We start from the raw sequence: 144,179 nt of genomic DNA, 5'->3' as shown, positions 1-144,179 counted from the left end.
CGCAACCGGGAGGTCCGTGGGGCGACGCACAATTGGCCTAGCGTCGTCCGGGTTAGGGAGGGATTGGTCGGTAGGGATGTCCTTGTCTCATCGCACACCAGCGACTCCTGTGGCGGGCCGGGCGCAGTGCGTGCTAACCAAGGTTGCCAGGTGCACGGTGTGTCCTCCGACACATTGGTGCGGCTGGCTTCCGGGTTGGATACGCGCTGTGTTAAGAAGCAGTGCGGCTTGGTTGGGTTGTGTATCGGAGGACGCATGACTTTCAACCTTCGTCTCTCCCGAGCCCATGCAGTAGTTGTAGCGATGAGACAAGATAGTAGCTACTACAACAATTGGATACCACAAAATTGGGGAGAAAAAGGGGTAAAATTCAACAACAAAAAAACATTGAAAAAAAAAGTGTGTGCGAGCAAAGGGGCGGAATGGGCCAAAATTCACCCAACTTATTGTGGGAAGCTTGAAATGTTTGACCACAATTTAAAGGCAATGCTACCATTAAAACTTGTTTTTCCACCACTCCACAAATTTCTTGTTAACAAACTATAGTTAGCAATGCTACCAAGGCAATGCTACCAAATACTAATTGAGTTGTATGTAAACTTTTGACCCACTGGGAATGTGATGAAAGAAATAAAAGCTGAAATAAATCATTCGCTCTACTATTATTCTGACCTTTCATATTCTAAAAATAAAGTTGGGATCCTAACTGACCTAAGACTGGGAATTTTTACTAGGATTAAATGTCAGGAATTGTGAAAACTGAGTTTAAATGTATTTGGCTAAGGTGTATGTAAACTTCCGACTTCAACTGTATCTGGCCTTTACCCCAGACAAAGAAAATACCCCTTACTTCCCACTAAGTTCTCACAGTGGTCCGACCGACAACATGCAACGTGTATTTCCTAATGAATACCTTCAGATGAATAGAGAGAATCTTGTTTAATCTTAACCCGTTTCCTTCTGTGTCGTGCTCTCAAATCGATATCAGCTGAATGCACTCAGGCTCTAAGAATAACCACATTACTCACCCCTGTCTGATAGCAACACAAGGGCACGAGTCACAATGGGCATGGCAGTGACACGTGCTCAGACATACCACAGACAGGCCAATCTCAGGGACCACTTGCTTTATCAGGGATTCTCAAAACAAAATGGTGCCTGCCACCAGGGAGGGCGGCAGCTAATTAAATCAACATCCTGGACGAACTCCCCGCTTGAGAAAACAAACAGGAATGGTAATTTCCTAAATGTTAGCTGCACGGCCATGAAGCAGGAACCAGGCAGAGCCAGGCCAACATACTGAGTATGTAGAGCTTTCACAAAAGAGTAGCTATGATTTTGTAAGGTCCTATATTACAACCTGGATTCAGGGGTAGACGTAACATAGTAAATGTATATTCGGGACACTCCAAATAGTATGATATGTTACAATTCTCATGGTATTTATTAATTTATCCATTTGGTATGATATGCTCCGAATTACAATTCGTATGATATGTTTCCCGAATTGCAATTCATACAATATGTTACAAATTGGAATTCTTACAATATGTTGTGAATTTCCAAAACATATGATATGTTACATATTCTAATTTGTTGTGGGTAACGTTAGCTAGGTGTCTAATGCTAACGTTAGATAGATGGCTAATGTTAGCTAGGCTAGGGGTTGGGGGGGTTAAGGTTAGGGTTAGGTTAGGGTTAAGGTTAGGGTTAGGAGTTAGGTTAAAGTGTTACGGTTAGGGTTAGAGAAAGGGTTAGCTAGCATGCTAAGTAGTTGCAAAGTAGCTAAAAAGTAGTAAGTAGTTGCAAACTTGTTAATTGACTAAAATGCTGAAGTTGTCTGTGATGAGATTTGAACATGCAACCTTTGGGTTGCTAGACATTCACGTTATAAGTAACCTTCTGTCTTATGTAACCATACCAAATGTGACATATCATAGTAATTTGAATGTCCCGGATTTACATAAGATCAGGCTGTATATTCTTTCACAATGCTCCACCCATGACATTAGGGCTGTGGCGGTCACGAAATTTTGTCAGCCGGTAATTGTCAAGCAAATAACTGACGGTCTCACGGTAATTGACCGTAAATTAACATAAACACATTTAGCATCTCCTGGCTTCTACACATGATGCAGACCTTTGGAACATCTACATTTTAAAAAGTCTAATAAACCCATGTAATATAGCCTACACCTTCACAATACATCTATTATTTATTTTAGACAGGTCTAAAGAAACATGATATGAAAAAATTGAGTCTATTTCAGAAGAACAGAATAGCATACTTGTAGTTGTCCTTATATTAGGTCCTTACCTGGCTATGCCATATGGCTGTGGGCTACACTAGTTCATTTAGCAGACAAGATTTGCTTAGAATTCCGTGGCATTATTTATATTATTTTATAGTATGAATAATACAATTAAACAAAGCTGAATAAAAAAGAAAGGACATGTTTTCCAAACGACTTGAGGGACTGCACACGTGCGGCTATTCTGTGTTGAGCGGTTAACAAAGAAATAGGTCCTCCTTTATGCTTCATATAGAGTTATTAATGTAACTTCAATTGTTCTACAAACTTTGGGCTATAAGTTTTGATTTTTAATACATTGTAAGGCTGCATGATGCGACTCTAATGATGATTTGAAAAAAGTAGCTTGAAAGGCATGAGCTCTGCTTTGTTTTTTTTTTGCGCAGACAGTACACACTTCGTCAGACTCTCATTCACAATTTGAGAAGCACTTGATAATTCCTTGAATTTCCCGGCGGCATTCCCTTTGTGTGGCCATAATGCAACCTAAAAAAGCCATTCCTTCTGCAGCCCTTCTCCCTGAGTGCTGCCTGCTCAGAAGCACCTCTCATCTCACTCACACGGTTCGCCATCACGTGATCGGGTCTTTCTCACAGGATAAAAGTGAAGACCGACACATCGGGGAAGCAACTGCCTGTATCCTTATCCAAACCACAAAGGCGATTGTGCATGTAATGCTTTTATTATAAAGCTGCTTTTTGATGGTGAAAATGATGTTCCCCAAACTTGAAACTCACGCGCTGCATATGTATGTATGACAGTTAAGCTCTACATCCCTTGTAAAGAGTATTAATGTGCTTCATTTTCAGAAGTTATTAGGCCACTTTAGTTGTGATACAAACCTTATCAAAGCATATAGGCCTATGGTCTAGGCTACATGAGGTGTGTGACTATGATTCTAAAAAGTCACAAGTGGTAGTATATAATTCACAATTGATAGGCTAATATTGTCACCCATCAGTTTATTCTTGATTTAATCTTGTCTTTACATGTACTAAATAATATATGTGTGAAATTCGTTTTGATATAGAATGGGCCATTATCAGGCAGCGGGAAAAAATACAAGTCATCTATGCACATAAATAGCGAATGGAGGATGCTTTCCTGTAGTTCATTTTCATGCCAGCCAGGTAGGCTATACTCCTGTTTTAAAGATAAGCAATGTGCTTAATATTTGCTTAATATTAGGAAAGTTGAGAAATAAATATAGCCATCACTCTGTTTTCTCTCATAATTGCATAGCCTATAGAAATGTTGTGCAACATGAGCTCATGGGCTCTCATGAAGTGTTTGATTCGATTTTCGATAACATTTGCTTTCAATGGGACAACAGAGTTATTAATATAACATTAGAACATTTAAATTGGCTCAGAATAGGGCTCGTACACATGGATTAGTGGCCTGAGGGCACACACTTAATGTGTTGTGAAAAGTGTTATGAAATGTAATGTAATGTCATGTAATATTTAAAATTGTATATAGCTGCCTTAATGTAGCTGCCTCAAATACACACACACACACACACACACACACACACACACACACACACACACACACACACACACACACACACACAGTCTCCTGTAACAGTCTCACCTGTCCTGGGTGCCGACGGAACCCAGCTTGTCGTTCTTGGTACAGAAGTCCGGAGAGCTCTGCAGGTAGACCAGTTCGTTCTCTCTGACGGGCCTGATGTCAATGTCCTTGGGGACCAGCTGCTTGCGTGTACCCATGGGTCTGTGCACCACCTTAGTGGCTGAAAGGTACTTGGTCTTCAGGTCAATGGCAATGTCCTTCAGGTCCTGCAGGCCTCTCCAGCAGGTCCGTATGGAGCAGGAGCCAGACACACCGTGACACTTACACTTCATCACCAGCGCATCTCTCAGGGCCTGGAGGACGTGAACGTAAAACACTGTTACTATTGAGGCTAATGCTATAGCAGAAAATATGTCAAAGATTGCACAAAGGGATTGATTTACAGTAATAGGCCCTGAAAAGAGCTATATACAGTGCATTCGGAAAGTATTCAGACCCCTTAACATTTTACATATTTTGTTACATTACAGCCTTATTCTAAAATGTATTAAATTGTTTTTTCCCTCATTAATCTACACACGATACCCCATAATTAGAAAGCAAAAACAGGTTTTTAGAAATGTTTGAAAAAATAAATTAAAATAAAAACAGAAATACCTTATTTGCATAAGTATTCAGACCCTTTGCTATGAGACTCGAAATTGAAGTAAGGTGCATCCTGTTTCCATAGATCATCCTTGAGAGGTTTCTACAACTTGATTGGAGTCCACGTGTAGTAAATTCAATTGATTGGACATGATTTGGAAAGGCACACACCTGTCTATATAAGGTCCCACAGTTGACAGGGCATTTCAGAGCAAAAACCAAGCCATGAGGCTGAAGGAATTGTCCGTAGAGCTCAGAGACAAGATTGTGTCGAGGCACAGATCTGGGGAAGGGTACCAAAATATTTCTGAAGCATTGAAGGTCCCCAAGAACAAACTGGCCTCCATCATTCTTAAATACAAGGCTGGAAGTTAGGAACCACCAAGACTCTTGGCTGGCCGCCCGGCAAAACTGAGCAATCGGGGGAGAAGGGCCTTGGTCAGGGAGGTGACCAAGAACCAGATGGTCACTCTGACAGAGCTCCCAGCGTTCCTCTGTGGAGATGGGAGAACATTCCAGAAGGACAACCATTTCTGTAGCACTCCACTTTTTTTTATTTATTTTACCTTTATTTAACCAGGCAAGTCAGTTAAGAACCAATTCTTATTTTCAATGACGGACTAGGAACAGTGAGATAACTGCCTGTTCAGGGGCAGAACGACAGATTTTGTACCTTGTCAGCTCGGGGGTTTGAACTTGCAACCTTGCGGTTACTAGTCCAATGATCTAACCACTAGGCTACCCTGCCGCCCCACTAATCAGGCCTTTATGGTAGAGTGGCCAGATGGAACTCACTCCTCCTAAAAGGCACATGAAAGCCCGCTAGGGGTTTGCCAAGGGACACCTAAAGGACTCTCAGACCATGAGAAGCAAGATTCTCTGGTCTGATGAAACCAAGATTGAACTCTTTGGCCTGAATACCAAGTGTCATGTATGGAGGGAACCTGGCACCATTCCTACAGTGAAGCATGGTGATGGAAGCATGATGTTGTTGGGATGTTTTTCAGTAGCAGGGACTGGGAAACTAGTCAGGATCGAGGGGAAGATGGACAGAGCAAAGTACATAGAAATCCTTGATGAAAACATGCTCCAGAGCGCTCAAGACCTCAGACTGGGGTGAAGGTTCACCTTCCAATAGGACAACGACCCTAAGCACACAGCCAAGACAATGCAGGAGTCTCTGAATGACTTTGAGTGGCCCAGCCTGGACTTGAACCCGATCAAACATCTCTGGAGAGACCTGAAAATAGCTGTGCAGCGACGCTCCCCATCCAACCTGACAGAGCTTGAGAGGATCTGCAGAGAAGGTGCTTTAACAAAGTACTGAGTAAAGGGTCTGAATACTTCTGTAAATGGTATATTTCAGGGGTTTTTTCTCGCTTTTTCATTATGGGTTATTGTGTGTAGATTGATGAGGGAAAAAAGTATTTAATCTATTTTAGGATAAGGCTGTAATGTAACAAAATGTGGAAAAACTCAAGGGGTCTGAATACTTTCCGAATGGACTGTATGCTCAAATAATCATCCATATATCCATCTTTCAAGCCAAACTACTACTGCTACTCCTACTACTACTCCTACTACTACTACTACTAGCCTTAACCCTTGTGTGGTGTTCGGGTCTGTGGGACCCATTTTCAATGTTATATGAAGAACATGTAAAATAACAACTTTTCATTGAGTGAACACTGTGCACCGCCCTACACATTTTTATTACATATGTGGTGTTCGGGTCCACTAGACCCAAGGGTAAAAAAAAGTGTGGAAAAGTGTATGTGTAGGTGAAAACAAGTAAAAATTAAATCAAAAGTTTTAGTGTGTGCCTTCACTCTGTCTTCCTCCTCCTAACCTGGCTCTCTCCCTGCCTGTCTGCCTGTATCCCGCTATTTTCGCACTCTTTACCATTTGTAGTGTGTGAAACTACACAATGTCTTGCGGGAACCTGCACAATGTTATTATAATACATTAGTCTGATACATTGTAGCTCCTTACCACAATCAATCAGTATGGCAAAAATAATCTCTGCTCAGAGGGCCTTAGAAACAATTTTTGCAGAGAGAGAAGCTACAGTAGTGCGGAAGGAGCATTTTCCACTTTGGAAGATGAAGACATTTCAGAATATGAGGATTAAGTCTCCGTCAATTCAAAGTCTGACAGTGAGTTGGAAGAAGAGGATGAGATTGACCCTCAGCCAGCCCCAGAACCAGCCCATCAGCAGCCAGGCCGTGGGCAACCAGCTCGTCAGCAGCCTGCAGGAGGAGAAATATAGATGTAAAAAATGGTGGCATTGAATGGTCTTCTTGCCCAAAGAATGAGCCACCCCGCATGGCTGCAAATGTGATAAGGATGCAACCAGGGCCGACGCAGATGGTGGTTACTCATGTGCAGGACATAAAGTCTTCTTTTGAACTGTTCATCACAGACACCATCCAGAAAATAATTCTGGACACTAATTTGGAGGGCAGGTGTGTTTTTGGAAAGAGATGGAAGGAGATGGACAAAACTCATTTACATTTTTAGATCCAATGGGAAATCCGCAGAATCCCTGTGGAATGCAGAAACTGGCAGATAACATTTCCGTGCAACAATGTCTCTGGAAAATGTACACATTATTTCCAGGATTATCCGCTTTCGATAACTGAGCCACCAGACCAGCTCTGCAGCAGAGAGACAAGCTAGCTGCAATCAGGTCAGTGCAGAGAGACAAGCTAGCTGCAATCAGGTCAGTGTGGGACACGAGGGTGGACCGCCTTCTCCTGTTTTACAACCCTGGGCCCAACGTTACTGTTGATGAGCAGCTTATGCCATTTAGGGGCTGCTGCCCCTTCAGGCAGTACATACAGTCTAAACCTGCAAAATATTGAGTCAAGATCTGGACTGCTTGTGATGCTTCTTCATCATATGCGTGGAACTTGCAAGTGTATACAGGGAAGCCAGATGGAGGAGCCCCTGAGAAGAACCAAGGGATGCGGGTTGTCCTGGATGTGACACGGGGACTCGGTGGACACAACATCACATGCGATAACTTTTTTACTTCGCACAAGCTGGGACAGGAGTTCCTCAAGAGGAAGCTGACGATGGTAGGAACCGTATGGAAAAACAAGCCAGAGCTCCCACCTCAGGCCGACACGTCCCTAGTGTCCTACGTGCCAAAGAAAGGCAAAAATGTGGTACTCATGGATGGGAGAATCTGTGGCCAGGAACAACAAAAAATCATAATGGATTACAATGCCACAAAAGGAGGGGTGGACAATTTAAACAAGCTGGTTACAGCTGCAAAAGAAGAGCCCTACGCTTGCCCCTTGTGATATTCTTCAACATCTTGGACAACGCGTTTGTCATCTGGATGGCGTTGAACCCAGATTGGAACAGAGGGAAGCTGAAGAGAAGACGTCTCTTTCTCGAGGAGCTGGGCAAGGCATTGGTAAGACCTCAAATCTAGAGGAGGCAACATATCCCAAGGACCCCAGCTTCTGCAGCCATCGTGAGGATGATTCAGGAGGAGGATGCTGGTGCCCCATCCGTCCAAAACACAGAACTAACATCTCCAATACCGGAAGTAAGTGTGAGTGATGTTGTTGCATGTGTGTCTGACTCTCCTACCTTGACCTGCTGTAACTATATATGTGAGTGAGTGAGATGTTAGTAAAATTCCTGAACTGTGTTTTCATCCTTGTAGATTGCAGCTGGTAGCAACAAGAAGAAGCGCTGCGATGTGTGTGGAAGAAGGACAGGAAGACGCAGTACAAATCCATCAAGAGCAAGAAATACATTTGCTACACACACACAGTAAAACTCTGTCCCTCATGTGGTGGGTAGACCGGCCTTAACTTGTGTTCAATGGGGCTCATTTATCATTTCCATAAAATACTGAAAAATGTGTCCTTTCAATTTGTTCAGTTCAAAGCAATAAACATCAATAGTGATGAAAACTTTGTTTAATTTATATTTGTTTAAGATAAACATGATTTATTCCACCCGTGTCTTGATAAAAATAGATTTCTGTTAACAAAAATTCAATTTTATAAAAAAAATATATATACAGTGCTTTTATTGATATGTATGCTGTCTATATTGCTTGTAATTTATTTAAGTCAACATCTAAGTATTAAGTATTCTTATGTAAATTGTTATGGCTGTATTGTTTTAAAAACCCAATAATATTGGGTTAATAATAATAACATGAACACCACACAAGAGTTAAGACTTGTGACTCGACGTTGACTTGAGACGGATGACTTGAAATGATCTGGCTAGGTTTGTAAAATGTTTTCACTCATTTTGTGGAACTGAGTCTCTGTGGATTTACTCTCCAAGCAGCCAGAGACAGTAGCCGCAGCTACGTAGAACGTGCAACAGATTGGTGAATGAATTGGACCAGCAAACTGTTAATCAACAAAGGTCGGAAGAGCTAGCGCAGTGGTTCTCAAAGTGAGAGCGTTTTGGGGGGTCGCGAGTATAAAGCTGAATGGGAAAAATACATATTTTTCATACATATTTTAATAGGCTACACATGCATATATATTATATTTTATATATTGTGTATATATACCTTTGCCTGTTTGATCTGGTTTCTAATATAGACCTACCCTACGGTATTATACCAAAAGATTGTCTCAAAAACATCTCATCTGTGCTTCAGAACCAAAAAGTTGCAGTTCTTGATTGTTGACCAATGACCAGTCATCAGCATTGACGCGCAAAGGCGAGCGCGCATATCCAGAGATAAGTGACCAGAAATAACTTTTCTCCAGTTTTGCCTGACAAAAGCACAGTATGCCTACATTTATATTATTTATCTATATAATATACAGTTTAGAAATCAACCACAGAGGCATCTTTGCCAGAACAATAATAGGCTACCTGCCGATTTCATTGATCTTGTTCATATTTCAGGTAGTCCCAGTTTGGGTGGCTACTGGCTATATCATGTTTAAGGCTTGCTATAACATCGCACTGCCTTCAATATTATGGGATGAAAATGTAACATATTCTGGCGACTTAATTACGGTATTTGTGAAAAAGAAAAGGGCTACCCAGTTCAGGTGTCAACGAGCATTCGGCAGGCAGGCGGCCCTACAAAGTGAAACACTAAGCGTGCAGTGCAGACAGACAATGCTTTCCAGACGATCCTGAAACCTCCACTTTTTACAGGTAGGCAGTATTTTGCTTACCCTGGACTCCAGAGAAGTGACATAATATCCCTAGTTGTTATTGGCTGCTAACAGGAATGGTTGTAATGGCTGTAATGACAGGCTACATTTGCGCAGCGATTATGTTCACGTGTTAGCGTATGTGCCTCGGGCATGTGTGTGTGTGGGTCGCAAACTTTTAACCAACTATTTTTGGGAACTTGCAGGTCAAAACGTTTGAGAACCACTAAGCTAGCTAGGAAGAGAATATTGCCATAAATATATATCTAGCTCCAAATATTGTTTGGTGATCAAAAATATTAACTGTTTACTTTGCAAGCTCACCAGCAATGGGGCGGGGCATCAGTCATAAATTACTAGCATAGGCCTAGCTACTGTTCTTTTGGTATGTCAAAACTGCTTGAAATGTATAATTGACTTACATTATGAATTAGTTGGAATTAGTTGCAAAGTATGTTATAACATAATCAAAATGTGTTATAGACAAAATAATGAAAAGGGCTGTCTGGAAGCCTCAACAAAACAGTCATTGCATTTTATTTTTTTACTTGACTTGAAAAAATGTGTGATTTGACTCGACTTGAATTGTTCTTGGAAAGCATGATTTAGATTTTTTTTTTTTTTTGAATTTTTACCCCTTTTTCGTAGTATCCAATTGTTGTAGTAGCTACTATCTTGTCTCATCACTACAACTCCCGTACGGGCTCGGGAGAGACAAAGGTTGAAAGTCCTCCGAAAGTCCTCCGATACACAACCAACCAAGCCTCTGCTTCTTTAACACAGCGCACATCCAACCCGGAAGCCAGCCGCACCAATGCGCCGGAGGAAACACCGTGCACCTGGCCACCTTGGCTAGCGTACACTGCGCCCAGCCCGCCACAGGAGTCGCTGGTGCGCAATGAGACAAGGACATCCCTACCGACCAAACCCTCCCTAACCCGGGCGACGCTAGGGCGACGCTAGGCCAATTGTGCCCCACTGACCTCCCGGTCGCGGCCGGTTACGACAGAGCCTGGGCGCGAACCCAGGACTCTGATGGCACAGCTGGCGCTGCAGTACAGCGCCCTTAACCACTGCGCCACCCGGGAGGCCCTTGCATGATTTAGATTTGACTCAAGACTCGTTCGACTTGAGACTCAGATCTTGTGACTTGCTCGTTTTATTTTACCTTTATTTAACTAGGCAAGTCAGTTAAGAACAAATTCTTATTTTCAATGACAGCAGTGGGTTAACTGCCTGTTCAGGGGCAGAACGACAGATTTGTACCTTGTCAGCTCGGGGATATGAACTTGCAACCTTTCGGTTACTGATGACTTACTGTTCATTCTATGTAGTAGTATTCAGAGGTGGGACGGCAGGGTAGCCTAGTGGTTAGATCATTGGATGATCTAACCACTAGGCTACCCTGCCGTCCCACCTCTGAATACTACTACATAGAATGAACAGTAAGTCATCAGTGATCTGTGATAATAAGATTACTTTGTACCTGTCTCCCCACTTCACTGTTGTGCAGATGCATCAGCTTGTTGGCGTGGGAGCCTGCCTTCTTCATCTTCATCGGGGCGTCAGAGAACTTGGAGCCCATGACCAGGCCATAGTGCAGGTTGTCTGCACATCCGCCCCAGCGGTAGCCCGGCTCAGGGATCTCCCCGGGGATGGGGCCGCATGAACACAGGCGCAGGTCCCCCGACGTGCATGCCTGCGCTATGGTGTGGCTGATGGCCGCCGCAGACAGGGCATACACAAACGCTGACTCCCTCGTGCCTGTTTGGAACAAGACAAGGCCTTTTGAGTGAGGGAAAATACATCAGTGAGTATAATTTTTGTAGTAGAATCTAACCTTTATCTATTGTATCATTGAACAGTTTGCCAAGTGAAACCTCAGTAAGAGTAACATCAGATAGTCACTGGACATATATGGTTATACAGCCAGAGTGGATCATATGGATCTAATGTAGGGTGATGAAGTGTGTACACAAAGAGGGCAGATATGTCAATGCTGGACGATGGAGGTGGGAGACAGGAAGAACCAGCCAGACCACAAAAACATCCCTGTATGAAGAAGACCACTAGTTTATTGTTGGCCAGTGGCTTCTCAAGACTGGTCTAACAGTTGACAGATGGAGCTTGTCTTCTCCTGAGGCGTATCATCGTGGAGCTATCTCCTTAAATCTTTGATTAGGAGCCAGCTCTTTGCTGTGTTTTATATATATATATATATATATATCTTCACCCAAACTCAGTAAAACTGGAACTGACATTGGCTCTGCCTGGCTCAGCAAAGATCCCTTTGGCAATGGAAATAAACCCATCAAAGTAGAAGTACAGAACATGGAAAGACTCTCAGACAAATCACTGAAAGGAGTGTGCATATAATGAGACAATGATCGATCAAAATCTGTAGGCATGTACTGTATACATTACTAATGCTTTGTACTGGAAGGAGCAACTAAGAGCCTGCCTGTTCATACGACGTATGTTCAGTTGAGTTCGCTGATAATATTTGACATCTTGCAGTACTATAGAAAACCAGATGCGTGTAGGTAATGTGTGACGTAAAAGGGATTTAAAACTGAGAAGGATGAGTTGTCACAAAAAAAAAGATGTCTAGATCCCTTCTAATAGTCACTGTCAAACTCAATACTATCTCTCACGTGAAGAATGGAATCTATTGTGTCACAAAAGAGAGTCAAGGCACTGTTAAGCTATGAAGACAACCACATCAAGTACTTGGAACATAAAGAGAAGGACTGTAGCACGGATATTAGGGAGGTGGGTGGCTAGGGTGATAAAGGACAATTTTCTTTCTTTCAAGGGGACACAAAGAAGAATGGTAGCCTTTGCTTGGCCCAGTCTGCTCTGCCCTCAGAGCACAAAAGACCCCCAAGGACGATGATTAAGGCTTTAAACTCTCGCTTGTAAATGATCTCCTGCAACACTTGAATTAGCTTTTTGAATCCCACCAAGGACACAGAGTTTCTACTGTGCTGATAATTTGGTCTGAGATGATCACTCCTAGTTCTATTGAAAAAAACGTTTGGGTTGCACACCTAGCACAATGGATCTCACACCACCATTTCAATCAATTGATCTCACAGCACCATAAACAGTAGGGGAGACTGGGGTTTGTTGTCTCACGGGTTTTGGTATTTGGCATTTTATTAGGATCCCCATTAGTTACTGCTGAAGCAGCAGCTCCTCTTCCTGGGGTCCACACAAAACATAAAACATGACATAATACAGATAATTAATAGACAAGAACAGCTCAAGGACAATCTAAATGGCACTGTGCAATATTTGTAAGGTTAACGTGTGCATTCTTTGAAAGAACCGATCCACCTGGTCTATTCATGTCAGCATGTCAAAACAGTGAGGTTAGGAGAATTTGTGTTTTACATAGATGAGGGGGGATTTTCTTTACTTTTTTTGTTTTAATTACGGGAGTATCCATGAACAATTATGTTTGTTGAAAAGAAGAGAGGGAGAGCTATATTTCAAACCTATTTTCTGAGTTCCAAGGTCCAGCCATGTAGTAACTAACATCTTTATTAGCATTGGGGTTGTTTGTCACTATCAACTCCATTATAATAAATCCCAAGCTCTTTTGTGCTTGTGCTATAAAAAGTTCCCTTCGTTGCCGCTCTCTCACACACATATTTTTTATGTCCCCCCCCACACACACACACATGCTTGTGCAAACAAACACATACACACCCAAATTTACTCAAAATGTCATATGTTTTTCTCACGGCATAAAATGTTGAATTTGTTAGAAATATCCTTAGTTCAAAGAAAGGCTTTTTCTAAGATGATGTATGCTATATTGCTTTATTTCCTGTTACAAAAAGAATAAGCTACTAGCAAACATTGTGACAACCAACAACATATTGTGTGACATCCTATCCCACGATGGGGCTGGTTGTCACAGGTGGACAGAGTGTGTTTTGATGGCTTATAACTCCATGTTGGAATAAGATATGAGGGTCCCCATTTCAACCCAATACCTTGGTCTTTCTCCTAATATTGAAAATAGCCTTTTAAGATATACTGGTGCTGAGAAATACACACAAGAGTAAAAAGTGTGACAGCCAACCCCGGTCTCCCCTAGATTGTGACCAGTAGGCCTACCTCTGTCAAGATCTGGACGATACCTCGAGGAGTCACTGGGGATTTCAATCGAGGAACAGTTCCAGCGCATGTCAGCGAAGGTCTTCTGGCAGGTCTTCTTGACCTCGCGTGCTGCGGCGATGATGGTCTGCATGAGCTCCAGGTTGCTCCGACACAGTTGGGCTTGTGACGACACCAGGCCGGGCAGCAGCTTGCAGTGTTGGGTCTGGTTGATGTGTAAGGACGTGGGTGTGTGAGATAGGGCCCTGGAACAGAAACATACGTAATTATAAGTACTTCATTATGATGGCTTCAACTCAGAGGTTTCTATACTGCAAAAATGTAATCTGAAAAATTCCAAGATCAAAATATTTAACATTTTTGATATGAAATATGACATGATTTTATGAATGCAAAAGCCGATGCCATAGTTAAAAGTCATTTTCTCACTTCTAACATACATACATTTTTAGGCCCATAACTATAGCTATGATACATACTGAACCATTGCGCTTCAAACTTGTTTTGAAACAATCAAACAGATTATCAGAACTGTTGGAACTTTTAACATTTTTGGCATTCGTACCACTTGACTTGGAAGATACAAAAATACCAGAGAGAGGCTGCCAATGAAAATCTCTCAAGAAGTCACGAACAGGTAAAACATAACAGACCACAGCTTGGCATCAGACTATTCTCCTGATTTAGTTCAGCAGAGGAGGTTCCAGAACATGCCAAATGATGAATTCATCATAGGCAAAAATCCTGACCCAGATCTAACTGACAGCACTACATCTATCCATCTATCATCATTTACATTCTTCATTGTTAAAAGGATTGCATTCTACCGAGAATTTTGTTTGGCATAAATCATCTGATTACGAAATCTAAAAGGGGGGCACACATACTTGATTTGCACATAGACAGAACAGAAGATTAGTTCATAGAAAAACCACCAGAGAACCTGGTCAGTCAGTGTCTGACTCTGTTTTCTATGTCTTGTAGCAGCACTGCGAGGGAGAGAGAGTTCCGTGAGAACCAGCCAGTGCCTCCTGCACTATGGCCTGTTTCGGATTAGGAGTGAGGGGAGTGGCCACTCCATGCCCAACGATAAGTTGTGACAGACTCCCCTGTGCTCGTGGTAACCCAGAGCTCACAGGTGTTTATGGCTGCATCTGGTTCACATCCAGGCCCCGTAGAAATATCAAGGCTGGGAGAGACCCTTTCTACTATAGGATTTAGCACAATGTCATGCAATCTCCATCTCTCTCTGAGGCACATTTGCTGTTCGACTGTTATAGCCTATAGAAATCTTACAACAACTCACTCATAGGTTTCAGATGCTACAGATGGTTAAAAAAAAACATCCCAAATCATGTGCAGGCATAAAATATCAATCAATCTATGAACCAAAGAAAAATATGTACCAAAGTCAATGAGGAATATGTATATCTAAGGGAAAAACTTCAAAATTATGTCACTCTTGGTTATAATGAAGTTTAACACACAAGCTGCTTGTTGCTTTCGAGTACTCTGTTCTAACAGAGTATTCATTTTTCACTCCATAATTCCCATTCAAATCTTTGAGAATTGAGAACCTGGACTGAAATAATGCACAGCCTTTCTTTTAGTTTACCGGCAGAAAATGTGGCAAATGTTCATCCTCAGATGGACAATAAAGTTATATTATATTTTTCTGCAGGTTTAGAATAAATACAGTAGGAAACAAGAAGGACTTGGAGAGCCCCAGCTTCTGTTTTGCTGCCTATGCACAACACAAGCCACAATAAACAGTAAAGCAAAAGGAAGAATGCACACACATAAAAGACAACATAAAAGTTCCTTACAGCCATTTGATGCCGGAGCAGATCTGGGACAGCAGCAGAATGGTAAGCAGACAGAGTGGGAGGGTGTTAGACGTTTTCTTCATAATGATAGTGTTCCAACTTAGAGATGACAGTAATGCAGGTGGCTGTTGGCTTTTAGGCTCTTATAGGTGCAATCACAAGTCAACTGCCATGACACCGTCTTCCCCTCTTTCCCCTGTTTGGTGGAACACAAAAATACACCATTAAAGGAACACTCCACACTATTCAAAGCAAAATGTCAAAAGATAATCTATGCTATAATGGTTTTGTTCACTGCCACATTTCTTATGTATAGTGGAAAAGTAATAGAGAAATCTAAAACCCTATTTCAAGAAATGTATTAATTGTGGAACTCTTTTGCTCATCCTTCCCACTGGCGCAACAACACTCACTGCAGGGGCTATTGAGAGTTGACAGACCCCCCCCCCCCACACACACACACACACAAACTGAATTGTATTTTCTGCTTACCCTCAGATACATTTCAGATAGTAATATGATCAGTGGATGGCAACATCAGCAGCACACACTACCCTACAGCAGACACGGTTGTACTTGTACAGGGCATTACCTCCATCAGATAGGGTTTTTAATTGTCGAGTGATGATAAGGAAGCTCTTTGAAAATAACTTTAATTTTATGCCTCAAACAAAACACTAATCTCACTGATTATAGTGATATTTAAAGTGGAAATAATAGTTGCTTAATACGTCTCATCAACACATAATAAGACAGTATAATAACACTATTATTTCACTATATTTTCACCATGATACACATCTTTCTAAGCATCTCTAACCATGTGGGTAATACAAACCTATAGCCTAATTTATATACATGTTGCGAATTGTGATCTAAATTGGCTACGCTGTACAGGAGCACAACATCAGACCCTTTGGAAATGTCAGCTACAGCACATGTGGTATAACGGTTAGCAAGCGATCAACTATCAGCAGGCAATCAGTTTAGATAAGAATATCCGATTTTACATTAAAAACATTTATTTAACATTTAAACACATTTAACATTTCTTCACAAAACCTTAAAGTTGTGGTAGTTCCATTTGTCCCGATCTCCAATTTTATATAAGGTGCATTGGGTTTATGCGAGGGAAACCACTCTATGCATGCAGAGGTTACTTTGGTATTTTGTGTGGGGTGAAACTGTCAATGAAATGAATAGTTTTCCCCATGATCACCTTCAACGAATATCTATTACATTCCCGTTGTATAATATAGCCGTATCAGCCACTAAACCTAAATATTGGAACTTTATTATCTTTCAAATTCCCCTCCATCTGCATGTTTGAAGCTGTCTCCTTGTTATTATAGCCTTCTACCTCTATTCAGTCGCAGTGGGAACAATAGGTAAATAAAGTTACTCTTAAAATGTAGTTTGAGTCACGTTCAAGTTAATAAGGCAGCCTACACTCGAGTCCTTATTCGAAAATATATTGGATATTATCTATCCAAACTCAAATCAGATATATAGTAGCCTAATCTTTTAAATAGCCTAGTTCGTGTTCAACCAATTAAAAGCTATCAAACTCTGAAAATAAGCATGTCATCGATAACTTTAGACTTTGATAGTCATGTCATGATAGACCATTGCTCCTCACCTTTAATGATGATTCGTGTCAGTGTAATATCCTTTTGAATTCAATATCCTCCACAAATTCGTATAAATCCACAATTTCGCAATTCAAATGAATCCAAAGAAGTAAGCATCGTTTTACTCCCCAGCAACAGTGGCTACCTCTTCTCTCTCGCAGGTTATTCAGCGTGCAGTGCCTCTCGCTGCGGAATGTGTTGGACTCATGGCAGTGGGGCAGCCTCAACTCATAAGTACTCCTGCGCCGCTTTGATCTCGCTGGTGATGTCAGGCACAATTAGCATAACAAAGCGGGTTGAATTTGGACTTCCAAGGAGAGACGTAAGATACCCACACTGTCATTGTCCAATCTTGCTCTACATGTTAGATCATTTTAACCAGTTGCGCTATAGTTTTTGTTATATATTTTCGCAGTTTTATTTTCTAGGTTGCCCCCAACACTAATGCTCACAATAATGATAATAGTTTAATGTATAATAGAAACCACGAATAGTTTCAAGTTTTAATGTCACATACACAAGTACAGTGAAATGCCTTTCTTGCAAATTCAAAACCCGACAATGCAATAATAAATAACAATGTAATACTAGAAAAAAACACATGAGAAATAAGACGGAATATGAAAAACACAATAAGTAAGTAAGTAAGCATACTGCAGAGTCTGTTCCAATACCATATGTACAATGTGCAGGGATACTGCAGTAAATACAACATTATATAAGATTAACAGAGTAGCAGCAGCTTGTATGTGAATGCATGTCCGTGTGTGTAGAGTCTGTACAAACGTATGTGCATATTATGTGTGAGTGAACAGATGTTGTGTACGTGTGTAGGGCCCTGTGAGTGTGCATAGACAGAGTACAAAACTAAAACAAAAGGTCAATAACGATACAAGGTTAACTCAGATAGTCCGTGTAGGTATTTTGTTAACTATTTATAAGTCTTATTGCTTGGGGATAGAAGCTGTCCAGACTTGATGCACCGGTACCGCTTGCCGTGCGGAAGCAGAGAGAATAGTCTATGGCTTGGGAGGTTAGTCTTTAACGATTTCCCGGGCCTTCCCACCACACCGCCTGATATAGATATCCTGGATGGCAAGGAGCTCAGCCTAATAGGCCCAATAATATATGATGATGATGATTATTATTTTTATTTTTAGTATTATGCTATTACCATAATGGGCCTGTTGTTTTATTATCAGCATCGTCTATGCATTAAAAAAAACTGAAATGTAATTCCAACTCAATGTGGACAACTTGAATATGCTGAGTTTTGTTAAATATATTTAATAATAATAAACAAAAACAGGGGCGTACTGAAAATGTTTCATGCACATAATGATTCCACCATGGTCACCTTATTAATAATTTTACAAGCGAGGCAGGTAACTATTTCCTTATAGTTTCTGTCTTTTAATATCAGTGAATGTTCCCATGCATCGCCATATGCATTTTCTATTAACCAATAACCTGGCTCTCTTTGCTCACTTTGCCTCATGCAGAGAATTCTGTAACGCTCAGTGCTCTCCCCTCAGTAAAACAACCACACACCCAAGCGCTGTAACAACCATGCAACTAAGACACCTTCATTAATAAGAATGTTTCCACTGTTAACACGGTTCCAGTGTGTTGTTGTCTGACTGAGGCAGAGCTCCGCAGGTAATTTGTGTTTTTATTTTATTTTATTTTATGGGGACAAACTTAATGAGAAAGGAGCGCACAACAATGTAGGCTACAATTACATTTCAGAACGCATGGTCCTATAGGACCATTAACTATGAGTGTAATTTATGTACATTGGATTACGAGGGTAAAAACGCACATGACAGAATAAAAATTAGGATGGCATTTTATTTTACTGGCTAAACCATCCCAGAATGAAATGTAATCATTTATAAATGAAAATGTAGAAAACAACGTTTATTAAGATGGGAAATGTTTTATGAACAGTCCTACTGGAATGTTACATTACATTATGGAATACTTTGCCGAGTAATTTTGAAACCCTGATACAGTCTTTGCAAAAACAAAAGACAAACTGGAAAAGTTATTTCGTGATATTTAAACAACACCTCAATTCATCAGATTTTACAATGCTGGGGTAGGAACCTAAATCAACTTTAATATCCATGTTCCATTTTTTATACCTTTAATACCAGTATAATGACAGCCTTTATCTTCTGTTTGGAAATTGTATGAAAACAGAAATTACATGTCCATTGAATATAACTGGTTTAAAAATGATCCAGGGAGGCTCCAGTTGCTAGCTGGTGGAGCCAGAATACACGGATTAGAAATAGAATCATGACATTATACAAAAAGAATTCTGAAACTAGTAACACTATCACAGCCGCTCTTTCTCACATCATCTGTTTTTACTCAACAGGGGTCCTCTACCAAACAGTATTATTTTTCTGGTCGGGTATCATGAAACTTGCTTGAAACGCAATAATGGGAAAGCAAATTAATACGCACGCGCACGCGCGCGCACTCGCCCCCCCAGTGTAGAGTGGGCTGGGCTCCAGACTGGCCTGCAGGCATGGTTTAAACCACTGACCTTGCTCCCTGCCCCACGCCCAACATGCTAGCAGATCCTCTACTGGCTGCTCCAGAGGGGAGAAGGATTAAGATCTGTCACAGTTTCTTTCTGCCGGTTTGATCATGTGGGGTAGACACATTTACGAACCAGGACATGCCCACTTTTCCTCTGCACAGGGGGATTCTGTGGCCCAAATCTCTTTGGCAAACATGATACAATCCAAGGTTGTTATTTGACAGTAACGTGTCTAGGGAACGCTTGGAGTTTGAGTTAACCTTTTACTGCAGTGGGCTAAATCAGGGTCACACAGAGTAGACTTAAACAAATCTTATTTGTAGTGTGACTGCACTATGCCATGTTTCTGGTTCTGGCGGAGTGGGTGAAATGTGTTTTATGGTAGTAAACTGTGAATGGACATGGGTTGTACTGTGTGTGGGGAAGGAGGGGGCTGCAGCAGAGCTTACTGTAGCTGGAGCACTACAGCACCGTCTCAGGGTTGACCGTTTTACACAGAGGCTCTCCATTCCTGTCTGAGCCAGGATCAACATACAGGCCTTTGATCTCCCATCTCACCTTTCAACCAACACACAGGGGTAAGGAATCCTTTTGGCTGTTCTGACTGGACAGCAAAGCCACACGACTTCATAAAAATGAAAAACCTCAGTTGTTTTACCCAATAACAGCCAAACCTTCATCAAACCTTTGTTTGGATTTAGCACCTGCAATTATTCTCTGTATATGTATAACAAACTCACAATGCCTTGTTCTACCCCACAGAAAGAGCCTGAAGAGGTCTGAATACAATGCTTAAACGTTTGGGAGGAATGGCTTTTCCAGCTCACAATGTTGTGCCATTGTCTCCCCAATCACAAGTGTACCAGAGCTATAGCAAGAGGAGATAAGACCACTCACCTTTCGCCTCCTGGGATACAGGCCTGAATGGGCCCTGAGTCACAGCTACCCAGCAACTACCCCCTGAAAATACTAACCTGTCTGGCATCCATTCAACCCTTTCCTTTTATGTCTCTATCCCTCCTGTTCCATGTTTCTAAACATCACCACCAGACTGGCAAGTTTCATCATGGTGTTGCATAAACTTGTTTTAGCGCTCACATCAAATCAAATCGTATTTGTCACATGCCCTGATTACAACCTTATCGTGAAATGCTTACTTACAAGACCTTAACCAACAATGCAGTTGAAATAGAGTTAAGAAAATATGTACAAAATAAACTAAAGTAAAAAGTAAATAAATAAAAAAGTAACACAACAAAATGACATAACAATAACGAGGCTATATACAGGGGGTACTGGTACCGAGTCAATTTGCGGGGGTACAGGTTACTCCCATCTACAGGCACATCATTTTTTTGTTAGTTCAATCAAGTAACCAATGTGAATGCCATTGTATTATTGTGAGAAAGATCTGAAAGTTGATATATGCTTATGTTTGTAGCTCCCACAATGCAGTATACTTAACAATACAAAACAATACACAGAAATCCAAACACTAAAAATAAAGAAATTAACTAATATCAGAACGAGCAATGTCAGAGTCGGGAATATAAATATACATATGGATATAGTGTTGTGTAGAGACAGTATGGACAGGATATGAATAGGAAAGATGTGTACAGCAGTAGTTATATAGGATGAGCCTTGACTAGAATACAGTATGTACATATGAAGTGGATAAACATTATTAAAGTGAGCTGTGTTCAATGACTATGTACATAGGGCAGCAGTCTCTAAGGTGCAGGGTAATGTATCGGGTGTTAAGCGTCTAGTAACAGTGCCTAAGTTCAGGGTAGGGTACTGAGCGGAGGACGGCTAGTGGTGTCTATCTCTAGATGGTAGCGGGGTGAACAGGCCGTGGCTCGGGTGGCTGAGGTCCATAATGATTTTCCTGGACTTCCTGTGACACCGGATGGATTAGATGTCCTGGAGGGAAGGCACATATACAATGCAAATTAAGTGTCCTCTTGTTGATGAATATTTCAAAAGATCCTCACTGTAAGCTTAACTTCTTCTGAAAGCAGATGGAAATCCTGGAAATCTCTGAGACACAGACAGACATAGCTCTTTCTGGCTTCCTGCAACATTATTCCATAAATTATTACCTCTTACTAGCTCAGACTTTGATGAAAATGGTCTATTTGAATTTTTTCATCAAATGTTTACCACCAAACACTACGGGATTCTATTATCAGTTTGTTCTGATATAAAACATGACATTTGTGTCGGTGACATCCTATACAACACCATAATCAATAAAAGCACCAAACTTTCCCTATAAAAAGGGAAAAAGCATCATCAAAGAGGCAGCTCACCAATGTGAAAATACTATCTTGATGTGTGGATTTTCAGGTGCTCTTCTTCACAGGCAATAGTGTACCTCACAGCAGGGTCCACAACAGAAACAACGATCATCATCCAATTTGTGCTCTATAGTCAGGAGAAGATAGGAGCACATCTTTTGTGTACCATTTGTTTATAACCATTCTTAAACTCTGCTTTGAGGAGCCTAAACCCTTTCAAGTGACAGATGGGTGGCACTTAATTTGGTCTTCAAGGAGTGCTCAGGCCTGTATAGGACTGTTTATCCATTCATGGAACCTTTGGCAAATGTACTTGTCTGGATCCAGAGTCCAACACCATTGGTTACTCATTTCAAAGGTGAAATGATATATTTACAGATTAATTTAAAATTAATATCATAGTTCCATACTAAAATCCAGCCACACTATAATATTAAAGGGATACTTCAGGATTTAGGCAATGACGCCCCCAGAGTAAGATGAACTATGGATACCATTTTATGCCTGCGTGCAGTTTGAAGGAAGTCGCTAACTAGGGTTCGAGCAATTGCTAACTAGCTTTAGCGCAATGACTGGAAGTCTATGGTGCCTACTAGAATGCTAGTAGATACAATAGACTTCCATTCATTGTGCTAACGCTAGTAAGCATAGGCTACCTCTAATTTCCTTCATACTGGATGCAGAGACATAAAAATGGTAACCATGAGTTGATCTGACTCTGGGGAAGTAGATAAAGGGCTTCATTGCCAAAATCCCAAAGTATCCCTTTAAGTGATTTCTCAATTTGCTCTGCTGTAACTGTCAAGGTTTATAAAGATTCACAAAGATTATGAATGTTGTTCCTTAAAGACATTGTGAGATCAAATTAAATAACACATGAGCATTAAACTACTGAACAAAACAAATCAATATTTTCTTTAGGGTATTATGACATGAAATTAGGATCAAAAGTACTTTTTCGCCACATGCAGATAGAGGACATGGGACATTTCCTGTAACATGAAAAGAGATGTCAGTGTCGGCTTCTACAGACCATCCATCACACGAGAGCATATTATGTCTGACGAGGTGTTGCTGAAAGAGGAGGAAAGGGGAGAGCAGGTGATAAAGGTAGTGGAAGGATGGAGGTAAACTACCTGGGTGGGGTGATGCTTCCCTTCACAGTTCAGATTCACTCTGCCAACACCTCTCAGGAAGACTGACCCAGACAAAGATGAAGGAGCCAACAGGGACAAGTGCCGCCACCACAGGACCACAGGCCTCTGCACAGCATAATAGGATCAATTGTGCAGCAGAAAGACATGTTTCCTTTCTCCTCCTCAGAATCGGTGGAGGGGTATCAGAGTACTGGAGCACTCTTTAATAATGTGTGATGCTTAAATCTGAAAGTGGAGCAGCAGTAGAAAAAGGGGTTACCAAAGCAGTAACCTGATCACAAGTTAATCGTTTTTGCCCTCTGCTGGTAAAGGGGCACATTTTTACTGGGCCAAGCTCAAGAGGACGAGCAATCAGTGACCGACTGCTGATGCCCTGGCTTTAGGAGAGGGAGTAGATTTAAGGAAATGTCAGCAGTAGAATTAATATCTCAAGAATATCTATCTATACGTTGTATACACACAGCTTTGGAAGCGCTAAGTTTATCAATGGCATTTCTATACATGTCACAAAGATATATTTCCAATAGCACAGTTTAGTTTTAAATGTCTGTCCAGTGCATGAAAACCTGTTTCTAGGTCTGATCGGCTGACTTGGTGTTGCGATAACTCAAATCAAATGGTCTATTTGTGGGTGTTTTGAATTATGGGGGGCGATGCCATTTGTCCACTACAAAAGGAACCTTTAAATAAAATCCAGTTAAGCCTGTCTGCCTTCCGCTCCAGAGTGACCTTAAATTCTAGCAATGGACATGATTAGAATGCCACAGGTCTAACATTAGAGCAGAACCTTTACTTCCAATAGGAAACCAGCACAGAAGTTCTAATTATGACAAGCAATTCCTTGTTTTGATGGGAGATGAAAAGGCCTTTCTTGCTTGTTATAGCAAGGGGTCCCAAAAACAACCAACCAAAAAGAGTCAACATGAGATACAGTACAAAACACCTGCAACGAGGTCCACCTTTATTTCTGTATTAGTGGAAATGAGAGGGATACCAATAGCTTATGGGACTGAGCAGAGCAAAGTTTAGGAGTTCCTTAGCTGGATGTAGCCACCAGGGTTGTGGTCAATACCATTTCAATTCAGTCAATTAAGAATGTAAACCAAATATTTTCTCAGAGAAGCATTGAGTAAAATTGGAATTTCAGTGTACTCCCTGAATTGAAAAGGAATGGACCTCAACCATGGTGGCCACAGCTAAGGAGAATGGGCTGTAATCCAGTCTGCAAACAAGGCTCTGGGCTTGTCAGTGACGACCCAGAGCACAGCAGAGACAAATCCGTTTGCTCAGCAGTTGACCGAGGACATGGAGATGTTCCTTTCACACGGAGCTGAGCCCCAACAATACATTATTTCTTGTAGGGGAGGTTTCTGCTGTTACAGATCACAGGAAGAATACATGTCCCTTGAAGTAATAGTTGAGATGGGGATGCACTGCTCTTTAATGCATAGAAACTTTTTTCTTGGTGTGTGAGACCCAAGGTGATGAAAGAATCACTGGGTCAAACATATTTCAGTTTATAACCAGTTTGTTTTTGCCAAAATACTATCATAAAATAATGGTTAATTGTGGTCATTTCAATTAGATAGAAAGAAACAAGATTTATTTGGTTTTAAGTCAAGATCTACCTGAGATTAGTAGTTATTTTACAAACACTTTCCTCAAATTTTTTTTATTTTTATAGGAAAATCTATACCTATGGGACTTACAAAATCAGTTGGGTAATCTGAATTTGGAACACATTTGAAAGCACACAGAACCAGTCCTTTCTGCTGAGCACTAGACACATATCTGGCAGGCAGATGACAAAAATAAAAATGTATTGCCTGTGGAAAATGTGGTCAGTACCTAGGTCAAAATCTAGAAATGACTGGGAAATTCTCTAAACGATGAGAGGAACAAGAATTTGGCGCGTCTGCACAGCGTCCATCTTTTCACAAAACTTTTAAAGCTTAGCATATCAGGAATGGTTGTCAGGATAGATTCAAGAAAGCAATCTTCTGGCTTTCAAGACTTCTCTATAGATAACAAACACTATGTAGAAAAATGTATAATACAGTGGTTTCGCTCACCCAAAATCTGAAAACGTCTTTCATGGTGTCTTTTCATAGAATATCTACATCATAGTTAAACATTAGGAAAATATTCCTTTAAAAAATACTGCATATTACAAGTGTTTTACTGATGACCTAAAATAGTTGATTTGTGAGAGCAATTATTGCATTGTCATCTTAAGATCTTTGTTCTACTTGGGTTCATAAGGCTTCTGAAGTGCCCTCCTCACAGCAGCTAACCTCAGAAAGATCATAGGTTATTGCCCTAAACCGACCCAGAGCCCAAGGTCTCACTGAAGACAGACTGATTGCCTCCCTTCAAGATTTGATGACATCAGCTTGAAAACAATACCCCAGTGATTGATGCCCAGTCCAGAGACTAGGCTAAGGATGTGTTACAAATCAGACAAGAGGGAGTGTAAAAAAATTAAATCACCCCCACCATTCAACGTTTAAGATATTTACCCGACAGTGGGAGGAATTAAAATTTGTAGAAAGTAAAGAATCAAAAGCAACATAATGGGAGGAAAAAGCAATTATGAGATGAGATACTTCCTTTTGTTGTTGTCTAAACCAGTTCATATGTTTGAGATTTCCCAATAAGATTACAAATCGGTAAGATATACAGCAAGCTTCATGGTTTATTTGGCTTTGGATCCCATATCAAAAGGTGTGGTAATGCTTACATTCTCCAATCCTCAACAGAGCAGTCAGCTGCAAGTCCAACCCCCCCCCCCCCTCAAATTATTTAAATAAAATATGCTTTATAATCAAACATTCTCTTGATCAATAAAGGGGACTCTTAATATATTCCAAATTAATTGCCAAAATAATGTCGCCCTCTTGTGACTGCTTTGAACATTGATTTACTCACGATGGTATGCCTGCTACAGCAATGTGAAGTCATACAATAAGAACATTGATTTATTCACGATGGTATGCCTGCTACAGCAATGTGAAGTCATACAATAAGAACATTGAGTCTTTTTAGAACTTTATTTTCATTTTTTGACAAATATATATGAAATGTTGAACTCTTAAGGAGACAGTATTTGGAGAATTCTTTACAGAAAATGAACTCTCCTAGACAAGAAACCATCATAAAATACATCTACATGATTGAACTAACCATTTCTATTTGTGCCAAGGAAGAGAATGATACAACTTATTGACAGTGAATTGATGCAAGTGATTCTTAAATTCAGTCCAATGTTATTTGGTGCTGACAAACAAAAGTTATTTCAAAAAGCCTGATGGGACTGTCATTTTCAGACATCTGTATTTTTATGATTCATGGGGTTGACTGTTAGTTTTGCATAAAGGCACACAAGCATTGGTAACCCTCAGGTGAGCATTGCTTTTTTTGTCAAGACATTGGTCCCATTAGGCAGTACAATTATCCAAACAACTTAAAACAAAAAATGTTATAATAAAAAACAATGAATAAAATGACCAAAAGATTTAGATCATTCATGTATACAGGGAAATGTCTTCTAGTAAGTTAAAATGTTTGAGACCTAAATTAGGTTGGACATTTACTCAAGGGTACAGTGGGTCAGCAGTATAGGACACCAACTCAGAAACCTGCTTGATGCTAATAAGAGCTTGAGGGAACATAAACTTATTTACAGAGGATGAAGTTCAGAAAGAGACCTGGTCTCCTGTTGTATGAACCCCTGGAGGCTTCTCTTTCCCTGCCTGAAGGTACTCTCCCTCCGGGAAAATGGTAGGATGACCAGGAGTCTTAGGAGGGTTTCAATGTTACTAAAGCTCCTAATGTCTGATGCCTTCAGAGTGTCGAGTACAGTGGCTGGAAGATACCCGGACATGGGATCCAACCACTTCTCTCTCCAAGACTTCATCTCTGTTGGGAGTGAGACCAGGTCAGGCATGTCATCTTTGTACATGCGTAAAACGTGAGCATTTACACTGCTGTTTTCTAGCTTCGACATGGCGTAAGGCACAATCTCCAGGCACCTCAGGGTACTGAGGACCTTCTCTGTGAAGAACTCACTGACCTCAGCAATGGAGTGCTCTATCACCTTCTGACTCACCGCCATTTTGTAAAACTGACTCAGGGGTTCTAGCAGCGCAGAGTGCAACAACGTTATCTGCAGCTTGGAAGCTAAAGAGACAGCTTCCTTGAACCAGGCCTTGTGATGTGTGTCGATATTGCTCTTCAATTCATTGAGGGAAGTTAGGAGATCGGGCAAGCTATTCATAGCTAGCAACACATCTAGGGGTTTTCCTTGAAGAGATTGGCTCAGCTTTTTGGTCGAGCTTAGGACATTCTTCAGCACGACAGCCGTGAAGATGAACTCAAAACGTCTGACTTTATCGAAGTAAAGCAGTGCTTGGCCACTCCCTAAGCTATTCTCCTCACTTTTCAGCTCATTCAAGCACAGCATGACTACCTCCAGGAGCTCTACCATCAAATCATGCATATCATGACTCTTCTCCCAGTTCTTAATAAGCTTGTCCCTAAGCTCATTACCCTTCCCCTCATCATGTTGGAATATGGCAATGATCACCTCTTCCAGTTTGATCTGTCGTTCTGCATCCTCTGTGAGCCACTGTAACATGTTTTCTACAGACACTGCACAGTCTGCTGCTGCCACTGCAGGAGATGACCTGGCTAGCCACACATTCAGAGACACAGCAGAGCTGACCATTTGCATGGCCAGGGGGTATTTCTGGGCTATTACAGCAGATACAGCTCTCATCCGAGATCCTACCTCACCAACACTTAGCAAAGCTTGCCCTCTACAGTATGCCATATTGAGCCCCCATTTCTCTGATAGGGCTGTTTCAATAGCATCAGCCAAGACAGCAGTGTCCTGGCTGAACGGGATGAAAGCTACAGTCTCCTCGCATTGAGTGTCCTGTTTGTCCAAGTACCTGATGCACAGGGGGACATAGAGCTGTCCCTCAATCTCAACCGCCTGTTCCGTTATTATTGTAAAGAACTGTGAGTCCCAGAGTTCCTTAAGTATTTCCTCACGCACAGGTGGGTCATAGAAAGACATAGCCTGCCTCTGACCTACGACCCTGTCCTCTACCATTACAACACCATCCTCCGCCTGGGCGACGCCGCCCTGCGCCTGCCCCTGTGCGACGCCGTACTGCGCCTGCCCCTGTGCGACGCCGTCCTGCGCGCCGCCGCCCTGCGCCTGCCCCTGGGCAACGGCGCCCTGCGCGACGCCGTCCTGCGCCTGCCCCTGTGCGACGCCGTCCTGCGCCTGCCCCTGGGCGACGTCGTCCTGCGCCTGCCCCTGTGCGACGCCGTCCTGCGCCTGCCCCTGGGCGACGCCGTCCTGCGCCTGCCCCTGGGCGACGCCGTCCTGCGCCTGCCCCTGGGCGACGCCCTCCTGCGCCTGGGCCGCGCCCTCCTGCGCCGCGCCCTCCTGCGCCGCGCCGTCCTCCGCCACCAGCGCCGCGCCGTCCTCCGCCACCAGCGCCGCGCCGTCCTCCGCCACCAGCGCCGCGCCGTCCTCCGCCACCAGCGCCGCGCCGTCCTCCGCCGCGCCGTCCTCCGCCGCGCCGTCCTCCGCCACCAGCGCCGCGCCGTCCTCCGCCACCAGCGCCGCGCCGTCCTCCGCCACCAGCGCCGCGCCGTCCTCCGCCACCAGCGCCGCGCCGTCCTCCGCCACCAGCGCCGCGCCGTCCTCCGCCACCAGCGCCGCGCCGTCCTCCGCCACCAGCGCCGCGCCGTCCTCCGCCACCAGCGCCGCGCCGTCCTCCGCCACCAGCGCCGCGCCGTCCTCCGCCACCAGCGCCGCGCCGTCCTCCGCCACCAGCGCCACGCCGTCCTCCGCCATCAGCACGCCGTCCTCCGCCATCAGCACGCCGTCCTCCTCTTGCAACTCTCCAGCAAGGGGTTGTTCTGCCATATCAGCTTGGTGTTCCTCAACTGTCTGCTCATGTCTCTCATCAGGGTTTACATCAAAAGCTCTGAAATCTAAAACACACACTCAGTTCAATAAACACCCCTCTTTCCTTTATTTTCACTCTACTATTACATGGTTCATGTAGAATGTCATGATGAATCTTCATGATTTAAACATTCACTTACCACTTTCCAGCTTCAGACCTTTCATTTGTTTCTTCACCTAAATTACATAACAGAATTGAGTACATTTAAAACACATTTATTTGCTATGCATATCTCCTTTGCCAGGGGATAGGGGGGGTGATCTTGCTGTATTGTTTACTGTTATTATCTGTCTGTTTGTAAAATGGACAATTCATGAATAAAATAATTGTATGCTATACCAGGGATTTTCTGGATCAAAATGGGGCTTAGGTGGTGGTGTGGACATGGGCCTGGCAAATGGTGTGGTCGATGACCGTAAATTTTAGGAGGCCCTCCTGTTGGCCGCAGTGACAAAATGTAGCCGTTTTAAAGCAAATTACATGCAATTCTACAAAAAAAGAGATTCAAACAAAACTAAATATATGGGGGCCCCATGACAAATACTCCGGAGTTAAAATGTTAGATTCCCCCTGACTGTCATGCTTTTATTTTGGTGATTTGTTCTCAAAGATGAACTTACTTCAATATGTACATGTCCATTATCGTTTCTACATACTTTATATCTGTGGTTTAATTTTACACAAAAATAATTAATCACCCCCCACCCCAAAGAAAAACAATTTTTGTGTGTGTGTGTGTGTGTGTGTGTGAGATAGATATATATACAGTGGGGCAAAAAAGTATTTAGTCAGCCACCAATTGTGCAAGTTCTCCCACTTAAAAAGATGAGAGGCCTGTAAATTTCATCATAGGTACACATCAACTATGACAGACAAAATGAGAAAAAAAATCCAGGAAATCACATTGTAGGATTTTTTATGAATTTATTTGCAAATTATGGTGGAAAATAAGTATTTGGTCACCTACAAACAAGCAAGATTTCTGGCTCTCACAGACCTGTAACTTCTTCTTTAAGAGGCTCCTCTGTCCTCCACTCGTTACCTGTATTAATGGCACCTGTTTGAACTTGTTATCAGTATAAAAGACACTTGTCCACGACCTCAAACAGTCACACTCCAAACTCCACTATGGCCAAGACCAAAGAGCTGTTAAAGGACACCAGAAACAAAATTGTAGACCTGCACCAGGCTGGGAAGACTGAATCTGCAATAGGTAAGCAGCTTGGTTTGAAGAAATCAACTGTGGGAGCAATTATTAGGAAATGGAAGACATACAAGACCACTGATAATCTCCCTCGATCTGGGGCTCCACGCAAGATCTCACCCAGCGGGGTCAAAATGATCACAAGAACGGTGAGCAAAAATCCCAGAACCACACAGGGGGACCTAGTGAATGACCTGCAGAGAGCTGGGACCAAAGTAACAAAGCCTACCATCAGTAACACACTACGCCGCTAGGGACTCAAATCCTGCAGTGCCAGATGTGTCCCCCTGCTTAAGCCAGTACATGTCCAGGCCCGTCTGAAGTTTGCTAGAGAGCATTTGGATGATCCAGAAGAAGATGGGGAGAATGTCATATGGTCAGATGAAACCAAAATATAACTTTTTGGTAAAAACTCAACTTGTTGTGTTTGGAGGACAAAGAACACCATACCTACTGTGAAGCATGGGGGTGGAAACATCATACGTTGGGGCTGTTTTTCTGCAAAGGGACCAGGACGACTGATCCGTGTAAAGGAAGAATGAATGGGGCCATGTATCGTGAGATTTTGAGTGAAAACCTCCTTCCATCAGCAAGGGCATTGAAGATGAAACGTGGCTGGGTCTTTCAGCATGACAATGATTCCAAACACACTGCCCGGCAACGAAGGAGTGGCTTCGTAAGAAGCATTTCAAGGTCCTGGAGTGGCCTAGCCAGTCTCCAGATCCCATAGAAAATCTTTGGAGGGAGTTGAAAGTCCATGTTGCCCAGCAACAGCCCCAAAACATCACTGCTCTAGATGGGGTCTGCATGGAGAAATGGGCCAAAATACCAGCAACAGTGTATGAAAACCTTGTGAAGACTTACAGAAAACGTTTGACCTCTGTCATTGCCAACAAAGGGTATATAACAAAGTATTGAGATAAACTTGTTATTGACCAAATACTAATTTTCCACCATAATTTGCAAATAAATTCATTAAAAATCCTACAATGTGATTTTCTGGATTTTTTTCTTCTCATTTTGTCTGTCATAGTGTAAGTGTACCTATGATGAAAACTACAGGCCTCTCTCATTATTTTAAGTGGGAGAACTTTCGCAATTGGTGGCTGACTAAATACTTTTTTGCACCATTATATATATATATATATATATATATATATATATATATACACATAACACACACACACACACACAGTGAGCGCCATAATTCATTGGACAGTGATTATTTTTTGTGTTATTTTGGTTCTGTACTCTAGCACTGAGTTTGAAAGGATACAATGACAATGAAGTGCAGACTGTCGGCTTTAATTTAAGGGTATTTTCATACATATCGACTGAACCGTTTAGAAATGACAGCACCTTTTGTACATGGTCCCCCCATTTTAAGGTACTACAAGTATTTGTTGAATTGGCTTCACAGATGTGTGTTGTTAGGCAGGTGTATTCATTTTTGTGTTTAGTGAATGAGCTGTTGACGAATAGTATTGATTATAGACTTTGCTATTGCCTTTGGAGGTTGTTGTTGGGGTGTGACAACATGAGGAAGACAGCAGTGTCGATGCAAATGAAGCTGGCCGTAATAGGGCTCAGAAATGAAAATCAATCAATCAGGAACATTGCAAAAACCCTGGGCATGTCCAAGTCAACAGTTTGGTTCATCATTAACAAGAAAAAACAACAACCGGTGAACTCAATTATGTCAAAAGACCCGGTAGACTGAGGAAGACCACTGTGCTCTCTCTTTAGCCTCCAAACTCATTGGACGGCACTTCATCGTGCAACAAGACAATGACCCTAAACATACTGCTAGAGCAACGAAGGGGTTTTTGATGGCCAAAAAGTGGAAAATCCTTGACCGCATCTGAATCCAATTGAACATGCATTTTACATGCTGAAGAGATTGAAGGCAATAAGTCCCAGGAACTGAAGATGGCTGCAGTACAGGCCTGACAGAGCATCACCAGGGAAGATACCCAGCATCTGGTGATGTCGATGCATCGCATACTTCAAGCAGTCATTGCATGCAAAGGATATGCGACCAAATATTAACAATGAATACTTTATTCTACGTTATGTTAAACTGTCCAATGCTTTTTGATGCCCGGAAATGGGCGGGGGGACTATGTATACAAGCTTTTATGATTTCTAAATGGTTCATCCGATATGTATGAAAATACCCTCAAATTAAAGCTGACAGTCTGCACTTCACCCTAATTGTCATTGTATCCATTCAAACTCAAAGTGCTAGAGTACAGAACCAAAATAATAACAACAAAAAAGATCACTGTCCAATGAATTATGGTGCTCACTGTATATATCAAAAGTTTGGACACTCATACTCATTTCAGGGTTTTTATTTATTTTTACTATTTTCTACATTGTAGAATAATAGTGAAGACATCAACACTATGAAATAGTACATCATGTAGTAACCACAAAAGTGAAACTATTCTTCAAAGTAGCCACCCTTTGCACACGCCTGGCATTCTCTCAACCAGCTTCACCTGAAATGCTTTTCAACAGTCTTGAAGGAGTTCCCACATACGCTGAGCACTTGTTGGCTGCTTTTCCTTCACTCTGCGGTCCGACTCATCCCAAACCATCTCAATTGGCTTGAGGTCAGGTCATCTGATACAGCACTCCATCACTCTCCTTCTTGGTCAAATAGCCCTTACACAGCCTGTAGGTGTGTTGGATCATTGTCCTGTTGAAAAACAAATGATATCCCATCTGGTTCACGCTTAGCGGGACTGGCGTATCGCTGCAGAATGCTGTGGTAGCAATGCTGGTTAAGTGTGCCTTGAATTCTAAATAAAATCACTGACAGTGTCACCAGCAAAGCAACCCCACACACCATCACACCACCTCATCCATGCTTCACGGTGGGAACCACACACGCAGAGATTATCCGTTCACCTAATCTCACAAAGACACAGCAGTTAGAAGTAAAAATCTCACATTTGGACTCATCAGACCAGACCAAAGGACAGATTTCCACCGGTCTAGTGTCCATTGCTCGTGTTTCTTGGTCTTCTTATTGGTGTCCTTTAGTAGTGGTTTCGTTGCAGCAATTCGACCAAGAAGGCCAGATTCACACAGTCTCCTCTGAACAGTTGATGTGGAGATGTATCTGTTACTTGAACTCTGAAGCATTTATTTGGGCTGCAATTTCTGAGGCTGGTAACTTACAAACATATCCTCTGCAGCAGAGGTAACTCTGGGTCTTCCTTTCCTGTGGCGGTCCTCATGAGAGCCAGTTTCATCATAGCGCTTGATGGTTTTTGTAACTGCACTTGAAGAAACTTTCAAAGTTCTTGGCATTTTCAGGATTTACTGACCTTCATGTCTTAAAGTAATGACGGAATGTTGTTTCTTTTTGCTTATTTGAGCTGTTCTTGCCATAATATGGACTTGGTCTTTTACCGAATAGGGCTATCTTCTATATTCCACCCCTACCTTGTCACAACACAACGGATTGGCTCAAATGAATTAAGGAAAGAAATTCCACAAATTAACAAGGCACACCTGTTAATTGAAATGCATTCCAGGTGACTACCTCATGAAGCTGGTTGAGAGAATGCCAAGAGTGTGCAAAGCTGTCATCAAGGCAAAGGGTGGCTACTTTGAAGAATCTCAAATATAAAATATTTAGATTTGTTTAATACGTTTTTGGTTACTACATGATTCCATGTGTTATTTCATAGTTTTGATCTCTTCACTATTATTCTATAATTTAGAAAATAGTAAAAATAAAGAAAAAACCTGGAATGAGTAGGTGTGTCCAAGATTTTGACTGGTACTGTATATAGATTTTTGTTTTTAACCGTTTGGACATAGGCGGCCCGAGAAAGAAAAAAAACACTTAAGTGGCCCGTCCAAGACTTTCTATGCAGACAAAAACCTGTGTATCAATAAAATCAGTCCTTAAAACATCAGCTTTGGAATGGTAGAATGAGTATTGCTTTTAATTTACCTGCTCAAGACATGGGATGCTTTCTGGGTCAACTTCGATGCACTTCTCAATGACCTCCCTTAGTCTTTGAACAGTTGGGTAATGCATGAGAAGCATCACGGTGTCGGTTTTGCTGCCCTTGCAGACAGTGCTCTTCAGCAGAGCCCTCATGGAGTTCAGGGTGGTCTTCATCAGGTCCCACTCCATACTGACGCTCGGTAGAACAGCCACCAGTCTGAGCAGCATTGTCACTGTGGGATGGCTTTGAGATTCTGGGTGAAGCAGTATCTCAGAGATAGAAGCTGGTGGTGACATGTCCTGATATTTATCTTTCCACACTGTGGCCCAGTTACTGATATCCTGCTCTACTGTGTCAGGATCAGGGAGGTCAGACAGGTAGAGACTGTATAGCTTATCTGTGGACTCTGCGCGGATTGGCTCTGAAATGGGCTGTGGATTGCAGGTGGGAAGAAGAGACAGGAGCTTCAAGGCTTTCAAATGACTGTCGGAGAAGTTGTACTTCATTTCGTCAATGAGGCAGCGCAGTACAGGAACACTAAAGTTGTCCCTGTAGTACACCTCTGGAGACTCATAAGAGTTAGCTTCCTCTGGGAAACATACTTGCTGAGGGGCCACCTTGGATGCTAGTTGGAATGCCTCTTCAAACCAAGGTGTGTGTACAGTGCTTATGTTCTCCAACATCTTGTTCAGTGTCTCTATGATTGGTACGATCTTCTCCACCTCACAGATGATGTCAGCAGGGTTACCACAGCGGAAAACAGTGCTGCAGTTTCGAAGAGGAGAACATGCGTTCTTCAGGATTACAAGTGTGACGACAAAATCCATCTCTCTCAAAGCAGTGGCGAGGACCTGTGCATGTAGCGACATAGTGCCCGTGGCGCTGGAACTAACTGAATCCAGGCAACTCAAGACTCCCTCCAATGTGTCGACTAGGAGATCAAAAAAGTCCTCCCTCTTCTTCCACCTGGAGCAACAGGTTTCTGGAATCTCCTCCAAGGCCTCCCGAGGTGTATTCAGTAACCCATCCACGGCCTGTGCTAGCTCTGCCTCTAGACCAGGTGACTGGTCAAAGAACAGTAGAAGATCTTCCACAATTCCCAGCATCTTTGTGACAGGTGGGCAGTGTACACTTCCTGCTAGCCAACAGGCAAGACCACAAGACTCACTGGGTGTGATGACAGACAGAGGATAGCTCTCGAGGAACTCCAAAGACATCTTCTTCAGGCTGTGACAACCTGAGCCCATGCGCATGAATGCTTGTCCACGACACTGACTCATCGGCAATCCCCAGTCTTCGATTATAGTTGCTGAAAGATTCTTGACTTGAACATCAACGTCACAGGTTTCAAAAAATCGCAAAAAACCAATGAGCTCTACCTTGGGGGCACATTCCCCAACATATCTGACAAAGACAGGCAGATAGCTCTTATTAGCAATTACAACAGGTTTATCTGTGATAAGAGAAAAGAAGGGGGACTCCTGTATTTCTAAGAGTATGACTTCCCTGATGGATTTTGTGAGAAGCTCTACCATTTCCTCCTCTCCTACGTTAAGCGTGAACTTGCCATCTCTTCCAAACCAGTGGCACAGGCCGAGATCCTGGATGAGAAGGACTTGATCTTCTTTGGAGAGTTCGGAGAGCTGACACTTCTTTTTCCCTAGACGTGCAGCCAGTCTGAAAACCATTTCCAAACTCTGTCGATTATCTCCAGTGTGCCCATTCTCATCCACCGCTTTCATTTCCTGGTTCTCTTTCTTGTCAGAAGACTGATTCTCAAGGTCCTTTGTTCCATCTTTGCCATGATCGACTGAAAATATAACAGCTAAATTATTGAATTCAATTTACTCAGTTCAAGTTCTATAATTTTCTATCAGAGAGAGTTAATTTATTTAGTCACTTGACAAAACCTAGGTCCATCCATATTACCGACATACTAAATGGTAAGTGTTATTACATATTTAGTACCTTACAATTACATAGTCACATGGGGATTCATTGTAACAAATATTTTCTATAACATACCTTCCATGTTGGCTTCAGAGTTCTTCATCAGACTTTTGGATTCTTTATCCTAAAAAACATAAAATAAAAAGACATTAAAAGGAAATCATTTATTTTAAAATGACAACATTTCAGTATAGGCTGCTCTGAAAGACTACATAGGTTTAACGTATTAGACAAAGTAATAATCATGGACATTTATTTCAACAGCGAAAACTTACCAAGCAGATGCCCTCTAAAGCCTGCGGAGTGACCTTCAAGCACTTAGTCACCATCCGGTCCAGATCTCTGCTGAAGTTGGTTCCCACCTGCAGCATGGCCAGACATGGGGACCTGTCCTTGGGGCTGGTGTTCCTCAGGTATTCCTGGAACATCTTGTGGCGCATCACTTCCCCACAGTTCTCCAGTACTGTGCTGGGTAGCACAGACATGATCCTCAGCAGTGTGTTGATGTTCCCAAAGTACTGCATGAGTGGCAGACGGAGAGTCTGAAAGATAGTGTCTGGGATGGTCACGGATGCAACTTTGGTCTTCCACTTCACCCTCCAGCAGCACAACTCAGTGAAGAAGTTGTCGGAGTCAGGCAGATCACTGGCGTAGAGAGGAGGCTTTGACCTCAGGATCTCAAACATGTAACTCACAGTCACAGAGCAGGGAACCAGGGAGAGGAAGTTTAGGGCCTCCTTGTGGTCCTCAGAGAAATGATCCTTAACAGCATTGGTGAGGTTGTCCACTAGGGGCACACTTAGTGCATCTTTGTAATACAGAGCTGGTTTCATCATGCTATCCCTGGACGCAGAGGAATTATCAGGCACTTTTATCTGCACACCTAGACTCTGGGCGAGCGCACAAGCTTCATCAAACCAATTCTGGTGAAATACTTTGATGTTTGTTTTGACCCTGTTAAGAGTAGCCACTATACCACTGATCTGGCAGAGTTGGGATGCTGCACTGAAATGATCCTTCTGGAGTCCTGCACTCAGTTCCCTGGTGAAGGACGAGGTGTTCTTCAGGGCTACCATGGGCACAATAAAATCAAAGTCCCTTATCAAACGCAGCAGTGCTCCAGCTTTTAGAGAGAATGAGGATTTCCACCTCTGTGGGTTGCTCTTGATTTTCTCCAAACATTCGACAAGGGGCTCCAGCATCTGCACAAAAACTTCATAGGAATCATGCTTCTCCTGCCAGACGGTACAGAACTTCCCCTGCAATTCTTGAACCTTTTCATAGCTTTCCCTAAGTCCAAATGCAATGACATGATCCAGTTGTTTCTCAAGCATAGGCATGCTCCCAAAAAACATCAAAACCTCTTCAAAAACATCCAGGGCCCGTTTGACTGATGACACAGGGGTGGATTTTGACCACCATATGTTAAATGAGTAACAAGAGCAGTGTGTGCATATTGCAAGGGGGTACTTTTCTTGGATTTTGCAGGCAAATGCTTTCAGCTTGTAGGAGACATCACCGGACCCTAGGTAGGCCTGACCTCTGCAGTAACACAAATCGAGATGCCACTCTTTGGTGACAATTTCCAATATGCGCTCTGACATGGCATCACAGTCAAGATCCACATCCAGAAATCCCATGAGCTCCAATCGCATGACATCAAAACTGTCCACAAACCTGAGGAAGAGAGGAAGATGTTTTTTCTCCCCTAACTTCACAACACGGTCGATGAACAGAGAAAAAAAGGAAGTGCCCACCTCCACAAGAATTCCCTCCCTGACAGCATCCTCGCATACTCTAAGAACTTCTTCCATCTCAGACTTTGACACATACTTCAATGAGTCTTCCACCTCGCCATCCTGTTCAGCAGAGGCCTCACCAGGCTGTCTGCTCTGGCTGTTATATGCAGCTGTCACAGCAACCTGCAGAGCAGATTTGAGTGCCTCCTTATTAGTTTCTGTGGCTGGGAGTTTCGGTTGCCCCACTCTCTCGGTCTCCATCTCAGAGGGTATGTCCTGTGGTTCTTCTTGTGTTTCTTGTACATTCTCTTTTAGAGTGTGATTCCCATCATTCTCAGAGACAGGTTCTGAAATAAAGCAGTGAAGAGCATGAGCCAAGAAGGAATAATTAATAAAACATAGGTATTAATGCAAATATTTGGATATTTACACAATACTGCAATAAATATTATACAATTATTATATTAATAATTGTACTTCCTTACCAGCGTCAGGCTGCATCTCTATTACCTCATCATCCTATGAACAGAAAATAAAAGCATTAGCAAAATAACGCTTTTGTTCAGTAACTGAAACCTACAAATGCAAATATTAGTAAGAAAACAAGTTAAGAAATATCCAACATCCATTTACAGTACTTTAATTTTGTTTAGTTTTTCAAATGATTTGAAATCTTCAGTTTATTTGATTGCGGTGCAAAGACTTTAAAAACAACAAGAACACAATAACTGTTATATTTAAATAAACGTACCATATGCAAAAACTGCAATATGTCAATATGCTTCTCCACATAGGACTCAACCATGTCTTCCACATTGAAGTGCACGTCTTGATTGACATAGACAAATGCCATGTTGCACAGTCTCTTATCCTCCGGTGTGGCTTTCAGGTAAGACTGGTACCGCTCCAGCACCATGTTGTACTGCCCATACACATCTGCCTCTGCGTTCACACAGGGGATGGTGCCCAAAACTCTCAGCAGGCTCTGCACATTTGGGTAAAATGCAATGTCTGGGATTTTCAATGTTGCAAACACTGTTGTGGGCAGGATCCTCCGCTTGCTGGCATGTCTCCACTTCACCTCCCAGCAACCAAGCTCATCGTAAAAGGTGTCGGGCCGAGCGAGGTTGTTCAAGTTTGCGTCCGCCACTTTATCCCTGCGGATACTGAAATTGTGGTCAGCCATGTAAGACGGCACCAATGAGAGCCATCTCAGAATCCGTACCATCTCCGTGCTGAACACCCTCTTTACCTCCGCAACAAGGTACTGTAAGATCTGCCTGCTCAGAGTCTCTCTGTAGAAATCCTCCAGAGGGGTTTCAGTTGCAACTGCCTCGCCAGTCTCAGGTGAGCTCTCATCCGGCCTAGCAACCTCCACTCCCAGCTTCTTAGCCCTGCCCACTGCATCAGAAAACCACTTCCTGTGGAATATTGCGATCTCCTGCAGATGTTTGTTGACCAGCTTTAAGGCGTTGGAGATTGTGTACTGCAAGGTGCTGCTGATGCTGATGGCTCCCCTGAGACTCGGGTTGAGGATACTCACGCAACAGAGGGTATTCTTCAGAACAACCAGGGTGATAATGAAATTGAAGTTCTTCAGGATCGGCTTGAGCTTGGCCATCTGCTCACAAGTAGCGGTGTCTGCGTTCGCAGCCGAGCACACCTCGTTGATGCAGGCGAGGAATGGTTCAAGAATGTCCAACATGGTCTGGAAGGCATCAACACCATACTCCCAGGTGTTCTGGGAAGCCTCTATGATCCTGTCCACTTCACCTTTAAGGTGGCTGTATGAAGACTTGATTTTCACCTCCAGTCTTTCCCAAAGATCTGGGGATCCTCTAATTATTTTGGCAACGTCCTCCACTGTGTTCACAACCTTCTGGATATAAGGTATGGGCATGGAGCGGATTAGCCACATGTTAAAGGCATATGGGTCACTAGGTGCTAGCACTACCTGAGGAAACTCCTGCAGAATCCTGCTGGTGAGATCCTTCATTTTCTGACATAAACCACCTGTGGTCAGGTAGGTAAGTCCTCGACAATGCTCCATCCGCAGCCCCCACTTATTCCGAATTTCTGAGAGCAGCATGTAAAACAGACCCTCAGCATCTGCATAACAGGGCAGGAAACCCATGAGGTGTTTCTGGGGGAACCCTGCCACGGTGACGGACCTGATGAAAACTGGGATCTGATCTTTTCCCTCTATGTTTGTCACATCTTGAAGCAGGATGGAGAAAAAGCGTGCCAACCTCAAACTGTTCCGGATCTCCTCCCGCATGAGGTCCTCACTGAACTGGAGGACTTCTTTCTGGTCGATTTTTTCAACACAGATGGGGTTGAGAGACTGTTGTCCTCTGTGGTCTCCCATCGGTTCATCTGTGTTGGGGTTTGCATCGTTCCCTATGCTGAATCCAGTGAAGGCAAGGGTTTCCTTAAAGTAGACTTTAAGGATTTCCTTTGCTTTGGAGTTAGCGACATCCTCTCTCTTTTGTTCCTCTTGCTGTAAATCACATGTTGCGCTATTCTCTCCTGGTTTATCTTTCACCTCAGATGGAGCATCATCTTCTGTAGTAAAGGAGAAAACATGGACAAGAAATTGAAAAAAAGTGTTTCTACAAATACCCTATCAAAAGGTGTACTTTCCTAACTTAACATATAGCCTATGACAATACAGACCACATTACTATGCACTACTAGTTGCTACCCAATTACACATAATTTCTGGTAGGAAAATATATATAATTTTGCAGCGAGTGGCCAAATATGGAAATATTTTATTCTTATGGTAAAACAAACAACAAATGAGAAGAAATAGATTTACCAAACCAATCCCCTTTAGCTTTCTTCAAGGATGCAAGCTCTGCCTCAGCCTAAATGGATTAAAGACATACTTAGATGTAAACTGGAATTAATGCAATAGTATCAGATTATACACTTACTGAGATCAGGTTAGGATGACTATATTGGGTACAACATTCAGGGTCATGACCTTATAAGGGACACTATAAACCACGTGTGTGTTTTAAACGTGACAATACTTACAGGTTCTCTTATTCTTTTATTCCGTTTGTGGCCTGATGGATTGTTCAAATGGCTTGTAAAATCAAATCTGGTTGGAATAGCACCCTCTTTCAAGGATGTTCTTAAAGTGCTCTGGAAAAGAAACAAGCAAATAATTATAACAATTTCAATGCCACTCTTTTGCATGCCTGAGAGTAAGAACCTACAAGGAGAAGCATGACCTTTTAATACAGACCTACTAGTGGTCTTCAGATAGACCTAGTGCACTATGATTAAGCTAGTCCCAACAAAGGTCTATATGACTTACACATCACGTAACACAGTATGTGGGAAACCTATTCTACAATAGTTTTTGATTCCCCTAAGAATGTGACAAGACATTATTTCTAGTGTGCAAGATATTTTATGAAATGTGTCGTTTTACAGGGTCAGCCATACATAGTATGACATAGCCTACATCCCAAACCCGGTCAATGGGTCTATTTGCTAATGCATAGATGAGTCACCACCTGAACAGGTCATCTGTAACTCAAGACTCTGCCCTATTCCTGAACAATATAACTGACTGAAAACGTAAAATTAATGTTTTTTTTTGCAATATACAGTGCGTTTGGAAAGTTTACGGACCCCTCAACCTTTTCCACATTTTGTTAAGTTACAGCCGAATTCTAAAATGGATTCAATAGTTTTCCCCCCTCATCAATCCACACAACATACCCCATAATGACAAATCAAAAACAGATTTTTTTTTAAATGTTGCACATTTCTTAAGAATAAAAAAACTGAAATATCACATTTACATAAGAATTCAAACCCTTTACTCTGTGCTTTGTTGAAGCACCTTGGGCAGCGATTACAGCCACGAGTCTTCTTGGGTATGACGCAACAAGCTTGGCAAACCTGTATTTGGGGAGTTTCTCCCATTACTGTGCAGATCCTCTCAAGCTCTGTCAGGTTAGATGGGGAGCGTCGCTGCACAGCTATTTTCAGGTCTCTCCAGAGATGTTCCTGACATGTGCCGTTTACTGCGGTAAAAGGCCTGATTGGTGGAATGCTGCAGAGATGGGAGAATCTTCCAGAAGGACAACCATCTCCACAGGGGAACTCTGGAGCTGTCAGAGAAACCATCAGGTTCTTGGTCACCTCCCTGACCAAGGCCCTTCTCCCCTGATTGCTCAGTTTGGCCGGGCAGCTAGCTCTAGGAAGAGTCTTGGTGGTTCCAATCTTGTTCCATTTCAGAATGATGGAGGCCAGTGTTCTTGGGGACCATCAATGCAGCAGAAGTTTTTGGTAGCCTTCCCCAGATCTGTGCCTCAACACAATTCTCTCTTGGAGCTCTATGGACAATTCCTTCAACCTCATGGCTTGGTTTTTGCTCTGACATGCACGGTCAACTGTGGGACCTTATACAGTGGGCCAAAAAAGTATTTAGTCAGCCACCAATTGTGCAAGTTCTCCCACTTAAAAAGATGAGAGAGGCCTGTAATTTTCATCATAGGTACACTTCAACTATGACAGACAAAATGAGAAATATTTCCAGAAAATCACATTGTAGGATTTTTAATTAATTTATTTGCAAATTACGGTGGAAAATAAGTATTTGGTCACCTACAAACAAGCAAGATTTCTGGCTCTCACAGACCTGTAACTTCTTCTTTAAGAGGCTCCTCTGTCCTCCACTCATTACCTGTATTAATGGCACCTGTTTGAACTTGTTATCAGTATAAAAGACACCTGTCCACAACCTCAAACAGTCACACTCCAAACTTCACTATGGCCAAGACCAAAGAGCTGTCAAAGGACACCAGAAACAAAATTGTAGACCTGCACCAGGCTGGGCAGACTGAATCTGCAATAGGTAAGCAACTTGGTTTGAAGAAATCAACTGTGGGAGCAATTATTAGGAAATGGAAGACATACAAGACCACTGATAATCTCCCTCGATCTGAGGCTCCACGCAAGATCTCACCCTGTGGGGTCAAAATGATCACAAGAATGGTGAGCAAAAATCCCAGAACCACATGGGGGACCTAGTGAATGACCTGCAGAGAGCTGGGACAAAAGTAACAAAGCCTACCATCAGTAACACACTACGCCGCCAGGGACTCAAATCCTGCAGTGCCAGACTGCTTAAGCCCCCTGCTTAAGCCAGTACATGTCCAGGCCCGTCTGAAGTTTGCTAGAGAGCATTTGGATGATCCAGAAGAAGATGGGAAGAATGTCATATGGTCAGATGAAACCAAAATATAACTTTTTGGTAAAAACTCAACTCGTCGTGTTTGGAGGACAAAGAATGCCGAGTTGCATCCAAAGAACACCATACCTACTGTGAAGCATGGGGGTGTAAACATCATGCTTTGGGGCTGTTTTTCTGCAAAGGGACCAGGACGACTGATCCGTGTAAAGCAAAGAATGAATGGGGCCATGAATCGTGAGATTTTGAGTGAAAACCTCCTTCCATCAGCAAGGGCATTGAAGATGAAACGTGGCTGGGTCTTTCAGCATGACAATGATCCCAAACACACCGCCCGGGCAACGAAGGAGTGGCTTCGTAAGAAGCCTTTCAAGGTCCTGGAGTGGCCTAGCCAGTCTCCAGATCTCAACCCCATAGAAAATATTTGGAGGGAGTTGAAAGTCCGTGTTGCCCAGCAACAGCCCCAAAACATCACTGCTCTAGAGGAGATCTGCATGGAGGAATGGGCCAAAATACCAGCAACAGTGTGAAAACCTTGTGAAGACTTATAGAAAAGGTTTGACCTCTGTCATTGCCAACAAAGGGTATATAACAAAGTATTGAGATAAACTTTTGTAATTGACCAAATACTTATTTTCCACCATAATTTGCAAATAAATTCATTAAAAATCCTACAATGTGATTTTCTGGATTTTTTTTTCTCTCATATTGTCTGTCATAGTTGAAGCGTACCTATGATGAAAATTACAGGCCTCTCTCATCTTTTTAAGTGGGAGAACATGCACAATTGGTGGCTGACTAAATACTTTTTTTGCCCCACTGTATAGACAGGTGTGTGCCTTTCCAAATCATGTCCAATCAATTGTATTTACCACAAGTGGACTCCAATCAAGTTGTAGAAACCTCTCAAGGATGATCAATGGAAACAGGATGCACCTGAGCTCAATTTTGAGTCTCACAGCAAAGGGTCTGAATACTTATGTAAATAAGGTATCCGTTTTAATTTTTAATACATTCACAAACATTTCTAAAAACCTGTTTTCACTTTGTCATTATGGGGTACTGTGTGTAGATCGATGAAGGAAACATTTTCATTAATCAACTTTAGAATAAGGCTGTAGAAAAAGGGAAGGGGTCTGAATACTTTCAGGATGCACTGTAACTAGTGATGGGGGGGAAATCTATCTATTATTACATATCATATATTATTACATATCACAATTTTATTTTGGACAATATTACATCAATACTTTGACTCCAGGCATCAATTTGTAAAAGACAAACAAACATAGGTAGCGATAGTCAGTTGTACCTCCTATAGCTTGTTCTCCATCTTTAAAAAAAAGTGAGCCAATAACATGTTTTCAACACTTATTTCCATGACTGATCAAAACAAAATCTCTCTGCAGCAGACAGATATTGAGCAGAAGTTTCCCCCCCAAAATCTTAATCTGCTCAGAATTAAGATAGAATATATTGTGTTTGCATCAATATGTTTGCAACATCAAATCGCAGGATCGAATTGCAATATATATAGAATTGGGAGCGTTGCAATATTACTCGTATAGGCACCTAAGTATCGTGATAATATATTATTGCTAGGTCCCTGGCAATTCTCAGCCCTTGATAACTGGTCTCTTCAGTAAATAATAATACTTACGTCACGACAAATCAAGGAAGGCTCAAAATGATTTGCACAAATTTGGAAGGAATTGTGTAACTCCTCAGGGGTTTTTGGCTCCAAGTCAGATCGATGACAATTATTTAACCATTGTTTACATCTGAAAGGAAAAATTCACAGGATTAGATTTCAAAACTGCAATAAGGATAGGCCTGCCCCCATGTTATAGACCGATGAAAAGGTCTATCTGCATATCACTAGCAAACCGTCTTGTGACTGTTTAGCGACATGGAAGGTAGGTCTACTACCGTAAACCACGGTAATGGATTTACACTGAGATTGATTTTTTTTCACACAAAATGCCAAACAAAAACATTTATTTCAAAGTTAAACTAATCATACAACTCTATGAACAAGGCCTACTTTTAATACAAATTACACAGACATTTTTACAAAAACGCATTTACTGGAAGAACTGTGCAGATGCAAAGATAGGTAACAGAATTTCGGGACAGAATTTCGGGACATTCTCAGTTTTTTGCATGACCAAGTTTTCCCTCAAATCTTAAATATGCTCAGAACTAAGATACAAATATGTCTGCAGATGGAATGAAGTGTCAGCTATTATATGAAACCTTTGGTTTGAGAAAAATATATTTTGGTTATTGAACTACAGTAGGTGAAGTGGACCTACACCCAGTAACAGCATTGTGGTAACGAATTTCATCATGCATCTGTACTGTACTGTAATTTGTTTAACACTTTTTTGGTTACTACATGATTCCATGTGTTATTTCATAGTTTTGATATCTTCACTATTCTTCTACAATGTAGAAAATAGTAAAAATAAAGAAAACCCCTTGAATGAGTAGGCGTCAAAACTTTTGACTGGTACTGTATGTAACAGTATAACTTTAGACCGTCCCCTCGCCCATACCCGGGCGCGAACCAGGGACCCTCTGCACACATCAACAACAGTCACCCACGAAGCATCGTTACCCATCGCTCCACAAAAGCCGCTCTGCAAGGGGAACCACTACTTCAAGGTCTCAGAGCAAGTGACGTCACCGATTGAAACGCTATTTAGCGCGCACCACCGCTAACTAGCTAGCCGTTTCACATCCGTTACATATATAAATAAATCTTTCTGAATGACAAAATATCACATCAATGTACCTCAAAATTGTTTTGATGGAGTGACTTAAAAAGTTGAGATGACACAGAAACAATTTTTTGTTGATCAAGACTACTTACATCCAGGGAAAGGGTTCAAAAAAATTGTGACAAAGTGGTTTTCCCAAGTTACCCTACGTTTTAAGGAAAGGAGAAATATTTGCTAGTGTCTGACATACGCTGGTGGCTTTGATTAAAGGGTCCTTTTACCGGTTTGTGTGTGTGAGTTTGCGGATTCTCTATAGGCCTATATGTTCATTCAGAAAGTTTCCTAAAGTAGCCTGTCTGGACTGTCAATCCTTTGTCTTGATCACGTTGAAGGAGAGGTTGTTGTCCTGGCACCACACTGACGGGTATCTGACCTCATCCCTTTAGGCTCTCGTTGTTGTCGGTGATTAGGCCTTCCAGCATCGTGTCGTCTGCAAACTAAATGACGGTGTTGGAATCATGCTTGGCCACACAGTCGAGGGTGTACAGGAGGGGACTAAGCACACACCCCTGAGTGGCTCCCGTGTTGAGGATCAGCGTGGAGATGTGAAGTTGCCTACCCTTACCACCTGGGGGGGTGGCCCATCAGGAAGTCCAGGATCCAGTTGGAGAGGGAGGTGTTTAGTCCCAGGTTCTTTAGCTCAGTGATGAGCTTTGAGGGCACTATGGTGTTGAACGCTGAGCTGTAGTCAATGAACAGCACTTTCACATAGGTGTTCCTTTTGTCCAGGTGGGAAAGGGCAGTGTGGAGTGCAATTGAGATTGCGTCATCTGTGGATCTTGAAGAGGGTTAAACCAAGGCCTCATACCTTTTAAAGGGTTAACAAATTGTGTTATGATAAACTGTAAGGTCTTCTCTGAGATCTCTGTGTGTGTATTAACATCTGTTTGAGTGTTGTGCCCTTCAGACATTATCAGAAGGCGGAACCCTCCTACGTTCATACATACTCCTCCTGTCTGGGCCCCACCTGGCTATCTGAGATTCTGAGAATACGACTGCTTTTCTGAGAACAAGGCTGCAGCAGGCCTGATGAAAACAGCCACCAGTCAGAAGATGCTTGGACTCGTTCACCTTGTTATGAACCTATACTTGTGATGAAAGATCAAGTTTCGGTCAAACCCACTTCTGAGCTTTTAATTGCTGAGAAGATGGTTCCTGCTGTCAGGTGGAGGTTAGATTTATTATAATGTTGTTGCCAGGGAAACTCACGCAAGGAGGACTGGAAGAGGCTATATGAGTTACAGGATGTCCTAGTCATTTTGCAGAACCTGGGGAGAGCTATCATATACTGTACTCTGTACCAACTTCTGCCTACAATTGTATTACTAAAGGATCATTTTAATACTTAAAACAGAGTGTTTCCTTTCCATTACTAATGTATGTTCGATAATTATATAGAATTGATCATTGGTTGAAGAAATTGACTAGGATGCGGGTCTAGGGTTTCTCATGATGGTGCTGATGTGAGCCATGACCAGCCTTTCAAAGCATTTCATGGCTACAGAGTGCCACAGGTTGGTAGTCATTTAGGCAGATTGCCTTGGCGTTCTTGGGCATAGGGACTATGGTGGTCAGCTTGAAACATGCAGGTATTACAGACTTGGTCAGGGACAGGTTAAAAATGTCAGTGAAGACACTTGCCAAATGATCCCATTTACACTTTGTAGTCAATTTTGACACTAGAATAAATGTTTTGACTCATATCAATGCCACATATGCCGTTTTCAAAATGAGAAGTTGCTTTTTAGGGGCAGTTGACCTCTAATTCCAATGCTTCTCTAGCGCAGAGACCCTTAGAGTGCATAGTTCTTCCCGATGTTGTACGACCTCTAGGTGTCGACACAGTGAGCCCAGCCGGTAATACACCTGTCCCCCCCCATGGACCGGCTCGTACATAAAACATCCTCCATTCAAGGCTGAAAAGGCGTTGGGTTTTCTCCTTAACTCGATTTAATGGCTTGTCAGTGGGAAAAGAAAACGGGCAAAATATGTATACTGTCTTAATAAAACATTTTCCACCACCATGCTACAGTGGCTAATACTACTTCCTGATGTTGTGGTGCGCATTCAGACAGGGGTAAACGGACGCTGTGTGTAACATCTGGGAGTTGTCAGAAAATCCGAAAACGGGCGGGGAAAATGGTGTTTTATTAAGACCGTACACAATTTCCCACTGACGAGTCATTAACCTGAGTTAAGGAGGAAACCGACGCATCCTGAATGAAGGATGTTTTACGTACGAGCCGGTTCATGGGGGACGTGAGTGTATTATCGGATGGCCACATTAAAGTCGGATGTAAGAAGACAAACAATGTAAAAGGAATAATAGCGCCATCTTGCGGCTGGTAGGCTTCTACAATGTTAAGACAATGTTATGGTTAAAATAACTGTGCTTACAGTTATTAACTGTATACATGACAAACTTGTGGGGCTAGGCCTGCCCTGACTTCTGTAAGGTAAAATTTTGAATCACCATTTTCGGGGAGCTTATATTCATGACACTCACACACTTGATGCATTGATTCAACATACACTCAGTGGCCATTTTATTAGGTACACCCATCTAGTACCAGGTTGGACCCCGGTTTGCCTACAGAACAGCCTGAATTATTTGGGTCGTGGAACCCAATGTTTCAAGAGACCTAACGTGTGCCAGGAAAATATCCTCACCAGCACACCACTGCCACCAGCCTGTATCGTTAACACCAGGCAGGATGGGGTCATGAACTCATGCTGCTTACACCAAATATTGACTTTGCCATAAGCATTATGCAACAGTGAACGGGATTCGTCGGACCAGGCAATGTTTTTCCACTCCTCAATCGTCCAATTTTGATGATCGCATGCTCACTGGAGCCACTTGTTGTTTTTAGCGGATATGAGTGGAACCCGGCGTGGTCGTCTGCTGCAATAGCTCACCCATGACAAGGATCAACCAGCTGTGCGTTCCGAGATGCCGTTCTGCACACCACTGTTGCACTGCGCCATTATTTGCCTATTTGTTGCCCGCATGATTCTTGCCCTTCTCTTTTGACCTCTCATTAACAAGCTGTTTTTCGATCACAGGACTGCCGCTGACTGGATTTTTTTGTTTGTTTGTCATACCATTCTCGGTCAACTTTAGACACTGTCGTGCGTGAAAAGCACAGGAGGTCAGACGTTTCTAAGATACTGGAACCAGCGTGCCTGGCACTGACGATCATACCACGCTCAAAGTCGCTTAGGTCATTAGTTTTGCCCATAAAGTTCAATCGAACCATAACTTAATGCTTGATGCCTGTTTGCCTACTTTATATAGCAAGCTACGGTCACGTGACTCACTGTCAGTAGGAGAGAACAATTTCCCTGAAGAGGGTGGTGTACCTAATAAACCGGCCTGTGAGTGTATTTGGACTATCGTCAACATAGGGAGGGGGTGTAACCTGCTATATCAAAGCTAGATAGCCTGCTAGCAAGTCTGATTAAACAAGCTGTAATGCAACATTTGTATTTACAGCCGGAAACTCATGCCTTCAAAATAATGTAAATGTTCCTTACAGGTCAGAATGTTGAATAAAATTACATTTAAAAACTTTACTGGTTGTGTGTACGATTTGTCCTTCACCTGCCCAAAAATGTAGACAAAATATCCACGGGAAAGTATTGTTTACAGAACTTCTTAGAAAGCCGGTAGGTATATGGTTCGGCACCAAAGTAAAGTTAGTTTTAAATACACTCAAAACTCCTTGTATATAGTCTTGTTATTGTGTTGCTATTTCATTTTTTATTGAGCAAATATTTGTCTTACTTTTTAACTCTGCATTGTTGGGGATGGGCTCGTATGTAAGCATTTCACTTAAGTCTACACCTGTCGTATGACATATGATGTGACCAATAAAATGTTATTGGATTCAGTTCTCTTGAAGACAGATTGTTCTCCATCCTTCCCTGATACAGAATATACAACTTGCCCTGGCATGCCTTGTTCAATAGCTATTGACAAGAGAAAACCAAACATCCAATATAAAACAAACTTTACCTCTGTGCAGAATGAGTCATATAGAGAGCAATAGTAATGGCTAATTCCACCATGGTTCGTTGGACAAAACCTATGGGGAAATTGAGTTTTTGGTTAAATGCCAAAAAAGATGGTCTGTAGTAAACAAGCTTCAGAGATCTTATACATTTTGTTTGCAGATAAATCTTCATCAGCAGTCACTGTGAATTTTGCAGCATTTATGTAAAAAAAATGTAAAAGCACAAAAAGGGTTCATAAATCATAAAGATCATGTTAACTGACTGACTGATAATGTCATAGAACAAAACGTATAAGATCTCGCAAGCCTGTGTTAAACATAAAGTCTGAGGTTAACATAAAATCCTACTTTCCCCATAGGAATGGCTGAACTAATGTTTTTTAGGACTACAAGCTGGCGACCCCTATAGACGGTTTGGTTGTTCAGCAACAAAACCGACGCATGTGCAACTATGGGGCAAAACAGATGGGGTTGGCGTAGATTTTTAACTATATTTTGTATCCAATGCTTATTGAAAACATACATGTGCATCTGTCTCAAATACATTGTTATAGTTGTTGGTTTGCTAGCTATTAGTATTGATATGAAACCGTAAAAATACCTCAAAACAAGACATGGTATCAAAAACAAGATGAAACGAGTCACTTACGATTTCCCACATGGCAGTTTGTCATTGTTGTAGCCATCTGGCCATCCAGAATCACAACAACTCACGGACTTCTGCTCCACTGAAGCATGCGCATTGTTTTCGTGACGTTGTCAGCTTACCCATCTATACCTACCCACCCTCTAAAAAGTTTGGTAAACAATAACTAGCTACTTTGCTGTGGATATTTGATCTCAAATTTCCAGCAGGGGAAGGACAAACCGTGCAGACAATCCGTAGAGTAAGTTTAAATGTAATTTATTCAACATTCTGGCTTGTAGGAACATGTACACGATTGTGCAAGCATTGTTTTAGGCTGTATATAGACCCATTTGGGATTTAGTGGCGGGTAAACACAGTTTATGCACCTTTTTAATTTGTGTTTACGCACATTTTTATTTCGTTAATTAACGCTCACACACGTTTTATTGCGTTCCCAGCGTTGATCAACGGTCACAATGTCAATTTTCTTGATCGGAGTTAAAAATTGCGACTGCCTCTCTGCGAAGAGTGGACTCATGATTCAGGTATGCTCGTTATGTTCGCCTACTCCCCCCGGATTTGTCGTGTTAGAAGCACCTTCATTCACCACTCTGTCAAAGCCAAACCCCCCGCCCAGGCACAGACGTGAAACGAACTACCTCAGCCCAGACCAGTGGTGTAAAGTACTTAGGTAGTACTTTTAAGTATTTTTACTTAAGTAGGTTTGGGGAGTATCTGTACGTTACTATTTATATTTTTGATGACTTTTACTTTACTACATTCCTAAAGAAAATAAATGTACTTTTTACTCTATACATTTTCCATGACACCCAAAAGTACTTACATTTTGAATTCTTATCAAGACAGGAAAATTGTCAAATTCACATCCCTGGTCTCCCTACTGCCTCTGATCTGGCGGACTCACTAAACAGACATGCTTCATTTGTAAATGATGTCGGAGTGTTGAAGTGTGCCCCTAGCCATCTGTAAACTATTAAAAAAACAAACAAGAAAATGGTGTTGTCTGGTTTGCTTAATAAGGAATTTTAAATGATTTATACTTTTGATAGTTAAGTATATTTGAGCAATTACATTGACTCCTGCGTGTCAGACACCCCCCCCCCAAAAAAAATAAAAAATAAAAACTACTCTGAGAATGAGTGTACAACTGGCAAATAGTCGCTGATATTTCAGTTAGATGGCTATCTGGGCTAGAAGGATGGCGTTAGAAGCTAACAAACAGATCTTGACCTCAGCAGGAACAATTGACTGAAATTAAGCTAGCTATAATCTTAACAAAAGATGGGCTACATAGATTCACATAAAATAACTTTGCTTTATAGCGAGTAGTGAGAGACAGTGGTGAGGCAGACTGGGGTGAGGCAGGCTGCAATGCAGAAGGCAGCAGAGTAGACACACAGAGAGAGGAAGCAAGGTTACAGTGGTTACCAAACTTGGGGTCCTCTGCATTTTAAAATGGGATCCCTGAGAGAATTTGTAATTGTATCAAAACACAATAACATGTTCTATTCAAATGCATATACAATACAACTATTTGTATTCTATTTGGCATTTTACAATATAGAATTGCAGTGCAGCTCACATGAGATACTAAGAACATGAACGTGATTAAAAAGATAACATTTCAATATAAAGATCTCCACATCTTATTTCTCTGGACTTTCCTAGTGTCCAGTCCTAATAAATATTTTTCTGAGGGCGACCTGATGTGCATTGTGTAACTACATAAAATTACAGTAGGCCTTCCCTATTGACCTGCATGAAAATGGAATCAAACAATGCAGTTCTAAAATTGTAATTTTTTGGTTTATATTGGTGGTGGTTCGTCTGATCTCGATCGCCCACTGGAGTTTATAGTTTACCCACCTTTGTTTTACGACTACATTACTGATACCAATGAATTGTGTATTACAACTTGATTAATCTGACTACCCAATTTAGCTAGCTAGCTACAGTACAACATATGAAGAGGATGTTGTCAGATTAAAGATAACTTTCATAACTTTGAGGGATGACCAGGGACCACCCTTTCACTAAAACATACTTCTAATTCACCCTTAACGTTACGCAAATAATACGGTTTCCTTAACCACAATGTAGCCTTTTAGCAAGCTAGCTAGCTGGCTAGCAAACAACCCATCTTTGCCATTACCATCAACGTTAGCACAAGCTAGGCTAACTAGCAAGCTCTAGAGGTTTCAATGGATCAGCCAGCTAGCTAGTTAGCTAATTAAGAATAACAATTTTACTTTAAAAAGTATAGTTTGTAGTGGATTGTACACTACTTACATCTAACCCAATTACATTGCACTTACCGCTCCGAGTCCAATGGAAATCTGAAAAATGGGACGTCTGATTTATCTGTATAGATATTACAATTTGGTGCGGCACAGCGGTTGGGCATTTTGGGATCCATGCACTCACTGGTTCAGAATAAATCGTGCATCGTGCAATTAATCCGAAATCCACCCGTATTGAATCTTTAGCTTAATATTTGTACAAAGTCTTTAAATTAACTTTGTACCTAGCTAGGTAATTTAATTATTTCATTCCGTAAAAAGTTGATTTGTTGAGCGGTGTAGTTGCCCGAGTGTTCCTAAACCAGGAAGAACACCTTTGTAAAGCGGAAATCGACACCGCTTGGCGCATTGATCTCTGATCTCAGTACAATGTGTTCAATTGTATATCTTTGTATTTTTCCTTCTATGTGTATGCAGTGGCGTATCAGTACGATTGTAATAACAAATGTATTTTGATAGCTGTATTTTTTAAAGTTCCGCATATGACAACCGAGTAAATTATATCGAAATACCACGAGGCCTCATAAAACGCCTACTTGTCACGTGACAAGATGACTGAACGAGTTCATGGTTGTCAAAAAAGCCTATTAAAAGCTTTGAAAACGGTGGTTATAACAGAAATAGCTACATCATAGACATACATTGAGAAAAAAATGCACTTTACTGTGAATTGTGTGATCAAAGTCAATGAGGAAAGAAACATTTTCAACAATTTATTTCAGAAATGCAGCTATCACACAATAAAATGGTGTAAATAAATGTATGACAATAATAGCAATTCTTATTAGACTGAATCAAAAACGTTGATCTTTATTTGTAATCATTCTTACAAGAAAGAACACAGTCTTAGATCAAAGCAGGTAGCCTAACAGTTAAGGGCGTTCGGCCAGTAACCGAAAGGTCACTGGTTTCGAATCGCCAAGCCGACTAGGTAAAAAAATCTGAAGATGCGCCCTTGAGCAAGGCACTTAACCCTAATTGCCCCTGTAAGTCGCATTGGATAAGATCATCTGCTAAATGACACAAATGTAACTGTATTTCAAGCACATTGGTCTTAGAAGAAAGTACTTCCAGAAGACTTATGTAATAAGAATACATTTTCAGTTCTATAATTTACATAACCAGTTGCATAAACATTTAAAAAATGACCTATACATAAATTCAAATCACAAAAAACTTTAGTTTCAACTAAGTGTTTTGGTGCATACTAAATCTAATGATTCCCTCAAACTTGCAATGGTCATTGATCAACTTTATACAGCCAAAATAAGTGGTTTCAAGTCAACATATCAAACATCCAATAAGTAAGAGGTCAGCTCGTCACAAATGCTGAAGACAGACCACAATTTATACAAGAACAAGTCAACAGGCTGGCATTCTTGCTCATTAGGGTCATGAAATTAATTGGATTTAACTTTCATTGTGAGGGTACATCTTAACATAACCATCAACCATAAAGTCCAGGTCATGTCTGGCATTATAATGTATGTTTAGAAATGCCAGACTCTTGGAATCTGTGTTTGTCAGGTGTGTTCTGCAGGTACATCTGAAAACATTTACAAGAAGCATTGCCGTCGACATCCTCAAGGCCCAGGACTGGCAGGTTGCTGAGCACCCTCAAGAATGCAAGCACATTGGGGAAGAACTTCACTTCAGCAAAACTGCAGCGTCTCATGGACGGTGAAGGGCAGGGTCACCTTGCCCCTATGCTTCCACTTCACCCTCCAGCAGTGAAGCTCAGCAGGGGGAGTGTCTGCGTTGGGAAGGTCGTTCCTGTACATCTCCACGTTGTTATCTTCAGACATGTTGAATTTCAGCTGCCCCATGACAGCAGGGACGAGCGTCAAATATCTCAGGGCGTTAAGGTGGTTCTCAGAAAAGAGGTTGTTCAGTTCTTTGATGACCTGGCTCACCACTGGGGCAGTCAGGTGCTCTTTGAAGTAGCTCTCGGGCTGGATTTCTGTTCCAGCTTCTGGGCGGTGCTTTCTCAAGTAGGTAGAAATCATGGTACCCCTCAATGTTATCCAAGACCTCGTTCAGCAAGTGCAACACAGCGGTCAAGCTGCTTGCAGCAAAGTAGACTTCTATCGTTGGCCTTTGCAAGTTCTTGCCGAAGGCTGTTGTGAATGACATGGTTGTACTGAAAAACACCAACGCTGCAACAAACTCAAAATCAGCCAGAGCCTCTATCTCCAAGGCATCATGTGTGTCTTGGTCATTCAACCTCAGATCTTCATCGTCATGAACACCATCTACGCAGAGCAGTAGAGATTCCAAAATAATCAATATTCTTGAAAGTAGACATGACAATCTGAATGCCTGTCAAAGCCACTCCACTTGCCAGTGAGACTTTCAAGGCACAGGTGGAACTTGGTGTGTGTGCACTGCTGTGGGATACTTCTGTGAGTTTGGTTGCAATGGCTTTCATTTTGCAAGAATGCAAACAGGAGCTTAAGTGGGCCTGCCCTCTGCAGTAGTCCATATTCAAGCCACATTTTTTTGTCACCTCAGTCAGCAGCCTCTCCATCAGGGTCTCCTCATCTCCCTCAAAAGGAATGAATCCCACAAACTTCTCCCGCAAGCAGTTGGCCTGGTTAAAAAAAAACTTAAGAATATGGGGATATGGCACTCACCTCATTCGGTACGCCAACAATGTCTGGAAGTTGCTTGGAGTGAGACCGTCGCACTCCTCAGTATGTCTATTCAGAGGTATGTTCTGTTTCCACAACACCAGAAAAACTTCAAATAGTGATTTGAGATATTCTCTGTGCTTCTTCTCCTCAGAGGTCAGCTAGGGGGGGTGGTTTGTCTCAGAGTCATCTTGGCCTTCACCATCATCTTTGCTAGTCTTTGATTGGTCCACAGAGTCCTCTATAGGAAAATAAAGTAATATTGATTAAAAATAAGATTAGTGTAACTTTTTGCTTATGTGGGTCCTGTGATATTTTTTTATTTCACCTTTATTTAACCAGGTAGGCTAGTTGAGAACAAGTTCTCATTTACAACTGCGACCTGGCCAAGATAAAGCATAGCAGTGTGAACAGACAACACAGAGTTACACATGGAGTAAACAATTAACAAGTCAATAACACAGTAGAAAAAAAAGAGTCTATATACATTGTGTGCAAAAGGCATGAGGTAGGCGAATAATTACAATTTTGCAGATTAACACTGGAGTGATAAATGATCAGATGGTCATGTACAGGTAGCAATATTGGTGTGCAAAAGAGCAGAAAAGTAAATAAATAAAAACAGTATGGGGATGAGGTAGGTAAAATTGGGTGGGCTATTTACCGATAGACTATGTACAGCTGCAGCGATCGGTTAGCTGCTCAGATAGCAGATGTTTGAAGTTGGTGAGGGAGATAAAAGTCTCCAACTTCAGAGATTTTTGCCATTCGTTCCAGTCACAGGCAGCAGAGAACTGGAACGAAAGGCGGCCAAATGAGGTGTTGGCTTTAGGGATGATCAGTGAGATACACCTGCTGGAGCGCGTGCTATGGGTGGGTGTAGCCATCGTGACCAGTGAACTGAGATAAGGCGGAGCTTTACCTAGCATGGACTTGTAGATGTTAGAATGGCCAAGTCAAAGTCCAGACCTGAATCCAATCGAGAATCTATGGAAAGAACTGAAAACTGCTGTTCACAAATGCTCTCCATCCAACCTCACTGAGCTCGAGCTGTTTTGCAAGGAGGAATGGGAAAAAATGTCAGTCTCTCGATGTACAAAACTGATAGAGACATACCCCAAGCGACTTACAGCTGTAATCGCAGCAAAAGGTGGCGCTACAAAGTATTAACTTAAGGGGGCTGAATAATTTTGCACGCCCAATTTTTCAGTTTTTGATTTGTTAAAAAAGTTTGAAATATCCAATAAATGTCGTTCCACTTCATGATTGTGTCCCACTTGTTGTTGATTCTTCACAAAAAAATACAGTTTTATATCTTTATGTTTGAAGCCTGAAATGTGGCAAAAGGTCGCAAAGTTCAAGGGGGCCGAATACTTTCGCAATGCACTGTATGTAGCGAGGACCAGCCGACTAGAGCATACAGGTCGCAGTGGTGGGTGGTATAAGGTGCTTTAGTAACAAAATGGATGGCACTGTGATAAACTGCATCCAGTTTGCTGAGTAGAGTATTGGAGGCTATTTTGTAGATGACATCGCCGAAGTCGAGGATCGGTAGGATAGTCAGTTTTACTAGGGTAAGTTTTGCGGCGTGAGTGAAGGAGGCTTTGTTGCGAAATAGAAAGCCGACTCTAGATTTGATTTTGGATTGGAGATGTTTGATATGAGTCTGGAAGGAGAGTTTGCAGTCTAGCCAGACACCTAGGTACTTATAGATGTCCACATATTCTAGGTCGGAACCATCCAGGGTGGTGATGCTAGTCGGGCGTGCGGGTGCAGGCAGCGAACGGTTGAAAAGCATGCATTTGGTTTTACTAGCGTTTAAGAGCAGTTGGAGGCAGCGGAAGGAGTGTTGTATGGCATTGAAGCTCGTTTGGAGGTTAGATAGCACAGTGTCCAAGGAAGGGCCAGAAGTATACAGAACGGTGTCTGCGTAGAGGTGGATCAGGGAATCGCCCGCAGCAAGAGCAACATCATTGATATATACAGAGAAAATAGTCGGCCCGAGAATTGAACCCTGTGGCACCCCCATAGAGACTGCCAGAGGACTGGACAACGTGCCCTCCGATTTGACACACTGAACTCTGTCTGCAACGTAGTTGGTGAACCAGGCAAGGCAGTCATTAGAAAAACCGAGGCTACTGAGTCTGCCGATAAGAATATGGTGATTGACAGAGTCGAAAGCTTTGGCCAGGTCGATGAAAACGGCTGCACAGTACTGTCTTTTATCGATGGCGGTTATGATATCGTTTAGTACCTTGAGCGTGGCTGAGGTGCACCCGTGACCGGCTCGGAAACCAGATTGCACAGCGGAGAAGGTACGGTGGGATTCGAGATGGTCAGTGACCTGTTTGTTGACTTTCGAAGACCTTAGATAGGCAGGATGGATATAGGTCTGTAACAGTTTGGGTCCAGGGTGTCTCCCCCTTTGAAGAGGGGGATGACTGCGTCAGCTTTCCAATCCTTGGGGATCTTAGACGATATGAAAGAGAGGTTGAACAGGCTGGTAATAGGGGTTGCGACAATGGCGGCGGATAGTTTCAGAAATAGAGGGTCCAGATTGTCAAGCCCAGCTGATTTGTACGGGTCCAGGTTTTGCAGCTCTTTCAGAACATCTGCTATCTGGATTTGGATAAAGGAGAAGCTGGAGAGGCTTGGACGAGTAGCTGCAGGGGGGGGAGCTGTTGGCCCGAGGTTGGAGTAGCCAGGAGGAAGGCATGGCCAGCCATTGAGAAATGCTTGTTGAAGTTTTCGATAATCATGGATTTAATCGGTGGTGACCGTGTTACCTAGCCTCAGTGATAGGGCATTGTCTCATGATGAAAAGGGAAATACATCCATACTAGTCATTCAATTTAAACCTAGAATATTATTGCATTGCAAAGCATTCAGAAAGTATTCAGACCCCTTGACTTTATCCACATTTTATGTTACAGCTTTATTCTAAAATTGAAATAATCCCCCCCTCAATTTACACCCAATTCCCCATAATGACAAAGAGAAGAGAGGTTATATTTTTTGTTGTTGATGTATTACAAATAAAAAATAGCATATTTAAATACGTATTCAGACCCTTTGCTATGAGACTCGAAATTAAGCTCAGGTGCATCGTTTCCTTTGATCTTCCTTGGTGTTACTGCAACTTTATTGGAGTCCACCTGTGGTAAATTCAATTGATTGGACATTATTTGGAAAGGCACAAACCTGTCTATATAAAGGTCCCACAGTTGACAGTGAATGTCAGAGCAAAAACCTAGCCATGAGGTTGAAGGAATTGTCCATAGAGCGCAGAGACAAGATTGTGTCGAGGCACAGATCTGGGGAAGGGTACCAAAAAAAATCTGCAGATTTGAAGGTCCCCGAGAACACAGTGGCCTCCATCATTCCTAAATGTAAGACGTTTGGAACCACCAAGACTCTTCCTAGAGCTGGTCACCAGGCCAAACTGAGCAATCAGTGGAGAAGGGCATTGGTCAAAGAGGTGACCAAGAACCTGATGGTCACTCTGACAGAGCTCCAGATTTCCTCTGGAGATGGGAGAACCTTCCAGAAGGACAACCATTTCCTCTGCAGCACTCCACCATTCAGGCCAATACAGTGACCAGATGGAAGCCACTCCTCAGTGAAGGGCACATGACAGCCCGCTTAGAATTTGCCAAAAGGCACCTAAAGGATCATGAAAAACAAGATTCTCTGGTCTGATGAAACCAAGATTGAACTCTTTAGCCCGAATGCCAAGCATCACGTCTGGAGGAAACCTCGCACCATCCCTACGGTGAAACACGGTGGTGGTGGCAGCATAATCATCATGCTATGGGGATGTTTTCAGTGGCAGGGAGACAAGTCAGGATTGAGGGAAAGATGTACGGAGCAAAGTACAGAGAGCTCCTTGATGAAAACCTGCTCCAGAGTGCTCAGGACCTCAGACAGGGGCGAAGGTTCACCTTCCAACAGGACAACACAGGAGTGGCTTTGGGACAAATCTCTGTCCTTGAGTGGGCCATCCAGAGCCCGGACTTGAACCGATCAAACATTTCTGGAGAGATCTGTAAATAGCTGTACAGCAACGCTCCCCATCCAACCAGACAGAGCTTGAGAGAATCTGCAGAGAAAGAATGGGAGAAACTCCTCAAATACAGGTGTGCCAAGCTTGTAGCGTCATACCCAAGAAGACTCGAGGCTGTAATCGCTGTTGAAGTTGCTTCAACAAAGTACTGAGTAAAGAGTCCGAATACTTATTTAAATGTGATATTTCAGTTTTATTTTAAATAAATTTGCAAACATTTCTAAAAACCTGTTTTTGCTCTCATTATGGGGTATTGTGTAGATTGAGGAAAAAAAATTAATTTAATAATTTTAGAATAAGGCTAATGCAACAAAATGTGGAAAAGTCAAGGGGTTTGAATACACTGTACATTGAAACAGCCTCAACATAAGATGCACAACTTACTTTTCCTCAATTTCATTTGCCTTGCTTCATCTTCACTCTGTAGAATATAATAGCAAGAGAAACAATAACAAGCTGTTTGATTTCAATACATTGAGTATGACTAGAGATTTGTTAAATGGAAAAGAAACCCCTACCAGGTCTTTAATCCTCGTGTTGCCTACTCTGTGGCTTATTGAGCTGGCTTGATAAATCAAAGATGGCTGAAGGATAATGCCACACCAACCTTGTCCTGTAGGAACTCTGGAAATATGAACGATTTATTAAACTACCTATTTGATGGGTGTGTGTAGCACTAAATAAGTACACATCTCTGTTCAACTACATCAATTTCAAATGTTAAACGTTTCAGCTAGGCCAAAACAAATGCCAAGCAAATTGCATCAGTATCACTTACTGCTTTACAAATCACAGATGGTTCAAATTGCTTAGCACAAAGTCTGTAGTGTCTGTTCAGCTGATCAGGTGTTTTATCTTCAAGATCCTTGCCATGACAGTTTTCCACCCACTGCTTGCATCTGTGCAGAACAGACAAAACAAACCATTCTCATTCATACATTTAGCTTCATTTAATGAGATTGAACATTAAGAACGAGTTATTCAAACACTGACGTCAGTGACCAATGAGAAAAACAACCCTCTCTGACTTCCTGTAAGAGCTCCTCATGGATACAACTTTTTTTTTTTTTTATAAAAAAACAGTTCTCATTTATATATTTAGCGATCATTGAATGAGATTGAATAACTAGTTATTAAAATACTGAAGACATGATTGCTATAGTTAATGGTATAATCACACAATAACATTGTGTGCTGTGTTGACAATAACATGCAAACTAAAACATTGTGTAACACTAGCAAGCAGCTTGCTGTATGTTTTAATAACGTACTGATTTGCAAACCCCAAAAGTCTGGTTATACTATTATTCTGCTAGCATGCTGCAAAACTAGCTACAAGCTAGCCAAATAGCTTGCACAGTGCACATATTTAGCTGACAGCTAACGTTAGTTAGCTTAATAACGTGCAAAGTCAAGCATGGAAGACCGTCTTAACGTACCTTTCAGTGTGCATTGGAAACCTGAAGAATAGCGATGCTGACCTATTACTTTTTATGGTGCAATTTGGAGCTGCGCAAAAGTTTGCCATGGTTTGCTTATGGTAGTATAATGCTTTTCAAAAGTAATTTACTTCAATATTAATTTATCCAGAAATTAGGAAAAAATGGACTCACACGCAACAGTGCTTTATGTGGCCTGGAGGAATCAACGCGACGCGCGATTAAATCACGGCCTTCCCACAATGCTTTGCTAACGTAACTCAGTACGCATGTTTGTCACTGTCCTGTTCATATCACCTCAGGGTTCCAATACTGATATTAGCTTTCCTTGCGCCCTTCGGATCAACACATGCCTGCACAACTATCCACACAAGACATTTCAAAGGAGTTTTGACATGGTTCATGTTTGGCCCTCCGAAACTCGTTAGCCAGGTATAGGACAGTATTTTTTAACTTACCATATCCCTATTTGACTAAAATTACAGTCCAAAAGAAGGTTAGTTGGATCCAGTGAGTAATCAATGAATACATTTCTTTGTTAAGGTATGTTATTGCATGATTTCCCATTTCAAAGGTAATAATTCCACCAGAGAACCATTTTGGTATAATTTTATTGAATAGTGTCACTTTTCCTGGATGTACAACACACATTTCTTTATTTCCTACCAGATGATTTGAAGGTGATAAAAGGTGTGCTGTACGTAATTTATCTATGGTAGAAACCTAGTGATAGATAAATGATCAACTCTGCATTAAAATAAACAATACATTCATAAAACAAACACAGTAAGACAGCAGAGAGAATGCATACAGCGAATAAAAGTGAAGGTGTAGCAGATCAAGCTATGGCAAATGTCCCTTCCTTATGAGAAGTAACAACAGAAAACAGAAAAAGGCATGCCGAATTGAGGCACCCAGTCTTATTGTATTAGTAAATCTTGCCACACAAAGCCCATATTATCACAATTTGGATTAACAACCATTATGGATGGTAAAACAGCAAATAATCTATTTTCATTATTTTAAAACCCCTTTGTAAAGTGCCCATCAGTTCCATATTTTTTCTATTCATTTTCAGACCTCCTCATCCCACTCATCCAAAGACTCAGATCCTCTCCAGGTCTTTGGGATGGTCAGGCAGGTCCTCCAGGAGAGCAGGGTTCCTCCTGTAGATGTAAGCACTGGCATCGTCGTCCAGATTCACCAGCTCTGCCAGTGAGGACACACAGGTGTCGTGGTCTGTCAGCATCCCAGGCAGGTGGGATGACTTGCGCTGGATACGACAGGAACGACGGACTGGTGTCAGGAACTTCAGATCTTTGATGGTGTTTTTTCGCTTGGAACCACTTGCACATGCTTCAGTGTTGATTGTTCTCTTAACACTAGAAGGGGAAAGATAGACAGAATTGTGTGGTTAGTTGACAGCCATGTTCAGTTTAATATACATTTCAATATAGAGATGTGAAGTAGTGATGTTCTCCATGACCTCCAGTATTTCCAATAATTGTATGGAAGTGATTTTAAAATAGGTATTTAAGATAAGAAATATCACCTTTGAAGGTATGGCGTTGTCTTCAGATTGTATTTCACTATGGAGGCTCCCTCTGGTGTAGTCTCCATCAAGCATTCGTCATCATAATCACTATCAACTTCCTCAATATAACCCTTCCTTACTTTCTGCTCTGAAGCTCCCTCTCCTACTTCACTTTTCACTTCTTCAGACCTGTCAAAATTATTCTCAGCAAACTCATTCCTCTCTTCAAATCCATAATTTGTCTCAGCCTCCACAATTTTCTCTTCAGATTCCTTTTTCTCATGTGGCTCTAAAAGAAAAAAAGAACACACCAATGAATAACACATGAATAAAGTTAACATGATAAAATGTTACTCTTGCATGATTTGAACCTTACAGTTGCATGATTTGAATCAGGCAGATGATGCCAAGTGAGCAAGTAAATTTGACTGTTTACTGTGAATGTAAATGCACTGACCACAAAACTTACCATCCACACTTGCTGAGGGCGTCTCCAATGCCTCCAAAGCATCACAAAGGTTGACCACAACCTGTGATAAGATACAAGACAGTGGTGGTTAGGTTATATTTAAGAATTTTGATGAAAAAAATTACAGTACCAAAAAAATAAATTACTAAACAAAGAATGTTTCTTACATCATTCATTTGAACCTCTGGATCAATAGGGAGAAAATATGTATCAGAGTTGTCAAGCAAGTCCAGCGTCGTGTTCATTATCAGTGGAGTTGAGGCACAGGCTGCCTCCTGCTCAGGGACCACCTGGTCATTTTTAGGCCGAACAGTCGGTTCAGGCTCAGGACCAGGTTGTTGTGACGTCTGATCAGAGAAATGAGGCTCAACATTGGTCTTTTGTGATGAGAAGGCTGTGGATACTGCGTGGACTTCAGGCTCGGGCTGCACAGCTGGTTTATACTTTGGGAGTGCCACTGCCGATATGGGAGGCCTTTTCAGAGTCTTTCCCTTGGATGCCAGCCACTCCGCCAGCTTTGCTCTGGCAGTCAATGATTAAAAACATCAGTTAAAACCAGTGGTGGAAAAAGTATCCAATTGTCATACTTGAGTAAAAATAAAAAGATAACTTAATAGAAAATGACAAGTAAAAGCGAAAGTCACTCAGTAAAATACTACCTGAGTAAAAGTCTAAAATAATTTGGTTTTAAATATACTTAAGTATCAAAAGTAAATGTAATTGCAAAAATATACGTAAGTATCAAAAGTTAAAAGTAAAAATAATTTCAAATTGTGTGTGTGTGTATATATTAATATATATATATATATATATATATATATATATATATATATATATATATATATATATATATATATATATATATATATATATATATATATACACACACACACACACTGCTCAAAAAAATAAAGAGAACACTTAAACAACACAATGTAACTCCAAGTCAATCACACTTCTGTGAAATCAAACTGTCCACTTAGGAAGCAACACTGATTGACAATAAATTGCACATGCTGTTGTGCAAATGGAATAGACAACAGGTGGAAATTATAGGCATTTAGCAAGACACCCCCAATAAAGGAGTGGTTCTGCAGGTGGTGACCACAGACCACTTCTCAGTTCCTATGCTTCGTGGCTGATGTTTTGGTCACTTTTGAATGCTGGCAGTGCTTTCACTCTAGTGGTAGCATGAGACGGAGTCTACAACCCACACAAGTGGCTCAGGTAGTGCAGCTCATCCAGGATGGCACATCAATGCGAGCTGTGGCAAGAAGGTTTGCTGTGTCTGTCAGCGTAGTGTCCAGAGCATGGAGGCGCTACCAGGAGAGAGGCCAGTACACCAGGAAACAGACTCCATGAGGGTGGTATGAGGGCCCGATGTCCACAGGTGGGGGTTGTGCTTACAGCCCAACACCGTGCAGGACGTTTGGCATTTGCCAGAGAACACCAAGATTGGCAAATTCGCCACTGGCGCCCTGTGCTCTTCACAGATTAAAGCAGGTTCACACTGAGCACATGTGACAGACGTGCCAGAGTCTGGAGACGCCGTGGAGAATGTTCTGCTGCCTGCAACATCCTCCAGCATGACCGGTTTGGCGGTGGGTCAGTCATGGTGTGGGGTGGCATTTCTTTGGGGGGCCGCACAGGGCCCTCCATGTTCTCGCCAGAGGTAGCCTGACTGCCATTAGGTACCGAGATGAGATCCTCAGACCCCTTGTGAGACCATATTCTGGTGCGGTTGGCCCTGGGTTCCTCCTAATGCAAGACCTCATGTGGCTGGAGTGTGTCAGCAGTTCCTGCAAGAGGAAGGCATTGATGCTATGGACTGGCCCGCTCGTTCCCCAGATCTGAAATCAATTGAGCACATCTGGGACATCATGTCTCGCTCCATCCACCAACGCCACGTTGCACCACAGACTGTCCAGGAGTTGGCGGCTGCATTAGTCCAGGTCTGGAAGGAGATCCCTCAGGAGACCATCCGCCACCTCATCAGGAGCATGCCCAGGCGTTGTAGGGAGGTCATACAGGCACATGGAGGCCACACACACACTACTGAGCCTCATTTTGACTTGTTTTAAGGACATTACATCAAAGTTGGATCAGCCTGTAGTGTGGTTTTCCACTTTAATTTTGAGTGTGACTCCAAATCCAGACCTCCGTGGGTTGATAAATTTGAGTTCCATTGATAATTTGTGTGTGATTGTTGTCAGCACATTCAACTATGTAAAGAAAAAAGTATTTAATAAGAATATTTCATTCAGATCTAGGATGTGTTATTTAGTGTTCCCTTTATTTTCTTGAGCAGTATATCTATCTATCTATCTATATCTATATATCTATATATATGAACTAAAACGGCACAATTTAAGTTTAAAAAAAATATGAATTTACACATAACCGGGGACACACTACAACACGCAGACATAATTTACAAACAAATCATGTGTTTATTGATTGACCAGATCAGAGGCAGTAGGGATGACCAGTGATGTTGTCTTGATAAGTGTGTGAATTGGACCATTTTCCTGACCCGTTAAGATTTCAAAATGTAATGGGCACTTTTGCGGGTCAGGGAAAATGCATGGAGTAAAAAGTACATTATTTTCTTTAGGAATTCAAAAGTTAAATTAAAAGTTGTCAAAAATATATATATAGTAAAGTACAGATAACCCAAAAAACTACTTAAGTAGTACTTTAAAGTATTTTTACTTAAGTACTTTACACCACTGGTTACAACTATTTTGAGCAGTAGACAAAAGTACCAAAAATATCAGTTATTGGACAATTCAAGAATGTTAAACAAAAATGACAAACCTTTTCTCTTCAGCAGTCTCTGTGGTAGCCCTGTACTGGCTTAGGGTGCTGGCAACCAGAGGCTTGCGAACTTTGTCAGTTGTCATCTTAGGCTTGGTTCTCTGTGGCAGCTCTTTCCCCTTTGATGTCATGGCAGACCTACTGGAACTTTGGAGAGCTGTGGTAAGTAGAGCCATTCTGGCAGGAGGGACTGCAGAGCAAAAGCCTGTTGGACGGCATGTGGCTGGGCACTTGGAGACTGGAGGAGGCCCATTGGACACAGACTTGGATTTTGAGGGTTGACATATTTGAGGGGGCTTGAACATGGAACGCTGAGGCAAGTCATCAACAGCTTTGGGCCTGATCTTTGTCAAATTCCCAGGCCTTTGGCTTTCAGCTTTGGGTGCCGAGGTCTTGGTAGCAGCTTTGCTTTCTACCCCTCCCTCCAGGCCACTAGGCTTCCTGAAGGAGCTTATTTTGGATTGGACAACCTTGCCTTTGTAGGTGCCAGGGACAGGTTTAGCTGGGACGGTAGCTGGCTCTGAGGCCTCTGCAACCAGTTTTCTCTGTCTGACAGCCTGTTTGGTGAGTAAGGTTTGGCTGAAAGTGTTGCGTCTCTTTGTATCGCCAGCTGTTGCCATCTTGACCTTCTTCAGAGCATCTTCTCCCTTTCCCAAGTCATCCTTTTTATTGCTCTTGGAATGCAGAGGGGCAGATGGAGCTGCCACTGTTTTAGTAGGAGCAGCTCTGGTAATAAAGGGCTTAGTGGTTCCACTTGCTGGTCTGGCATTCTCTTTGTTACCCTAATAATAGCAGACAGGACAAAGAAACAAGAAATAATACATTGTACAAAAAAGTAGTAGGCCTAACAGAAAAAAGAGAGAAAAAAAGAGCTACATTACCTTTTTGAAGTTGGTGTTCTTTCGTGTAACTGTATCCATTGTCATTGGTGTCACAAATGGCAGACCCCCTAAATATTTACAAATATACTTGTTCAGTAACAGAGCATGAATAAATAGTTAAAAAGCCAGGGGAAAAAAATGTGTTTTACAAAGGAATTCAGCTTGTATAACGTTAGCTGACTACTAAAATGTCTTCTCTGTTTAGTCATCTATATGGCTAGTTACCCACCTAACTAGCAGCTTAGCCTCTAGTAATAATGATAATAATAATACTCTTTGATATTAGTATTGTTAGATAGCTAGCCGAAAGCCGTTTTTTCGACCACGTTGGCTTGCAAAACGTAGATTAAACTGGCTAAATGTATTAGCTAGCTGAAAAACTTCAAAATACGGGTGTCCATTTCAATAGCAAAGTAGATAATAGTAGACAATTTCAAATCGCGCTTACCTTCTGATTCAATGTATTGTAGACAAAAATAAAAACCGCCAGCTAAAACGTCCCTCGCAAAACAAACCCCGATTCAACATTGGCGCTGTATTACGGAAAATGAGATTGGTCGAGATGTTGTCGGGAAAACTCAATTTAGCCAATCGAATGTCTCGAGATTAGGTCATAGGACAATTTGGAGGAGGTTTGGGCGGGTTCATCTGCGATGAAGGCATACGTCTGTACTTTTGAATGTTTGAACCATAATAGAATTCCTAAAATACTGTCTGACTGCTACACCCAGACCAGAGAGGAAGACAACATTTGACATAACTTGTATAAAAAAAAATGTATAGACTGATTAACGCCCTTACGGTAATCCAACTTCAGAATCACCTACATGCTGCTTTATTGACCGAGATCAATTGTGTATTGCTGCGTTCATAACCAAGTGTGAAGATGGTAATTACAAGTATGCTATGTTGTTTTTATTGATTTTAATGTAATTTTAACATGTACATTTTAACAAATTTAAATGTAACTTTCAAATGCTGTGTTTTATGCTTTGTTGCCGTTTGTATGTATGAAATGATGTAAAAAATGTATGAGCTGTTTTTAAAGGAAATGTGTTAATAACATTTTACAAAATAGAAAATGAGACTTGAAATTGAGCTCAGGTGCATTCTGTTTCCATTGATCATCCGTGAGATGTTTCTACAACTTGGAGTCCACCATTTGAAATATTTTTTGATACTTCATTGGGTCTTAAAATTCAAAATCACATTGCAAAATTATCCTTGGTATGACCTTAAAACAAGTCCATGTACTATAGCTTAGTAGAACCCAAACTTTAACTACTAAGATGGATAATAATTTTGACTGCATGAATTCATTTATTTTTCAATGTCGTTCACAAGATTGAATTAATGAACAGAGACAGTGTGGGCCTGGGGAGGAGGGCCTGCCACAGGGTATGTGTTCTAGCGGTTTCAAAGTAGAATCTGTGTGACTCTATCTAACGTTACTTACCTGACCATCACTCAAGCTAGCTTTCGCCAGGTTAGTTATAATAACGTTAGTTATTTAGCTAGCTAGCTGCATGCCTTCAATGCTTGGTAGATGTATTGACAGACAAGACTTATATTAAAAACCACCAAACATCGAGCTAAAGCTAGCTAGCTGTCAGGTGTATGTGTACACTGTCCAAGGATCGCTCAAGACTATCCAGCCCCAGCTAACACGGCTTGACATACCAAGTTTTGAACATTACCCTCTCTGCCATCAGGTGAGTATAGATTCATTATCAATTGTCTATATGGTGTATGTAGCAAGCTATAGCTGGTCCTTCCCTCCACCTACCAATGGCAGAGATTAAAGGAATTAAGATCGCTGAATTGTTCAATCATTCTCAATGGTAATTAGTATAGAGAAATAGGTGGGCATACTGCGTATGGGTGAGATTGAGACACATCACATATAGGCTGGCACAACACTGCTGCCCTTCCTTGCCTTGCATGGTATGGCTCTGTATATACAAGAGTATAATGCCAGATTTCCCTGTTTTTCTAGAGAGAGACAGGTGCAGTGTGTAATGTGCGATTAGCTAAATTGACTTTGCATTTGACTCTGTGTATAATCTTCATTCTCCATAGACGCTGGATTTACAATCCCTCATATCCCACACATGTTCAGTAGAGAATAACATCCATAGACATGGAGCTGCTGCATCATCTAGACCAATTCCTACAGGTAACACGCACACAGGAATGGATGAGCTCACAGAAAGGCTTAAATTCTGCACCGAGAATCTTATGAGCTTTATTTCTGTGTGTGTGTGAGAGTGAGGTAAGGGGGCAGTGTGTGTTTCCCAATATGTACCTGAAGGGTCTAACCTCTGTGTGTGTGTGTGAGAGAGTGAGATGTGTCAGACTGTGTCGTACCCTCTGAAGGGGTTAAAGGCGGTGCATGGTCAATCCAACGTCTGCATTGGCTGTGCAGCATTTACAGTGGTACGGCCTCTGCAGAAGTCAAGGCATTCATACTTCTCGTGCTTTGCAGAGCAGCACAGAGCTGCTGTAAAGGAAGTTGTCAAGGAAGTGAGTTCTTTATATAGGACCTCTGGCCCTCACCTACAGTCAACCAATCATGTCAATGCGGAGCCCTCCGCATTGTTAAACATTTGGGAGGAAACAGCAATGTGGTATGTGGTCTCTGCATGCCTCCGGATGCTCCGCAATTGCCATCCCTGCGGATTAAGCATAAATTGGCTTTAAATATAGCATGCACACACACACCTTAAATATATAGTTTGTTTATAAGAGCAACACAAAGTGTAAAGATGATCAATAGATAAACATAATAACATTATATAGAATATGTGTGTGTGTGTGTGTGTGTGTGTGTGAAATACTGAACATAGAAATCCTAAAATGGTAAAGTAGCGTACATGAGTCTGAAAGTGCTTTGTCGGCATTAAAGTGCTGAAGTCCATTGGCATCAGACAGATGAGTGGTTTTGGTTCATCAGGCTTGCTTCCTAACGCTATATGTTTCGCGGAGTGGAACAGGGGAACCCCAGAGCAGGCTCAGACGAGGAGAGTGAGATGATGTAACCAAGGTATTTATTGAAACAAGGCGGAGATGGAGTGCAGGTCAGGGGAAGCTCTGACCTTCAGAGGCTGAGGCTGGAGTCTGGAGCAAGAAGGGTTGAAACAGGGTAAGTAGGTCCGGAGGGGAATCCAAGGGAGTAATAGAGTTGGGAATCCAGGACAGAGTAGCAGGATGACGAGACATAGAACTGGAGACAGGGACCAGAGTCAGAGCGGGCAGAACTGTTGTGGAGAGGAAAACAGCGTCAGGCAGGGAAAACGGGCACAACAGGATCTGAATAATAACATATGGCTAGAAACCGCCTGACTGAGCAGAGATTACAATCTGGCAGTGTGGAAGTGGCAGGGCTGAGTATTTGTAGAGGTCTTGATTACGGAACAGGTTGCAGCTGGTGGGGATCTGCTCTGACTCCAGCACACCTGTCTCCCCACACACAATCACACACACAGAGGGAGAGAGTACTGGGGGAGTGGCGGCAGGTCAAGGAGACACAGGATGAGCAGTAGAGGGCGTTGCAGGAGCAAATGTGACACTATAATACAGTTTAATTTACACATATCTCATTTGCTACAATATTGTGTGAGCCAGTACATACACTTCCTACCTAACACAAATTACACATCATCCCAAATTTGCAAGATAGCAACCTCCTCTTAACTACTTGGCTCCTGTTTAAAAAAAACTCTCATGTCCATTTACAACATTAATATACTGCAACCTTCATCTACAAATACACATACCTCCTAGATATCCTGACCAAACCCTCCAATGGATTCTTCCAGGTTAATTTCCAAATCCATGCATACAACACAGAACACTGCGATAACCTTCACCTTCCCCACTGCCACACCACACATAAGCAATTTTCTATCAGATACAGAGGTTCCTACTTTGGAATTCCTATCTTCACATTTCCAAAACATAATCAGCCCTCAATATATACACTACCATTCAAAAGTTTGGGGTCAGTTAGAAATGTCCTTGTTTTTGAAAGAAAAGCACATTTTTTGTCCATTAAAATAACAGAAAATTGATTACAAATACAGTGTAGACATTGTTAATGTTGTAAATGACTATTGTAGCTGGAAATGGCTGATTTTTAATGGAATATCTACATAGGCGTATGGAGTAGATTATGATTTTATCAACGCCGATACCGATTATTGGAGGGCCAAAAAAAGCAGATACCGATTAATCGGCCTAGTTTTTTATTTTAATTTATTTGTAATAATGACAATTACAACAATACTGAAGAAACACTTATTTTAACTTAATATAATACATCAATCAAATCAATTTAGACTCAAATGAATAATGAAACATGTTCAATTTGGTTTAAATAATGCAAAAACAAAGTGTTGGAGAAGAAAGTAAAAGTGCAATATGTGCCATGTAAAAAAGCTAACGTTTAAGTTCCTTGCTCAGAACATGAGAACTAATGAAAGCTGGTGGTTCCTTTTAACATGAGTCTTCAATATTCCCAGGTAAGAAGTTTTAGGTTGTAGTTATTATAGGATTACTATTTTTCTCTATACCATTTGTATTTCATACCATTTGTATTTCACCTTTGACTATTGGATGTTCTTATAGGCACTTTAGTATTGCCAATGTAACAGTATAGCTTCCGTCCCTCTTCTCGCCCCTACCTGGGCTCGAACCAGGAACACATCGACAACAGCCACCCTCGAAGCATTGTTACCCATCGCGCCACAAAATCCACGGCCCTTGCAGAGCATGGGGAACAACTACTCCAAGTCTCAGAGCGAGTGACGTCACCGATTGAAACGCTATTAGCGCGCACCCCGCTAACTAGCTAGCCATTTCACATCGGTTACACAGCCTAATCTCGGGAGTTGATAGGCTTGAAGTCATAAACAGCTCAATGATTGAAGCATTGTGAAGAGCTGCTGGCAAAACGCACAAAAGTGCTGTTTGAATGAATGCGTACGAGCCTGCTGCTACCTACCATCGCTCAGTCAGACTGCTATATCAAATCATAGACTTAATTATAACATAATAACACACAGAAATACGAGCCTTTGGTCATTAATATGGTCGAATCCGGAAACTATCATTTCGAAAACGAAACGTTTATTCTGTCAGTGAAATACGGAATCGTTCTAACGGTTATCTAACGGGTGGCATCCATAAGTCTAAATATTCCTGTTACATTGCACAACCTTCAATGTTATGTCATAATAACGTAAAATTCGGGCAAATTAGTTTGCAACGAGCCAGGCGTCCCGTACTGCTGCATATACCCTGACTCTATTGCAAGAGAAGTGACACAATTTCCCTAGTTAAAAGAAATTCATGTTAGCAGGCAATATTAACAAAATATACAGGTTTAATAATATATACTTGTGTACATTTTAAGAAAGGTATTGATGTTTATGGTTAGGTACACGTTGGAGCAACGACAGTCCTTTTTCGCGAATGCGCACCGCATCGATTATATGCAACGCAGGACATGCTAGATAAACTAGTAATATCATCAACCATGTGTAGTTAACTAGTGATTATGATTGATTGTTTTTTATAAGATAAGTTTCATGCTAGCTAGCAACTTACCTTGGCTTCTTACTGCATTCGCGTAACAGGCAGGCTCCTCGTGGAGTGCAATGTAAGGCAGGTGGTTAGAGTGTTGGACTAGTTAACCGTAAGGTTGCAAGATTAAATCCCCGAGCTGACAAGGTAAAAATCTGTCGTTCTGCCCCTGAACAAGGCAGTTAACCCACCGTTCCTAGGCCGTCATTGAAAATAAGAATGTGTTCTTAACTGACTTGCCTAGTTAAATAAAGGTATAAACAAATAAAAATCGGTGTCCAAAAATACCAATTTCCGATTGTTATAAAAACTTGAAATTGGCCCTAATTAATCGGCCATTCCGATTAATCGGTCGACCTCTAGTATGGAGGCCCATTATCAGCAACCTTCCCTCCTGTGTTTAAATGGCACGTTGTGTTTTCTAATCCAAGTTGATCATTTTAAAAGGCTAACTGATCATTAGAAAACCCTTTTGCTATTATGTTAGCACAGCTGAAAACTGTTGTGCTGATTTAAAGAAGCAATAAAACTGGCCTTTAGACTAGTTGAGTATCTGGAGCATGTTGGGGAAAAATCTGAATTAGTTGGTAACATAGGTAAGATGTTTTATATTCATCATATGTTTATAAGTTACTTCTCATCAGAATGTTTATTTTTGTATAATACTGTGGCGGGGTTGCAGTATCTGTTCTCTGTCAAGACTAAGTTGCTTGGGCCGGAGAGAGGGGAAAGGGTCAAGCGTGTATCTCTTGGCTCCACAATGTCTGTGTGCCAGTCAATGTGTCTCTGTGATCTTGTCAAGATAGGATGGATTTGATATATGCCTGTTGATTTGTTTAGGTTCTGAGTTTGAGAAAAGAGCATAGTTTAGGAGACAAAGCTGAACGATAAATTATGCCAATGCTGTCTGGCTATGTGTGTCTTTGCTATAAAGGATCTCAGTTGCAATGTGTAAGGGACTCTCAGAGAATTCATTTATAGACACTGAATTGATCCGAGAGTCACCGGGTTGTGATGGAGCTCATATAATTAAATATGGACTTTGTGATAACTAACTCTGACTTGTGTGTGGTTTGCTCTCATGATTTGGTAAATACAGGAAATTTCCACGACATTTGGCGACGAGGAGGGGATGTGAATCTTCACTCGGTGACCGTTCCTGACGATCTAGGTAAATAAATTGTGCACGAGGGATCCCCTAAACTTGGGATCTTAGGGAAACCACACTTCGGGAACGAAGCAGATGGACCAACCTTTGATCTGAGAGGAAGCGAGCCGAGTGGATACCACATCTCGAACTGAGTTTTTTTTAAAGAAAAAGGTGAGCAGATTTGAAGTCGAGTTTTTTAATTATGCCTGTTACGTATACTCTGAGCGTGAATTCCTTTGTAAGGAAGGCACCTTGGCTGCGTAAGCAGGGCCGAGTCAGGGGAGAGTAATCTGAGGGTTTGTGTACTCAAAATATACTCTGCCACTGTCCGGTTGCGAGTGACCAAGAGCCGTCCTGACACTGAATTGATCACAGTGGGGATTTGGTGAAGTCTGTCGGAGTGAGGGGCCAAAGGGACTGTGCGTTCTAGGTGAAAACACGGCATTTGGTGAAGCCCTATTTGAAGAAGGACCTCATTCTGTGCGTCTGTGTGATTGTCTAAGTGACCCTCAGAGGTGGTGAATTCCAATTATTTTAAATGTGCTAGCCAGGTATGCCCTGGGTTACTCTGTGTGAGTATTTTGTTATGGGATCACTAGGTAATAGTTGTCGGACCGTTCTGTGTGAGCGGGGTAGGGTTGACTCTGTGTGGGCAAACCTTTTTATGTTCTGATGTTCTGTGTGGACGTCTGACCAGTTCTGTGTGAACATCTGACCAATCCTGTGTGGGTGATCCTTAAAGTTCTGTGTGAGTACCTAAGATTTCTTAAGTTTTATATGGATTCTGTGAATTATTTGAAATTATGATAAATGATATGTGTGTATAATCAATTACTAGAGATTTGATAAAGTAATGCTGAGAATGTTTAGATACAATTTAAACCACCCATTCGTAGACGTACGTAGGTTTTGAGTTGGTATCTTAAATGGATAATTTGATAAAGATTAGGTTTTAAGCACTATTAAAATAATCTACAAAATCTGGGAAATTGAGCTCTAGAAACTGATTAGAGTGTGTCCACTTTTGGTTATTTTACCCTAACGATGTAACTATAAAACGCATATTGGATTATCTCCGTCTGGGTGAAACATTTGAAATTTAACTGCACTTAAGGTCTGAACATGTTATATTTTTTCTTCCCAGTATGAGAGAAGTTGCGGGATTTATTGATGTTATAATTTTTGGCGCTGCGTGTGTTATTTTTAAAGAAATAGGATACATTTCATAAGTGTGAAGAGCAAAGAGAAGAGGAAGTTATAAAATTTGGTTTTAAAGCTTACGATAGAGGTAAGGAAAAACGTTGAAATGGGAGGGGTTATATTTTTGCCCACTGGGAGAAAAGAAATAGGACGTCAAGTTGTGAGTCTGTAAAACATTGTGAGAATAGATTCTGATGGTTATTGATTCTTGGTTTGATTGTTTAAGTAACAGCAGTTAATTTGAGCAGGAAAGTTCATGTAGTCTAACATTATAGTATGTTTCCATTATGTGGAACAATGTCAGGTCATTACAGGTGATTGCTGGATTGAGTAGTATGAGAGCCTGTTGGCAGAAGACTGAATGGGTATGAATGTTGAAAAGCAAGATTGGGCCAAACTAGTAAACTAATATGTTAAGTGGGGGAGTATCATAGATTTTAATTATAGTGTTGTTACCGCAATAGTCAAAACAATTTCATATGTTTTGGGAAATTAGCTAGGTTGAATTTGGTTATTTGAGTTCCTTTATTGTTTGCTTTTTAAAAGAAAGGTTGGAAGCAAGTATGATGCCTTGGCACTTAAAATCAGATACCACCAGGAGCTTTTTCCATCAGTAGTTGTTTTTTGAGGAACATGCAGACTGTGTTTTATTTTATTGAGATGTAAACATGAGTCTCTGAGCAATTTTGTCATCTGAACCATTATAGTAGTGAGTTCTTGTGTAGTTTGTTATTTGCATGAATTTATCACTATCATTTGCATACATTGGAACTTCAGACCCTGTACAGACTAAAGGAAGATCATTAATGGATGTGCTGAACAGTATTGACCTTTGGGGAATGAAAGCTTTGTGGATATGAGTGGGAAAAAAATAATACGTTTGTTTTGATTTTTACACTGATGAGACAGCGTCAACTTTTGAAAGATTTTAGATTTGTTTAAAAAAAAATCAAGATTGTTTTTACTAAATTTATATCAACAGGTTGAAATTATTAGATTGCTGATTCAAGTTTCTTTTTAGGAGTTGATTTAACTTAATTAAACACTGTATCATACATATACATTGATGTTGATTAAAACTTATGATTAATGATTTGAGATACAGTGGAATTATCATTAGGTTTGGTTTATAGTTCACGTTTGAGTTACTGAATCAATGTAGTGTAATGAAAACTAACTAAGTGTTTTGTGTTTTCTCCGGGAAAATTGATATTTCACTGTCTCTCTGGAATGTTTCCAGGGTGATTGCTGGATTGAGTAGTATGAGATCCTGTTGGCAGAAGACTGAATGGGTATGAATGTTGAAAAGCAAGATTGGGCCAAACTAGTAAACTAATATGTTAAGTGGGGGAGTATCACTCCCCCACTTAAAGGCCTGGAAGTTGTTTGTTTTCATTACACACGCAAATTCTTTTGATAAAGGAATGTTCTGGGAACATGGAAATACAAACATTTTGGAACTAGTTGACTATTGTTTGCAATTTGTTTAATATAGTGAAAAACACTGCTTTGAAGGGTTTTGTATGACCTATGACCTTCGGATGACTTTCCGTTGTGGCTTGATCACCCGCATTGGAAAGCCATTTGGATAATGAATTTATGGTAATATGTAATACTGCCTTCAAGATAATTTTGTGTAATTGGTAAATATGTTTCTTAGCCATATTTGTAATTTGGACCACTGTGAAGAGGGAGAGGGCATTGCTTTTAACTAAGGGTATGCTGCTTTAAGTCTATTTTCCTATGACCATAGGGGTTAAATTATTTTTATTTGTGGAGTTTTTTTTTAGTTTATTGATTTTAATTTGATTAGGTTAGTTGAAATTTTGTTTTACAATTTATTTTGTTTTGTTTTACATTACTCTCATACGGAGAGATGTGTGTAAAACATGGGGGAGGATTCAGTTTTTTGAGGGTTTGAATTGAAGTTATACAACTTAAGTGATATGTGAAGGAGTGTATTGTATTGTTGAGTGTATTGTTGTGTTTGTTTTTGTTCTATTCCCGAGGTATAGGTCTAACTTCCTTTTTTTTTTACCCCTTTTTTCTCCCCAATTTCGTGGTATCCAACTGTTGTAGTAGCTACTATCTTGTCTCATCGCTACAACTCCCGTACGGGCTCGACGAAGGTTGAAAGTCATGCGTCCTCCGATACACAACCCAACCAGCCGCACTGCTTCTTAACACAGCGCGCCTCCAACCCGGAAGCCAGCCGCACCAATGTGTCGGAGGATACACCGTGCACCTGGCAACCTTGGTTAGCGCAAATCCTTTTGAAAACGTATCGCAGCTTATCCGCTATTGGACATAAACATTACACAACAAGTTGGAAATCGCAAATTCGACAGTGAATCAGGAATCGTTGGCTAACTGTGTGTGGTCCAAGTCTGGGTTTAAGGGTCTCTTTTCCAAGCTTAAAAGGATAAACATTCTACATTGGCCATGCTGTCAATGCAGCATGACTTCTGTCGCGCTCAAAACAACTGGAAACTCAGAACTGGGAAATCTCAGACTTCAGTGGTTCAAGACAACTGGGAACTCCGACTGGGAAGATACGTTTTGAAAGGTCATCTGACTCGGAATTCCAAGTTGGGAACTCTGGCCTCTTAATAGAGCTCCGACCTGAAGATCACTAACGTCATGATTCAACCTTGTTTTTTCCCAGTTGTCTTGAAACCACCATAAATCCATAGAATGCCAGACGTTGATGACATAAATAGCCTACTGTTCTGACTTGGTTGTGCCTGTTTTAGAGAAATGTCATCATCAAATATTGTGAGAGCTAGGAATACTAGGAATAGATTGTCCACCATCTATGCGTTATCCAGACAGAAAAGAGAAATAGGCAAAAGAACATTTTGATTTAGAGCAATAAAGAAATTGAATAAATTAACTGAGCAAACTAGAAACCTTTCAATATATCATTTAAACATTTATTTTAAAACAATTTAAATATAGTATATAGAAATGTTGTGGGACTATAGTAGATGAAGAATCAATATTTTTTAGATTGAGTATTTATTGGGTCATTATGCTAGTAAATTATGTTTGTAATAGTGTGTTATGTGAAAGTGTGTTTTGTATTATAAATTGTATTTTAATGTTAAGGACTCTTGGAAGATTAGTCCAAATGGGGACTAAAAGAGATCCCAATCAAATCAATGATGTCGCTCTTGCTGCTGGTGAGTATCTGATCCACCTCTACGCAGACGACACCATTCTGTATACTTCTGGCCCTTCTTTGGACACTGTGTTAACAACCCTCCAGACGAGCTTCAATGCCATACAACTCTCCTTCCGTGGCCTCCAACTGCTCTTAAATACAAGTAAAACTAAATGCATGCTCTTCAACCAATCGCTGCCTGCACCTGCCCGCCCGTCCAGCATCACTACTCTTGATGGTTCTGACTTAGAATATGTGAACAACTACAAATCAAATCAAATTTTATTTGTCACATACACATGGTTAGCAGATGTTAATGCGAGTGTAGCGAAATGCTTGTGCTTCTAGTTCCGACAATGCAGTAATAACCAACAAGTAATCTAACTAACAATTCCAAAACTACTGTCTTGTACACAGTGTAAGGGGATAAAGAATATGTACATAAGGATATATGAATGAGTGATGGTACAGAGCAGCATAGGCAAGATACAGTAGATGGTATCGAGTACAGTATATACATATGAGATGAGTATGTAAACAAAGTGGCATAGTTAAAGTGGCTAGTGATACGTGTATTACATAAGGATACAGTCGATGGTATAGAGTACAGTATATACGTATGCATATGAGATGAATAATGTAGGGTAAGTAACATTATATAAGGTAGCATTGTTTAAAGTGGCTAGTGATATATTTACATCATTTCCCATTATTAAAGTGGCTGGAGTTGAGTCAGTGTCAGTGTGTTGGCAGCAGCCACTCAATGTTAGTGGTGGCTGTTTAACAGTCTGATGGCCTTGAGATAGAAGCTGTTTTTCAGTCTCTCGGTCCCAGCTTTGATGCACCTGTACTGACCTCGCCTTCTGGATGAAAGCGGGGTGAACAGGCAGTGGCTCGGGTGGTTGATGTCCTTGATGATCTTTATGGCCTTCCTGTGACATCGGGTGGTGTAGGTGTCCTGGAGGGCAGGTAGTTTGCCCCCAGTGATGCGTTGTGCAGACCTCACTACCCTCTGGAGAGCCTTACGGTTGAGGGCGGAGCAGTTGCCGTACCAGGCTATGATACAGCCCGCCAGGATGCTCTCGATTGTGCATCTGTAGAAGTTTGTGAGTGCTTTTGGTGACAAGCCAAATTTCTTCAGCCTCCTGAGGTTGAAGAGGCGCTGCTGCGCCTTCTTCACAATGCTGTCTGTGTGAGTGGACCAATTCAGTTTGTCTGTGATGTGTATGCCGGGGAACATAAAACTTGCTACCCTCTCCACTACTGTTCCATCGATGTGGATAGGGGGGTGTTCCCTCTGCTGTTTCCTGAAGTCCACAATCATCTCCTTAGTTTTGTTGACGTTGAGTGTGAGGTTATTTTCCTGACACCACACTCCGAGGGCCCTCACCTCCTCCCTGTAGGCCGTCTCGTCGTTGTTGGTAATCAAGCCTACCACTGTTGTGTCGTCCGCAAACTTGATGATTGAGTTGGAGGCGTGCGTGGCCACGCAGTCGTGGGTGAACAGGGAGTACAGGAGAGGGCTCAGAACGCACCCTTGTGGGGCCCCAGTGTTGAGGATCAGCGGGGAGGAGATGTTGTTGCCTACCCTCACCACCTGGGGTCGGCCCGTCAGGAAGTCCAGTACCCAGTTGCACAGGGCGGGGTCGAGACCCAGGGTCTCGAGCTTGATGACGAGCTTGGAGGGTACTATGGTGTTGAATGCCGAGCTGTAGTCAATGAACAGCATTCTCACATAGGTATTCCTCTTGTCCAGATGGGTTAGGGCAGTGTGCAGTGTGGTTGAGATTGCATCGTCTGTGAACCTATTTGGGCGGTAAGCAAATTGGAGTGGGTCTAGGGTGTCAGGTAGGGTGGAGGTGATATGGTCCTTGACTAGTCTCTCAAAGCACTTCATGATGACGGAAGTGAGTGCTACGGGGCGGTAGTCGTTTAGCTCAGTTACCTTAGCTTTCTTGGGAACAGGAACAATGGTGGCCCTCTTGAAGCATGTGGGAACAGCAGACTGGTATAGGGATTGATTGAATATGTCCGTAAACACACCGGCCAGCTGGTCTGCGCATGCTCTGAGGGCGCGGCTGGGGATGCCGTCTGGGCCTGCAGCCTTGCGAGGGTTAACACGTTTAAATGTCTTACTCACCTCGGCTGCAGTGAAGGAGAGACCGCATGTTTTCGTTGCAGGCCGTGTCAGTGGCACTGTATTGTCCTCAAAGCGGGCAAAAAAGTTATTTAGTCTGCCTGGGAGCAGGACATCCTGGACCGTGACTGGGCTGGATTTCTTCCTGTAGTCCGTGATTGACTGTAGACCCTGCCACATGCCTCTTGTGTCTGAGCCGTTGAATTGAGATTCTACTTTGTCTCTGTACTGACGCTTAGCTTGTTTGATTGCGTTGCGGAGGGAATAGCTACACTGTTTGTATTCGGTCATGTTACCAGACACCTTGCCCTGATTAAAAGCAGTGGTTCGTGCTTTCAGTTTCACGCGAATGCTGCCATCAATCCACGGTTTCTGGTTAGGGAATGTTTTAATCGTTGCTATGGGAACGACATCTTCAACGCACGTTCTAATGAACTCGCACACCGAATCAGCGTATTCGTCAATGTTGTTGTCTGACGCAATACGAAACATGTCCCAGTCCACGTGATGGAAGCAGTCTTGGAGTGTGGAGTCAGCTTGGTCGGACCAGCGTTGGACAGACCTCAGCGTGGGAGCCTCTTGTTTTAGTTTCTGTCTGTAGGCAGGGATCAACAAAATGGAGTCGTGGTCAGCTTTTCCGAAAGGGGGGCGGGGCAGGGCCTTATATGCGTCGCGGAAGTTAGAGTAACAATGATCCAAGGTCTTTCCACCCCTGGTTGCGCAATCGATATGCTGATAAAATTTAGGGAGTCTTGTTTTCAGATTAGCCTTGTTAAAATCCCCAGCTACAATGAATGCAGCCTCCGGATAAATGGTTTCCAGTTTGCAAAGAGTCAAATAAAGTTCATTCAGAGCCATCGATGTGTCTGCTTGGGGGGGGGGATATATACGGCTGTGATTATAATCGAAGAGAATTCTCTTGGTAGATAATGCGGTCTACATTTGATTGTGAGGAATTCTAAATCAGGTGAACAGAAGGATTTGAGTTCCTGTATGTTTCTTTCATCACACCATGTCACGTTAGCCATAAGGCATACGCCCCCGCCCCTCTTCTTACCAGAAAGATGTTTGTTTCTGTCTGCGCGATGCGTGGAGAAACCCGTTGGCTGCACCGCCTCGGATAGCGTCTCTCCAGTGAGCCACGTTTCCGTGAAGCAAAGAACGTTACAGTCTCTGATGTCCCTCTGGAATGCTACCCTTGCTCGGATTTCATCAACCTTGTTGTCAAGAGACTGGACATTGGCAAGAAGAATGCTAGGGAGTGGTGCACGGTGTGCCCGTCTCCGGAGTCTGACCAGAAGACCGCCTCGTTTCCCTCTTTTTCAGAGTTTTTTTGGGTCGCTGCATGGGATCCGCTCCGTTGTCCTGTTTGTAAGGCAGAACACAGGATCCGCGTCGCGAAAAACATATTCTTGGTCGTACTGATGGTGAGTTGACGCTGATCTTATATTCAGTAGTTCTTCTCGACTGTATGTAATGAAACCTAAGATGACCTGGGGTACTAATGTAAGAAATAACACGTAAAAAAACAAAAAACTGCATAGTTTCCTAGGAACGCGAAGCGAGGCGGCCATCTCTGTCGGCGCCGGAAGTAGAAAGGTTACCTAGGTTTCTGGTTAGACTGTAAACTCTCCTTCCAGACTCACAGCAAACATCTCCAATCCAAAGTTAAATCTAGAATTGGCTTCCTATTTCGCAACAAAGCATCCTTCACTCATGCTGCCAAACATACCCTCGTAAAACTGACCATCCTACCGATCCTCGACTTCGGCGATGTCATTTACAAAATAGCCTCCAATACCCTACTCAATAAATTGGATGCAGTCTATCACAGTGCCATCCATTTTGTCACCAAAGCCCCATATTCTACCCACCACTGCGACCTGTACGCTCTCGTTGGCTGGCCCTCGCCTCATACTCGTCGCCAAACCCACTGGCTCCAGGTCATCTACAAGACCCTGCTAGGTAAAGTCCCCCTTATCTCAGCTCGCTGGTCACCAAAGCAGTAGCACGCGCTCCAGCAAGTTTATCTCTCTGGTCACCCCCAAAGCCAATTCCTCCTTTGGCCGCCTCTCCTTCCGGTTCTCTGCTGCCAATGACTGGAATGAACTACAAAAATCTCTGAAACTGGAAACACTTATCTCCCTCACTAGCTTTAAGCACCAACTGTCAGAGCAGCTCACAGATTACTGCACCTGTACATAGCCCATCTATAATTTAGCCCAAACAACTACCTCTTCCCCTACTGTATTTATTTATTTTGCTCCTTTGCACCCCATTATTTATATTTCTACTTTGCACATTCTTCCACTGCAAATCTACCATTCCAGTGTTTTACTTGCTATATTGTATTTACTTCGCCACCATGGCCTTTTTTTGCCTTGCCTCCCTTATCTCAACTCATTTGCTCAGATTGTATATAGACTTATTTTTCTACTGTATTATTGACTGTATGTTTGTTTTACTCCATGTGTAACTCTGTGTTGTTGTATGTGTCGAACTGCTTTGCTTTATCTTGGCCAGGTCGCAATTGTAAATGAGAACTTGTTCTCAACTTGCCTACCTTGTTAAATAAAGGTGAAATAAAATACATTTAAAAAAGGTGAAAGAGGGGAGAGAAAGTACTATATAGGCAGTGGTATTTAGGGTAACATTTCACAGAAAAGGACCACAAAGGTTTTTCTAAATTGGTCATCAACATATCTGCGGTTACTCAAGATTCTAAAGCCTTGTTCACATTGGCAGTTTGAAGTGACTTAAACCCATTTTTTTTGCATATCTGATAATAATCTGTTATTTTTCCTGCAGTCTGAACAGCCAAAAAGAACATTGAATCAGATATTTCTAGCTGCAGACGGTTGGTTACATGTCATATCTTGTTGCTTGCTAGCTACTCTGTTGACAGTTTGACATGAATATGTGGTAGCTAACTAACGTTAGCTTGTTAATTTTTTGCAAACAAATTAGTGATGTGCTAGAAAGCTAAACAGATACCTAGCTAGCTAGTTGACTGCTGTGGCTAGCCTAAAATGACTTGTTTTGAAAGTTGGATAATCTTATCCTTTGAGGCTTTAAGTGTTTTCCCGACACAATGATTTTTAACATTCAAAGCAACTGCCAAACATCCATGGCAGGCATTGTTGTCACCTTCGCCTGCTATATAACTTCTGAGTGATGGGAAGCACGAGCTTCACAACCATTCAAGCTACACCTCTGCGCACACACCCGTCGTTAATATGACAACCAGCGTAGCCATGTCAGCAAATTATTGCTGTCTTGAACACACACTTATCCGATTTGGTCACTTTAGGCTCCAGGAGTGAACGTCACATTTTATTCCTCTGCTTGCTCTTGCAAGTTGCACAAATGCAGCAAAGATTTTTATAACTAACCCAAGATGGACCACAGCCTTTAATTTCCAATGTCAGCACATGTATCATAGTGACCAGAACAAGCAAGGAGGTGGGCAGAACCAAGCACGAGCTAACGAGATCCTATTGGCGCGTACTAGCAGGTATTTGCACATATCTGTTAGGAAACGCCTACTCTGAAGTGCGCGTATGCAATAACTCAATTCGCACCTTGCACTCCTTTAGAAACTTTGGCAAAGGGTAAAGTCTAAAAAACGTAATCCACAATGATCGTAACGGATTGTAGTTTTGAGAACAGAACACTGTGTTGAGATCAAATGTTTCATTGATGAGAACATTTGCAGAATGTCAGCCAAAATCCATCTTCTCCCAGTGCTGGCCACTGGGCTTCCTCTCATCACCGTATTTGGTGGTGAGTGGGAATTCCAACAGGATGCTTCAGATTTATACATCTGGTGAAACGTCTCGTTTATTGTTCTATCTGTGTATGTGTAACATCTGTCCAGCGAAGAACAGAAGACTGGTCACGGTAGCAGTGTAACAGATGTGATTGTACTTCGTAACTCTCTTGCGTTGTGCTTTTAACGAAAGCACTGTCCAGCCAGCAATCCCAGTTGATTTGTGTTTATGCTAACGATAGACACAAGGAAGCACATTAGATGTGCAGGACAACAATATGTTAGTGGCCCTAGATTCGTAATTCGTCGCTTGCATGTCAATATCAGACTGGGAAGAATTTACATTTCCAATGTCTCCCTATCTGCAAGCATGACCAATGCCATAACACATTATTGATATCTAACTTCAACCAACCAATAGGAATACATAAACATCAAATGCATATTTCTGCAGTGTCAAGTGAAAACATAACCAACCTTGTTACATATGCAGTCTCTTGATCTCTTTGTCAAACCACATGTTGACTTCATGAATCATTATAAAAAGTATGGAAAAGAACTAGCAAGTATAATTGAAAGAGATATGTTTGATGACATGATCTTTGAATAATGACACTTGATGTGGTATACACATCCCCCGGGCCCCCCAAAAAGAAATATATGACATCAGAATTTGGATATACTTATTTTACAGTTACTATCCTGTCTTTGAGGAAATATAGAAAAAGGAACACTGTATCCCATGCATACCTTGCCCTTCTCAAAATTAAAGCATGAAATCAAGCTTTGCATTTGTTTGTTCTTTTGGTACCACTTTTGTTGCATCATGTAGAAACATAGTGTAACTAAGTTTAACAGGGTTTAACCACACAGTTACTATAGTTATAGAATCCACTTTTACAAGGGCATGCAATATAGTTTGAGAGATGTGTTCCTTTTCTTTCATAAACTATTCATTCATAATTTACACATTAATTACTCAATGGTGGCCAGCTGCAGTGCTTTTGACATTTTCAAGGTAAAGTCTAGGAGGATGTTTTACCTATAATTTAGTTTATTCATTTGTACATTAAAAACATTTACAAACGATCAGCAGAATATGCAGGAGATTGATATACCCATATACTGTACAATGCTTGATTTCATGCTTTAATTTTGAGAGGGGCAATGTTTTGCTGAAGAACATGTAAGTTGTCAAATACCATTAGCATACATGCTGCATTGGATTCCATGACCCCATATCCACATTTCTTCAAAGACAGGATAGTAACTGTCAAAGAAGTATATCCGAATTCACACTCCAAAAGTCAGGGCCAACACGTTGAATCCCAAAGAAGTGCCTGATGCTCGCCTTGCCCCTTCCACATCTCCTTCAGCCAATTTCTTCTTCACCTGAAATTGCAATGCAATAAAGGTGTGTTCGTAACACATACTGAAAGCTCATACATTATGAAGGCTATTAAAAAAAATAGGATTTTATAGACTAACATTTATGGACTGATTGCACGCATTTGATCCAAACAGCAAGCAGGAAAATATCATATTCAGGATGGACTAGCAGTAGTAGCCTGGCACTGATGGCTCTTCAGTGTTGACATATTGGAAGGCTCCTCTTTGCCTTTGGGACTCAACACCACCATCTTGGGATTGCATGTCAGTTACAGGGGTGTTTAGAGCCTGTTGAGGTGTGTCAAAGATGAATGCTTAATACAGCTCATCTCTTACCAATTATACTAAGTAAAACCTTCTTAATATAAAGGTACACCTCCACCAAGGCATGCTACCCACCCGCCGACCACATTTGTGACAGAGCACAAGCCACAACTACGTAGGTAAGGATTCACTTAATTTCTCTGAAACAATCACCAACAACCTAAGTAAACAATTGAACCCTTGCAACAAAGAACCATATTCTGTATGTGCATTTTGAAAAATTCTGATATTGTCAAATATAGTGGTGGAAAAAGTACCCAATTGTCATACTTGAGTAAAAGTAAAGATCCTTAATAGAAAATGACTCAAGCAAATGTGAAAGTCACCCAGTAAAATACTACTTGAGTAAACGTTTTAAAGTATTTGGTTTTAAATATACTTAAGTATCAAAAGTAAATGCAATTGCTAAAATATACTTAAGTATCAAAAGTTTGAATAATTTCAAATTCCTTAAATTAAGCAAAGCAGAAGTACCAATTTGTCTTTATGTTAACGGATAGCCAGGGGCTCACTCCAACACTCAGACATCATTTAAAAATGAAGCATTTGTGTTTAGTGAGTCTGCCATATCAGAGGCAGTAGGGATGCCCAGGGATGTTATCTTTATAAGTGCGTGAATTGGACCATTTTCTGTCTTGCTAAGCATTACCGAGCGCCAAGTCTAGGTCTAAAAGGCTCCTTAACAGCTTCTTCCTCCAGGCCATAAGACTGCTGAACAATTAATCAAATGGCCACCCGGATATAATAGATTGAATTATATTTTCTTAAAACTGCATTCTTGGTTAAGGGCTTCTAAGCAAGCATTTCACGGTAAGGTCTACTACACCTTTTGTGTTCGGCTCATATGACAAATACAATTTGATTTGATTACAATTGTAACAAGTACTTCTGGGTGTCAGAGAAAATGTGTGAAGTAAAAGTAAGTTGTTAGAAATATAAATAGTAAAGCACAGATACCCCAAAAAGCTACATAAGTACTTTACACCACTGGTCAAATATTTATTGGGTGGGGAATGTGTATACCACATCAAGTGTCATTATTGAAAGATCATGTCATCAAACATCTCTCCTTGAATTATACTTGCCAATTTTCCTATTTCACTCTTTTCCATACTTAAAAAAAAAAAAGATTTGTAAAGTCACATTTTTTTCCAAAAGGCACATCTGATTCTTCATCTGCAGGATTCAATAGTCATCATTATGATGGAATTCTAAACACAAGAAATGTGTCTGTCTATAAATTGTGTTTTGTGAAGAAGAGTGAAAAGTTCAGTCTGGTTTATCCAGGCTGGTGAGTGGTCAACCTGGTCTCAGAGCATTTCATATTATATGTATGTAAATCCGAGACAATACATTTTTGTTATGTTTCGTATGCTATGCATGAATTTAATCACCAATTTTGTATTATATGTTACGAACAACAATATGTTATGAGTTTTAAAAATGTACAATATGTTACAAATTTGCAAAACGTTATGAATTGGAAAACATATTACATGTTACGAATTCTAGCTAGGTGGCTAACGTTAGCTAGCCGGCTAACGTTAGCTAGGTTAGGGTCAGGGTTTAGCATTAAGGTTAAATGTAGGAGTTACGTTAAAAGGTTAGAGTCAGGGTAACTGTAAATCTTACTGCCGTTTATCCACATGGTTGGTTGTGTTACTGCAGTCAGTCATTTTCCTTGGGGTGGAGCTGTGGTTTGACATTTAGTTCAGAGACTGCATACACAGAACAATGAGTCCGATGTTTCAGCAGATGTATAAATATAAAGCAACCGGTTGGCATTCCCATTCATCACCAAATATGTTGAGAGGAAGCCCAGTGGCAGGCAGTGGGAGAAGATGGACCAATATGGATTTTGGCCAACATTCTGCACATTTTCTCATTGATGAAACATTTGCTCTCAATAGTGTTCTGTTCTCAAAACTAGAATCTGTAACAAACAGAGTGGACTAAGTTTTGTAGAATAAATATTGCTCAGGTTGTAAATCACAGCTGGCCTGGTAGATTGTTTGCTGCGTCTACCCATTCGGGATGCACTGTTTCAGTTTCAATGACTCAATATTTTGAACAAAAACGGACGACTAAGGCTGGGAATGTCAATACAATCAAACTAGCAAGGGCAATGATCACAACTCAGTCATAACGTGGCGAATAGGCTATCGCACATGCGTCAAACACAAGGACCGCGGGCCGAATAGGACAAACACGCGAGTATAAATGAGTCGGTGAATTAAACTTCAATTGCACTGCTTTCGTGGGTCCCGTTTACAGACATGCCACAGTATGGCTAGGCTACTAAAATGTTGCAGGTTGGCTTTGGTTTTTAAAGTTTGACAATGAATAACCAAAAAACTAAACCTGCACCAAAACACCATGCAAAGGATAAACATGTAACGTTAGGCCTATTACAGCAACATTTGAGCAGTAGCCTAGGCTGGCTACTCAAATACAATACATCTGAGCAGTAGCCTAGGCTGGCTACTCAAATACAATACATTGAGTGCATCATACAGCAATGCTGCATTCAACCGCACCGCTGATCCTTGCAGTGTACATTAAAAAAACGATGTTATTTGGAGTTGTTAAATACTTTTTGATTAGGGTCTGAAAGCATAACAGCAAAGGCAAAAGCAAAAATCTATTTTGTTTTAATATGTTAAAATGCTATATAGAGCATCCTACGTACATAAGTGGACATGATAAAAGGGACATTTTTTTCTAATGAAATCAATGCCCAATTTTTTGGGAAAAGCAAATATGCTATGTCTGGCCCTATAATTCATAGTATATTTTTTTTATATATGGCCCGTGCGCTGATTGAGTTTGACACCCCTAGGCTAGTTTATCTATTTATGTAGCTAGCTATTTATTTAGCCAGCTAAAAATAAGTAGCCTAACATTAGCAAGCTGCTAAGTCATTGGAGGGGTGGGCGAGTGACCAACTTTACCCTCTCATATCGTTTTTAGGTGGCTACAGCTCATTTGGTTAGCTAGCAAGAAATGTGAATTGCTTTTCTAGCTATGCTGAACTTGAATGACTGTTATCCATAGTTAGCATATCTCTTAGTTGTCATCAACTGTATTTGGCATCGGACGTGTTAGCAAGTTTCCATTCAGTTGTCAAAACAAGCATGCATTGGGAAGCAAACTGCAGAAGGACAAGGAGGCTACTATTCCCCATTGTTAATCAGTGCAATTTTGACAGCCAACTAGATACGTTAATCTAATGTTCCCTCATTACATTTTAGCTCATCTGGCTCTGGCTAGCATTAATTGATCTTGTTGTTGACGTGATTCAGCAACCGAGGGAGCGATAGTCCTATTGATTAAACAGCCATGAAAAGGTAGGCTGTTAAGTTCCCAAATGTAAGAGGACTCCTGTGGAATTTACAAAAATCCATTCAGGTGTATTGTGTTTTTTTGGCGAACGCGTTCGAATGATGCCACTGCCTATTAACAAGCAGTCCAGCTCAAAGTGAATAATGAAAGGCCCGTGTGGCAAATGGCTTATTTGCATATAGGCTTACCGTGGTTCTGATTGGCGCACGGGTCTGCATAGACTCCAATTCCGGACAAGACAGATGTTTATTAGGTTTTATTTACTGCAGTTTCTAAACGCATGGCCGCTTTCCCATTCTATATTGCTATAGAATTTGGACAAACGTCTTACTATACGCAAATCCAACATTCTATGGATTTATTTAAACGACCATATCCAAGTGTTCACTTGTCAGGGGTACATATGAAAATATTTTATTAAGAGTTAATTTTGCTACAATGCAGTCAGTTCTAGTTTAAGCGTTGTTCACACTGCAGGCCTTATTGCTCAAATCCGTTTTGGAATACTGACTGTCCAAACAGTGAGTTACAAATGACGGAGTTATGTAGCAGGCTGTGACAATGCCTGCCATGGACATTCCCAGTTGCTTTGAATGTTAAAATCATAGTGTAAGAACACTATGCATCAAAAGATAAGATGAACCAACTTTCAAAAATAGTAATTTTTTTGGATAGCCACAGCTGTCAACTAGCTATCTGTTAAGCTTTAACACATTCACTAATTTGTATGTAAACAATTCACAAGCTAGTTAGCTACCACATGTTCTTGTCGAACTTTCAGAGTAGCGAGCAAGCAACAAGATGTGCCAAATAACAGTCTATACTAATTGGCTTGTAATGTCATGTGTTTTTGGCTGATCAGACTGCAGGAAAAAGAACATTAGAATTGGATATGCATTTCTTTAAAAAGTGTCACTTAAACTGCCAATGTGAACAAGGCTTTTGAACCTTGAGAAACTGCAGCTATATACAGTGTAGGTGACCCATTTAGAAAAACCTGTGTTCCTTTTCTGTGAAATGTGACCACAGTTACCACTGCATATATAGTACTTTTCCCCCCACAGTTCAAATCATGCCATTGTCTTGGTATTCAGTAAGCAAAATCATCAAAACAATTTGTGAGTTGAAAAGGTTGCCAAATCTTGACTCCTATAAAGCTTTTGGGGAAAACAAATATGCCAAAGAATGCATTGTACTGTGCAAAGAAAATTCAAAACAAAAAAAATGACAGACAACATGCCATTTTGTCACATTTATGCCTCCTTTAATTGACCAAATTGTAAAAATTCAAAGCTCGTTCTTTTGGCCACTGATTGCAGAAATCACTCCTTGATATTTGATTGGACATTATGAAACACTACCTCCTTCCATTCCCAGACGAGAGAGACTCCACATTGGTAAGTACAAAAAACAAAAAATAATTCTACAAACAAAATGAAAAAGTTAGACCACAGGGGAAGGCTTTTCAGTGCTGTGTGCTAAAAGAGGTGCATGAACGATGACGGGTTGGAGGGCTTTACGTCCGTGAGAGCCCTCGGTTATCCAGATCTTTCACCTCAAGGGGGTAAACACAGGACAGTGTTAATAATGTGTTTAAAATAAGTGTCTACATCAGGGGGTATTCAACTCTTACCCTAAGAGGTCCGTAGCCTGCTGGTTTTCTGTTCTACCTCATAATTAATTATACCCACCTGGTGTTCCAGGTCTAAATCAGTCCCTGATTAGGGGAGGAACAATGAAATAAATGCAGTGTGACTGGCTTCGAGGTCCAGAGTGGAGTTTGAGGGGTTTACATGTAATGGCAGGTAGCCTAGTAGTTAGAGTGTTGGGCCAGTAACGGAGACGTCGCTGGCTCGAATACCTGAGCCGATAAGGTGAAAACACATTCAACTAGAGACATTTCATATAAATAACCCCCTGGAATGGCCTGGTACTCTACGGGTGGGACTGAATAAATACAGAGGAGAGTAAGACAGTAGTCACAGAAAGAAAGTTTACCTTGTATATCCTGACCAGCCAGTGCTCTGTAGTGTAGGCCTCCTCCAGCACATCCAGCTCAAAGTCCTTGTTGCCAATCTCAGCATTTCGTACTCTGTCATAGCCAGGGGGGCGCTCTGGAACAAGGGTTAGAAAATCAGGACTAGGGCCAAGATGATGAAGAGGAATATAATATTTTCACACAGTCCTCTGTGGAGACATGTTATGAGGTATAATGCTATTCTGATACTTCAGGAAATCATTGAAAAATCATGAGAAATAGGATATTAGTTTGAAGGGATAGAGGATGATGTCAGACAAGCATACCTGATACTAGATAGTTTCGGAGCAGACCTGCCATATGGATTATAATCATGCAGGGTTACTCACTGGCCTCTGTATAGACCTGCCCGAAGCGGTAGTAGCACATCTTGTACATGAGGCAGTTGAGCAGGACGGGGGAGCCCTCTCGGTCCACACGGAACTCTCCAGTGGGGGTGTAGTAGTCGTGCTCCTTGATGTGCTTCCCTGTGTCTGTGCTACCACCTATACGCACCATCCACAGGAACTTGTTAATGTCTGCACAGAGGATAGAGGAAGTGTTAGCAGACCTAAAGCATGATTGACATTCAAATTTATTTATGGACATGCAAAAGGTGCTCCATCTAATGTATGTATTAGGCATTGACAACTAAGTTAAATAATGTAATGAGTTAAATAATGTAATATGAAATATGTTAAAATGCTGTAATAATAAGAAGCTGTAATAATTCAACAAAGTGATGGGCATTGATAGTTTCCACTGGCTTTGTAGACATACCGTCTGATGAGTACCCCGTTAGTCCACCAAAGATCACCAGGACGTAGCTGACATCTAGCTCCCGCATGATCTCATAGGCCTTTTCCTCAGTGGACGCCATGGCCTACCGGTCAACAGAAACAGTTTAATTGAAGTTCAGCAGTCACAGGTACCAAGCAGCCATTAACAGATGATAGGATTTTCCCACTTATCAGTCCCATGTTAAGTCATCAATACAAAAAACACCTCACCTGGCCCACTCTGGAGATGTGTGTGTTGTTCCACGTGTTGTTGTCCACTAGAATTGTTCGATTGGCCATGGCCGTTATCTGATAGCCGTAATCCCACCATGACATCACTTTAGCATCCACTGGAGTGTTGTGGCGTAGCCAGTAGTAGGCCTCTCTGAAGTCGTCAAAGATGATGCGGCTGCCGTCTCCACCGCGGGCTGACAGGACAATAGAGGGAGAGGAGTAGGCCTCGCTGGTCACCCAGGTGGAGTGAAAGGTGTAAGTGATGAGGAAGAAGGTCATGACCAGAATCATCCCACTGGCCACCTGGTAGACAAAATGGTACAGGATATCAGTGGAACAAATACTAGAAAGACTTTCAGATCTATACAAGTGTCTAGGGTTTAACGGTTGTTACTGGACCGGGCCTAGATCTCACTAGAGGTCCCTTATCAGCCCTTACCAAAAGTTGGAATGACATCCAGTAGCAATGGATACATTCTCAGTGCTGCATTTCAGTAATATAAACAAACATTCACACACACTGCTGCTACTCTGCTTATTATCAATGCATAGTCACTTTACCCCTACCTACATGTACATATTACCTCAGCTACCCCATACCCCTGCACATTGACTTGGTACCGGTAACCCTTGTAGATAGCATGGTTGTTATATTTGGCGCATGTGACAAATACAATTTGAAGTATCCTTCCTCTCTTACCTCGTTCTTGAAGGGGTAGGTGGCGTCCTGCTGCTTCTTGCTCTTCTTGTCTGGCCGGCTGATATCCAGGTTCTTCATGTAAGTTGTGAGGACCTGGGACACACCAATGCCTGACAGGATGCACATGACTGGGGCCAGGACCAGCATCAGACGCACCTGAGGAGAGAAGCAGCTGGATCAGTTAAACACACCTGCTCGGCTTTTCTTTCATTATTTTAGGCTATCTGGCATTAGTTCATAAGCTTTAGGGCCTAACTGTACATGCACCAAATAGCCTATACTCCAATCGCCAAATGCTTTTAGGAACAGGCAGAAAAAGTTAGTCAATCCATGGAGGCAAAAAAGTAGGAGTTTAATTCAATAAGATAAGCTGCAAAATGGAGAGTTGAAAATAAAGGGAGGGCCAGAAAAGTAACGTTTGGGAAAATATTTGTTGAAGTGGTAAAATAGGATGATAGCATGCGATTGTGAGGCGCTATACAAATTTGAGTCACAAGACGGGGACTTCAAATAGGACTATGTCACATCAAGGGAACTGTAGCCTATTGTTCAGATGGGTTAATTGGAAACTGATATCTGGACACTGACTATAGGTCTATAATCTCTCACATAGCCTTAATATAACTCCTGCAGAAGTAAGCATTTCTTACAGTAAAATGATACACCAAATGTAGGCTAAATTTTGACCCTGGAACAGGAGTTGGGAAAGAGGATTTATTTCAGCATCTTGAGATAATGCGAATGCACAGTTAGATACCATCTGTAGAGGTGCTATCTTTATTAGTATCATAAAAGCACAAAATATGCATCCAAGCTGAAATGAAATCTTACCAGAAACATGTTAGGTAATTCTCACAGCTTTCTATTTCCTTTCAACCAGTCAAAATGATGTAATTTGGAAATTTTGCACAGAAAATCTTATAAAATGCAATAACACAAACATTTGAAACCAAGCCCCTAAATGGCTTTGCTCCGTGAAAGAAGCAGAGCTGAAAGAGAACTTTACCCATATCAACTAGATGGAGGCATTCATTCTACTGATTTATGACATTCTGGTGAGCAACGGTTTATTCAGTCTTCTCGGGCAACATATAATGACAGAAGAGAAGCTGCATGTATCGAATTATAGACAAGCTGACTAACAAATAGCCAAACCAAAATGTTGGAAATTTTAAATCCGGCAAAAAATAGTTTAAAAAGAATTGCTTCACTAAAATAGAAGTCGGTACTATTTGTGACGCTGAATGTGGTGCAAGTCCTGCCTCTCCCATCTCCTCATTGGTTTATAGAAGCAGATAACCACGTGCCATCCCCTCATTGGTTATACCCACATGGGTGATTGAAAGATGAACTGAGTTTGGTCGGTCGTCGTGGTAACTATGAAAGTTAGATGCCAATTTCCATATAAAGTCCAAAGAAGAAAAAGCCTGGGAGGAGGATAGATTACTAGAAACGATTCGGTTGACCGTTTTCTGTGGATTACTTGTCAGAGTAGAGGACCTTATGCATTTCAGGTAAAATGACAATTCAACATTTATATCCCAGGACAAATTAGCTAGCAACTGCAAGCTAGCTAGCTAAATTGCCATAAATGTTTAATGCTTTTCGACCTGTCCCCAAATTAATACAATTGGTTCAGAGTTTGTTTTGATATTTCAACCTGCGTGTCGTGATCGCGTTTGGTGGGGGAGGCCAAAATCAATTTGCAGCCGGTTTTGGTGCGGTGTAAGCATTTGTGATCCGCAAGTCCTTCAGATCAGAGGCAGTAGGGATGACCAGGGATGTTATCTTGACAAGTGTGTGAATTGGACAATTTTCCTATCCTGCTAAGCATTGGAAATAACTTTTTCATGTCAAGGAAAATGTATGGAATAAAAAGTACATTTTCTTTAGGAAGGTAGTGAAGTAAAGGTAGTCAAATATAATTAGTAAAGCACAAATACAAAAAAAAAACTGAGTTTAGATTTTTTTTTAACCTAATCCACTCCCTGTGACGTGGCAAAGAAAAATCACCACCTGCTGGAGAAGACAGATTTTGGGCCCAGTTCCCACTCTAGCATCGCCTCTTCCTCTGGTGTGACACAAATTTCAGTTAATTACTATAGCTCCTGACTTGGGCCAAACGGTGTAATTTTGTAAATCCGGATCTCTATGGCAAGACAATTCATTCACCCAAGTTTCATCAAAATCAGGCCAGTGCTGTCTGAGATATCGCGTTAGCCTAACGAAAGGACTGAGAACGATCCACAGTCCCCTCCCCAATGTAATCGTGGGGAACAACGGAAAATATTTTGCTTACAGAGCAGATGAGGGCCAGCACAGAGAAACCACTATGCAAAAGGTGTTATAAAGCAGCGCAAGGGAGGTTTAGTTGCAAAATGACAAATGATTCTACACATGACATTTTGCATTGTAATGTTATTCTACTAGCAACTAAATTCTAATTATTTTTGAGTGGCATTGACATGAACATACAGCATTTTCAGCATGACATTCATGTGACAATTATAATACGATTACAACCCAAAAGTAATGTGAAATGCACTCATTTAGCTATGACAGCAATTTATTTAAATTAAACAACTTTATTTGTCTGGGCTTGCTAGCAGTAGCCACTAGCCAGCCAGCAGCCCTGGGCGGAGCATTGCACCCTGGGAGTTGAAATGCACTCGGAATGGTAGTATGCTGTATAAAATCCATTGTGTATAAACTTAAAATGAGTTTCAAAGTGTTCGTTGTTTTGGAACTAAACTATTCAATTAATACATAATTATTTAACTGTAATGAATCATAGGTCAAATGAATGTAATTTGATCCAATATTATGGCCATTGTAAAATTATTTTATATGCGCCGAGTCGCATAAGGACATTTTACGACATTCTTCTGTTATTTAATATGGTTTTATTTTTGAAAGAAATTGAATAGATATTCTATTTGTTATTTCAGTAGTTCAAAATGTAAAAAAAAAGAAAAGTTTTGAAAAATAAAGGACAGTCAGTGACTTTAGCCAATACGCTATTTTTCTTGGTGTGGTATCATTTCGACATTAAGTATCATTTTGGTTGAGTATTTTGCAACTAAACCTGGTATCAGTATTGAATTCTGGTATCATGACAACCCTAGAGCTGACAGTTAGGTACCACCTGCATTGCTTGCTGTTTGGGGTTTCAGGCTGGGTTTCTGTACAGCACTTTGAGATATCAGCTGATGTACGAAGGGCTATATAAATACATTTGGTTTGATCTGACCATGTGCAAGTACTACTCACAACAGCAGAAATATTGGAATATTTTAAATGTATGGTGTCAAATATTCCTCTCATTCTAATCAGCTAGCTGACTTACCATGACAGCTGAGAAGTACATGCTGGTGACTCCATACATGATGATGAAGATCCTTGCATCAGACAGGTTATTGAAGCAGTAATACAGACCCACTGTCAGGAGGAAGCAACGCAGGTTCATTAAAGCAAGTGATTTTTGTACCTTTGTCCCAAAGGTATTCTGATCGATCCATTCATCTAAAAATAATTTCACCAGCAAGATTCTGACATTCAAGACTGATTGAGAATAATCTATGTACCTGGGAACATGAAGACGAGCAGCTGCAGGTCAAAGTAGTAGGAGGACCAGGTGGTGGGCTGGTGCTCAGACACAGAGGCGATGATGGGGATGTTGTTCTTGGCGTAAGATGGGTCCAGCAGTGAGTAGAAACGACCCGTCCAGGGGGAGATCTTCCCTGAGAAATACAACAATCACAACACAGTCAAGTCATGTCAAATAAAAAGGCACTACCAAATCACTTACTGTAGTTCTGATACTTAATGGGTATACTGTTTTGCATTTTCTTAATCTTGACCATATCAGTATGTTCCTAAAAAAGGCATTTTAAATGTGGAGAATCTCAAATTTATAGAGGAATTGTGTTGATAGAGAAATGCAATTACAGGTTCAACAACAAACAACCTTTGAACGACCATACAGGCCTATAAATAGAAGCCTACATTACTGAGTAGAGTAGAGGCATTGCCCAGGCCTGTCTGAGTGGCAGACCTGAATTCAAATACAGCAGTATTGGTTCTTTCAAATATTTTAACTGGACTTGAATGAGCATATTTTACTGAGTGGATCCTTGGCGAGCCTCTTACCGGTTAGCATGAGCACAGTGCCCACAGAGAGCAGTACGAAGCCCACCAGGGAGATGACGCTCTTGAAGAGGACCTCAAACTGCTGGGCGTTTAGCTTGCTGCGCAGGTAGTCCACAAAGGCATGAATCTGACATAGGCCAAACACCCCGAATGCTGCCATGTGCTCAGACGACTGCACTGGCTTCAAATGGAGATGAGAGGGAGACAAGGAGTTGAATGAACTGTGTGTGTGTTTCCCAAAATCTCTCCACCAGCAAAAATGACTGATCGTACAATATATGATGGCTTAATCATTGTAAATAATCATATTGGGCCATCATATGGACCCATGTTGTCTTCACAAGATAACATGCAACGGACATGCAGTTTAACAACTGACAAGGCAGCTGCTGTGTCTATGCGAATGAAGGGAGAGAATACGTTTTTCTTTTTTTTACTTGGAAGCCGACAAAAGAGATCTGCATGGAGAGGATGGTTCCCAGGCAGTAGACGGTGCAGTAGGCCACGTAGATACGGTGGGAGAAGCGGCCGGTGAGCATGAGGACCAGCACGTGGAGGGGGATGAGGTTGATCAGGAACACATAGCCACCCCAGGAGGACACCTATAGACAAAGACATAAGGGGTGTGTTCAGTTTGTTTAACGTTTTTGCCTCATATTAAATACAATTTTATTAGTCACTTGCGCCGAATACAACAGGCGTTGTATTACAATGAAATGCTTACTTACGAGGCCCTAACCAACAATGCAGTTAAAATAAAATATGGTTAAGAATAAGAAATAAAAGTAACAAGTAATTCAAGAGGGGGGGGGGGGGGGTACCAGTACAGAGCCAATGTGCGGGGGCACCGGTTAGTTGAGGTAATATGTACATGTAGGTAAAGTTATTAATAAAGTGACTACGCATAGATGATAACAACAGAGAGTAGCAGCGGTGTAAAAGAGGGGGGGGGGGGCAATGCAAATAGTCTGGGTAGCCATTTTATTAGGTGTTCAGGAGTCTTATGGCTTGGGGGTAGAAGCTGTTTAGAAGCCTCTTGGACCTAGACTTGGCGCTCTGGTACCTTGCCGTAGCCTGCCGTAGCAGAAAGAACAGTCCATGGCTACGGTGGCTGGAGTCTGACAATTTTTACAGCCTTCCTCTGACACCACCTGGTATAGAGGTCCTGGATGGCAGGAAGCTTGGCCCCAGTGATGTACTGGGCCGTTCGCCCTACCCTCTGTAGTGCCTTGAGGTCGGAGGCCGAGCAGTTGCCATACCAGGCAGTGATGCAACCAGTCAGGATGCTCTTGATGGTGCAGCTGTAGAACATTTTGAGGATCCATGGCAAAAAATGTCAGTCTCCTGAGGGGGAATAGGTTTTGTCGTGCCCTCTTCATGATGGTCTTGGTGTGCTTGGACCATGTTAGTTTGTTGGTGATGTGGATGCCAAGGAACTTGAAGCTCTCAACCTGCTCCACTGCAGCCCGATCGATGAGAATAGGGGAGTGCTCGGTCCTCTTTTCCTGTAGTCCACAATCATATCCTTGGTCTTGATCACATTGAAGGAGAGGTTGTTGTCCTCACACCACACGGTCAGGTCTCTGTCCTCCTCCCTATAGGCTGTATTGTCATTGATCAGACCTATCACCGTTGTGTCATCGGCAAACTTAATGGTGTTGGAGTCGTGCAGTCATGAGTGAACAGGGAGTACAGGAGGGGACTGAGCACACACCCCTGACGGGCCCCTGTGTTGAGGATCAGCGTGGCAGATGTTGTTATCTACCCTTACCACCTGGGGGCGCGTCTGGAAGTCCAGGATCTAGTTGCAGAGGGAGGTGTTTAGTCCCAGGGTCCTTAGCTTATTGATGAGTTGAGGGCACTATGGTGTTGAATGCTGAGCTGTAGTCAATGAACAGCATTCTCACATAGGTGTTCCTTTTGTCCAGGTGGGAAAGGACAGTGTGGAGTGCAATTGAGATTGCATCACTTGTGGATCTGTTGGGGCGGTATACAAATTGGAGTGGGTCTAGGGTTTCTGGGATTATGGTGTTAATGTGAGCCATGACCAGCCTTTCGAAGCACTTCATGGCTACAGATGTGAGTGCTACGGGTTGGACGTTGTTTAGGCAGGTTACCTTCGAGTTCTTGGGCACAGGCACTATGGTGGTCTGCTTAATACAGGTTGGTATTACAGACTCGGACAGGGAGTGGTTGAAAATGTCAGTATAGACACTTGCCAGTTGGTTAGCGCATGCTCGCAGTACACGTCCTGATAATCCATCTGGCACTGCAGCCTTGTGAATGCTGACCTGTTTAACTTCATTGGGATAGGGGGCAGCATTGGGAAGTTTGGTTGAAAAGCGTGCCCAGAGTAAATTGCCTGCTACTCAGGCCCAGAAGCTAGGATATGCATATAATTGGTAGATTTGGATAGAAAACACTAAAGTTTCCAAAACTGTTAAAATAATGTCTGAGTATAACAGAACTCATATGGCAGGCGAATCCTGAGAAAAATCCAACCAGGAAGTGGGAATTTTGAGGTTTGTCATTTTTTAAGTGAATGCCTATCCAGTGCCTGTGGGGTCAGATTGCACTTCCCAAGGCTTCCAGTAGATGTCAAGTCTTTAGAAGTTGTTTCAGGCTTCTATTGTGAAAGGGGAGAGAATAAGACCACTCAGTAAGTGGCTCAGCTGAAAGTCATGAGTTGTTTATCGTGCGTGGCCGTGAACCGCGCCGTTCGTTCTCTTTCCTTTCTAATGACAACGGTATTGTTCGGTTGAAATATTATTGAATATTTATGATAAAAAGATCCAAACGATTGATTATAAACATCGTTTGACATGTTGACGAACTTTAATGGAACTTTTTTACTTTTCATCTGGATGTTGGGAGCACGTTTTGTACCTTTTGATTACTGAACTAAACGCAAACAAAACGGAGGTATTTGGACAGAGGGATTTTATTGAACAAAACAAACATTTGTGTAACATGGAGTCCTGGGAGTGCCACCAGATGAAGTTCATCAAAGGTAAGTGATTAATTTAATCGCTATTTCTGACTTTTGAGAGTCCTCACAAAATGTCTGTATGGTTCTCTGTGGCTAGGTGCTGTCCTAACATAATCGCATGGTGTGCTTTCACTGTAAATCGGACACTGTGGTTGGATTAACAAGAAGTTGATCTTTAAAATGGTGTATAATACTTGTATGTTTGAGGAATTTTAATTATGAGATTTCTGTTTGAATTTGGCGCCCTGTAATTTCACTGGCTGTTGGCGAGGTGGGATGCTAGCGTCCCACAAATCCCAGAGAGGTAAAAGGTCTTACATTGGCTGTGGCGAGCGTGATCACACAGTCTTCCAGAACAGCTGGGGCTCTCATGCATGTTTCAGTGTTATTTGCCTCAAAGCGAGCATAGAAGTAGTTTAGCTCATCTGGTAGGCTCGGGTCACTGGGCAGCTCTCGGCTGTGCTTCCCTTTGTAGTCTAATGGTTTGCAAGCCCTGCCACATCTGACGAGTGTCAGAGCCGGTGTAGTACGAGTCGATCTTAGTCCTGTACTGACGCTTTGCCTGTTCGATGGTTTGTCAGGGGGAATAGCGGGATTTCTTATAAGCTTCCGGGTTAGAGTCCCGCTCCTTGAAAGCGGCAGCTCTAGCCTTTAGCTCAGTGCGGATGTTGCCTGTAATCCATGGCTTCTGTACGTACGGTCACTGTGGGGACGACGTCGTCGATGGACTTATTGATGTCATCGATGCACTTATTGATGACACCAATGACTGATGTGGTGTACTCCTCAATGCCATCGGAAGAACCTGGTTGCACATTTAACATGCTGATAGAAATTTGGTAAAACAGATCTAAGTTTCCCTGCATTAAAGTCCCCGGCTACTAGGAGTGCCACCTCTGGGTGAGCGTTTTCCTGTTTGCTTATGGTGGAATACAGCTCATTCAATGCTGTCTTAGTGCCAGCCTCTGACTGGGGTGGTATGTAAACAGCTACGAAAAATACAGAAACTCTCTAGGTAGGTAGTGTAGTCTACAGTTTATCATGAGATACTCTACCTCAGGCGAGCAATAACTCGAGACTTCCTTAGATATCGTGCACCAGCTGTTATTTACAAAAGTACATAGTCCACCGCCCCTTGTCTTAACAGAAGCTGCTGTTCTATCCTGCCGGTGCAGCGTATAACCAGCCAGCTGTATGTTGATAGTGTCATTGTTCAGCCATGACTCCGTGAAGCATAAGATATTACAGTTTTGAATGTCCTGTTGGTAGTTTAATCTTCCACGTAGGTCATCTATTTTAATGTCCAAAGATTGCATGTTTGCTAGCAGAATGGAAGGAGGTGGGGGTTTATTCAATCGCCTATGAATTCTCAGAAGGCAGCCCACCCTTTTTTTTCCACCTCCTCTTCATGCAAATCACGGGGATCTGGGCCTGATCCCGAGAAAGCAGTATATTGTTTGCGTCGGGCTCGTCAGACTCATTAAAGGAAAAAAAGGATTCTGCTAGTCCGTGGTGAGTAATCGCAGTCCTGATGTCCAGAAGTTATTTGTCATAAGAGACTGTAGCGGCAACATGATGTACAAAATAAGAAAAAGTTAAACAATGCAAATAAACAAACAAAAAAAACAATCGGTTGGGGGCACGTAAAACATCTGCCATCTTCTCCGGCGCCATCCTATTATAACGATGCACACCGCTTTATATTTTTTCTTCATCTGAACGCAGTGAAAAAAAGCCTCCTTCAGATGAGCACCATGAGCGGAGTGTCACAACCTTTAACACAGACTAAGTTACTATACCTTTCAGTTTGTAAGTTCTCTCGATTCTTAAAGTTCCTCATCATTTCTTTATTTTAGAGGCGTTTGTCTCACCATGTAGAAGTAGGCCAGGGCACACATGGCGGACCAGTATATGGAGCCTGTATTGACTGCCTTGATCCACATGTAGTACGTCAGCAGCATGCAAAAGATGGCAATACCTGGACAGAAAAACAATCAATTATATTAAAGACCACAACATGGGCTAAGTCCTTTAAACTGGCATGTTAAGGGGATGAGGCCATTTCTGTACCTTCATTGTCATAGGAGCCTGCGACAGAACGGGAAATGTAGCCAGGTACCACTGCTATCATGGCAGCAGCCAAGAGCCCAGCACCTGCATCCTACAATAAATAGACTGTAGATATGAAAGCCATGGAAACAAGTGCATTTCAGAACTCTTGAGCATTTTCAGGCTACCTCCCTGCTTTCCTCCATTTCTTTATGTTGTCTACCCCCTGAACAGGACCCAGGTGTGCTGCAACCTACCTTGAGCTCCTTGGTGAAGTGGTAGGTGACGATTGCAGTGAAGGAGGAGAAGAGGGGAGCCAGAAAGACACAGACGTTACGGATGTCAATGGTGATGTGGAAGAAGTTCAGGACGTGGTACAGAGCAGCAGAGGTGATCATCAGGCCTGGGGGAACAGGGCAGAACAGAAAGAGTAAACGAAGGGCAAGTATTTCAGCTACTAGCCGTGTCAGCTTGCTGTTGCCAAAAAAATTGTGGGATAGGCCAAAACAAAATCACAGAAAGGATCTATATAACAGAGGGAAAAAATGGTGACACAAGGACTTTATTACCCAAAGCCACCTTAACAGGACTTTTTTTTAGCTGAACATTTTAATGTCTAGATAATCACCCTATAATGTAAAGTACTGTACAAAGTATTGTGTTGAACAGGTCATCCCATTCCTACCTGGGTAAATAGTGCCACCGATGATTCTCCCCAGAGGGTACCATGCCCGGTCATCAAACCAGTTATGAAAGTTGTAGAACCCCTCTTCTACCAAGAAGCGGGTTGTTCTGTAGTTAAAGTATCTGAGGATGAAGCAGAAAAGCATTCAAGGTCATGCTCCATTTCTGGTTTTAAACAACATTGAGAAAAATTGTAAACTACCATGAATCTGAGTATTAAGAAACCAAGGCAGTGGACTTACGGATCAAACTCATGGATGACACTCTCGAACCTTAACACAGAGAAAAGCCTGGTGGAAAAGGCTAACAAGAAGGGGGAGAAAGAACAAGTCTAAACCATCTCTACACGTTGCATCATCAGAGTCCGCGACAATGGCCCTAATAATAATAGTATGGAATATAAGTGTAGAGTAACAGAAAGGGATGTAAAGTGTATGTGTTCTTACAGAGGATTGCAGCCATAGACAGGATGAGCAGCTTCAGCAACGTGTCCTGTTTTTCATAGGACAGCCGCAGGAAGCCTAACTTCGTCATCTTCACACGGGGAGTGATAACTTGGCTTATCCCTATTGGAAAGAATCTACATTAGCAGTGAAGGTGCAAGGCAGCAAGCTCCATTCTAGAGGTCGACCGATTAATCGGAATGACCGATTAATTAGGGCCGATTTCAAGTTTTTATAACAATTGGAAATCGGTATTTTTGGACACCGATTTTGGCAGTTTTTTTTAGTTAAGAACACATTCTTATTTTCAATGACGGCCTAGGAACGGTGGGGTTAACTGCCTTGTTCAGGGGCAGAATGACAGATTTTTACCTTGTCAGCTCGGGGATCTTATAAAAAGCAAACAATCAATCATAAATCACTAGTTAACTATACATGGTTGATGATATTACTAGTTTATCTAGCGTGTCCTGTGTTGCATATAATCGATGCGGTGCGCATTCGCGGAAAAAGGACTGTCGTTGCTCCAACGTGTACCTAACCATAAACATCAATGCCTTTCTTAAAATCAATACACAGACGTATATATTTTTAAACCTGCATATTTAGCTAAAAGAAATCCAGGTTAGCAGGCAATATTAACCAGGTGAAATTGTCACGTCTCTTGTGTTCATTGCACGCAGAGTGAGGGCATATGCGATAATAATAAACGCTTTGTTTTCGAAATTATAGTTTCCGGATTTTACCATATTAATGACGAAAGGCTCGTATTTCTGTGTGTTATGTTATAATTAAGTCTATGATTTAATAGAGCAGTCTGACTGAGCGATGGTAGGCAGCAGCAGGCTCGTAAGCATTAATTCAAACAGCACTTTCGTGCATTTTGCCAGCAGCTCTTCGCAATGCTTCAAGCATTGCGCTGTTTATGACTTTAAGCCTATCAACTCCCTAGATTAGGCTGTGTAACCGATGTGAAATGGCTAGCTAGTTAGCGGGGTAGCGCTAACTAGCGTTTCAAACGTCACTCGCTCTGAGACTTGGAGTGGTTGTTCCCCTTGCTCTGCAAGGGCCGCTGCTTTTCTGGAGCGATGGGTAACGCTGCTTCGAGGGTGGCTGTTGGTTGTCCTGGTTCGAGCGAGGAGAGGGACGGAAGCTATACGGTTACACTGGCAATACTAAAGTGCCTATAAGAACATCATATAATTAAAAAGGTATATGGAATACAAATGGTATAGAGAGAAATAGTCCTATAAAGACTATAAACTACAACCTAAAACCTCTTAACTTGGAATATTGAAGTCTCATGTTAAAAGGAACCACCAGCTTTCATATGTTCTGAGCAAGGAACTTAAACGTTAGCTTTTTTTTTTACATGGCACATATTGCACTTTTACTTTCTTCTCCAACACTTTGTTTTTGCATTATTTAAACCAAATTGAACATGTTTCATTATTTATTTGAGGCTAAAAAAATGTTTATTTTATTTATGTATTATATTAAGATAAAATACGTGTTCATTCAGTATTGTTGTAATTGTCATTATTACAAATAAGTAAAATATATATTTTCTTATTTAAAATCGGCCGATTAATCGGTATTGTCTTTTTTTGGTCCTCCAATAATCGGTATCGGCGTTGAAAAATCAGTCGGTCAACCTCTACTCCATTCCAAACTTCCCCACTTGCATTGCTTGTGCATGAATCAAAGCAGCACAAAAAGTACACTCCCAACAAGTCAGTTTTTACTAGCTTGGTCAGTAGATTGGCCATGAGGCAAATCTATTCCATAAATTATTTTCATAGTAATTCAGGGTTTAAAAACATGGACCTTCAGTCTACAAACTAAACCCCAATTATATTGGAAAATTCACTTGAGTAATGTTAAACACAAAACCGCAATCTATTATTAACAACTTGTCTTACACCAACATTATTTGCCTGATGAAATCACTGACTGGGTATAAAAGACGTGATTCAGTCTGTTCCAACTAGGTGTGTAAGCATTAGTCCAAGCATTGCAACTAAAATTAAAGTTTATATTGGAAAATTCAGGTAGGTCCATCCCCGTTTATGACACGTTTTGCAGCAGAACCGGCGTAATGAATCGCCCCCGATAAGGACATGCGCACTTCCAGTTTGATGTGGCGAAGAATGAAACCAGGAAATGGATGCAACTCCGTCTAGACTGCAAACATTCCTTGCTATTCATACAGTTCTTTCCAACACATCATTGGTTCTTTCTCTGCCTTCTTCAACCAAATTATTAAGACATTCGTGTTGTATGTAGAAATGACCAAGAAATAGCAACATAAAAGTGACAAATCTGGCAGCCAGGCTTTGGTAAATAGGTAAAGTTAACTAGCTAGTTAATGTAGCTTAATGTGTTAGCAAATATGCATGTATGTATTGACCTAGCTAAACGCAATACGCAGTTATCTGATGGGTTTTCCGTTCCTGTAAATAGACAGTGCAGATTCCATTAAACTGAAGGAGGGCTGAGCCTTCTTTTTACATGCTAACTTGCTAACTTTAGCTGTATGAATGAACAGAAAATCTGCTTTCATTTATTCTCAAAGTTACACCTCGTGATTAATTTCAGAATAGTCATACAAACAGAGCCATAGAGCAGTTCAATTATATTTTTCGTTGAGGTAGCAGCTATTTTGAGCGGCACTTACCACTCCGTTGCTGTAACACATATACTCACAACCTTGTGTTCCCGCCCAACCACACTATGCAACGTGTTTATTGGCCTTGCACCGGCCCTCAGTAAACTCTCATTCCTGATTCGTTCATCAGCTATCATTCAAACAGGCCGCGCAGTCGCTGTTCGTTCCAGTGACGTGTCCTTACTGCTGAGAATAAAATAAGAACTTGCAATTCATGTGTAGTGATTTTTATTTATTGTTTCTGTTTATTTTATGTTTCTTTAGAGAAATACGTGTAGTGATGGCCTGTTTTTTTGTTATTGTAATTTGTAATACATATTTTTATTAAGACATTTTTAAAAAAGAGCTTGATAAAAATAGTCTGGAAGTATGAACAGAGAAGCTGTTCTCTCTAAATTATCACCCACATTGGGACATGTATAAAACACCAGAATATTTTTTGTGAATTCTTTTACAAACAAATGTTGAGATTTTTTAATTAAATATCCAGGTGGGAAAGTTAAAGTAAATTTCCTGCAATTCTACACATTTTGTAATGACTTATGACATGTTAATATGAAATTTGAGTGAGAATGACTAACAAAATCAATAGGGAACCCCTGGAGGTCAGGGCCTCTTGGCATGTGCCCTGTGTGCCCGGTCGGTATTCGGCCATGATTACTACAAGTGTAGATGGCTGGCTAGACAAACTACCAATTTAATTTAATTTTACTCTCAATAGTATGTTGATACCACAACGGAGTTCCTAAAAAATGTAAATAGAACTTTTTATTTATAATTTTTCTCTTGGTTTTGGTTGGGTCCCCTAAGCAACCACTTTTTTTTAATTATGACTGGAGCTGGCCCTGGGTGGGAAACATTGAGCAACAAAGCAGCTAACCATAGAATAACATTTGAGACAAAATAAATTGGGGTCAATCAAGATTACTTCCAAGTAGATGTAGTGTATACTGACCAATTTTATTTAGGCAATACTTTTACTCCAACCTCACAAATATCAATCTGCATACATAAACACTATGCACTTCTTACAATTACTACATACCGTTTGTTTCAAAAACACTTCCCCTTCCCCCGCAACCCATGAGATTAATGACTAGGTGAAAGCTAGATGATGATAATCCCCTTGGTGAGGTTTGGTTGAACATTAGAGCCAAGTGACATCATGTAAAACAAGAAGCCCCTACAGGCTGTTTGTATTTGCCACTGCTCATGGGGGAACATAAACACAGAGGGTTTCTCCCCTGTCTGTTACTTCAAGAGAAAATCTGTCAGAAGTTCAGCTCAGTGACATCTTCCTATTTCCTACACTATAGTCCTTGGTGTGCAATTGATTTGAAGCAGAAGTAAATCAAACAGAGTAGTAAAGAAGTTTGGCAGTTTCATCTGATCTGACCCAGCAGCAGACAGACAGCTTCACCTGTCTGTCTAATGCTGAGTTTACACAGGCAGCCCAATTCTGATCTTTTTTCCACTAATTGGGCTTTCGACCAATCACATCAACTCTTTTTCAGAGATGGTAAAAATACCAATTAGTGAAAAAAATATCAGAATTGGGCTGCCTGTGTAAACGCAGCTTAATACACCCCTATAGAAAACCGCTTCCTTAAAACAGCTAACTTCACTTATCACCACACAACAACCAGTGATTTCATATTTGGATTTTTTAGGTAAGGATACTCTTCCTTGGTAGTGTGAGGTTTAGATCAGGGCCTGTATCCACAAAGCGTTGCAGATCAGGAGTGCTGATCTAGCATCCATTTGGACTTTTAGATCATAATGAATATAAGATTGTATGGACAGATCCTAGATCTGCGACACTTTGGCTGTGTTTACACAGGCAACCCAATTCTGATCTTTTTTCCACTAATTGGTATTTTGCAGCCTACATGGATACAGGCCCATCTCCCATGCTGAAAGCGTAAAAATTAAGATTCCTCTAAATAAAGCCCTTATAGGAATAAAGTGTCCCTTTGTTTTCACCGCACAAGCTTATCCCTGGGGCAGAGGAGTAGCAGTGTCACTCTGGCTTTATAGCGAAACAGCTATTCATGAACAAGTCAGCATCCTATCAGGGTGAAAGGAATGTCACTTGCAACACAGAAAAAATTACACTTGTGCTTTACTTTTGAACATCGCACACGTCACCCCCTTCAATTGAAAAGCCGAACAGGCGTCTTTGGGTCACACACATTTTCTACTGCTTGAGCTCCTGTTTCTCTTGTAAAATATTATCTCAGATGTATTGTGGAGCTCCTGCACCAAAACAGTACCATCACCCAAAATGAACACAGGCACGGCACGTATTTCAATCCAAGTCAATCATTGATAACATCAGTCCTGGCAAAAATGTAACCTTTTTCCTTTTCTCTTCCACATCCAGTGTTTTATACAAATCAGTCTGGGATCAGTCACTGGGTTATAAACATATTAAACAAACAATAGGATAGCAAACATTGGAGTTGGAATTGAAAAGAGCAGGAAAAAAAACAAACAATGTATATGACAGCTTGTGCTGTATTTAAAGCTCTCAAATGGCACATCATACATAAAAAAAACTATTAAACAAAATAAATGAGAAAAATATATAATAACTTGTGTGTTTGAGTGTGAGGGACAGGGCAGTCAAATCTCATTCGTCATTCACATTAAAAACACACCTTGCAGGTGCTCCAAAATAATATGAAGGGCTGTGGTAGAATCATTAAAATCACATAAAACCCCCCCTTTAACCAAAGAAACATCATTCCTCTTCCTGTCCACAGAAAGAATCAACTGCTCCTCCATTTGTTTACTAAGCAGTTGCTGAGCTGCTCCTTTGTCGCCCCCTGGTGGCCATCACTGGGAGGGTAGGGGTCTCTGGCGGCCAGGTGAGACGTGGGGAGAGGGGGGCAGCTTCTCGGTGGAGGTGGACAAAGTCAAGGACGACTGTAGGTGGACCGTTTTGTGGAACAGCTTGTTGCTAATCAGCACAACCAGAGAGAAGAGGCGCAGCTGGAAGTGACTGTGTGGAAAAGACACGGGAGGAAAGAGAGTGAGTGAGCAGGGAAGAGGATTTCACTGGTTCTTTTTACACAAGTGAATCTGTTTGATCACTGGACATTGTTAGGGCTTGCAGTGCACCATACTCACTATAACTTTGTTGGGGTCTTGGCCTCGTTAGCGCTGATGATGAACAGAGGGAACAGGATGGAGAACAGACAGCCACTAAAGCAGAAAAATATATAATTTGAGTGGATCATTCAAAATGATTTGGTATATCAGTAGAACTGAAAGTCTGCATATTGGAAGAGTCTCGTGTTTGGATTGAAAGAGGGGCTACAAGTGGCGTTACCTTATAATATATGAAGAGGGGAGGGCAGTCAATAGAGCCATGGGGAGACCAAAGCCAAAGTAGTAGGGCCAGTTCCTCTCAATGTTGGACAGCCGTTGGTGCATCTCAATGCCTTGGATGAAACGGTTACAAATGGGTTGAGATTCTGCTCAGTTCCTATTACCTAAAATGAGCAAAATACTTTGAGAAGAAAAACATCTGAGTAGAAAGGAGGCACACCATGGTTGAACCAGCGATACTCAAAGCAGTAGAGGGAGTAGAGCAAAGACATGTGAAGAAGGCTGACCATCTGTCCAATGGCATCGATGGGGAAGAGACTCACAACCATACCCTAGTGGACCACAACAAAGACAAGATGATGAGCTAATATATTGACTATTAACTTCAACCAATGGATGTAATGAATTAGAGCTCTCAGCGTTGATCCCAAAGACTCCTGTATGTTTTAATTTTAATATAACCTTAGTGAACCCTTCTTTGTGAACTTGAAGACACATGGGAACGTCAATTGCTGTACTACCTGAATGAGGAAGAGGGCCTGGAGGAGGAGGTTGAAGAGCATGTCAGCGATAATCTTACTGACGCTGGGGAAGGGCTGGGCTTTCCGACCAGACACCTCAAACGCCAGGTCAGCTATGTCCTACAGCAGACAACCAGAGGGCATGTTAACCTCCTGTTTCACTGTGTGACATATGTTATCATCTCAAAAGATCCTCGGGCAATAACAGTGTAAAAACACTGGAAGGGAATATAGATAGCATAGCAATAACACATTGGAAATCCGTTACTGCTGTGAGACAAAAAGGAAAGCATAGCCAAGCATTCATTCAACTGTATTAAAGCCACTACTCCATCGCCTGAACATTGCTGGAAAGCTATAAACATCGTCAATAGAGACCGTAATTGGTTTATGATAAAAAATATGTATATACAGTGCCTTGCAAAAGTATTCATCCCCCTTGCCGTTTTTCCTATTTTGTTGCATTACAACCTATAATTTAAATTGATTTTTATTTGGATTTCATGTAATGGACATACACAAAATAGTCCAAATTGGTGAAGTGAAAAAAATAAATTGTTTAAAAAAATTATAGAAAATAAAAAACGGAAAATTGGTGCATGCATATGTATTCACCCCCTTTGCTATGAAGCCCCTAAATAAGATCTAGTGCAACCAATTACCTTTAGAAGTCACATAATCAATTATGTGCAATCTATGTGTCACATTGTCTGTCACTTGATCTCAGTATATATACACACCTGTTCTGAAAGGCCCCAGAGTCTGCAACACCACTAAGCAAGGGGCACCACTAAGCAAGCGGCACCATGAAGATCAAGGAGCTCTCCAAACAGGTCAGGGACAAAGTTGTGGAGAAGTACAGATAAGCGTTGGGTTATTAAAAAATATCAGAAACTTTGAACATCCCACGGAGCACCATTAAATCCATTATTAAAAATAGAAAAAATATGGCACCGCAACACACCTGCCAAGAGAGGGCCACCCGCCAAAACTCACGGACCAGGCAAGGAGGGCATTAATCAGAGGCAACAATGAGACCAAAGATAACCCTGAAGGAGCTGCAAAGCTCCACAGCGGAGATGGGAGTATCTGTCCATAGGACCACTTTAAACCGTATACTTCACACAGCTGGGCTTTACGGAAGAGTGGCCAGAAAAAAAGTTGTTGCTTTTTGGCGAACCTTTTGGTGTTCGCCAAAAGTGGGAGACTCCCCAAACATATGGAGAGACTCCCCAAACATATGGAAGAAGGTACTCTGGTCAGATGAGACTAAAATTGAGCTTTTTGGCCATCAAGGAAAACGCTATGTCTGGCGCAAACCCAACACCTCTCATCACCCCGAGAACACCATCCCTACACTGAAGTATGGTGGTGGCAGCATCATGCTGTGGGGATGTTTTTCCATTGGCAGGGACTGGGAAACTGGTCAGAGTTGAAGGAATGATGGATGGCGCTAAATACAGGGAAATTCTTGAGCGAAACCTGTTTCAGTCCTCCAGAGATTTGAGACGGACGGAGGTTCACCTTCCAGCAGGACAATGACCCTAAGCATACTGCTAAAGCAACAATTTAAGGGGAAACATTTAAATGTCAACTTGAACGAGCTGGAGCAGTTTTGCCTTGAAGAATTGGCAAAAATCCCAGTGGCTAGATGTGCCAAGCTTTTGAGACATACAGCTGCAAGTCTATTGGGGTAATTGTTATGCACGCTCAAGTTCAAGTTCTTTTTTGTCTTATTTCTTGTTTGTTTCACAACAAATATTTTGCATCTTTAAATTTGTAGGCATGTTGTGTACATCAAATGATACAAACCCCAAAGAAATCCATTTTAATTACAGGTTGTAAGGCAACAAAATAGGAAAAATGCCAAAGTGGTGAATACTTTCGCAAGCCACTGTACGACTAGTGCTCTCCGGTGCCAACTGAGCAACAGTTGTCCTTGACCAGCTATATCCCACCCTTGTTACAACGACAATCACAAAACATCTACGTCATCACCTGTGTACTAACAAAGGCCTCACCTGGAACCAAATGGCGTTGACTATCTTGCTGAGCACAAACAGAGGGAGCACCCAGAGAGCACTGAACACGGAAGTCAATATGAACTCCAGCCAGGACCACACGTTACCATGGAGTGAGGGGTCACCTGTCAAGAAATGTCTCTTTGAGTGACAGGTTTTACCACTGTTATTAACAAATCACTATGAAGCATGTGATAATGGAGTGAACCCACCCCATAGTTCCAGGCAGGCATACCGATAATTCTTGCTGTCAGAGTCTGCAGCAGTGGAATAAACACCCGATAGAAGAGGAACAGACTGAGCTGCAAAAATATTTGGAGGGATTACTAACATGAACAATGTCGTTGTAGTATTACTTCTCTGCCCCTCTCATAGAAAAATCAGTATTTGCATGATATGCATTTTTCAAACAGTTTTAAAATATAGAAAAGTATGTTTCTTACCCAAAACACTCCCCCATTCCATGCACAGCACTGAAAAATCCTACTGGCTAATTTGGGTTCACTGAAAGAGAGAGTATGACTACACATTATCACTCACCATTGTCATTAATAAGCACACAAAAGGTATAGGCCTAAGCCTACTGTTCACACTGGACAGCACACAACGATCCATGTTAAAGTTTTTTAATATGAACCCGTCATAACTAGAAAGAGCATATCAGGTTAGATAGGGAGGAATGTTAAAAATACCCTTTAATGATATGTATCAAATAGCTCCTCGGGCTGAGAGAGAAAACACATATACCCTTTTTTATACCCACAATATCGTGCCAACCAAAACAGAAATGTGCTGTCTCTGATTTTTTTCTTCAACACCACCCCTTCCAGCACGGTTCCAAAAACTGGGGGTTTTGAAACCAGTCCAGCTTGGCTCGGCAGTGTGAATAGGTTATTAAAGTCGTAATTGCCAGTGTCTACCTCTCCTGTTTGCGTTCCTCACTCTGGGCCCGTCTCTGAGCCAGGGCCCCGCTGGCTCTCCTCTTTCGCTGCTCCTCCCTTTTCTGCTGGATGCGGGCATCCAACTTGGAGATAGTTCCGATCCCCAAAATGGAGTCCTTAATCCCCTGTAGGACACACAGAAAATTCTAAGTGAGACTGGGGTAAATGCCTTATGAAGAAAATCAACACAGCACATTCTTCTAATGTTGAACACTACACTGTATGTTAGACTTGGTATGTGTATGGCCATGGGTGGAAAAGTTCCTTTTAAATCCAAAGCAGTGTTGCAAATACAAAATGTATCTTAATATCATTGAAGTCAGGTAACTTGTGCTTAAATTCACTTGCTTACCTAGTAGCACAGTTGAAATAAAAACACTTGAACTATACCAAAAAAACAAGGCTAATCTTTGTACTGCTTTTGTGGAGGAGATCTTCATCTGGAAATAAGGTAATGAGGGTCAAGGTAAACAACACAAGGGTAAACATTTGGTTAAGCCATTAAATGTAGGCTACTATGGTTTTGCCCGAAAGCAATGTTTGCTCTAAAGCAAATAAGAAAAAACACGAAAGAAAAAGCTTAAACTTTATTATAATGTTTAATTTGTCTAGTGTAAAAACATACTAACTTATTAGACGAAATGTCTAATGGGCCGAGTGGATGGCATCAATTTAACTAGAACATAATTCCCAATGGATCTAAACAGAGCTTGCTAGTTGGTTCACCAGCTCATGATTCAGACTCATGATAGCTGTACCCTCCTTTAATCCCATGTGTAGGCCTATCACTTGTGTGTGGACAGACGGGGTGTGATGGGTTGCTGTCTGACCGTCGCAACATTACGGAGGAAGGCCCTGACACTGTCTGTCATCTCCAGACCAGCTGCAGATCCATCAACTGCAGGAGGGGGTGCTGGGGATCTGGTCAACTCTCATCGCAGGGAGGGCACACCTAGCAACCTGTGACATCACACCACACAGGAGAACAGTTACGGAGAGCAGCAGGTTCACTTTGCTCCAAGTCTCATGTTAAAGAGCATGTTATTCAGCCTCTATTTAGGGAAGTTTTTATTCATGGCAAGGAGGAGCACACTAAGCAACCAGTGACATCACACAGTTAAATATTTAGAGCAGGGCTCTCCAACCCTTATGCTGCGTTCTGGACAACTGGGAACTCGGAAATCTCGGACTTCCGACTTCAGTGCATTCAAGACAACCTAGGAACATACAAAGATGTATGTTCCTGGAAGACAACTGGGAACTCAGGAAAAAAAAATGACCTTCGACTGGGGAAAATAGTTTTGAACGGTTATTCAACTAAGAAACTCAGGCTTCTTTCTAGAGCTCCTACTTTCCTACTTGAAGATCACCGCAGTCATGATTTGACCTATTTTTTCATTTATTTTGTCCAGACACAGCAGGGGTTCAAACTGAAGAAACCAGTTCCTACATTTCAATATAGAAATCTATTCTATCAAACAAAACTATGCTACATTTTATCTCTGGGACCCTCAGGATGACAAATCAGAGCAAGATTACTGAATTTAAGTACTAGAGGTCGACCGATTAATCGGAATGGCCGACTTAATTAGGGCTGAACAATCGGAAATCGGTATTTGTGGGCGCCGATGTGCCAACTGTTTTTATTTGTTTATACCTTTATTTAACTAGGCAAGTCAGTTAAGAAAACATTCTTATTTTCAATGAACAAATACCATGCTATTGTTTGAGAGTACACAACAAGAAACTTATCATGGCAACTGGTTTGATACATTCACCTCTGAAGTTAAATAATGTACTTACTAGAGGTCGACCGATTATGATTTTTCAACGCCGATACCGATTATTGGAGGACCAAAAAAGACGATACCGATTAATCGGACGATTACATTTGTATTTATTTGTAATAACGACAATTACAACAATACTGAATGAACATTTATTTTAACTTCATATAATGCATCAATAAAATCAATTTAGCCTCAAGTAAATAATGAAAGATGTTCGATTTGGTTTAAATAATGCAAAAACAAAGGGTTGGAGAAGAAAGTAAAAGTGCAATATGTGCTATGTAAGAAAGCTAATGTTTCAGTTCCTTGCTCAGAACATGAGAACATATGAAAGCTGGTGGTTCCTTTTAACATGAGTCTTCAATATTCCCAGGTAAGAAGTTTTAGGTTGTAGTTATTATCGGAATTATAGGCCTATTTCCCTCTATACCATTTGTATTTCATTAACCTTTGACTATTTGATGTTCTTATAGGCACTTTAGTATTGCCAGTGTAACAGTATAGCTTCCGTCCCTCTCCTCGCTCCTCCCTGGGCTCGAACCAGCAACACAACAGCCACCATCGAAGCAGCATTACCCAAGCAGAGCAAGGGGAACAACTACTAGAAGGCTCAGAGCGAGTAACATTTGAAACGCTATTAGCGCGTGCTAACTAGCTAGCCATTTCACTTCGGTTACACCAGCCTCATCTCGGGAGTTGATAGGCTTGAAGTCATAAACAGCACAATGCTTGACGCACAACGAAGACCTGCTGGCAAAAAGCACGAAAGTGCTGTTTGAATGAATGTTTACACGCCTGCTTCTGCCTACCACCGCTCAGTCAAATACTTAGATACTTGTATGCTCAGTCAGATTATGCAACGCAGGACACGCTTGATAATATCTAGTAATACCATCAACCATGTGTAGTTAACTAGTGATTATGATTGAATATTTTTTACAGGATAAGTTTAATGCTAGCTAGCAACTTACCTTACTGCATTCGCGTAACAAGCAGTCTCCTTGTGGAGTGCAACGAGAGAGGCAGGTCGTTATTGCGTTGGACTAGTTAACTGTAAGGTTGCAAGATTGGTTCCCCCGAGCTGACAAGGTGAAAATCTGTCCTTCTGCCCATGAACAAGGCAGTTAAACCCACCGTTCCTAGGCCGTCATTGAAAATAAGAATGTGCTCGTAACTGACTTGCCCATTTAAATAATAATATATATATTTTTAAATCTGCAAATCGGCGGCCATTCCGATGAATCGGTCAACCACTAGTCCAAACACACCAAGACAGTCGCGAAGAGGGCACGACAGCACCTTTTCCCCCTCAGGAGACTGAAAAGATTTGGCATGGGTCCCCAGATCCTCAAAAACATATACAGCTGCACCACTGAGAGCAGCTGGTTGGCATCACCGCCTGGCATAGCAACTGCTCGGTATCTGATCGTCAGGACCTACAGAGGGTAGCGTGTACGGCCCATCACTGGGGCCAAGCTTCTTGCCGTCCAGGACCTATATACTATGCGGTGTCAGAGGCAAGCCCAAAAAATGGTCAAAGACTCCAGTCACCCAAGTCATAGACAGTTCTCTCTGCTACCACACAGCAAGCGGTACCGGAGCGCCAAGTCTAGGAACAAAAGGCTCCTTAACAGCTTCTACCCCCAAGCCATAAGACTGCTGAACAATTCATCAAATGGCCACCGGGACTATTTACATTGACACCACCCCTTATTTATTTTTACACTGCTGCTACTGGCTGTTAAATGGAGCATCACGTTAGCCTGTTACAATCTGCTAGTTATCCAACCCTGTTCCTGGAGAGCTACCCTCCAATCCAATCCCAGTTGTAACTAACCTGAGTCAGTTTATCAACCAGCTAATTATTAGAATCAGGCACGCTATATAAAATAGCGTTGGAGTGAAAAACTACTGGACAGTAGCTCTCCAAGAACAGGGTTGGAGATCCCTGATTTAGAGAGCATCAGGTTTGCTTTGCTCATAACATTAATGTTAGAAAGAGCATGCCATTGTATATGGCCTATACTATTATTCAAACAATTTTCTAAAATGGTTATAGCATATTTCTGAACAAGTATAGATCTATCACTCTCACTTTGCAGCTAACAACATCTATATGCAAGCCCAAAATCCATGCCACATTTGAGCATGTGGATACCTCATGTGCAGGCCTAGATCGAGGGACTTAGTGGCTGCAAATCCCTTGTTCACGTTGGCTGTTAAAGGTTTCAGGTTAATGTAACATACACAACTACAGTGGAATGCCTTTCTTGCAAACTCAAAACCCAACAATGTAATACTAGAAAAAAACAAATAAGAATTAAGCAAGCATACAATATACAGGGTCAGTTCCAATACCATAGTTACAACGTGCAGGGATACTGGAGTGATGGAGGTAGATATGTACAGGGGTAAGTTGACTATGCAACAGGATTTAAGATAAACAGGGTGGCCCGAACATGTATGTGAGTGTGTGTGTGTAGAGTCAGTAGAAATGTATGTGCATGACATTCTTATGTTGAATAGCCAGTTACAGTATCAAGTGATGTTAGAGACACCGTTATCTAGCTAACTAGCCATCTGTTGTTAGCCAGTTATGATTGAAACGTTGTTTTGCCTCAATTCTAGGAACCCCAAGGGTCCCTGTGTCTAGGGGCAGACAACACTGAAACGTTAGCTAGCTGCAAGAACATTATACAACCAACTGTTGTTAATCACATACCTAGCTACTTGCAAAAACGTTAGTACACAGACGTTCAGTAGTAACATTAGCTAGCTACATTAGGTGTCAAAACAAACAATTATAGCTACCTAGGCAAATCGTCCAAATGCAAAAGGTGCAAGCTAACATGACCGGCAACTGTCTCGCTAGCTAACAACGACTTTAGATGATTTAGCTAATTGAATCAAAAACAAGCCAGATAATCGATTATTTAGTCAACATGGCCTACCTCATACGACAGTTTAAATAATCTCTTCACCTCTTTTTTCTGCAACAACAAACCAAACCCTGCCCCGTAACTTGTGTAATGCGCAAACTCCAACCTAACGGATTGTGGGAGATGTAGTGTGGTGTCTGGGACGGCCCTACGGAAGCACCCGTGACAACTATTTGTGTAAAGGGTTTTGTAAAGATTTTTCCAGTGAATCATCACTCATGGATTTCATACCATTAAACACTGTAGTAGACCAACATATACTAAAAAAAATAGAAACACAAGTGTTGGTCCCATGTTTCATGAGTTGAAATGAATGGTCACAGACATTTTCCATCTGCACAAAAAGCATATTTCTCCAAAATGTTGTAAACAAGGTTGTTTACATCCCTGTTAGTGAGCATTTCTCCTTTGCCAAGATAATCAATTCACTTAACAGATGTGGCATATTAAGAAAATGATTAAACAGCATGATCATTACATTATCTTGTGCTGGGGACAATAAAATGCCATTCTAAAATGTGTTGTTTTGTCACACAACAAAATGCCACAAATTTATCAAGTTTTGAGGGATGGGTGGGAAGTGGACATCGCAGGTCCCTGAAAGATTGCGGAAGTGGATGCTTTTGAATTTTTGAGTTTGAATTAAGCAGCGCGTCGAGTAAATTTGGTGAAGACGAATGTTCTGAATGGACAACAGTAGTATAAAAAACTGGAACAAAAAGGAAATTGTCAAACCTTTTATTGAAGGATACATGTGTAAATGATAATGAATTCCTTCTTGTTGGGATGTGTTTGTTGAGTAAGGATGCATATTTGGGAAACCCGTTTGAGGTGTCGAAAATGGTGAAGTATGCACTTGGAAAAGTGGTCTGTCAGAGTGACCCGGAGTGGCCTTATTTTGATTCATTGTATTTCTGAAGAGCAAATACCTACACATGTGAAGCTTGGTTATGTAAGATACGCCGTAAGAGCTTTCGTCCCCAAACCACTGCAGTGTAAGAATTGTAAAGGATTTGGCCATGTTTCAAGTGTTTGCAGACGAACAGAGTATACTGAAGAACGGTATACTGAAGAACAGTATGCTGAAGAACGGTAAGGGTGAAGGAAATTGAGGTGGCAAATGTTAAAGCGGTCAATCGAATCTCCTATGCGGAGGCGATTAAAATAATTGAGAAAACAAGAGATGCTCTTGAAGAGATGGTAGTGGATACACCACAGCCTGTAGTAAATGTTTGCTGCCATACAGCAAACCTGTGTTAAAAAGGTGGATTTTGTTGTGTTCATTGCCACAGTTATAAACTGTTCAGCACAAGTCTAAAAGAAGTGGGAAAAAAACTGGACATTATTCTGGCTGCGGCATAAACGTTTTTGGGAGTCAAAGATTTTACACCTGAAGACTTGCAAGGGGTACTGGAGCCGGAAGACCCGCCCTCCCAGGTTCTCCTTGAACCTGTGTAGGGATCAGATCGTTTTTTTTTTTGTTGTTGTTGTTGTTTTTTTTACAGAAACGTTGTTTGATTTATTTAATTTATACATTTTTTTGTAGTTTTTTTGGTAGTTCAGTTTTTTTGGGGGAAGCCTGTTTCCATCACGCAAAGTAGGTGGACATTAAATTGTGTGATTGCCAATATACCATAGATGTCACAGAATTCTAGGAGTGGTGGGTGTAGAGTCAGGCGCAGAGAGCAATACTTCCAATGGATGTGTTTATTTCGCTTGGTCTAGCCAACAATCAGGCAATGACCATAAATCAGGTATGTCTCCAAAAACCAGGAAATAACATACAACAAATTACGTAGGAGAAAACAACTTCACCACTGACAGTAGGAATAAGCCCGCACAAAAGCAGACGGGCACTGGAAGTTGAAATAGACCATTGATGAACCAAAAAAAGCAACAGGTGAAAACAATCAAGACAAAACCAACAGAAAAGAAAAAGGGATCGGTGGCAGCTAGTAGACCGATGATTTTTGAGTGGCCTTATATTGTCCCCAGCACAAGGTGCACCTGTGTAATGACCATGCTGTTTAATCAGCTTCTTGAAATGCCACACCTGTCAGGTGGATGGATTATCTTGGCAAAGGAGAAATGCTCACTAACAGGGATGTAAACAGATTTGTTCCCCCAAATTTGAGAAAAATAAGCTTTGTGAGTTTGAAAAATTTCTGGGATCTTATTTCAGCTCATGAAACATGGGACCAACACTTTACATTTATTTTTGTTCAGTGTATATATAGCCTACACTTTCTCGTTTGGAACTTCTAATGGGGTGGGATATTTGGATGGGTGTGGTTTCAGTGACAATGACCATAAAAGCAGATGATCACCGATTTGACAGCTCCAACTCAGTTACATCCCAGACTGCCTAAACAAAAGCAATGATAAGCTATGTGTTTATCGGTTAACATGGGTTACCGCTGAACCTGGCCTTAAAATGTGCAAAGTGGTAGTGCTTAAGTGCTTAACAAAAGTTGCATGCATTTTTATCATCCACATCATCAAATATTCATGTTTCCACTTACGCCATGGGATTGTGGGAGGTGGAATGTGCTATTTCTTCACATTCATGACCAAGCCCTTCTCCCCCGATTGCTCAGTTTGTCCGGGCGGCTAGCTCTAGGAAGAGTCTTGGTGGTCCCAAACTTCTTCCATTTAAAAATGATGGATGCCACTGTGGGACCTCATATAGACAGGTGTGTGCCTTTCCAAACCATGTCCAATGAATTTAATTTACCACAGGTGGACTCCAATGAAGTTGTAGAAACAGCTCAAAGATAATCAATGCACCTGAGCTCAATTTCGAGTCTAATAGCAAAGGGTCTGAATACTTATTTAAATAAGGTATTTCAGATTTTTTTTATTACATTTTCCAAAATATCTCAACCTGTTTTTGCTTTGTCATTATGGGGTATTGTGTGTTTATTTTTATTTATTTTATTTCACCTTTATTTAACCAGGTAGGCAAGTTGAGAACAAGTTCTCATTTACAATTGCGACCTGGCCAAGATAAAGCAAAGCAGTTTGACACATACAACGACACAGAGTTACACATGGAGTAAAACAAACATACAGTCAATAAAACAGTAGAAACAAGTCTATATACGATGTGAACAAATGAGGTGAGATAAGGGAGGTAAAGGCAAAAAAAAGGCCATGGTGGCAAAGTAAATACAATATAGCAAGTAAAACACTGGAATGGTAGATTTGCAGTGGAAGAATGTGCAAAGTAGAAATAAAAATAATGGGGTGCAAAGGAGCAAAATAAAATAAATAAATAAAATAAATACAGTAGGGAAAGAGGTACAGTGCCTTGCGAAAGTATTCGGCCCCCTTGAACTTTGCGACCTTTTGCCACATTTCAGGCTTCAAACATAAAGATACAAAACTGTATTTTTTTGTGAAGAATCAACAACAAGTGGGACACAATCATGAAGTGGAACGACATTTATTGGATATTTCAAAGTTTTTTAACAAATCAAAAACTGAAAAATTGGGTGTGCAAAATTATTCAGCCCCCTTAAGTTAATACTTTGTAGCGCCACCTTTTGCTGCGATTACAGCTGTAAGTCGCTTGGGGTATGTCTCTATCAGTTTTGCACATCGAGAGACTGACATTTTTCCCATTCCTCCTTGCAAAACAGCTCGAGCTCAGTGAGGTTGGATGGAGAGCATTTGTGAACAGCAGTTTTCAGTTCTTTCCACAGATTCTCGATTGGATTCAGGTCTGGACTTTGACTCAGCCATTCTAACATCTGGATATGTTTATTTTTGAACCATTCCATTCCATTTTTGAACCATTCCATGATGCTGCCACCACCAGGTTTGACAGTGGGGATGGTGTGTTCAAGGTGATGAGCTGTGTTGCTTTTACGCCAAACATAACGTTTTGCATTGTTGCCAAAAAGTTCAATTTTGGTTTCATCTGACCAGAGCACCTTCTTCCACATGTTTGGTGTGTCTCCCAGGTGGCTTGTGGCAAACTTTAAACAACACTTTTTATGGATATCTTTAAGAAATGGCTTTCTTCTTGCCACTCTTCCATAAAGGCCAGATTTGTGCAATATACAACTGATTGTTGTCCTATGGACAGAGTCTCCCACCTCAGCTGTAGATCTCTGCAGTTCATCCAGAGTGATCATGGGCCTCTTGGCCGCATCTCTGATCAGTCTTCTCCTTGTATGAGCTTCCATTTCAATATTTCAATATTATCGCTTGCACAGTGCTCCTTGGGATGTTTAAAGCTTGGGAAATCTTTTTGTATCCAAATCCGGCTTTAAACTTCTTCACAACAGTATCTCGGACCTGCCTGGTGTGTTCCTTGTTCTTCATGATGCTCTCTGCGCTTTTAACGGACCTATGAGACTATCACAGTGCAGGTGCATTTATACGGAGACTTGATTACACACAGGTGGATTGTATTTATCATCATTAGTCATTTAGGTCAACATTGGATCATTCAGAGATCCTCACTGAACTTCTGGAGAGAGTTTGCTGCACTGAAAGTAAAGGGGCTGAATAATTTTGCACGCCCAATTTTTCAGTTTTTGATTTGTTAAAAAAGTTTGAAATAGCCAATGAATGTCGTTCCACTTCATGATTGTGCACCACTTGTTGTTGATTCTTCACAAAAAAATACAGTTTTATATATTTATGTTTGAAGCCTGAAATGTGGCAAAAGGTCGCAAAGTTCAAGGGGGCCGAATACTTTCGCAAGGCACTGTAGTTGTTTGGGCTAAATTATAGGTGGGCTATGTACAGGTGCAGTAATTTGTGAGCTGTGTGTGTAGATTGATGAGGATGTTTTTTATTTAATCTACTTTAGAATAAGGCTGTAATGTAATGTAACAAAATATGAAAAAAGGGAAGGGGTCTGAATATTTTCAGAATGCACTGTATGTTTGATTATGGGTCCTCTCGAGGTTTCTTCCTTCTAGGGAGTTTTCCTTGCCACTGTGCTTCTGCTTGATATTTTGGGGTCCTGGCCAGGTTAGGTCCTACTAAAGCACTTGTGACAACTATTGGTGTAAAGGGTTTAATTGTGTAAATACCATCTTCCAATGAATCATCACTCATGGATTTAAAAAAATGTAACACTGTAGTAGCCCAACATAATTTTTCTATTCCTGTTTACTACTACTTTGAATGACAGGTTTTTTGACACTTATAATTATCATGCTGGGAATCAATGGTACCAATAAAGTATAACATCAATGGAGAGGCAACCACTTTTCCAGGATATCAACAAGGTCACTGTCTATCTTTTCCTCTGTGCCAAAACCACATGAAAACTTTGACAGAAGTTGAGACCTAAAAAGTAGGGCAATATATAGGAGGAAGAATAATGATAAGAAAAACATTTAAATGTTGTCCCTGATATACCAGCTTCCTGTTTTCAATTTGCTTAAATAAGTTCCTCAATCACAGAGCTTGTCCATTGTGGAGAACCACACTGTCACCACGCATACTTCATCACAAGAGATGGAAGACATTGTCAGAGCAGGAAATTCTGAAATCAATGTGAACCATGGAAACCTTTCCGAGGATACAAAGGATATACACATGAAGACTGCAGCAAATGATTCAGAGGAGGCAGAAAAAAACAGGTAAGAGAGCTTATCCAAATTGCATTGTACTCTGTTAAATGCAGAGTACAAATGTTAGGATGTTGGATTCAAACCAACATCCTAACATCCTGTCAGGCTAAATTACTCTTTCATGGACAAATGGATGTATAACCTGTTATAATGTGTCATGATAAGGATGCGTTTTGTTTTTAGGGACCACACAAATTAGGTTACTACCTTGCTAGTTGTGCATTCAATGTCATTGTCAAGAAGTAGACAGGCGTTATTCAGTGCCTTCCTCTGCTGTTTCCTAACCATCCCAGGAGCTGAGAATACAGGGCCAGGGAGAATAGTCTACAGACTGGTCACTGTGAGCGTTGGTCTGATGTGCATTGTACAATTCACACTCAATGTCTCCCTGCACCTCTTCTGTGAGTGAAATTATTTCTGACAAAATAGCTTTGAAGTAGAGTTAGCAAAATCAGGAAAATTATACAAACTACAGTAATGACATGCTTGTAACTGGAGAATCTTAAACTGCATGTTTTTCAAAAGATAAAGGAGTTGTACACATAATGCTGAAAATAACAAACAGCTCATGAATCATAGGCTCTTTCTGCCATCTAAATCTTAGCTTCTCTTCTTAGAGCCAACTCTGCACTGATACACTGGTTACAGACCAGTTACAATAACCTAACTGAAGAGACTGACCAGCTACGGACCCTTTTCAATGTCACTTTAAAAGATAGAAACCAACTAGAGACCAGTTTCACTGCCATGTCTAACGAGAGAGACCAGGCACAGATCAGTTTCAATGCCATGTCTAACGAGAGAGACCAGGCACAGACCAGTTTCACTGCCATGTCTAACGAGAGAGACCAGGCACAGACCAGTTTCACTGCCATGTCTAACGAGAGAGACCAGGCACAGACCAGTTTCAATGCCGTGACTAATGAGAGAGACCAGTTAATTAACGAGAGAGACCAGTTAATTAAAGCTATAGACCAGATGAAGACAAATTATGATACCATGACTAAAGTGAGAGATCAGTTTCAACTGTGTGCTAGGTGAGTTGTACTTTATCTGAAAAAGGAGAGCGAGAGTGTAAACAGTCATTGATTCACCATCTTGGAATGCTTAAACAACCATAATATTTATATATCTAAATGGATAATTCACTAAGAGGTTTTTGTGTCAATATGGACATGAGTGCTACTTTTCTACTGCTCTATTATGCTGCTTTTCAACAGGGATGGTAAGACAGGGATGGAGGTTTTTCGGCTCCAGTTGGTATTACATCTCTACTGAAACTAAATCCTGGGAGGAGAGTAGAAAGGACTGCAAGAGGAGAGGAGCAGACCTGGTGATCATAAACAGCAAAGAGGAACAGGTGAGAGAAAGAAAGGAGGGAAACTAGTGTGGGACTGTTGATGCCAGTATGCCAATATATTTTTTTCTGCCAATATGCTAGGAATTTAACAATGGATTCCAAAAGATGAGGTACTGGATTGGTCTGTCTGACATAGAAATGGAATCGACCACGACATGGGTGGATGGCACACCACTGACCATAAGGTAAGAAAATTATTTTTGTGTCTTTTACAGAATTGGTGCAACATTGACAATCTGATTGTATTGTGTGCTTTTAGGTTTTTAGATGCTTGGATAGCCTAATAACATGCATGGAACTGAGGACTGTATATAGCTGATGCACCCTGCTACCTTCAATGATCCCTTACAGAGCTAGAATGATGAAACATGCAGCAATTTGTTCTTCTGGATCTGTGAGACAGTAGCATGTCTGTAGGCCTAACTCAAACACCAGACCCACACAACGAGAAATGCATGTCAATTGCTTCGCCATAAATGAGAACTTTAGCATTATTTGCTAGGTAAATGGTAATTCATAGTATGCCTTCACAAAGTTAAATGAATGTTACTGAATGCTAACACAGTGTTACGTGTACTCCCGCTCCCCCTCTCCGGCTCTTGACGTCGGCAGATTATTACGCACACCTGCCACCATCGTTACTCGCTCCTGGGTCTCATGAGATTCACCTGGACTCCATCACCTTCCTGATTACCTCCCCTATATCTGTCACTCCCCTTGGTTCTTTCCTCGGTCGTTATTGATTCTGTTTCTTGTCTGTGTGTTTTTTGTGTTTCTTGTTTTGTTCCATGTTTCGTTTATTTATTAAATGATTCCCTCTCTGTACTTGCTTCCCGACTCCCAGCGTACATGTTACACAGAGCAGATTACGGCCGGATACATTTATTAACAGTACAACATGCTAATACTCCTTTCCCCTCTATCATGTAGACATTCCTTAAAATGGCCATTTAAGTGTTAACATCCCTTTTTCCACATCCTGTTGTGTTACAGCCTGAATTTAAAACGTATTACATGTAGATTATTTTTGTACAAATGAATTAAAAATGAAAAGCTCAAATGTCTTGAGTCAATAAGTATTCAACCCCTTTTATGGCTAGGCTAAAAAGTACAGGAGTAAAATTTGGCTTGGATGACAGCTTTGCACACATTCTCTCACACAGCTTCTCCTGGAATGCTTTTCCAACAGTCTTGAAGGTGTTCCCACATATGCTGAGCCCTTGTTGGCTGCTTTTCCTTCTCTCTGTGGTCCAACTCATCCCAAACTATCTCAATTGGGTTGAGGTTGGGTGATTGTGGAGGCCAGGTCATCTGATGCAGCACTCCATCACTCTCCTTCTTGGTCAAATAGCTGGAGGTGTGTTGGGTCATTGTCCTGTTGAAAAACAAATGATAGTCCCACTAAGCGCAAACCAGATGGGATGGCGTATATCTGCAGAATTCTGTGGTAGCCATGCTGGTTAAGTGTGCCTTGAATTCTAAATAAATCACAGACAGTGTCACCAGAAAAGCCCTCCTACACCATCACACCTCCTCATCCATGCTTTAGGGTGGGAACCACACATGCGGAGATCATCTTGACCTACTCTGCGTCTCACAAAGACACGGCGGTTGGAACCAAAAATCGCAAATTTGGACTCATCAGACCAAAGGACAGATTTCCACCAGTCTAATGTCCATTGTTTGTGTTTCTTGACCTAAGCAAGTCTCTTCTTTTTATTGGTGTCCTTTAGTAGTGGTTTATTTGCAACAATTCAACCATGAAGGCCTGATTCACACAGTCTCCTTTGAACAGTTGATGTTGAGATGTGTCTGTCACTTGAACTCTGTGAAATATATATTTCTACTGCATTTTCTGAGGCTGGTAACTCAAATTAACTTATCCTCTGCAGCAGAGGTAGCTCTGGGTCTTCCTTTCCTGTAGCGGTCCTCATGAGAGCCAGTTTCATTATAACGCTTGATGGTTTTTGAGACTGCATTTTAAGAAACTTTCAAAGTTCTTGAAATGTTCTTTATTGACTGACCTTCATGTCTTTAAGTAATGATGGGCTGTAATTTCTCTTTGCTTATTTGAGCTCTTTTTGCCATAATATGGACTTGGGCTTTTACCAAATAAGGCTATCTTCTGTAAACCACTCCTACTTTGTCACAATACAACTGATTGGCTCAAATACATTAAGAAGGACAGAAATTCTACAAATTAACTTTTAACAAGGCACACCTGTTAATTGAAATGCATTCCAGGTGACTACCTCATGAAGCTGGTTGAGAGAATGCCAAGAGTATGCAAAGCTGTCATCAAGGCAAAGAGTGGCTACTTTGAAGAATCTCAAATATAACATATATTTTGATTTGTTTAACACTTTTTTGGTTACTACATGATTCCATTCGTGTTATTTCACAGTGTTGAAGTCTTCACTATTATTCTACCATGTAGAAAATAGTACAAATAAAGAAAAACCCTGGAATGAGTGGGTGTATCCAAACCTCCCACTAGTACTGTATATCATTTACATATTTACAAAAGTACTTGGGGGATTGGAAATGATGCAGACAATTACATTGATGGAAGCTGATCTATCCCCCCCACACACAAACACACACAGAAAAAGCAGACATTGAATACCCCTTTGAACATGGTGAAGTTATTCATTACACTTGTAATGTCAATACAACCAGTCACTACCTAACTCAGTTGCCGGAGAGGAAGGAAACCGCTCAGGGATTTCAACATGAGGCCAATGGTGACTTTAATACAGTTACAGAGTTTCATGGCTCTGTTGGGAGAAAACTGAGGATGGATCAACAACATTGTAGTTACCAGTGATGTAGGAGTCTTGTATCGAGACCACATTTTGAGTGTTTCGGTCTTGTGTCGGATACAGTTGTATTCGGTCTTGACTTGGTCTCGGACAGTGAGGACATGTCATTTCTTCCAGAGACGAGCCGAGATCAGCAGAGTAAAACACTCATAATTATCAGGGATGTAGGAAAGGCGTTTCAACTTATGATATCTACAAGTAAATGCTAACTAGGGCAACAATGGGCGTGCAAACCAGGTATTGAAAAAGTTTAGTCCGAAGTCTTGGTTAGTTATTTGTGATGCACAATTCAGTCATCATGCCCCATTTTCCCACCCTCTGAGGAGCCAGGCCCACCCAATCAGATTGAGCAAAAACAAAAAAAGAATACCTTATTATTACAAAAATACTCCCCAGCACCCCCCACCCCCCAAAAATATATTTTTGTCGATTTTTCCCAGGCCTCCAAAATGGTCTCCTCATGTAGTTTAAGCATTGTTGTGGACTTAGAACATGCCATTTTTATTGTTTTTCTATAAAACAAAAAGTTTAATTTTGAGAATGCAAATCTGAAAAATATATAGGAAAAATAAAAATAACAGAAAAACATAGGAATTTTCACACAGGGTGCCTTTCCTTCGTTGTGCAGGCTGTTAGCGAAAATCTTTGCCAAATCAGAGTATACACACTTCTCCAAGCACCACTACGTAGGGCTGATGGAAAGACAGCAGCCACACACAGCATGATGTTAAAGATAAGCAGTCCATTCACTCTGGCATAATAAGCCAGTAGGTCCCAATCATAAGAATGCAAAAACACAACCATCAGGCTAATTATTTCCTTATCGAAATATACAATAATTACTTCCCATTGCAGAAAATATTTCATGTTTAGCACAAAGTAACCTGTGACCTAAAGTTTAAATGCATCAATGTTTCACACACAAGTTATTTTCAAAGAGATGGCTATCAGCGAGCTCCAATTAAAAAAACCGTTCCACTCACCAGATGATGATCATTTATACTTAACTTATTGTTGAAAGTTATTCTTGAAAAGGGAGAAGTTAACAAATTAGCAACAACATCCTCTTCGATAACACCTGCTGCTGCCGCTGCAAACTGGCTTTCAGCAAAAGATAGCTAGCTAGACCACGGGAAATCTACTGCTCCTGTGACCTGTTGGCCTTTGAGAAGGCTGAAGTTTCCAAATTCTTCGTAAAAACTGTCAAAATGTGATTGGTTGATTCCACTGTCACTCCAAAATGTGGACCTAATACAGTTACATTTTAAATTTTATTGCACCTTTATTTAACTAAGCAGTCAGTTAAGAACAAATTCTTATTTACAATGACGGCCTACCAAAAGGCAAAAGGCCTCCTGCGGGGATGAGGGCTGGGATTAAAACGATGTAAAAAATATATAAATATAGGAGAAAACACACATCACGACGAGACAACACAACACTACATAAAGAGAGTAGATGGCAGATGCCTTCTATCTAGCTTCTGATGGACTAGCCAATGGCTGATTTAGCTAGCTAGATTTATCGCCCAAGAGACCACCAAACAAAACTCAGTGTTAACCCTTTCCTTTCCAACAAAATTGGCTCTATTTTCCTTCAGCATGCACGTATATATGTACATTTATATACATCATTGGTCACACCTCATTGTCAAGTAGAAAGTCTTAATAAACCATTTGCTGTTTCATACCATGCCATTTGCAGATTTGAAATAGATCCATATATCCTTTTCATTTCAGTTCACATATTGGTAGTCTCCTTCACTGCCTGTGTGTCTGAAGCCTGGCACGCGGCGATAACAAACAGGTGGTGCATGGGCATCTTCTTGAAACAACAGTTCCCTGTCTGCCTGTGGTTATGTCTAAAACAGCATCATTTACAGAGATACAGTGACAACGTACAGAAAGAAATCTGCAGGTTGGTGAAGCACAAAGACCAACATAGACTTACAGTATAGCAGTAAATAATGATACAGTATCATCATATAGAAGCCACATAGAATTGGTCTGCTCATATTACTGCAAATGGACCAATGATCAAAGCCAATAATTAGATTTGAGGTTAACACAACACAATACAGATGAAGTTCTTGCACATTTTGTCATAAAACATATGATTTTCATGTAAATGAGTGCCATTCAAGCAATAATAAGTCATAAAAATGACAGTGCCAAGATTAAGGGATGAACAGAGTTTATGAGACAATATGTTTCATATTTCAACAGACAGATATTGGCAGATGTTACTCCAGTCTATTTAATAAACAAATCAGAATTAAAATGTACATTCTTAAAATACTTACATTGAGTTGTGCAGACTTTGTGCAATACTGTATACATGTATATTTCTTATAGACCCTGCGTCACCACTAGCATTTTACACTGTGCAATGGGGCAGTGCTTTAGTGCAAAACAAAAGTTGCATGACATTTCTTCTTCCACATCATCAATTATTCATGTTTCCACTTGCACATCTTGAAAACTGCGGGAAGCACTGCTGCGTTTCAGCCTTTCACTGATCTGCTATTAGAGGGCTAAAACATTTGTGTTTTGTACCAAGCAAAGATTTCAAGCTTAATGATCTGAAGCGTTATTAACTCTAAACAGAAAACTGTTTTTTTTTTTAAAGACCAGCCCTTCAGTTGACATCCATCACTGACTTAATCACTTAGGTTATCAGAGCTATGTGGTTCTGTTACTATCCCCAGATGGCATTATGAATACTACAAGGTGTGGAAGACACTGACAGCATTTTTCTTCATACAAAAAAACAAATCAAATGACTTAGTTAAATACAGGGAATTCTTTAGTCGAAAGTGTATGCATAACTGTGTCATTATGCCTATATAAGTGTATCATCATGACACATGACATTTTGCTCCATGTGTTAAATGCACAAAGGCATTAAAGAAGTGGAGATTGGAGCATGGAGCTCATAGCTGGTCATATGGATTAAGTCCATGGAATTCTAATAAATGTTTTCCTATGCTAATTGGTGATTATGTCAGGAGGTATTATAATGACAGTATGCATACCCCCTCAAAATCATGATAATGGACCTTTATGAAAGCTTATCTCAAAAATTGTACTCTCTGGCAAGGTTTATTAATTTTCCCCAAACAGTTGTTTTTATTTATTTATACTGAGTTTAATGCCTTACACAGGAATCTCTTAACTTTCTCTAGTCAATCAAGTAAATTGTTAATCACTCCCACTACTATATAGAATGCATCATGTGTCTAGTGATCTGTGGAGGATGGTTGATGTTGACGTTTAGAAAAAATCTTGGCTTAACACCTCTGTGTCAAGCATACATCAATGTTCATGTCAATTTTGCATCAGCAAGTAAGGAGGTTTATATAGAGAAAATGATATAGCAGCAAAGTATAGGTATCATTAAGGTACACTGTATCTGAGACAAGAAAAACACAAAATCACAAAAACACTTCTCACCAGCAATGAGGTCAAGAGCTTTGTTTCTGTGGGTTTAGTAGGTTTCGTAGTATTTTTGTTTGTTTGGTAGGTACTGTAGTATCATTAACCTGTTTTATTCATGAAGTGACAGGATTTCTCATTGTCTAACGTCAGATTGTGTCACTCCAAACGCAACGCTCATCAGTGCAGGCGGAATCGATGTGCCAAGACAATGGGGATTTCTCTGATAAGAATGTAGATGGAGGAACCATAGAATTGGAATGAATAGAATTACAACCATATAATTACCATTCTAATTATATTGGATGAACTATACATCATGTGCAAAGTAGAGCCTCTCTTTCCTTCCACAGAGGAGAATAAAAGAAACAGCTACTAGTGTTTAACTAACCAATATGTATTGCAATGAAAGGCTCAATTCCGGAGGAGTAGGTTACACTAAAAACAACTGGCTATAGGCCTAGAAATAGATTACAATTTTAGGTACCATTCGTTTTTAAAGCCTGTAACATGGTGTGGTACCTATAATAACCCCCTACAATAGACAGTTTGCTGTTATACTGTAAATGACAGTTTCGCAAAAGTTTCTTTCCCACGTTGTGACAGAGGACATAACACATATATTGTGACATTTTCAAGTGTTACCAATAAGTTAACTGCGTCTAATCAACAAGCTGCAGTTAGAGTCCTGACTGTTGCGTGTGCAATAACACTTTAATGCCAAAGTCAATAAGTGCCAGTATTTGCATCCTGAGTCAAATGGAACAGTCTGTATTGTGTCTTTTGTTAAATTAATTCATTTTCAAAATATTGGTTTCCATTGTTTTGGGGATAAGGCTTGATAAGGTTTTATTTTGTATATATTTTTTTATATATTTGGTTATAACTAATACTACATTGCACACAAACCAGTTTAAACAGTAATGTTCGATTTGGCAGGTCCATGATATGGGGCATTTGGGAATCGGATAAAACATATCTGTAAAAAGTGGCCCATTTGAAACTTGAAGTTCAGAGTGACATAAAAATAAACACAGTCGACCAAATGTCAAACTATGCTGGCTGTTGAAGTTTATGAGTTGTACAGTACTAACTAACCTTACATTTTCTTTGTGTTTATGAATGTTCTTGTCAATGTGTTTATAATTAATCATCCAATATGACCGAGGCTTAAGCAACAAAAAAAAATTGTGGGATGTATGGTTGTATTTAGCTTTGAAGTCACAGCCCAAGAGTCACAGCTAAAACGTGTGTAGCCTGGATACCAGACTGATCAGCTCCAGAGTTAACAAATAAACTACAGTAGCTTTTAGTCTACCAAGTTCTTTGTTATCATTCAAGCCATTTAACCAGTTCAAGTAAATGGTCTGTAGACCTATCCCTCGCAGCAGGACTGTTCTTATAATATTTCACTTGCCTGACTGGATTCAGCTACTAATAGAAAAAACTGTCTGTATCAAGTCCGTATGATTAGTTAATTGAAATACACACATTTATAAATACACAACAAATGTACCTGTCCAGCACTCTTTTCCCTTGTAAAGTGTAAAATGTAACTAGATATTGGTGTATATATCCTTTGAAAGATGACTCCTAATCTGCATATTTTCATTTAAATGGAATAAACAGTAATATCGTAATTGACTGATAAGTTTTCCCCATTTAATTTGTGTGGAGTTAAGAGAAATGTTTTAACCTTAACCCACTTCACTACATAGAACTCTGTTAATTAGAGTATAGAATTTATTGGTATACATTCAAAGATACACTACATGTCCAAAAGTATGTGGACACTGGATACCCCTTGATAATTAGGGGATTCGGCTATTTCAGCAACACCTGTTGCTGACAGGTGTATAAAATCCAGCACACAGCTATGCAATCTCCATAGACAAACATTGGCAGTATAATGGCCCATGCTGAAGAGCTCAGTGACTTTCAAGGTGGCACCGTCATAGGATGCCACCTTTCCAACAAGTCAGTTTGTCTAATTTTTGCCCTGCTAGAGCTGCCCCGGTAAACTGTGAGGGCTGTTATTGTGAATTGGAAACGTCTAGGAGCAACAATGGCTCAGCCGCGAAGTGGTAGGCTACACAAGCTAACAGTTCCAAACTGCCTCTGGATGCAACGTCAGCACAATAACTTCATTAAATTAAATAACTTCATTAAGCTTCATTAAATGGGTTTCCATGGCGGAGGAGCCGCACACAAGTCTAAGATCCCCCATGCGCAATACAAAGCGTCGGCTGGAGTGGTGTAAAGTTCGCCGCCATTGGACTCGCTTCACCATCTGGCAGTCCGACGTACAAATTGGGGTTTGGCGGATGCCAGGAGAACGCTACCTGCCCCAATGCATATTGCCAACTGTAAAGTTTGGTGGAGGAAGAATAATGGTCGGGGCTGTTTTTCACGGTTCGTGCTAGGCCCTTTCGTTCTAGTGAAGGGAAATCTTAACGCTACAGCATACAATAACATTGTAGACAAGTATGTGCTTCCAACTTTGTGGTAATAGTTTGGGGAAGGCTCTTTCCTGTTTCGGCATGATAATGCCGTGCACAAAACAAGGTCCATACAGAAATGGTTTGTTAACATCGTTGTGGAAGAACATGACTGGCCTGCACAGAGCCCTGACCTCAACCCCATCCAACACCTTTGGGATGAGTTGGAAAGCTGACTGCGAGGCAGGCCTCACAAATGCTCTTGTGGCTGAATAGATGTAAGTAACCTCAGCAATCTACTGAAAAGCCTTCTCAGAAGCGTGGAGGCTGTTATAACAGCAAAAAGGGGACCAGCTCCGTATTAATGCCCATGATTTTGGAATGAGATGTTCAACGAGCAGTTTTATTTATTTAACCTTTTATTTTACTTGGCAAGTCAGTCAAGAACAAATTCTTATTTATAATGTTGGCCTACCCCAGCCAAACCCTAACCCGGACAACGCTGGACCAATTGTGCGCCGCTCTATGGGACTCCCAATCATGGTCAGTTGTAATACAGCCTGGAATCGAACCAGGATCTGTAGTGACGCCTCTAGCACTGAGATGCAGTGCCTTAGATGCACTGCACCACTCAGGAGCCTTTGTCCACATACCGTTGGCCATGTAGCTTACGTACAATTTCATGACTAGATAAATCCCCTCTGACTGACAATTGTTTTCTATTGGTTTCAACTCAGAGTGGAAGAAAACAGGGAGGGAGAAGTAGTTAATAATATACTCTGAGGTTCATCTAATATTGATGTTACTATTGTATTTTCACTAGTGCAACAATTACAATCCTTATGAAATATATTGCAGTAACATAATAAAAACAGCAATGAGGTCATACTGCTTCTTGTCTCAGATCAAATAGAATTCGAAAGAAGCATGAAGGATGTCTGACTTGGGCTTGTAATGTGGGGAACTTTCTCTGCTCTGTCATTAAAACATATCTTCCTATCACCATACTTCATGTGGGGAGAGTTTAAGATCCCCGAAGAGAAGCCTTTAGAACGTTCTTCAGGATTCCAGAATTATACCGTGATGTTAGTATTATACACAGTACTTTCCTTTAGATTCAATTATTGCACAGCCAAATTCATTTCAGAACTGGTCAACTTCAAGACCATGAAGAACATGACTTTTCATTAAAGTAAAAGGTGCACTATACAATGTCATGCCATGGATGGTTAGATTTAATAAGTGAGATGTAGACACAGGCCTGGCACTACAAGTGGGTTAAGTTTGGCATTGCCTCCTCAAATAGACTCTTGGGGGTGATTGAGTTTTGCTTACGTTGGCAACCCTAGTTCACCTTTATTCCTGGCATGCCATGGGCCTGTGCACGATTAATCCAAAAGTTCAGAAGAGAAACACGTGTGTTGATCAATTCCATTATTAACACACATAGGTAATACCAGCATTCCATCATGACAGCATGACTCAGATATAGAGATGAGGTGAGTTTGAAATGTCAATATGCTGAGTATACACAGACGTGTTGGAAGTGTTTAAGGTGCTGCTGACCTGCTGGAAACAAGCTGATGATGAATGTGACCAATCATATAATTAACAATAAGTAACTGTTTCTTGTCTCCTTTCCCTCTCTCTCAAACATAGAGAAGAAATAAAAAAGTATATTGCTTCAGAAAAAAAGCGTTTTCAAAATATTGTGAGACATTTCATTCACCATTGCTTGGGTTTTTCTAGAGCATTACATAGTCAGTCATAGGTATATTATATATATATATATATACTGAGAGATGCTGTGAATCCAAGAGATAAATTATCAATGAGTTGTGACTGTGATGAATGCCTGTGACCACACGGTGGCGCTGGTTCATCTCCACCATCCTCCAACCTACCAGCAAGGGCCAAAATGCAATACAAGCATTGATGTATTTTGCCTGGGATAGGGGCTGAAAGATCAGTCTGTCACAGTTAACATTAGGTAGTCCAAGGACACAAGCCTCAGGATGTCACAGGGAGAGAGAGAGACAGAGAGATATAGAGAGAGAGAGAGAAAGAGAGAGAAGATATGCACAAAAATGCACACACTCTCCCTCCGTCTCGCTTGCTCACCACCGTCTGGTGTCTTAGGGTAATGTTAGGATGGAGCGGGCAGATGGTTGGATGCAGTCCACTCCTCCACTTAGCGGGGATCATTTGATCTTCCCTGACGTGCTGGAGCCCCCTGCCCCTCCCTCTGCCATCTCACCCCTCTCCGACGTGTCTGCCTTCTCGGAGCCCTCGCCTGTCTTCTCGGACCCCTCTCCCTTCTCAGACCTCTCTTCCTCCTCCACCTCTCCTCCCATCTCAGATCTCTCTGACCTGGCATCTGCGTCACCCTCTGACTTCTCTTTCCTCTCCGAGCGGTCGGGATCTGTGGACGAGGTCGTGGGTTTGTCCCACTTGGCGATCTCCTCGTGTTCAGTTATACTGGTGGTGATGTTAGTTACCCAAGCCTTCAGGTCCTCCTGCAACAGTGCATCCAGAGACATGGGAATGTTAGGGATTCTACAAAACCAAGAAGCAAGACTAGTAATTTTATCAATAAATCAATCAAAATAAGTTTATTTTATAAAGCCCTTTCTACATCAGCGGAGTTCACAAAGTGCTTTACAGCTAACCGGTCTAAACCCCAAAGAGCAAGCAAAGCAGAAGCGAAAGCACAGTGGCCATGAAAAACTCCCTAGAAGGAAGGAACCTACTGTAGGAAGAAACTTAGGAGTTCTGCACAGAGAGGTGGCCTATCTAGCTCTCTAATAGGAGTAAATCATTGATGTTAAGACATTAGATGAAACATGTTCATTTTCATCACAGGCATTCTCACCTCATCCTTTGCATGGAAAATATAGTCATTGCCATCATTTTTCCTGTTGGAGAAGAAAGGAGACAGTCATTGTTATGGAATTACCAAGAGTCTATTCTCTAGTCAGGGATTTTAAAGACACTCAAAAGTTTTGAGGTGAACAAAATAATGATATGCTATAATAAGGAGTAAGTTGGAGTAAAAAAATATCCTCTTCATCAAGCCATACTTGATAACGAAGACATTTTTCTTCTTCTTGTATCCCATGGTGCTATCACATATACAGACGCTCAGGTCGAGTGGGGTTTCTTCATTGTAAGGTGTGGTGATGCTCTTGGCGTCCTTGTAGAAAATGATCTCTCCTTTTGACAACACGCAATACAAGTTCACCCAGGACTTACTGCAAAACAAGAACAGCTTATTGTGCAACATATGCGTGTTTCTTCTTTTTCCCAAAGTGAATTCATAGAGTACGGCAATAGACTACTGTATATATTCTTTAGTAATCTACAGTAACCGTTTAATTATGTGCGGTGTGTGGTGGGGGGTGTTGTGTGGTGTTTGGTGGGGTGTGTGGTGGGGTGTGCATTGTGGTGTGTTATGTGTGTGGTGTGTAGTAGGGTGGGTGTGGTAAAGTGTGTGGTGTGGTATGTGGTGTGTATGAGTCAGTGGATAGCCCACCTGCTGGGACTCTTTTGCTGGCCATCAAAGTCGTGTTTGCGGTACAGGAAGCCTTCGTTATGGGCAGTGTGTGAGGGCGGCAAGAGTTGCGCTGGACTCTGGGCTGGAGCCGAGCGAGAGCGCCGCTTCTCCTCAGGCTCTTTGGGGCGGGGTCTCCTGCGGGGTTTGGGGCGGTCTCGGGCGCGCGGGCGCTCGTAGGTCACGGGTGCTGAGAGGCTGCTGGTGGGGCGGTATGTCTCCCCTCTGGCCTGGAACAGACAGGAGAGAGGTGTGTCATTCAGAAATCCGGCCTGTGTGGCTTAACAAACTGTATCTTCACTATACAAAAACTAAATATAAAATGTGCACCAGATAAATTTACCAAAATAGGAAATACTGTTAAATCCATGTGAAATAACTTACTTGTGCTGCCTCTCTCTCCTGGGCCTGCTCCACAATCTCAGCCATTGTGGTGGCTCTCTTCTCTCTGCAATGAGACAGTTTCTGCCATGAGTCACCCAAACAGGGAATATAATCAAAACCTTCCAAATCAAAGCTTTTGGATCACAGTGGACATTGCTGACAAGACACAACTGTTTTTGTAATGAGCATGTGAAATGAGTTGCCACAAAAACAGACAGCACAGGGAATCACTGCTAAGGCTATGACCAGGCAGTCCTGGACTCACGTTGAGCGTTTGTCAGAGCCTTCCTTGGCTGACTCCATGTCGCTGGAGTCGTCCTGCTTTGGTGTCCTCGCCTTCCCACTGCCCTCCTGCTCGCTGGACGACTGCCTCTCCAGGCGTCGCCTATAGCGCTCCTGACGCACGATCATTGGCAGCTCGTTGAGCCGCGCCTGGATCTCCTGTTCACTGGAGGTCTGGCGGCCCAGCTTGTACTCCCTCTCCCGCCGCAGGTGGTCCATCTGGGGGTCGGAGCGGCTGCCGCGGGGGTCCCTTTGAAGCCTGCCATGGAGGAGCTCCAGGCCGGACTCTGGCCCGATCATGTCTACCATGGGGATGTCCCCAAACTGTTCCCTCTGCGCCCTGCTGGCCTCCAGGAGGGGGTTGACAGCCTTGTGGATATGGTTGATCCTGGGCTGCATGCAGTCGGCTTTCAGATGCTGCCACGCATATGCCATTTTGGGGTCCATGACCCCACCGCTTTGAGGCAGATAGCTAGAACTACCCTTACCTCCACTACCTTGGATTTGCGCAAGGTACCCTGAACTACCCATACCCCCACTACTTAGATTTTGTGCAAGGTAGCCTGAGCTACCCATACCACCACTATTTTGATTTTGCGCAAGGTACCCTGAACTACCCATAATTCCACTACATTGGTTTTGCGCAAGGAAGCCTGAACTACCCATAACCCCACTACCTTGGTTTTGAGCCAGGTAGCCTGAACTACCCATACCACCACTGCTTTGATGGTTTTGAGCCAGGTAGCCTGAACTACCCATACTCCCACTACTTAGATTTTGTGCAAGGTAGCCTGAGCTACCCATACCACCACTGTGTTGATTTTGCGCAAGGTAGCCTGGACTAACTATACCCCCAATACTTTGATTTTGCGGCAGGTAGCCTGAACTACCCAAACCCCCACTACTTTGATTTTGCGTTAGGTAGCCTGGACTACCCGTACCCCCACTACTTTGATTTTGCGGCAGGTAGCCTAGACTACCCATACTCCCACTGCTTTGATTTTGCGGCAGGTAACCTGGACTACCCATACCCCCACTGCTTTGATTTTGCGGCAGGTAACCTGGACTACCCATACCACCACTACTTTGATTTTGAGGTAGGTAGCCTGGACTAACCATACCCCCACTGCTTTGATGGTTCAGTCCAAGGTAGCCAGAACTATCCACTGGCGGGAGGGCAGTCTGATGGTTCACTCCAAGGTAACTGGAGCTGCTGTCCACACCTCCACAGGCCTGATGGTTTAGCCCAGGGTAGTTAGAACTCTCCAACCCCCCGCTGCTGCTCTGATGGTCCAGTCCATGGTAACTGGAGCCATTCATGACAGGAGTGTAGCTGGCCATGGTAGAACCCAACCTCTGGGATGCAGTGGAGGCAGAGGCAGCCATCCCTAGACTAGTCTGCTTGGGCCTGGGCTCAATATGCAGCTGGACCGTCTGCCTCAGCAGAGTTGAGGTAGCAAGGGGAAAGGTCGGAGTGAGGCAGGACGATGGGAACATCCTCCGACTGGAGAGTGGCATTGGGGCAGGCTTGCTGCTCTGTTCTTCTCTCAGCTTCTCTGCCTGAAAGTCAAGATTGCAGTGAAGAGTAATGAAAAACATAACAGCAAAACAATTATCAGGTATAGAGTTGGCAAACTAGACTGGACAAACTGTACTTAAAATACCTTTTTTGTCTTGTAAGCTATTTAATCAAACGTCTGAACGAAACCCTTTGACTAAGAAAGAAAACAAAATCCTAACAGATACAGAACCAGTCAAAAGTTTGGACACACCTACTGATTCAAGGGTTTTTCTTTATTTTTTTTAAATGATTTTCTATATTGTAGAATAATAGTGAAGATATCAAAATTATGAAATAACATATATGGAATCATGTAGTAACCAAAAAAGTGTTAAACACATCAAAATATATTTTATATTTGAGATTCTTCGAAGTAGCCACCCTTTGACTTGATGACAGCTTTGTACACTCTTAGTATTCTCTCAAATAGCTTCATGAGGTAGTCACCTGGAATGCATTTCAATTAGCAGGTGTGCCTTGTTAAAGGTTAATTTGTGGAATTTCTTTCCTTTTTAATGTGTTTGAGCCAATCAGCTGTGTTGTGACAAGGTAGGGGTTGTATACAGAAGATTGCCCTATTTGGTAAAAGACCAAGTCCATATTATGGCAAGAACAGCTCAAATAAGCAGAGAAACGAAAGTCCATCATTACTTTAAGAAATGAAGGTCAGTCAATCCGGAAAATATCAAGAACTTTGGAAGTGCAGTCGCAAAAACCATCAAGCGCTGTGATGAAACTGGCTCTCATGAGGACACTCACAGGAAAGGAAGACACAGAGTTACCTCTCCTGCAAAGGATAAGTTCATTCATTTACCAGCCTCAGAAATTGCAGCCCAAATAAATGCTTCACAAAGTTCAAGTAACAGACACATCTCTGTTCAGAGGAGACTGTGTGAATCAGGCCTTCATGGTCGAATTGCTGCAAAGAAACCACTACTTAAGGACACCAATAAGAAGAAGAGACTTGCTTGGGCCAAGAAATACAATCAATGGACATTAGACCGGTGGAAATCTGTCCTTTGGTCTGATGACTCCAAATGTGAGATTTTTTGGTTCCAACCACCCTGTCTTTGTGAGACGCAGAATAGGTGAACGGATGATATCCGCATGTGTAGTTCCCACCGTGAAGCAGCGAGAAGGATGAGTTGGACCACAGAGTGAAAGAAAAGCCGCCAACAAGTGCTCAGCATATGTGGAAACTCCTTCAAGATTGTTGGAAAATAATTCCAGGTGAAGCTGGTTGAGAGAATAACAAGAGTGTGTAAAGATGTTATCAAGACAAAGGGTGTCTACCTTAAAGAATCTAAAATCTAAAATATATTTTGATTTGTGTAACACTTTTTTGGTTACTACATGATTCCATATGTGTTATTGCATAATTTTGATGTCTTCACTATTATTCTACAATGTCGAAAATAGTGAAAATAAAGAACAATGAGTAGGTGTGTCCAAACTTTTGACTGGTACTCTATGTTAGATAACAGACATAAGCAAAGACTTAAGTAAATCTGCTTTGTCACCAGACAGTGCCAACAATGATGAGCCAGTGGTACATTACAGTAGACTGTCTGTATCTATCTAAAGAAGAGCTTACATTGGAGAGCTGTCTCAGTGAGCTGAAGCGCTCCTTCCAGGTAGCTGCAGCCTTACGGAAGGCCTCGTGGCGGAGGATGAGCTGCTCCACCTCGTCAGTCTGAGCCTGGGCCTCTCCTACAGCACCCCCAGCCTGACTGGAGTTGGAGCTAGAGTTGATTAGCGGCTCCTTGGCCTTTAGCCAGGCCTCCGCCTTCACCGTCTCCTGGGCATACTGGAACTGATCCTTCTCTGTAGAAAAGAAGAAGAGATGGGCATGCGCAATTCAATAGTTCTTATTGTAACAAAGTCTTTTAAAATTAACCAAAGCTCATATACTGAACACATTTATGCTGAATGGGCATGAATTTGTCTCCCACTGACATCCATGAATGATTTACATGAAAGTTACAGGTGGTTATCTCAACTCTAATGCTAGGTCAGGGTTCCCCAACTGGTGGCCCAGCGGGCCAGTGGTTTTATTTGGCTCCCCAAGTTTGCTGAGCCAAAAGTAATTATATATATAAAAATATATATTATTTATTTTTTGGGGACATAAAAGACTGTAAAACAACAGGAAATCAGCTCCAAGTGATTTACATTTTGGATTTCTGATCCCAAGTATTCCCACACATTCTAGAGAGAGAAGTGATCATATACAAATTTAAGCAAGGTTTGAAATTATTATGTTTTAGTCAAATATTATATCTGTTTGGGATTATTGTGACCAATTTGCAGTGTAAATATTATTTGTAATTATGTTCCACTCAAGAAAAAAATGGCTGTACTGTTTTGTAACGTGTCGTCTAGTCTAGTCACGTTGAAATAATTGTTGAAGCACACACACACACACACACACACACACACACACACACACACACACACACACACACACACACACACACACACACACACACACACACACACACACACACACACACACACACACACACACACGCATAAATATTCATAGTGAAAGCCATTCGCTGAGGCACGATCTAAAACCAGTACTTCTCTTGAGCACGAGCCCTTCCTTCCTTCCATATAAAAAATTCTGCAGTGCTGCCTGAGAGCTCTTTGTGCTCCCTCCACAGTGCCTTACAGTGTAGTGAGTCACTCACTGCGCTGTAGCTTTTCCTGGTGTTTGTCCCATCTCTCAGAGAGATCCTTCTGCTTAGCCAGGAGTGTGTCCAACTTCTCCTTTATCTGTGGAGAGAGAGAGAGAGTGAGAAAGAGAGAGACGGGGTGCATTCAAGATTATAGGAAATGTAACGTTATGACAATTTATCAAAATATTTTAAGTCAGTCTTGACAGAGAATCTCATTCATCATCATATGAGGTTAATTGATACACCTCCTTACGCACATCATTGACGACACACTTATACAGTATCTATTGTTCTTTTTTAGTTACAATAACACTGCATGATTGAAATATGGTTTTGCTGCATTGTGTGTTGTGTACCCACTGGGCACAGATGTCAGTTCAACGTCTAGTATTGATTTACATTTGGTTGAGTTGTCAAATATTTCAACATGAAATCAACAAAAGATGTCACGCCATTGGATTTAGGTTAAAAGTTAGGTGACAAAAATACGAAATGCCCTTATGTTGATGACTTTTTACAAATCCAATGAGTTCTCCATGTCATCACATACATTATTGGGGTTGATATGATGTGGAAACAACGTTGATTCAACCTGTCTTTCTGCATACAGTGTGTTGTGTTGCATGTGAGGCTGTGTGGTTTTGCTGCATAGAGTGTTGTGTTGTTTTGCTGCATACAGAGTGTTGTGTTGTATGTGAGGCTGTGTGGTTTTGGTGCAAACAGTGTGTTGTGTGTGATGCTGACCTCCTCAGCTGCTGGGTTGCCTGCGGCCAACAGGATCTTTCCCAGCTCAACACACTGTTGTAGGGTCTTGCTGCGGCCGTCCATCTTGGCTTTCAGCTCACCATGTTGTTTCATCATCACCTCCGCAGAGGACGAATCCCTGGCAGATGCCACCCCATAGGACCAGGTCAGACAGGAGGGAAGCACACCATGCAAATGTCAGAAAAGAAGAGTCCAGTGAAGAGAGGGACCTATTACCATTGTAACACCATATCGTTCCGGATCGAACCATACTTTCTTGTGCTGGCTTGGATATTTTATTTTCAAGTCGTCCTTTCCAGCATGGTTCTAGTAACTATATGGTGGATACATATTGAAAACATGCCAGCGAAGTACAGGCTGGCCCGGCTTAGTTCAGTAGTATGTAAAGTGTATGTGTGAAATGTTAGCCAAGTGCCTGGTTAGTGTACTGAGAAACTAGCTGTAGAAAGTAGAGTAAATGAGCGATGTGAACATCCTGTCATACATAAATTAGAGGAAGAATCAGGACTACTTAAATACTGTAAACAAAAACTGAATGGCAGAAGACATTCAGGTCAAGGTGGCTAAGCGTTTTATTTTTAAACTAGGCAGTAAAGAGAGCGTTATTGCATAACATGAATGGGACCATACACCCTACAGTATGTGCAAGCCAAGAAGGAATTAGCTCAACTAGGGGTACTGAAATGGAATCTAAAATAGAACATTACATATACATTACAGATACAGTTATTTTTTACCCGTAAATTAAGCAGAGCCTATTTCTCAAGTCAAGTATCAGAGGTATGAGATTAACAAAATGGCTGACAATTAGACTTCAGTTCAGGTAAGGAGACCTTCAATTACTTACCTGGGGTCGTCCCCTCCAATCTGTCCCATGATGCCTTCCATCCACATGAGATGCTCACGCACCACTGAGAAGAACTGGACCTTGTCTGTCACCGAGGTGACCTGCACGCGACTGGCCTCACAGGAAACCAGCAACTCCTTCCATGCTGACATCACTTCCTGTTCCTTGCTCATGATGGCCTCTGCCTTTTCCCCGGCGTAGATGGCCCTCAGCTGGGCCGCGTTCTCCTGCAGCTGCCTTACCTGGAGTACCACACAGGACATGCCTCTGTCATCTCAAATCATTTGGTCGTCAGTTTAGTTTACAGCCAAGTTAATCAGGTGTGCTAGCTAAGGTTGAGGCAAAAGTATGACTCGAGTTCGTGCACAATATCTTTCATCTTTGCTACTGTGCGCATAATGCTATTCTGTTTACGGCTCCACTGTGTATCTTGGGGTTAACATCTGTAACATACTTATGCCCTCCAGGATAATTACTTATTTGACTGATGGGTGTTAGAGGAGATCCAGAGAGCATTGATGTTCCTCAAGGTCATAGAGGAATTTACACTCACCTGTGAGACAAGCAGCTGGAGGGCGTGCTCAAAAGAGCGCATGAGCCTCTGCAGCGTGGCCGGGTTGGCGATGCTGGCTTGGCACGCCCTCACCTCTGGTAGTTGCCTCATCTTCCCAGCAATCTGAACCAAGACCTACAGCACAGCACAGCACAGGACAGACAGCATCATCACCATCACAAGACCCTCAGAAATAGTACCTCACACATCAGGATAATGGCAAGACCACAGTGTCTACACTGTCTACGGTCTACCAGCAGCTCGAAACATTACGCTGTCTGATGTTATCTAATATATATCCAGCCGAGCCGTACTAGGGTTATTTCACAATTGTACAGGGAGGTCAGGCCTCTCTGCCTAGCTCTGTTTCCCTCTGCCTACATTTATTTGGATTCAATTGGTTTCACTTAAACATTTTGGTTAACGAGGACCTTGATGTTGATTTGGGGGCCTATGTGCCCCGCCTAGAAAATAATCTTGTGGAAACACTGAGCTATACCTCTTTGCAGTCGGTGAAGAACTTGTGCAGCTGGTATGATGCTGTTAGCATCTGCCCTCGGGTTTCCATGAGCTCCAGTAGGTCGGCCCATGACTCGTTCAGTCCATCCTTCCACTCAGCGATTGTGGCCGCGTCCGTGTGGCCGCAGTCTATCATCTCGTTCACCATCTTATTCACCTGCTCCATCCTCTGTTGGCCTATGC

At 41.6% G+C, this 144,179-nt stretch overlaps 6 protein-coding genes, 2 long non-coding RNA genes and 1 pseudogene across 20 annotated transcripts in view; 1 reads left to right on the top strand and 8 right to left on the bottom strand.

Moving 5' to 3' along the window:
• LOC110537457 (protein Wnt-11) overlaps window positions 1-17,921 on the bottom strand; it is a 22,101-nt gene extending 4,180 nt beyond the window's left edge. The window contains exons 1-5 of the mRNA XM_021623518.3: window positions 17,240-17,921; window positions 15,601-15,796; window positions 13,775-14,019; window positions 11,133-11,410; window positions 3,909-4,201 (exon numbers count right to left, since the gene is read on the bottom strand). Coding sequence (XP_021479193.1) covers window positions 3,909-4,201; window positions 11,133-11,410; window positions 13,775-14,019; window positions 15,601-15,683 — 899 coding nt within the window. The 5' untranslated portion in view covers window positions 15,684-15,796; window positions 17,240-17,921. The remainder of the gene's footprint in view (window positions 1-3,908; window positions 4,202-11,132; window positions 11,411-13,774; window positions 14,020-15,600; window positions 15,797-17,239) is intronic.
• Window positions 17,922-26,281: 8,360 nt separating this feature from the next.
• On the bottom strand, window positions 26,282-53,645 carry LOC110537454 (uncharacterized). 2 transcript variants are annotated; one of them, XM_090192276.1, is made up of 11 exons: window positions 53,075-53,645; window positions 44,972-45,092; window positions 41,139-41,249; window positions 40,918-40,966; window positions 38,848-40,661; window positions 38,582-38,615; window positions 36,633-38,443; window positions 36,433-36,481; window positions 34,410-36,217; window positions 29,372-29,408; window positions 26,282-29,257 (listed from the first exon to the last, which is right to left on the bottom strand). In XM_090192276.1, exons 1-11 carry the CDS (start codon window positions 53,173-53,175, stop codon window positions 26,925-26,927), a joined length of 8,268 nt encoding a protein of 2,755 aa, XP_090048402.1. In that variant the 5' UTR covers window positions 53,176-53,645; the 3' UTR covers window positions 26,282-26,924. The 2 variants fall into 2 exon arrangements, with proteins under 2 accessions (XP_090048402.1, XP_036795399.2); XM_036939504.2 differs by lacking the exon at window positions 53,075-53,645 and adding an exon at window positions 50,113-50,180.
• Window positions 53,646-53,757: 112 nt separating this feature from the next.
• Window positions 53,758-55,687, bottom strand: LOC110537456 (52 kDa repressor of the inhibitor of the protein kinase pseudogene; annotated as a pseudogene). The gene has a single exon (XR_016485038.1). The product of XR_016485038.1 is annotated as a 52 kDa repressor of the inhibitor of the protein kinase pseudogene (transcript).
• Window positions 55,688-55,692: 5 nt separating this feature from the next.
• Window positions 55,693-61,435, bottom strand: LOC149979148 (uncharacterized). Of its 2 annotated transcripts, none has more exons than XR_016485039.1 (5): window positions 61,192-61,435; window positions 60,531-60,651; window positions 60,271-60,376; window positions 60,137-60,173; window positions 55,693-55,930 (listed from the first exon to the last, which is right to left on the bottom strand). It is a non-coding gene; the product is annotated as an uncharacterized LOC149979148 (long non-coding RNA). The 2 variants fall into 2 exon arrangements; XR_016485040.1 differs by lacking the exon at window positions 55,693-55,930 and adding an exon at window positions 58,610-59,788.
• On the top strand, window positions 60,749-63,351 carry LOC118937661 (uncharacterized). The gene is made up of 2 exons (XR_005034946.2): window positions 60,749-61,623; window positions 62,270-63,351. It is a non-coding gene; the product is annotated as an uncharacterized LOC118937661 (long non-coding RNA).
• LOC110537455 (cytoskeleton-associated protein 2) lies at window positions 61,784-67,541 on the bottom strand. 2 transcript variants are annotated; one of them, XM_021623515.3, is made up of 7 exons: window positions 67,341-67,541; window positions 66,893-66,960; window positions 66,012-66,793; window positions 63,362-63,716; window positions 63,195-63,255; window positions 62,744-63,014; window positions 61,784-62,573 (listed from the first exon to the last, which is right to left on the bottom strand). In XM_021623515.3, the coding sequence occupies exons 2-7, from the start codon at window positions 66,935-66,937 to the stop codon at window positions 62,297-62,299; spliced, it is 1,791 nt and encodes a 596-aa protein (XP_021479190.2). In that variant the 5' UTR covers window positions 66,938-66,960; window positions 67,341-67,541; the 3' UTR covers window positions 61,784-62,296. The 2 variants fall into 2 exon arrangements, with proteins under 2 accessions (XP_021479190.2, XP_021479192.2); XM_021623517.3 differs by having other exon boundaries at window positions 67,122-67,345.
• Window positions 67,542-69,917: 2,376 nt separating this feature from the next.
• stt3a (Dolichyl-diphosphooligosaccharide--protein glycosyltransferase subunit STT3A) lies at window positions 69,918-105,707 on the bottom strand. Of its 4 annotated transcripts, none has more exons than XM_090191340.1 (17): window positions 105,671-105,707; window positions 102,997-103,116; window positions 102,793-102,853; window positions 102,552-102,673; window positions 102,124-102,269; window positions 101,888-101,978; window positions 101,689-101,795; window positions 97,266-97,430; window positions 96,829-97,009; window positions 96,264-96,419; window positions 96,026-96,117; window positions 92,680-92,835; window positions 91,977-92,282; window positions 91,747-91,849; window positions 91,317-91,505; window positions 90,948-91,063; window positions 69,918-70,149 (listed from the first exon to the last, which is right to left on the bottom strand). In XM_090191340.1, the coding sequence occupies exons 2-17, from the start codon at window positions 103,082-103,084 to the stop codon at window positions 70,135-70,137; spliced, it is 2,094 nt and encodes a 697-aa protein (XP_090047466.1). In that variant the 5' UTR covers window positions 103,085-103,116; window positions 105,671-105,707; the 3' UTR covers window positions 69,918-70,134.
• An 895-nt stretch (window positions 105,708-106,602) lies between these two features.
• On the bottom strand, window positions 106,603-117,377 carry LOC110537452 (etoposide-induced protein 2.4 homolog). 6 transcript variants are annotated; one of them, XM_021623510.3, is made up of 11 exons: window positions 117,219-117,377; window positions 113,308-113,437; window positions 112,457-112,602; window positions 111,980-112,040; window positions 111,772-111,838; window positions 111,537-111,661; window positions 109,516-109,635; window positions 109,215-109,326; window positions 108,996-109,107; window positions 108,794-108,868; window positions 106,603-108,665 (listed from the first exon to the last, which is right to left on the bottom strand). In XM_021623510.3, the coding sequence occupies exons 2-11, from the start codon at window positions 113,347-113,349 to the stop codon at window positions 108,500-108,502; spliced, it is 1,026 nt and encodes a 341-aa protein (XP_021479185.2). In that variant the 5' UTR covers window positions 113,350-113,437; window positions 117,219-117,377; the 3' UTR covers window positions 106,603-108,499. The 6 variants fall into 6 exon arrangements, 3 of the variants coding, with proteins under 3 accessions (XP_021479185.2, XP_021479188.2, XP_021479186.2); XM_021623513.3 differs by having other exon boundaries at window positions 117,249-117,368; XM_021623511.3 differs by having other exon boundaries at window positions 117,079-117,322.
• Window positions 117,378-133,255: 15,878 nt separating this feature from the next.
• Window positions 133,256-144,179, bottom strand: part of LOC110537450 (spectrin beta chain, non-erythrocytic 4) — a 25,288-nt gene continuing 14,364 nt past the window's right edge. The window contains exons 8-19 of the mRNA XM_021623508.3: window positions 143,977-144,179; window positions 143,478-143,612; window positions 142,925-143,166; window positions 142,057-142,195; window positions 141,325-141,409; window positions 140,226-140,455; window positions 137,054-138,630; window positions 136,789-136,852; window positions 136,387-136,634; window positions 135,935-136,105; window positions 135,727-135,769; window positions 133,256-135,370 (exon numbers count right to left, since the gene is read on the bottom strand). The exon at window positions 143,977-144,179 is cut by the window's right edge and continues 43 nt beyond it. Coding sequence (XP_021479183.2) covers window positions 135,056-135,370; window positions 135,727-135,769; window positions 135,935-136,105; window positions 136,387-136,634; window positions 136,789-136,852; window positions 137,054-138,630; window positions 140,226-140,455; window positions 141,325-141,409; window positions 142,057-142,195; window positions 142,925-143,166; window positions 143,478-143,612; window positions 143,977-144,179 — 3,452 coding nt within the window. The 3' untranslated portion in view covers window positions 133,256-135,055. The remainder of the gene's footprint in view (window positions 135,371-135,726; window positions 135,770-135,934; window positions 136,106-136,386; window positions 136,635-136,788; window positions 136,853-137,053; window positions 138,631-140,225; window positions 140,456-141,324; window positions 141,410-142,056; window positions 142,196-142,924; window positions 143,167-143,477; window positions 143,613-143,976) is intronic.

Source organism: Oncorhynchus mykiss, chromosome 12 (assembly GCF_057628025.1).
Source record: "Oncorhynchus mykiss isolate SJ-2025 chromosome 12, ASM5762802v1, whole genome shotgun sequence".
In the NCBI taxonomy this organism is placed as follows: domain Eukaryota; kingdom Metazoa; phylum Chordata; class Actinopteri; order Salmoniformes; family Salmonidae; genus Oncorhynchus; species Oncorhynchus mykiss.
This window is presented reverse-complemented; position numbering and strand designations above follow the sequence as displayed.

Excerpts from the sequence above, each read along its gene's own strand:
- stt3a (XM_021622429.3), bottom strand. The coding sequence starts at position 103,084 with ATGACGAAGTTAGGCTTCCTGCGGCTGTCCTATGAAAAACAGGACACG. Across the intron at positions 96,118-96,263 it reads GCTCGTCTTCATGTTCCCAG|TGGGTCTGTATTACTGCTTC; the intron begins GTACATAGATTA and ends TCCTCCTGACAG. Across the intron at positions 91,064-91,316 it reads GCAGGTCTATACAGAGGCCA|AGCGCCCCCCTGGCTATGAC; the intron begins GTGAGTAACCCT and ends CCCTTGTTCCAG.
- LOC110537454 (XM_090192276.1), bottom strand. The coding sequence starts at position 53,175 with ATGGATCCCAAAATGCCCAACCGCTGTGCCGCACCAAATTGTAATATC. Across the intron at positions 41,250-44,971 it reads CTTCCTTGATTTGTCGTGAC|AGCACTTTAAGAACATCCTT; the intron begins GTAAGTATTATT and ends TTTCTTTTCCAG. Across the intron at positions 38,444-38,581 it reads AGAGATGCAGCCTGACGCTG|AACCTGTCTCTGAGAATGAT; the intron begins GTAAGGAAGTAC and ends GCTTTATTTCAG.
- LOC110537452 (XM_021623510.3), bottom strand. The coding sequence starts at position 113,349 with ATGACAGACAGTGTCAGGGCCTTCCTCCGTAATGTTGCGACG. Across the intron at positions 111,662-111,771 it reads TCTGACAGCAAGAATTATCG|GTGACCCCTCACTCCATGGT; the intron begins GTATGCCTGCCT and ends ATTTCTTGACAG. Across the intron at positions 109,327-109,515 it reads AGGCCCTCTTCCTCATTCAG|GGTATGGTTGTGAGTCTCTT; the intron begins GTAGTACAGCAA and ends GTGGTCCACTAG.
- LOC110537455 (XM_021623515.3), bottom strand. The coding sequence starts at position 66,937 with ATGACAATGGATACAGTTACACGAAAGAACACCAACTTCAAAAAG. Across the intron at positions 63,256-63,361 it reads CAGAGGTTCAAATGAATGAT|GTTGTGGTCAACCTTTGTGA; the intron begins GTAAGAAACATT and ends ATCTTATCACAG. Across the intron at positions 62,574-62,743 it reads ACAACGCCATACCTTCAAAG|TGTTAAGAGAACAATCAACA; the intron begins GTGATATTTCTT and ends TTCCCCTTCTAG.